The sequence below is a fragment of the Ascidia mentula genome, chromosome 6 (genome assembly GCF_947561715.1).
Source record: "Ascidia mentula chromosome 6, kaAscMent1.1, whole genome shotgun sequence".
NCBI lineage: Eukaryota > Metazoa > Chordata > Ascidiacea > Phlebobranchia > Ascidiidae > Ascidia > Ascidia mentula.
The window spans coordinates 2,399,500-2,543,678 of NC_138571.1; the positions used below are offsets into that span (position 1 = coordinate 2,399,500).

The 144,179-nt window shown below is 37.0% G+C and overlaps 6 protein-coding genes, 1 long non-coding RNA gene and 1 other non-coding gene across 11 annotated transcripts; all 8 read left to right on the forward strand.

The window, feature by feature from the left end:
* The first annotated feature begins 15,101 nt into the window (after nt 1–15,101).
* LOC145906454 (uncharacterized) lies at nt 15,102–97,701 on the forward strand. The gene is made up of 12 exons (XM_082993869.1): nt 15,102–15,217; nt 19,341–19,447; nt 19,631–19,872; nt 21,559–21,699; nt 22,176–22,337; nt 23,015–23,125; nt 23,421–23,518; nt 96,192–96,374; nt 96,888–97,128; nt 97,201–97,255; nt 97,315–97,419; nt 97,491–97,701. Exons 1-12 carry the CDS (start codon nt 15,108–15,110, stop codon nt 97,520–97,522), a joined length of 1,587 nt encoding a protein of 528 aa, XP_082849995.1. The 5' UTR covers nt 15,102–15,107; the 3' UTR covers nt 97,523–97,701.
* Nucleotides 34,514–36,031, forward strand: LOC145906751 (uncharacterized). Its single transcript, XM_082994204.1, has 4 exons — nt 34,514–34,608; nt 35,031–35,122; nt 35,294–35,401; nt 35,915–36,031. The coding sequence occupies exons 1-4, from the start codon at nt 34,535–34,537 to the stop codon at nt 35,953–35,955; spliced, it is 315 nt and encodes a 104-aa protein (XP_082850330.1). The 5' UTR covers nt 34,514–34,534; the 3' UTR covers nt 35,956–36,031.
* Nucleotides 36,205–40,437, forward strand: LOC145906266 (uncharacterized). The gene is made up of 10 exons (XM_082993689.1): nt 36,205–36,240; nt 36,319–36,528; nt 36,716–36,877; nt 37,115–37,234; nt 37,702–37,842; nt 38,030–38,191; nt 39,440–39,553; nt 39,716–39,813; nt 39,917–40,096; nt 40,309–40,437. Exons 1-10 carry the CDS (start codon nt 36,205–36,207, stop codon nt 40,394–40,396), a joined length of 1,311 nt encoding a protein of 436 aa, XP_082849815.1. The 3' UTR covers nt 40,397–40,437.
* On the forward strand, nt 40,349–41,114 carry LOC145906090 (uncharacterized). The gene is made up of 4 exons (XR_014402800.1): nt 40,349–40,557; nt 40,656–40,716; nt 40,780–40,884; nt 40,956–41,114. It is a non-coding gene; the product is annotated as an uncharacterized LOC145906090 (long non-coding RNA).
* LOC145906269 (uncharacterized) lies at nt 79,791–84,200 on the forward strand. The gene is made up of 12 exons (XM_082993691.1): nt 79,791–79,913; nt 80,429–80,590; nt 80,737–80,877; nt 81,078–81,239; nt 82,046–82,159; nt 82,254–82,351; nt 82,408–82,590; nt 82,980–83,223; nt 83,296–83,359; nt 83,488–83,561; nt 83,708–83,774; nt 84,116–84,200. The coding sequence occupies exons 1-12, from the start codon at nt 79,791–79,793 to the stop codon at nt 84,145–84,147; spliced, it is 1,464 nt and encodes a 487-aa protein (XP_082849817.1). The 3' UTR covers nt 84,148–84,200.
* LOC145907504 (U1 spliceosomal RNA) lies at nt 81,315–81,471 on the forward strand. The gene has a single exon (XR_014402889.1). It is a non-coding gene; the product is annotated as a U1 spliceosomal RNA (small nuclear RNA).
* A 22,769-nt stretch (nt 97,702–120,470) lies between the features above and the next one.
* LOC145905916 (uncharacterized) lies at nt 120,471–129,574 on the forward strand. Of its 3 annotated transcripts, none has more exons than XM_082993241.1 (17): nt 121,545–121,611; nt 121,674–121,870; nt 122,200–122,279; nt 122,658–122,881; nt 123,071–123,232; nt 123,485–123,646; nt 124,672–124,833; nt 125,072–125,212; nt 125,561–125,722; nt 126,571–126,681; nt 126,959–127,056; nt 127,113–127,295; nt 127,541–127,781; nt 127,854–127,899; nt 128,029–128,123; nt 128,275–128,386; nt 128,878–129,574. In XM_082993241.1, exons 3-17 carry the CDS (start codon nt 122,252–122,254, stop codon nt 128,907–128,909), a joined length of 1,959 nt encoding a protein of 652 aa, XP_082849367.1. In that variant the 5' UTR covers nt 121,545–121,611; nt 121,674–121,870; nt 122,200–122,251; the 3' UTR covers nt 128,910–129,574. The 3 variants fall into 3 exon arrangements, with proteins under 3 accessions (XP_082849370.1, XP_082849367.1, XP_082849369.1); XM_082993243.1 differs by adding an exon at nt 121,999–122,133 and having other exon boundaries at nt 121,572–121,870; XM_082993244.1 differs by lacking the exons at nt 121,545–121,611; nt 121,674–121,870 and adding an exon at nt 120,471–120,582.
* Nucleotides 129,575–134,738: 5,164 nt separating this feature from the next.
* Nucleotides 134,739–140,780, forward strand: LOC145906089 (uncharacterized). Of its 2 annotated transcripts, XM_082993473.1 has the most exons (15): nt 134,739–135,011; nt 135,700–135,916; nt 135,984–136,145; nt 136,277–136,438; nt 136,667–136,828; nt 137,012–137,173; nt 137,259–137,399; nt 137,659–137,820; nt 138,161–138,274; nt 138,562–138,659; nt 138,725–138,907; nt 139,290–139,530; nt 139,599–139,671; nt 139,735–139,839; nt 139,931–140,780. In XM_082993473.1, exons 1-15 carry the CDS (start codon nt 134,878–134,880, stop codon nt 139,960–139,962), a joined length of 2,148 nt encoding a protein of 715 aa, XP_082849599.1. In that variant the 5' UTR covers nt 134,739–134,877; the 3' UTR covers nt 139,963–140,780. The 2 variants fall into 2 exon arrangements, with proteins under 2 accessions (XP_082849599.1, XP_082849600.1); XM_082993474.1 differs by lacking the exon at nt 134,739–135,011 and having other exon boundaries at nt 135,903–135,916; nt 135,984–136,095; nt 139,931–140,779.
* The last annotated feature ends 3,399 nt before the right edge of the window (nt 140,781–144,179 follow it).

Here is a 144,179-nt window from a genome sequence, read left to right on the forward strand (position 1 = left end):
GACAACGCCCCGACGTTCACCTCTGACGAATTCAGAAACTTTTGCAAAGAGAGAGGAATAATTCACCTCACTGGAGCTCCATACCACCCAGCGACAAATGGAGCAGCTGAACGTCTAGTTCAGACTTTTAAACAGGCATTAAAAAAGTGAAGCCTCCAAAACAAGCAATCATGGAATGTCTCATGCAGTACAGAAGGACGCCGACTGGGAATGGTTATTCGCCAAGTCAACTTCTCAATAATCGGCAAATGCGTACGAAGATTGACGCGCTTATACCTTCACCCCCCTCATATTGCTCAGGGAAAATTGTCGAGAGAAACTTCAGCCGCGAACTCGAAGAATCGTCGCAGTGCACGGACTGCGTACAAAGTAGGGATGCCATGCTACGCATTGTATTATGGCCCAAGACATGACCGTGCACCACGTTGGGTTCCAGCTGTAATTATGGAAATTCACGGCAACCGATCTGTTACCGTGAAAGTGATGCCAAGCGAGTATGGCGTCGCCACATTGAGCAATTGCGTCCACGGCATGCTTCGGATGAAGACGAAGATCCCGGAGAACTTCCAACATCGATACGTGACGGCAGTAATGTTGAAGATGAGCGTGTAGGATGTGGGGAATCTCGTGTACAAAACGTGGGTTCGCAATTTTTATCCTCAGATACACCCGAGTATGGCCCGGGTAATCCACGACGGTCCTCTAGACGTCGTAAACCGCCGCAACAATTTTGTTGTTAAAATTGTGTGTGTTTTTGTGCATTGCGCGGTTTTGTGTTTTATTGGGGAGGTGTTGTGGTACGCAACAAAATACTCATTCCGCACTCTGTGTTTATTTTGTACCCTGCGTTAAATTGCATTCGCAGAATTCCAGTGCCGGAATGTTAATCGAAGTTCCTGCTATAAAGGCAGGTCTCCCTGTACTTACATTCATTCTATAATTTTGTGCTATTCGAAAATACAAAAATAAGGTTTGATCATTTTTATGCGTTGGATCAGTATCAATGCACTCCACAAACTAAGTGACCAAACAAAATTAGTAGATTTTAGTATTATGTCACAAGTTCGCATGTTGTAATTTAAAGTAAAACTCTACGTAATCTGTCTTCCTTGCCTAAATTTGTATGTCCAAATTATCACATCCTATTTTGTCAGAACCTGACAGAAGTAATATATTTCAGACAATCTTCAGGATTCTCAGATGAAAGAAGCAAGATTTTTGTACCAATCTCCACAAATTTATATCATTTGAATTCTGTCTCTGATGAAAACATTTAATGTGTTCAAATATTAAAATTATTGTAAATTTTATGGTGTATGATAATAAATTCTAAATCAAAATGTATGACTAACTCTTGTCTAGCAAAAACCAATCACCACACAAAAAGTAAACAGGATACTTTGTTTATGTACAATTGCAAAGGAAATACTCATGTCATGCTAGCATCAGAATATATTTCAACAACATGAAACCCAAAGCTTCTTTGAAAAATACATTTTTGAATCTAAGTTAACAGGCACATTATGTATTGCTTATTTTTTATCTAGTTTTGTTTCTCCACACTGTGAATTTTGTTAACAACAACCAAAAAGAATTCATAAATATGTTTATGTATGGCAAATACACACAAGATTACATCTACATAACAAACTGACTCACATAGAAAAAACTGTAGGTGATTATGAAACATATCATATTACATAAATTTGTATGTATATTCTTCAAAAAAATATTTTTGCGTGTGGTAGGCTACTTAACTTCACCAGTTTCACAAACATTATTTCAGAGCAAGCAGCCCCAAAGCATTTCGACCTTTGGTCATCTGTTAATGTACATTGTAGTTAAGAATTGAATCTTGCATGAAAATCATAATACCTAAAAACAACGCATTTTTACACGATAGGATACCTTATAACCGTATTTATGCTTGTAAAATGACGTCATGATTACGTCACTAGATTTATTACGTCAACACAGGTATGTTCATACATACTTAAACCAAATATTACATAAGGTGGTATACTTACACTTTAAAACTTCCAATTTACACATGGTGTCCAAAAACTATTCGACAAAACATCACCGTACGTCGGAAAGAAGGGTAGGAAATATTTAATATTTTTAATTATTGGAATCAATATAGTACTATGAAGATGAAAGCCAAAGCTCAAATGCTGTTATGCATTAGAAATAGTAAACGTTTCGAACACTAACTGCGTTCATCATCAGTACTACAATGAGTGCATGCAAGAAAAGCGTCAGGTCGTTGCGCGTTGGTGCTGCTGCTGTTTCCCTTCTGCCTGCTCAGTCCTTTATTACCCTGACGCTTTTCTTGCATGCACTCATTGTAGTACTGATGATGAACGCAGTTAGTGTTCGAAACGTTTACTATTTCTAATGTATAACAGCATTTTAGCTTTGGCTTTCATCTTCAAAGTTATTAACTCCAAATATTTTGCACCCAAATATAGTACTAAGTTTAACATAATAAAAATTCAGCTCGAAACTCTACCCACGTTTTAAGTAATTCCAATTTATTTGTGAGTTTCCTATCTCTTCGTATGCAAAAAGTCGCATTTGATCTCCTGGAAGTAATGCGTGACGGAGACAATGGTTGCACTACCATAAGAGTATACTATGCTGTTATAGCAATATCACGTGACTTACCGTTTAGGAGCATTTACAGCTGAATTTAGTACCTATATGGCAATTAAACCAAAGAAATTTTTTTTTTTTATGGTCCTCTGCAGTAATGTTTTTTGCCGACTATTCAGCTTGTTTACCGTTGCTCAGTATTGTAACTCATATGGGGACCACATATTCTTCAAAGTTAAAAAATAATTACTGCACCAGCGGTAGGCATCCTCTCACCCAAAAATATTCTGCTTACATAGTTAGCCACCCCGTGGTTTAGTCTAGCTCTTCTCAAACTGTACACCAGAAACGACATTTACGTTGATTTTTTTCAGTGGATAATTTTTAGGGAGCAACAGAAACAAAGAAACGGAAAAAATACAATATTGGAGAATCTAGAAGAACAATTGGATTTTCACCACCACGGATTTACAGAAATTTTGTAAATATATTTCTTTTCAACTCTTTCTTCTGTGTTCTTCCAATCAGGAAACCAAAGCTTTCACGATGTAGTTTTGTGAATAAATGTAGCTTTTGTACTTGGCTAAATTTAAAATAATGCAGTGCTTTCACAGTACAAAGAAGCAAAGAATTAAAACGAAATTTTTAGTCCTACTTTCAGAGTAAATAACCAATACTGTGCTATTTTTAACGACAGCATAGAGCTGGCATTTTGAGCAGCGTTTAAGCGCTCTTGCTTCTCTCTGTATTTTCTTGACCATCTGTTTTTTGTCACAAACCCAGTCAACCATAACATATCCTATGGGAAACGTGACAGATTAGGCAAAATAAGTTTAGGTTCATCCCGGAGTCCATTTTTATCACTACACCAAGGTTGATTTCACAAGACGAGAGCGGGCCACTAGTTGTCGCGCATCGCCCAATACGGGACGGTCTCGAGGGCAACGGGACTAAAGGTTGGGGCGGGTGATTGGCAACATTGTTCTAGCGCCTGACACAAGTACCATGAAGAAAAACCTGATCGGGATTCGTGGCCAGGATATCCTGGGTTCAAGTCCCGTTGTGGACAAAAAAAAAATCGGGACAAAAGGTTAAGTGACGAGATTCCAAGGCCCCTTGTTAATAAACGTGTCTACATAGAAACCAACATAAGAAGATTCCAAATCAAACTTAATCTTAATGCCGTGACAACCAACGAGCATTTACATTCCTTTAGGAAAATAAATAGTAACACGTGCGTTTTTTTGCAAGAAGCGGGTGGAAACTGTGTGTCATTTTTTTGTTCGTGCTCCATTGTCATTGTGTACAGGGAAGATGTATTTCATTTTTAGGTGCTAAAGTACGACAAAATATAAATTTAACAGATTCAGAAAAACTAGGAATTTATTTTGATATACCAAGAAACATTATTCGCACGAACCCGAATATATTCGTGTGTGAGTATGACGTCACCAATAGTTGGTCGGTTCCATCATGCGCACAAGTAGGTTTGTTTTGCTGTCATACGAGAAAATATTTACAAACAGTTGATGTCTGCAAAGTATGACGAACTTACAGAAACCAACAACCACAGTCTACTTTGGGCAAACAATGGCCGCTACCGCTTGTGTTTGAAAAAAAAACGATATTTTGACTTGACGTGACGTAATAGTGTCTTCAGATTAATTATTGTTAAACATCGCTGGACTTTGGTTTGTTGCCAAATGCGCTTCTATGTTTTAGTTACGCAAACTCGTGCCACGAATAGGCTTACTTTGTTGCGCCCATCATAACATGATACGATGTTAGACATGAAACGGTATTTTTGTCATGTTTTGGTGATTAACCAATAGCAGAAACGACTGCACTTCTTCTCGCGGAGTTTTAAGCGGTGTTCTACTGTTATCGATCATGCAAAAAAGCACAAAACTTTAGCTGCTATATCACACAACCATCATTATACGCTCCAATAAATATTCGCATACGAATCTTGCTTATTGTTCGGGTTCGCACGAATATGAAATCTGTGCTGAATCTATTCGGGTTCGGGTTCGCCTTGGTACATACCTATTTCGAACCTAAGTAATCCTGGCAAGAATCTTGATCAGGTTTTCAGCTTGTCATACGCAATAGGGCGCCTTGCCCGATGGTGCAATTCGCCCACCTTAAATGTGATTATATAAAGAAAGTTTGCCTATTCATGGATGCGGCATTACGTCAACAATGGGTTTGTCGTCATAATGTTATAGGTGAAAATTGGCTGGAAATGCATTGATTTATAGATAGGACTTTATTAAAACAAAAGCGCACACCAAGACTATATATCTGCCTGGCCCACTTGTTGCCAATATTTCCCGTTGTTATCTTAGCCTGCACGTGGAATTCCGTTTTGAGCGCTTGGTCATTATAATCCTTAATTATTTCTGCTTCGCCTCAACGTTAAATTTTTCGACAATGTGAAATTACCACTGCATGCCTTTAAGTGATAAACTCTGATTTTAACCAATTTGTATTCAGCCAATTTCCTGCAGCATTGTGACGCCAAACCCATTGTGGACGCATATTCGTATCCTTGAATTGTGTTTCAGCCGTTGCCTCATAGTGACCCTATGTACTGAAGACTGCATTTTTTATTGAGACGTACCCCAAAATATTACAACATTTATTGGAATAGGGGATTTGTGCTTAAACAAGTGTCAAGCAAGCCGGTGACCTGCGGTTAAGTTCTTTTCGCTGGGAAACTTGAAAAATGTCGGGATTTTAACTTATACCACGTTCATCTGCATGCTCCAGGCAAAAGCTCTGTCCAAAATTTAAAAAAATCATACTGCCAACAATGGGTCTGACATCACAATGTTGCAGGTAAATATTGGCTGAAAATGCATTGGTTTAGATAGGAGTTATTTACTAAAACGCGTGTAGCGCAGCCCTAAATCCTTTTGTGGGAAAAATTTTGGGTTTATGCAAAGCAGAAATTGTAGAAACGTATAAGTTTCAAGCACTAAAATCATAAATTACGCTTGGGCGAAGAAAATCGTCTTGTATTAACTTAGACTAGCGCGCCTGGCAGCAACTTGCTATAATAGAGATTAATTTCAGACTTTTTCCTTCGCCCAACGTCAATTTTTTTAAAAAAAAAAAAAAAATTTCCTCAAAAGGATTTGCGATTTTACCCTCATTTAGGTTGATTTATTGGCAGTTTATTGAAGTTAGGTATACGGCAGTGTTAGTGTGTTTCGCATACGTTTCAATTAACGTCACTGCAGATTCAACTGCAGCGTTACACGCGTTTGATTGAAGAACTCCAATCTGAACCAATCACCAACGCATTTTCAGCAAATTTTTATCTGCAGCATTGTGACGTCAGACCCATTTATGACCTGAGGTCGGAACCATGAAGAGGCACCAACCGCCTACACACGAGTGTCATCGATCTGAAACCCAAAATCAGAAAGACTACAATTTTCCTACAATACTTTTCATGAAACTGTAGTGATTGGTGCGAAATTTTTCGGTGTTGGTCACAAAAATCGGGCTTCATTTCAGAAATTAAATAAAAAATGTAGCTGCAATACGGCTCTTCTGGCAATAATTTTGTTATATCAACGTTTCGACCACCATGCAGTAGCCTTCATCAGGATGTAGAAAAATGTATATAATTCAAATCAAATGTATTTTGCGCAAAACGAAACTGCGCAGATGAACAACAGAAATAAAATGGCACCGATCAAAACCATGATTGTTATCGAGTCAGGCGCCCATGTGAAGGTGATTTCCTCACAACTACGCAGATGAACAATATACAGAGAAATAAAATGGCATGGGCTCCGATAAAATAGCCAGTCGCACTGGGAGGTGATGGGTTGCGAAAGGTTGCATGTGACGGAAGGTGGCCACCCGGCCGTGCTGGCCACAGCAAAACCCAACGCCAACTCGGTTCTCAGAACGTTTCCTTTGATGGACAGTCCAATCGTGGTGGTGTAAATTGGAGATGGTCGGGATCGTATGAAAGTTACGCTTGTTGAATCATCGTAGATCTTGTTGATGATTAACCGCACATTGTGACGTAGGTGTGCAACGCTCATAATACAACGCGGACACAAACTGAGAAAAAACGCTACAGTCGAAATAGTAGGACTTGCTTGGCAATTTTTCCTCTGCACCTCTTGCACTCCAAAAACAACGTCAACCCGTGGTTGCCGATATTTGTAATGCAGATGTGTTCGCCCACGCCTTTCCTCAACGTTCTTCATACCTTTCTTCGTTTTTGCGCTACAACATTGTCCACGTTGCATTATTCTGCGTATTTACGTTTCTACATCCTGATGTAGACTGCTGCATAGCAACCGAAACGTTGATTTAATAAAATTATTGCCAGAAGAGAGAAACAGCAAAAAAACATGCCTGGTAGCATCAGTAGTAATTTATTAAAAAGATGTTGTTTTTCGAAATAAGGATATGTTTTACAAATAATTGCGATGCTGTCGCGTTTCCGTTACAAGACCTCAAAATGTTCAAATTCTTTCCGAATCGCTTTCCGGTTGCAAGTCAACGATTAGATTTTATTTCCGAGATTGGTAATATAGTTTCAAAGTTTTCGTTTGTGATTTTTTTAACAATCTGTTTGTAATTTTGCTGCTTTTACCTTATTACAATGTATTTCCGAAGAAAAATTCTCCGTTTCGGTTGAACGGTGAAACTCTAATCTGCAGGGGGAGAATGCTCCTGCTTCTATCTTTATTATCCTCATCATTTCGCGATTGAGTTACAGAAGGCGGGAGCGACGGAATATCTATTTCATTGTGACGGGACAGTGTATTGTGAAGGTGGTAAAGACCAGCTTCTGTTTTGTCAGCACAGAGTCAGTACAAAGTTTTGTCAGTGCAGAGTCAGTACAGAGTTTTGTCAACACAGAGTCAGTACAGAGTTTTGTCAGCACAGAGTCAGTACAAAGTTTTGTCAGTGCAGAGTCAGTACAGAGTTTTGTCAACACAGAGTCAGTACAGAGTTTTGTCAGCACAGAATCAGTACAGAGTTTTGTCAGCACAGAGTCAGTACAGAGTTTTGTCAACACAGAATCAGTACAGAGTTTTGTTAGCACAGAATCAGTACAGAGTTTTGTCAGCACAGAGTCAGTACAGAGTTTTGTCAACACAGAATCAGTACAGAGTTTTGTCAGCACAGAATCAGTACAGAGTTTTGTCAGCACAGAGTCAGTACAGAGTTTTGTCAGCACAGAATCAGTACAGAGTTTTGTCAGCACAGAGTCAGTACAGAGTTTTGTCAACACAGAGTCAGCACAGAGTTTTGTCAGCACAGAATCAGCACAGAGTTTTGTCAGCACAGAGTCAGTACAGAGTTTTGTCAGCACAGAATCAGCACAGAGTTTTGTCAGCACAGAGTCAGTACAGAGTTTTGTCAGCAAAGAATCAGTACAGAGTTTTGTCAGCACAGAGTCAGCACAGAGTTTTGTCAGCACAGAGTCAGTACAGAGTTTTGTCAGCACAGAGTCAGCACAGAGTCAGCACAGAGTTTTGTCAGCACAGAGTCAGTACAGAGTTTTGTCAGCACAGAATCAGTACAGAGTTTTGTCAGCACAGAGTCAGTACAGAGTTTTGTCAGCACAGAGTCAGTACAGAGTTTTGTCAGCACAGAATCAGTACAGAGTTTTGTCAGCACAGAATCAGTACAGAGTTTTGTCAGCACAGAATCAGTACAGAGTTTTGTCAGCACAGAGTCAGTACGGTTTTGTCAGCACAGAGTCAGTACAGCGTTTGTCAGTACATTATTTTTATGGTTTTTCTTCATCATATGAGTTTTATTTTCAGTTCTGAAGTGTTTCACGATTAGACATTAGGTCTTTTTTGTGTACATTGGCTGTGACAAGAACAAAACATACAGGAAACGTTTGCAAGTTAAATTGTGTCAGTGGCGTGTGCGAACTACACTGAAAGTTTTGTCCTGAAAAGTAGAAACTTGAAAGCCGTGCGAGCTCATCTGCTTGTCCGAACCCAAATATTATTGCTTGTCAAGGAATGTCTATAACTGTATGAGGGTAATGTAAAGGTCGTCAACTTACCACGAGTCATCCTTTGTTACCAGGAGTTATTGTCTGCGTCACAAACGGTGTCGTGTTTCTCAGGAAGTCGATATCTCGAACAAAACCACGCATGGAGTTGTCACGTGATTTGACTTATTGTTTTGAGCTATAATGTTGTTTTGAAATCAGTTTTTCCAAAGTACACGAGAAACTGTAGCAGTAAAAGAATCCAGAGATTGACGCTGCCAATGTAACCTTACTCGCTTTGTGAGATATTATCGGTAACCAAGGTAACCTTTATTTCAGGTTTTTTCAACACTCTGGTCCGTTGGCGGCAGGATAAGGTTTTTATTGGTTGCCATCTTCTGCCTGCTTGCACAGCAGGTACCGGTTTGGATCAGTCAACAATAGTAAGTTTAAGGCGATCAATGGAAATAGAATGCTCAACACCTAAAATGTTTATCACAAAATACTTTTAGTGATGTGCACACAATTTAAAATGACCATCATACAATTGCATAAGGAAGGTGGCACTGCAGGAACGTATTTGACACGTGTACAAAATAGATTACTCCGTTTTTATCTTACTTGCCGCCAAATAACTTGAAAACATATCAACCTTCCGACCATTTAATTAAAATACAAACAAATGACAAACAAGATACCTACCTCATATCACAACACGTAATTTAAGCGCTTCCAACAAATGCCGTAATACGTGGCGTTTAGTTAGGCGTAGAGTTGCTAGGTGAACCTCACTTCAGAGTTTACGGTCCTTAATCCTTAAAAGGCCCGAGCCCCGTTTAGCTAATTGCCATTTCGGTATTTATAACATACGTGAAATTAAAAAAATAGTAATATGTGCTGGATTATTGAAATCAAAGCCGATTTGTACCAAGTCTTGGAAAAGCGAAATAATTATCCCAAATTTCCATGTGCATTTATTTTGGATGAACGCGATGTGATTATAATTTGGTACGAAATGTAACAATGAATAATATAAATTTTGATACAGCACCAATACAATGTCGCGACATAGAATGCGGTAACATTGCCTGAATCGCACGACTGGAAGTTTGTACAAACTCGACATACTCGAAAGCCGAGTCTGCAGCTACAGGTAATTCTTTAGACTGGGAAATGATATAACCGTAATTTCCGCGCTTGACGTGGTGGCAGAACTACTTTTGGCATGTCATGTATACTGAGCAGAACCAAGGGCAGCTCTTTTAGTGTGGATCACAGGCCACTGGCACAATTTAACTTGCAAACGGTTCTTGCTTGCTTTGTTTCAGAAAAAAAATGCTAGAAGTTAAAAACACCGCCGCCTTCTGTAACTCAATCGCTAAATAATGAGAATAATAAAAATAGAAGCAGGAGTATTTCGAGAAATACATATTTTTTGGCATCTCACGGGAAGAACATAACGTAGTAAGGAGAACGTACGTGTATTTGAACCTTTGAACGTTGGCATTGTAAAGATTGTAGAGGTCAATCCGCAACTTGCTTGCTTAAAACATGCCACACAAACCTTGACGACATAATTTTGCTTGTTGTTCTCACTGATAGATGGGCTAGACCATGAATAGAACACTTTTCTTTGTCCTGATTGTGGGATAATTGGTGTGCGAAAACCAGTGGACACATCACATAAAAGTCCCACTAATGAGGTGTCCATTACTACTTCCTTTATTTGTAAGTTGAGTACGGCAGTGCGGTAAGATTGCACTTCGGGAACTTGCTGTGCTTCGGTAAAAGCAATGTGATCCAGATTGATTGCAGGATTTTGAATGGAGCCAAATATTGCCCTAGATGAGGTATCGGTAACTCAATTGTATTTACCTTGTACATGACGAAGGTTATGTGCTCGGATATGGTGAACAGGTGACGCTGTTGTCATGCCAACCATAGATACGATGCCCTTTGTAACACAAAAGTCAACGGTTTGTGGTCGGAGGGGAGGGTGCCCCTCTAGAAAGTAGCGGAATAACCAGATGTGTCCCCAGCAACTCTCGGTCAAAAGCGTTGTACTTCATTTAATTGAATGAAATTATCTGTTTGAAAGCGCGGAAAGTTTGCAGCTCTAGGTGTAATTTATATTGACTCACTGAAGTGCTGGCCACCGGTATGTCGTCCTAGTAACACTAAAACTAATTGTTGACATACCTGGTCCATAAGCTATTGTAAAAATCTGATGATAAAAACAAAACCACCAAGCAGCTGTAGTTCGTGTCGATGCACGTGTGGACGCCGCGAGAATTGCTAACCTTTGCGGCAGTCGTAAACACGTGGCGCTCCTTGCCTGCAACAGAATGGCAGCACGTTGTGCAAAAACACGTGGTTCGTCAAAACCTTCTTTTGAGAATACAATTCAGTTACTTCTGTCATGCTATGCAGAAAATATATCGAAAAGAAAGTAGGTTTATGGGGCCTAACAATGAGAGCATCTCATCCATTAATTCTGCTGGAGATTGGTCTCCAAATTCAGATGTATGTAACAGTTTATGCGCTCTTGCATAATCCGTGCAGTCCTAAGTGCTTTGTAACCAATGTTTTGGGCATTTGTACTGATCATCTCTGGTGGGTTTTATTCTATGCAATAGTCTGCCGGCGATTGACTAATCTACGTAAGAAACAACATCGTTTGCAGTCATCAGCAGATATTCTGCGTATCGCAAACTGTGCTTCGACTTGCTGAGATAATATTGTCAAAAATTCCAAAACGTTTGCAGTTTCATAGCAATTGCGTGCGTGGCAGGAGTTTCAATGTCAATATCGCGACGATTCAGACTTGCTGCGTCAACAATTATTATTTTTCATTTCCTAATTAATTATAATTTTCGAGACAATGTTTCTTTTCTTGTCATATCACTGATTTTTTTAATACATTCTTATGAGCAACAATCACAAACTCGTGTATGACTGAAGCACACAAGTCCTGACGAAGACGGCAAAACGTCTACACAAAATATTATATCTGACTCCTGATAAAAAGGCTACTATCTAAACCAAAGTTAATCTGTCAGTTTAATGCATAAATAAAAGTCGCACAAGTATTATAACAAAACGTTACAAACCACGCGTACTAAAGTCTCTGTCTGTGAGTCTATGAAGAAATCATGGAATAGAGTTATAGACTGAAATATCGTCCTCTTCAAAGACTGAATTATATATATATTCTTTTACCCAAGATGTGTGGCTTATATAGAAAATGCATACAGGGTCGTTTGGGTTCGGCCCGATCCGTGACTCATTTGAAAAAGACAGCTTGTTGCTCGAAGTGTCACGAAATAGGCTGACCGGATATATTAGCTGTCTTCCGTGCATACAATAAACAGCGCGTTATTCGCCGTATGTTGAAATGGGTTCGTGGCGTATTACTCGACGTTAATAAAAATACAGATGCCACGTAAACACAACATAACATACGAGAAATGTGACGTCAGATACATAAAAACTCCCCGTCCTCGTAAATGTTTTCCGAACAAGTGTTTCATGGTTCCTCAACATGAATCTTGACCTTTGATAGATTGGATATATGTTCTTGTTGCGAATTGACCATATCTTGTGATGCGATTTCCTTGTTCAACTCCTCGTTGTACTCGTATAAGATCGCAGTGGTTACTTCCGCACGAGTGTAGACGGTGGGGATCGTTGAAAATTGAAAGATTGCGTACGCCGTCGAAATATGCGTCAATCGAACTCCGAAAATCGTCAGAGATCGTTGAGTTGTCAAAATCGTACATATTGAGATGTCATCAACGTATAATGATCTTCTCGTATCTGTCAAAAAAACTCGAACATCCTGCCGTTATATCTAGGCCTAATGTTAACACAAAATAAAACACATAAAAGTTATAATTCACAAACAAATTTATAATATAGTACATCAAGATATTCTGTTGCGCAGGGGACATGAATGAGTGACATTGATTTGCTCGTGTTTACGAGTCATATAAGGGACTTTATTGCTGCCATGTGAGGTCACTATAGCGCTAATATCGTCACAGCGAAAAATTAAACAATACGATTATCATGACTTCTGAGTAACCATACTGTCCGTTAAGGTCGTGCATACCAATACAGATAGGTTCGACACGAGGCGTGTGTTCAAAAATCCCAATTAGTTAAACGAACAAGCTTTTGTACTGAGCAGAGTTGGCAAAGTTTGACGGTCAGTGTGGGCTAAAAAGGATTTGCAAATGTGAAATGTAACTTGCGCCTTGGCCGTATGCACAAATCTCCCACATTGCATTGTATAGACACGTAGTATTTAGAGAGTGATGAATGCCTTCTGCGGTCTGTAAAATAAGTCGCTTTTTAATTTTACCAGTGCATTTGGAACTTCGTAGGTTAATCACAGCGAATTATTTTTTACCTACGGCTCCCAAGCCTGGCTTCAGTGCTCAGCAATCAAGTTTGTAACGTCTGATCACTTGCGAAAATTGTGGCGTGTTAATGTGCCTTGCGACTAGCAGTTATATGCTCTTCGAGTCTTTGCTCGGTGAATAAAAAAGGATTCAGTCTGTGTCGAGGAAACACGGTCGCGAGATGTCGCGCTTGCCCAAATGCTTTAGCATTATAACACCAATTTCGCGTCATTTTGTGCATTTCTCCTGCTATTTTCTTTCAGCAAGTTCAAAAATTACATAAACATTAACGTTTTGGAAACACGTAGCCATGTCGAATCTAGAATAACTGTTATACAATTTTCTTCAACGATTCTGGCAGTTACTTACAAGGGACACAAGGTAAAGTCAGGCGGTTCGTTGCAAATCAATATATCGTTACAGCTACCTCACATGAAGGAAATGTTTGTGTTTACAGACGTAAATGGTGGTGAATTAGATTTGCATTAAGCTCATGTCAATTATTAAATGGGCCGAAAAATCATACATGAAAGCTGTTAATTAGTGATCTCTTGCTTCGAATAGCCATAACAACCCCTAAACTAGCACGAGGGTTTCTCCTAATAAGGGACAAAATAAAATGAGTAAAAAATGCATGCAGGCTGGGCGACCTCGTTTGCGCAATGTAAGAAATAACGTGTCAGGCCCCTTAGCTGACGTCATGCCTCCGTGAGGACTTTCTAAGCAGACAATGTTATGACCATTTTTCCACAATCAACCCTAAGTTGCCAGCAGTGACGTATGTTAAAGAAAATAATCTAACGTTTCGTAAATGATTTAATTAAATCTAAAAATACTTCTCAAGGTGAATTCGCGTGTGACGTAAACTTATTGAGATACAAGCGTTATTACAACATCATAATATCAACGAAAATAAGATTGACATAACCACTGCGGTCAGGCTTATGCTTATAACTATAAAAACGGTTTGACATTTGACAAAACATACTTAACAGCAGTTTGGCATTTTCTTACACAATCAGGCGCATAAAATCAAGAGAAAAACAAACGTCATACCTCATTATTGTTCGAAATGTTTGTTTCGATCTTTGTCCTTGATGGAGAACATCGAGAAATGTCTGAAAAACTTGTTTGACATGGTTAAAAATCTATGGTTAGTACAAATGTTAATTTTTAGACACAAGGAATTACCCATATTTGCAGTTAAATTTGCGCAGATTATTAATCAGAAGGTTTAAATGCCCGTTCAAATATCACGTCAAAGGGTGTCACCAAATTTATGTATGACGGAATCGCACAAGTCCTGACGAAGACGTCAAAACGTCTGCACAAAATATTAACACTGCCGTATATCTGACTCCTGATAAAAAGGCTACTATCTAAACCAAGGTTAATCTGTCAGTTTAATGCATAAATAAAAGTCGCACAAGTATTACAACAAAACGTTACAAACCACGCGTACTAAAGTCTCTGTCTGTGAGTCTATAAAGAAATCATGGAATAGAGTTATAGATTGAAATAACGTCCTCTTCAAAGACTGAATTATATATATATTATTTTACCCAAGATGTGTGGCTTATATAGAAAATGCATACAGGGTCGTTTGGGTTCGGCCCGATCCGTGACTCATTTGAAAAAGACAGCTTGTTGCTCGAAGTGTCACGAAATAGGCTGACCGGATATTAGGCTGTCTTCCGTGCATACAATAAACAGCGCGTTATTCGCCGTATGTTGAAATGGGTTCGTGGCGTATTACTCGACGTTAATAAAAATACAGATGCCACGTAAACACAACATAACATACGAGAAATGTGACGTCAGATACACTCGGAACGCTATTATATTCTGTATTTCTATGGAAGAAAGTTTCTTGGGTAGGAAATTCCCTTTCAGAATTTGAAAATACTGAACTGCGTATGCGTTTGTCTTCGTGGCGTTCCATTGACACAAAACTAAGATTGCAGAGGCAAAAATGCAATGAAGGGGGCTTGGCAATTATATACACATACATTATGTATATTTTGTCGTGTTAAACTATTTTCATTTTTATGTACAGAATTTTCCAATGCAGATTTTGTAAAGTGTAATCTGGCAATTGACTTGATCTGTATATTTAAACCAACATGGGTTCAGGAAAATCCAAATCCGAAAGTTTGCAAATGAAATCAGAAACAGGATCAAGGACAAATGAGCAACTTTCACTGAAGAAGAAAATACATCCTTCTCATAAAAGGTATGTAATTGCCACAACATTAATTTGTGCCTGGAAGCTATCTAGACCAACAGTGTTACCTGGCTTCCTGTTACTTTCCTTAGTAATATAATATTCTCAGTAGTTTCTTCCAATCAAAATAAGTTTATTCTTTTAAGCCTTGTGAGTCTAAACAACAAATGTTACAGAGTTAACATGAAATCGCATTGAGTCTAGTATAGAATCAGAATAGAATGACCAAACACCAGACTGCAACACAGGTAGCCCAGAAAAAAGAAACAATTTACGCAATATCATGAACTAGCGCTTAACAGTTCACATGGGAATGATGGGATACAGGATTTGTTTAAGGCCGCATATCAGTATTAAATCCCAAAAATCTAGTTTTGAAGGCTATCACCATTATTACCCATACTGAGTGATTTCTTTTTTGCCAACAACAATTCCTGTGGTCAGTGACCCATGAAGATCTATTGGTACTATTCATGGAGAAAAAAAATTGATTGCGGCTGCATCCGCCAAAACACAGCAAGGATCTGAGAAGCCTCCAGGAGGATCTTTTGTCCTACAGGATAGCAAAAACAGTCCCAGGGGGCAACCAACGCAACTTTCCTGTGACAATGTTTTTTGCCATTGCGTAGAAAAGGGTTAGGGCCAACATTAAATTGCGAATTGGATGAGGTTTTTGTGATTCATTTTTTCGCAAAACCATCTTACATTTTTTGCAGCCCATTTAGCTAAAATAATGACTGATCGGGGACCGAAATGACCCCTAGGGGGTGCTTTAAGCAACTATTTTGCAACTAGTTTTGACCTTACTGCGTAGCCAAGAGGCGGGCCTAACATAAAATCACAAATTAAGGTATACTTCTGTGATTCAATTTTGAGCTACATTCCCTTGAACATTTTGATGGTTTTTCAACTAAACTTTTCACAGCACCCTGCACCAAACGTCTGACTAACTGAGAAGAGCAAAAAATGCACTAAAACTGCACCAAACACGTTGAAAATCGCCCTGGCTACACCACGTGACTTCTTGCTCATTCAACCAGAAAATTGACCCCAATGCATCACCGGTTGCCTTGTGACGAGACTGAGACTCTCTATGACGCAGGAGCATTCCCCGCGGGCAAAACTATTTTAATATAATTACTGATATGCGGTCTTAAATAGTGGCGCACCCGCCCAGAATCGCAATTGTTCTGTGAAGTCCAATACATGAGCCATTCAACTATTACATTGTGAAGTTTCACACCTGTTTGATCATCGGATCCAGAGTTGTAGCTGTTTTACTAACACCACCTAGACAACAGAAAATGGCCTTGTCAACAGAGTTACCGCCAAGACAACTGATAGGCAGAGGATGATGCTTCAAGCCCCAAACCGGTCACATAAAATGGAACCAAATATCACGAGGCAGTCATGCAACAATTATCTGCATGTCCAATACTTAATTACATGACACAGGTGTTAATTAATCAACATCCAAAGGCCAATTAGGGGGCATGCATTGTGGTAGGAAATTATGAACATCTCAACACTATGAAAATTACATGAGAATTGTGTTATTAACTTGCATACAAGACCATTCAATGCATTTATTTGCTTAAAATCAATTGATAAACCAAACTAGGAGCTACTTTATTGGTAAAATAGTAGCACATACCCAGAATGTTGAAAATTGCTTCGGTTTCAATGGCGTGAGCAGTGAATCTGTTCGGATGAAGCACCATTCATATGGTGATGGACCACTTCTCTCTGGGGTAATAAATATAGCTCAGAGTTAAATAAGTAATTTAGTTAATTAATTATGACAACGTAAAGTGTAGTAACATTTTATTTGAGCAATTGCAAGCGTTATCATAAGCCAAATTGATATTGGGAAAAAGACAGCTAATGCAAAAATGCCATGATAAATAAAGAAAAATCATCAAAGCTCTGTGGTAAAATCAACCCGAAATGTGTTGTGGACCGTTCATGCATAGAATTCATGCTCTCAAACCAATTTTTTGGGCCATTTAAATGCCTGTGATTGAAGAACTGGCCACACATATTCATGCACATAAAGCACTGAAAAAATGTTTTTTTGTCACTAGGTGGCAATAAGTGACTGGAGATGCTTGAAAACCTTTTCATGTTCCTCGAAATACATAAACTTACAGATTCAATTTTGAGCTACATGCCCTTGAACATTTTGATGGTTTTTCAACTAAACTTTTCACAGCACCCTGCACCAAACGTCTGACTAACTGAGATGAGCAAAAAATGCACTAAAACTGCACCAAACACGTTGAAAATCGCCCTGGCTACACCACGTGACTTCTTGCTCATTCAACCAGAAAATTGACCCCAATGCATCACCGGTTGCCTTGTGACGAGACTGAGACTCTCTATGACGCAGGAGTACAAGACGGGCATCCCGCGGGCAAAACTATTTTAATATAATTACTGATATGCGGTCTTAAACACACATGCATGGAACATATTGCTCAATTCAACTCAACGAGTTGCTGTTTAGGTGAAGACGTACAATATTTCAGCTTGGTAATTATCAGATTGTTGCAAGACCATGCAGTTGCGCTACAGACTAACTGAAACCTATAAACTTGTTGTTATGTGAATATTTTAACAATGCAAAATTGGGAGAAGCTGCACATCCAATATTGATGTACCAGCTATTGTGTATTTAGATAGAGCAATTTTTTATTCATAATCAAAAATTAACAATCTGCGCCGGCAATGAGCAGTTGTGTTTAGGCTGAAATGATTTTCTGAAATTGTTTCGAAGATCATTTTTTGAAGTAACATAAAATCCGCCAAATTTGTGTTGCAAAACACAAATGAACAAGCACTCAGAGAGGTTTTGCCCATGGTCCTAGTCATATCATACCAATACTTACTGACGTTGCTGTCTTCACCTGCATTTAGTCTGTTTTGTATGACTTTCGAATTATTTGTTGAAAGTTTACATGCTTTATGGGCCACCCAATGCACTGGCTTAAATCTCACATGTCATATTTTTTTGTAAATATCAGCATTGGGTTGCAGTGAACATGTTATTAATTTCTTCATAAAATCCATCATGGTGACTTTGAGTTCCAAAACAAAATAACCACAAGTTCCTTGAAGCATGTTTTAAATTTTCATCTGACACGTTGGGACTTACAGACAGGATCAAATACAGCAGAGGAAACTTCACCAAAACTCCTTGGAGGGGGAAATGTGGAAATTTGATTTTCTACTGCAAACTAACTTTGGTGTCATGGAATAGAGAGATAGGCTTGCATAAAACCACAGTAGATAGAATACTTTTGACCACTCATTTTTCTACAAATTACATTTTTTCCTTTAATGCCATATACAGATAGTTCAATATGTAAAATTGCCAACTTCAAAGGTTTGATGAAGATATATATGGTGAAGAGCAGATGGAATCAGAGACAGAAACAGAGACAATAGTAAGGACATCGATGGAGTGATAATTCTTCTGGTACTTGTGATTATTTTTCTCAATTATTTCTGACCCCGGTCCTTATTCTGGGCAGAGGAAGGCAACTTTTCAAGCCAGTTGTATATGATGAACAGTGTACAGAATAGAATTACAAGCACAGCACTTGCAAATGCAGGCCATGATCAGATGTCAGGTGTACAAAACAAGTTTACATTGAAGGCAAAGACAAGCTTGTGTTTGTATTTTCTGGCTTGAACCAGCGTCATCAGAAACTATTATTGGAAATTTGCACAACACCACAATAATTATGTACTAATTTATGTAGGATTTTTAAATTGGTTTAAGTGCTGATAAATGTTTAAATGTTATCAAGTGAGGTGTGAAGGTTATTTCTGGTGGTTTAACTTCACAAACTTTTACACTAAATACGACAAATATGTTTACATAAATATGCAGTAGCCCATGTAGATTTCTCATTATTAAAAGATAGTAGCTGTGTCATGTTCATTAAAAGGTGTAACTAAATTTTCACATAGGAAATATCACCTAATTTGTACAAAGTTTGCTGGTACAAATGATTTCTCTTGACAAAAATTCCTTTAATAGGAAAAATCCGTGGAAAAATTGTTTTTTTTACATCTCATAATCTGATGTTTGGGTTGAATTTTATGAACTAACCTTGCCCTCTTACAGGTTTACAGAAAACATAGATGATGGTGGAGTTGAATCAAGTATTAAAATAGACAAAAAAGGATATGTTTTAAAACCTGCAAGCATTGCTTTTAATCCTTCAAACACAGGTCAACAGTGTTCCATTTTGAAAGTAGATTTATTTCCAGCCCAAATGTTGTTCATCTGTCCATTAAATCACTAAAAACAATTTCAATTAAGCAACTTATGGTGTTATATGACAATGTTATATTAGTGCTTAATATTATGTATCAAAATGAATTATAATTTGTTATAACAGTGTAAATTTACAGTTTCAACAAAAAGATTAGATCCAATGTCCTCTAGCATGGATTTAAGGGATAGAGGCAATACAAGGAAAACTGAAGAAAATGAAATACTCCATGATTGCATGAGGGCATACAAAACAAATGATGAGAAGATAATTTCTTCAGTAGCTTCCTCACTTCCTGATTATCTCAATCTAAATTGTTGTAAAGTTACTCAGAAAGAGATTAAAGCCCTCTCCTTTGTTATTGAAAGAAGAAACAAATCGGTATTATTTTCTAGTTTTTGAAACTTCACCATAATAAGCAAATATAGAAAAGATTTGCAAAAACCTGTAAGATACAAATCAGAAGCCAGGTGAAACATAACAATTGGTTTATGAGAACACACAATGAGAAATATAAAAATTAACATCCAAATTTTGTGAAATTGTGTTTAACTTCGTTACTCAGGTTGTGTGGTCATTATACTTACTTGCTTGATATGTGTTCGTTTAAAAACCTGCATGTTTGTTCGTGACATGCATGTTCGTTCAATAAAAATGTACCTCTTCCTTATTTGTATTCTTACTAATATTCTAATTTCAAATTAATTGTTTCATTCAGTTGAAGAAACTCAATCTCTCCTCAAACAAGATAGGAGATAGTGGAGCAGCTGTATTGGCTCGTTGCATTCACAACATTGATGAACTTGATCTGCGTTGTTGTGACATAGGAGATGAGGGTGTGGAAATTCTCTCAGAGAAGATTAAAGATTTACAAACAACTGTAAGTTATAAATCATAAGTCAAGTAAAGCATATGACTATAGGTTGTTGTGCAATTTCACATTAACACAATCAGAAAATATAAAAATTAACATTCAAATTTTGTAAAATAGAGTTTATTTTGGTACTCTGGTTGTGTGGTCATTATTCTTTCTTGCTTGACATGCATGTTCGTTGGAGACCATGAACCCCTTCCTTATTTGTATTCTAACAAATTTCTAAATTCTAAGTTTGTTATTTTGTTCAGATGAAGAATCTCGATGTCTCCATGAACAAGATAGGAGATAGTGGAGGAGCTGCATTGGCTCGTTGCATTCACAACATTGAACAACTTGTTCTGAGTGATTGTGGCATAAGAGATAAGGGTGTGGAAATTCTCTCGGAGAAGATTAAAGATTTACAAAAACCTGTAAGACACAAATCAGAAGTTATGTAAAGCATTGGATGACCATGTAAAATTGAGTTTATTTCTGTACCCAGGTTGTATGGCCATTAATCTTTTTTGCTTGACATGCGTGTTCGTTGAAAACCATGTACCCCTACCTTGTTGGTATTCTTACTAATATTCTAATTTCAAGTTCCTTGTTTCATTCAGATGCGGTATCTCGATCTCTCCAGGAACAAGATAGGAGATAGTGGAGCAGCTGCATTGGCTCGTTGCAATTACAACATTGAAGAACTTGATCTGTGGAATTGTGGCATAGGAGATGAGGGTGTGGAAATTCTCTCAGAGAACATTAAAGATTTACAAAAATCTGTAAGATACAATTAGTCCTTTGATTGTCGCTTGTGCTAGGAACAAAGTTTGGTCTTTATTCTTTGTTCCATTGTTCATATTATGTTTTGTGACATGGGAGATCATGGTGTTGAAATCGTCTCAAAAGAATGTAAAAACATCAGAAACACCTGTAAAAATAACTTTGACCATTTCAGATACATTCATCACTTGTGTTTATTTGTGGTAATTTATTTGCGTTAACCACAGTAACCACTAAATAGTTAGATATCGTCCATTTTGTGCTATTCACATAGTGAATTAATTATAACAATAATTAATTGTTTATCATGAAATGTGTGGTAATTTTATACCAATGTTGTGTAAAATTATTGTTTGCGTATGTGTCAATGAAAACAGGCTTTTCTGGAGCAATTCTGTTTTTAAATTTATTGCGTAATATCTGTGGTTTAGATGAAATGGGTGGATCTACACGGCAACAATTTAACAGATGAAAGTGCTGAGTCATTGGCTGGATGTATGCACAAAATTCAGAGGTTATGGGTCATGAGCAACAATTTTACACAGGCAGGGGAGGATCTTATCAATTCCAAAGTAAAAAAATTATATATGCATGTTTTTGTTGAAAACAAAGTTCTAAACTGTTCATTAGGTAATGTATCGTGATAATTAGGTTTACAGGTTTGGCAGCCCAACCCAACACTTCACAGGGTGCTTGATTTTTCAAATTTCGCTCCGATTTGTCAGGAAAAAGTGGCTGATCCAGCTAGGCTGCAATGCCTGGGCTACCAAGCCTGCAAACCTAATGATCATGATACGATAGCTGTTATCGCCAACCAAGGCCTGTGTAGTGTGGCGATCCTGCCAATCATGTAGTTGCATCATATATTACTTCGTGTGCTAAACTATTCATTGCAATAAACACTTCTTTTGATCCAAAAATTGCTTAGGTTTGTAAAAAGATTTTAAAAAATGTTTAATTTACAACTATAAAGATACTTCAGAAATACTGCTACTAACATTATAATAACTTAGGTGTGACTAATAATTATATTTTCTACATTTTACAGAAACATGAAGAATATGAAGTAATCCAAACCATGTCATCAGTGGTTGGTGTGGAAGGTGGCAAACTTGAAGTGATTGGTTGTGTTGTTGATATTCCTCCCAATGCACTGAAAACAAATGTAAAAATTTGGTTGAGAAGTTTCTATGGAAATATAAAGCCAAATGTAAGTGATTTTACACACGTAATGTGTATACAATGTCATGATTACAGGATTTTACTGTCAAAAGATATTGAGACTCAATATCAACTTACCCCGCACCGTAATCAGACCGGCGATAAGCCCAGGGTGAGGCTTAGATATTGCATTAGCTGACCCTTGTGATTGCCCCAAATGAGCTTATCAACATTAATGCACATAATGAGTGATTGGCTTTTGTCCCCAAATCTATTCCTGTTGCTTTGTTTATTAAATTTCGAATGACTGACCTGTAAGCCATTTACCCATGAACGTCCACTAATACAATTCAAAAAATAATGATTGTAGCAACAAACAATACACAACAGGGATTTGTGGAGCCTACAGGAGGATCCTACGCCCCATAAAATAGTAGAAGTAGCCCTGGGCGCTATCAAAGTTTTTGTTATTACATAGAAAAGGGCTAATGCTTGGTTATATATTGGATATGATTTAATGATTCATTTTTTATCCTTTTTTTCAACCATTTATAGACAAAAAATTATATTGTTGTAATACACAAATTTTACAACCATGTATATACAATATTTTATGTTTGTTGCCTTTACAAATACAAATTATAATTTCCTGGTTGTTAGCAAGTAAAATGTTTCAACATTCAACAATTATTTTTAAATTTTTGTCATTTAGTTTTCATTTCACAGAAGGAAATTACTCCATTGTTGTATTGTGGGCCAAGTGGGTTAAAGTTCACTAAAGATGTCACCATCACTTTACCAACATGTTTTGTTCGTGAAGATCCACAACTTGTTGTAGTAAGTTTAAACATTCACCTTGTAACCAGCACAAAAAAGTGCATAAAACTGCCAATGAAGTTCGGCAAGTTTAATTATTATTCGGAACTTTTAGATTTATTGATTGTTAAACTATATTGCGGAATAAAAATAAATTTAAATTATGTTGAGTTTGGTCAGAAAATAGCCAATATCTATCAAAACAAGTATTAATATGTATATTGGAGTGCTGGAAGTAATTTGTTATTGTTGTGCATTGACATGATAAAACTTTTATTTTAAATGATGATGTATCAACACTTAACAAAATATGAAGGTTGAAACAAGCCAAGATGGTAAAACATGGGAAGATTATCAAACTTTATCCTACAGTGGGGAGGGGAAGATTACATTTAAAGTAACTCACTTTACGTGGTAAGTGTAACATTTCACTGTCTGTTTTGTTTGACGTCATTCTTGTTTCAGAAACACTTTTTATGTTACATTGATAATCGTACTCACAGGTATCATGTGATCTACAAAAAACTTGGTTGGTTGAAAAAGAAAATGGTCCTGGGTGGATTTCCATTAAAGGAAAGTTCTGACTCTGCAGAAAGACTTTGGAGACTTGTTATTTGTGACAACTTGAAATTTAACTTCAAGACTGAAGAAAACCTTGACAAGTTGCTTGGTTTTACATTAAGGTAATTAATCTACTTCAAAAAGTACGATTGCTTTGATAAACAATTTAAAATGTGTTTTAGAGGTGAGTTTTCAGTAAGTCTATCTGTAGTTGAATCCCTAAACATCAAACATGAAAGGTTACAGAAAAATCACAATAGATTTGGAAATTTCTCCGTTTACATCACTTGACAATCTACTAAAGCATGCTGTTGAAATTGTAGATCTTTCCTTATTAATGATTAACACTGAAGAAACACATTGATAAAATTTCACAAAACAAACAAGAAACCAAACAAGTTAATAAATGTGAATAGTAGGTTAATAGTTAAACAAGCTTATTTCTATTTCATATAATAATGACTTATTTACAAATCACAAGTTTGGTTACTATTTAGTAAAACTCAGGAAGTAAAATTAACTTTCAATGGTTAAAATAGAGCCCATTAAGTAACACTTAACATGTCACTCAAAAACCAATGCTGATTATGCTTTACCCATTTTAATAAAGTCACCCGCAAATACTTTTCTTTGTTGCAACTTGCAAGGATAAAGAAATAATATTTAATATTTATTTTCCAGATCAGATCAAAATCAAGCAACTCTCACACTCGAAAGTGAAACTGGTGGAGTAACATTCATTAAAAATCAAATAGAAATAAAGAAAACATTTCTAAACAATTGGATACAACATGAGGTTTTGTTTACGTTTGCCAAACACAATGGTTATGAAATAATTGATGTTAAATTGGATTTTAATGGGGATTTATTTACAACAAACTTTGGTGTACAAGTTGAAACAAAAGACATGCAAGAAAAACAAGTCAGTAAAAACATAGCCTCTTTACCTGTTTTTTGCTTGCATTTTGATGTGTACATATTGGTTTACAGGAGGTTAGACGGAAATCTGATTCAAAAAATGGTGAGTCACAAAATACTAGTATGACTAAGCACTTGATAATTTTACATTGTGAGCTTCTTACATTTAACTGCGACTTCCAGGTACTGCAATTAATGACTGCATATTGATTGAACCACACTTCTATATAGCAGGAGGCTCAGTTAACAAAACAAACATTCAACCAGGTTTCTATTTCATTATATGTACCCTGTTATCTGGTTGCAGAGCACAACTGTTATAATTTGGAGTCGTTTCCTCATGCCGAAGCTTCATTTGGAAAAGAATATTAGTTTCATATTGCAAGATGTAAACTTATTACCCACAATGTGAAAATTGGCTCCAAAATTAGGCATTATTTCTTAAAAAACATTTTCTAAGATGTTAAACGTGTCTTTGTTTTTAGATGCATCATACTTTCGACGACGGTACACTCCTTACATTTTTGCTTGCTATATTGTTATTTTGTCAATTATTCTGATGAACAATTCTGCATGGTTTCCAAATGTTTCTTTGATTTATTTTTTTGGGGGTTGTCTTTTCGTTATGATCTTTTGGGAAGCAAACTAGTCGAATATTGCATCAAATAAACCTTTTATTCATTTACGTACCATTTTTGTCGGTGCATAACAAGCGAAATCATTTTATGATTACAGGAATTTGAGTGATTCATTTATTCATTGGTGTCATTTTTGCCCTAATACGACAACGAACATTACAGTGTAAAATAATCGGAAAGCGTTAAAGTGTGGGCAGAGAGACGCTGGAATACCTTTTAGTTTTCGATGCCGTGTGTCACCCTTGGTTTGATGACTTGAACAACAAAAGATAAAAAGGAAACATTAAGACGAACGTGGAAGTTATGGGAAATAGCTAATGTAAAGGACTGATGCAATTGGGTGTGAGCAGACCTCGAAATTGTAGGATAGTTGTTCGCGGTTTACGTAATGTGTTCAACATAAATGAAGCAGCAGGTCGTGGTGCAAAACATAAAAAGTTATTGCAGTAAAAGATGTCTTTTGTACACTGTAGCCTAAATAAGGAGTTTAAAATATAACACAAGCGGTCACCTACTTGTTTAGTGAGCCACAAATCCTTGCGCTGGCGAGAGACAGGTATATCGTCTCCTGCTGATGGAGTCTCTGTCCATACAACAGCAACAACCACAGCTCAATGTGGACGGCACTTCTACACCACTATTTTTATGCAATGTGTAATGTGGTTGTTGCCATGCCAGACAAATTTACTTGATACCAGCTACTGTGTGGTTCGAACAGAAGGATGCCAACCCGTGAATCACGTCAAATACGCGACGTTGCCATGGTTGTGGAATGATTGGTCGAGGGGAACCGGTTGACATGTCACATAAGAGCGTTAAACCGGGTTCAAACTTTATGTCCTGAAGCTTTAACTTGCTAAGCGCTGTGCGGTATGTACTTCTTGGCTTTGTTGAGCAGCAGCGAGGGCGTTGTAATCAAGGTCAATATATGCTTGGTCTGCAGAGGCAATGAACGACCGGGACAATGCATCTGCATGCAACAACATTTTGTTTTCCGTCCATGTGTCTAACATCCGTTGTAAATTCGGATATAGCAGTTAAATGGCGTTGCTGTCGAGCAGAAAGAGGTTTCGACTGCTTCTTCAGAGCGAATGTTAAAGGCTTGTGATCAGTGTACGCGGTGAACGTTCGACCTTCAAGAAAATATCGCAAGTGGCGAACAGAAAGATGCAACGCCAAAATCTCACGATCAAAAGTGCTGTACTTTGTTTCTGCAGGTCGCAGATGATGGCTAAAGAAAGCCAACGGCTTACAAATTCCATTGATTTGCTGCTCCAATACCGCTCCAATAGCTTTATCCGACGCATCGATGGTTAATGCCGTTGGAGCCCGTGGTGGCGGATGGCAGAAAATGGTTGCACGTTGCAGAGCCATTTTTGCGTTTTCAAAGGAGGCATTTAATTCAGGTGTCCACTGCAGCTGTAAATTTTTACCATAAAATTATTTATAGATTGCGGACAAGATTTTAGCAGCCGCAGGAATGAAACGATGATAAAAATTAATCATACCAGCAAACTCTTGTAGGCCCTTAATCGTAGTTGGGGACGGAAAACGTTGAATGGCTAAAACTTTGTCCGGAAGTGGCTGAGCACCATTGCAATCAATTCGATGTCCCAGAAAATCAATATACGTTTTTCCGAAAACGCATTTATTCACGTTAATGACAAGGTCATTTTCTGCAAGTCGTTGAAATAGTTGTTTGAGATGTGTGCGGTGAACCTTTAACGAGGAACTCGCAACCAGTATGTCATCTAGGTAAACAAAGGTGAAATCCATTGATTCACAAACAGAATCCATAAGTCTTTGAAAAGCTTGAGCAGCGTTCTTTAATCCAAAAGGCATGCGAAGGAACTCAAATAAACCAAAGGGGGTGATGACGGCTGTCTTTGGAATGTCGGTTTTAGCAACTGCCACCTGATGGTATCCGCGCACCAAATCAATTTTTTAAAACACTTTTGCTCCCTCTAGACGAGAACTAGAGTCATGAATGTGCAGTATATTGTAACGGTCTGGTATTATAGCAGCATTCCGACGGCGATGATCGCCACACGGTCGCCAATCACCGGAGGATTTCGACACCATATGTAATGGTGATGCCCATGGAATCGAAGATCTGCGAATAATTCCCAGTTGCAACATTTTAGAAAACTCGCGTTTCGCTATTTGCAATTTTTCTGGCGACAAGCGTCGTGCTTTTGCGTGAACTGGTGGACCGACAGTTGGAATATAGTGTTCCACCTGATGTTTTGGCGTTACTGCGGAGAACTTGGGAGTAGTTATGGAAGGAAACTGCGTTAGCAATTGTGCGTAAATGTTGTTACTTGTCGAAAGTGCGTTGAGTTGCATTGGTGAGTGATTGGTACAATGAAGTGGTGCACTCGCAAAGGAACGAGCGTTTAACAAGCATTTGTGCCTCAGGTCGACAAGCAAGGAATTTGCGCGCAGGAAATCTGCTCCGAGAAGAGGCCTGGGCACGTGGGCTAAAACAAACTTCCAAGAAAACTTGCCGGCAACTAAATCGAGCGAAATTGTTTTTGTTCCAAACGTTTTAATGGTACTCCGATTAGCGGCTATAAGCTTGAAGTCGTTGCATTGACGCAATCGTTCCCTACTGGAGGCCGGATAAACGCTAACTTCTGCTCCAGTGTCGACCAAAAATTGTTGTTGTGAATTACTGTCCCATAGAAAAAACAAATTCTTGTGAACGCCGGCCGCTGCTGCAGTTAACAACGGCCGGCCTTTAAGTTTTCCTGATAAGCACAAGGTTGCTGGCATTTAAGGGCACGGTCGCCAAAACGTTGGTGATAAAAGCAGAAACCGTTCTTACTTGATTGCTGCGCAGGTCTTACTGAAGGCATTTCACGCTTGCGGACTTTTGAAACGAAAAATTGCTCGCTGTTTCTTGCCTTCCAAAGTACGTCTGCACGTTGTGCTAATTGCCTTGGTTCGACCAACGTCTCTTTAGTCAACACGAGCCGAATTTCTTCTGGCAAGGTTCGAAGAAAAATGTAGTGAAACAAAAAACATGGCTTATGACCGGCCATCAGGGACAACATTTCATCCATGAGCTGCGATGGTGATCGGTCTCCAAGCTCGGTAATGTTAAGCAATCGTTCAGCTCTTTCATACTCCGTAAGTCCAAATGTTCTAAAGCGTTCCTTAATTACTGCGTATTTGTTCTGCTCAGGCGGACTTTCAAGTACATCCAAAAGGCGGCTTGCTGTTAGTTGGTCCAATGCTGACACCACATAATAATACTGCGTTCTATCGCAAGATATTTTGCGCAGCGTAAATTGTGCTTCGGTTTGTTGAAAGCACACTCGGGGTTGTTCATCCAGAACGTGGGTAGTTTCAAAGAAACAGCAGTGTGTAGTACTTCTTCTTGATCCTGCATTGTCCAAGAAATATCGTATCTTGACGCGCGGGGTCACCAAAATGTGGCGTGCTAGCTCTCTATTCGTAGTAAGTCGAATGATGCGAACATGGCGTGACACATGACACGTGAGAGAATCGCAAGAAAAAGGCAACACGCACTGAAATTAACACAACCCGCAACGGTACATCTTTACAACATATTATGTCGTAACAGGGTCTTGGCTGTTGCTTCTGCTTTAGTTTTGCTTTAAGTCCTGACGTAACTGCTTCGCTGTGTGCTATATTTCATCACTGGATTATCGACAATGAACGCATTTATGACCAAGTTAATACTGGTTTAAAGCTTGGTGGATGTGTGTGTTCAGCCGGGAGTTAGACTACTTAGAAGACGCACAGACTTGTGTAAAGGAGTCCTTTTACTCCAGCAGTAACCTTAAGATAAAGAAGGCAAGTTGCCTACGAGGCCGAGTTGCCATCGAGAAGCAGTCGGCCCCTTCGGGTGCGTAACCCGAAGCCCAGTCGCACCTCGCACCTCGTACCGTAGGCGGACGCTTTGTGGGGTAGGAACTCTTCCGGTTTCAAGCGTTGCAGACGCGGTTAAAAGAGCATCGCCGCGACGTTGCAACGAAGAATAGCCAGAGGACAGCACTGGCGAAACACGCTGCCACACTCGGCCACCGAGTTAACTTCGACGAGGTCCGACTCCTAGAGGTGAAGGAGGACCCTTCGAAACGTCTATTCCTCACATAACCCTGAGGAAGTCTAGCCGGATGGCAGACGAAACGTAGGTTTCGAATAAATAACTTCAGAAACTTAAGTGCCAGAAGAACGATTTTGATTAATTTGGTGACAAAGTTGAAACAATCGAAAAACAATAAACACGAGTAAGGTTGGAAATGTCCTCTGTTATCTTTAACTGAGGCATTAGACTGTGTGTCACAGAAACCAGTGCTTGTATTGCGTAATGTTTTGTGTGCAGCATTGCAAGTATTGCAGAATCCCATAATGTGACTCAAATGATTTAGCCATTGAATGTTCTCGAGTAAAGCGAGTCATTTAATATCCTGTTTGCCATGTAGAGTGTTCTCACAGGATACAAACTCTTGTATTAATAATACAAAAAGGGTCAACTCCACCCGCTAGTGAGCGCCAGAACGTGTGAACCAGTGACTCCCAATGCAGCACGCGTGAATCATCTATATCCGTTCACACATATAATCTCAATGTGTACTGTATTTTATGTTCTTGTACGCCGGGTCCACACAGAAACTGTCGCGAGCGTAGCGTACGCCCGCTCGCTTTCGCGCTGACGCATTGGCTTCCACACAGAGAGAGAAACTTTGGGCTGACGAGCTCGCGCGCTGGCGGAAAGAAAAAATCGGCCTCCTCACTCACGCCCGGCGTATTTTTGCTTCCAGTTATCACACTTGGTGCTTTGTTTTGTTTTGCATTCAAAAACGCAAGAATTGTGCTGTTTATCACCGAAGACATTACGGCGTGGTGAATGGAGTTAATCACGAGATAGTACCAACTGCCAAAAAGTACTGCATTAGTCAAAAACATAACCCAGATCGACTGAAGTATGTTTGGCTGGTTTGCACAACTCATGCAATTACCACATTCACAAGGCTCTGTTTAAACTTTTACCTGCATCTACAAAGGAACAAATGAAACCTTTTTATTTTGTGGAGTTGACTAAAACACAAATGAGCAAGCAATACGAGAAATGAAATAAGAAGTTACTGGTTTGGTATCAATGGCGGATATTATGATCATTATGTTTATTACTACTTTAACCACTGGAATAGTTGTCATGGTGAACTGGTATTCTTTCATGTTATTGAATTTATTGGGTTCCTTTTTAAATTTTTCTGAACAATGCTGCTGAGTCTTGGCAACGAATGCTGAATAAACACAGAAAAATGTATAGGCAACATTGAAGAGAACCTCCCAAAGAAATAAGAGTATCATAAAACCATACAATGTATCACTTAATTAAAGCAACACATCACGTGCAATTTTTAAAACTAAACAGTAGATGATGCAAAAGATAACTATACCAAATATAACAATTCAACATTTTGAAAACATGAGCAACCTTTGTTATGGTATGATCAAAACCAGCAACATTTTCTTACACATGTTGATTGTTAGTGGATGCATGTTCATATTCCAATGAAAGATACTTCACTTTAAAATAGAAAAGAGGCTTGCTCAAAGTATTCCAAATAAAACCACATGAAATACTGCTCCAAAAGATATTGAAATCTCTAAATATCCATTAGTACAGTGGTTCCCAACCTTTTGTGGTTGGTGACCCCCTATATTAATTTAAACTAACTTGCGACCCCCACCATGTTTTTTCCAACAGCAATATCAATCAAAGTGCATTTTACAGTATATCATTTATTGGCAATCACTTTGCTCCATAAGACGGCTGACTTGCAACTTCATAGCCAAGTTTGAAATCCTTGGTTAAGTATTTGACAACGCTAAAATCTGAAAACTACCTCCCAAGTCAAATCTCTGACGTTTCAAACCGGCTTCATGACGTTTAAAGAATTCCTAATCTTTTTTTCACGTGTTGGGGGTGCATGGTGTGTAAATGGCGGTTTAATTTAGACGGCTTGATTCAGCACTGCACCACATTGCACAAGACACACGGAGGCTTTTCAGTGCAAGTGCAGATTATGCGGGTAAATCCAAACTTCAAATATTCTTCAACATATTTACGCTTCTTCTCCATGACCAGAGTTAAAGAAAAACACTGCACCTTGATATCTCACTGCTACTTACAACTGAACGCCCTAAACTGCTTTTTGATACTTTCATTGTTGATGGCAATAATTGCTGTGATGTTTCAATGAAAATGCCTGTGCACAATGTTAGTGGCACATAGCCTACTGCTTATCGTCCCTGACAAGACAAAGCGATAGTAGGCCCAACTAGTTGTAGCCTATGTGTTGTAACAAGTTATAAAAACATCACATATATGTCGCGACCCACAGATAGCCTTCCCGCGACCCCCTTAGGGGTCGCGACCACCAGGTTGGGAACCACTGCATTAGTATATTGTACAACAAAAAGCTGTTTGGTTTTTAGGTGAATTGGCCAGCAAGAGCACAATTTCCATTTTCTATTTAAACAGCTTTTTCACTTGCTAAATGTAAATACCTGAACTATGCAAAAGCTGTAAGATATAAACGTGCCATATAATCAATGTCTAAATTAACAAAATAAGTTAATTTTGCCCTTCTACATAATACTAGGCATGTTCTTTTGAAGCGTTAATTCAATTAAAACTGTTCTCACAACTTTATAAAGCTAACATGATTTAACAAATTTCTATTTTGGTTTCAAAGGTAAAATGTCTTGTTAATTAAAGTTTAAAAAAAACAGTTTGTGATTAAGTTTCGAAAGTAATTAAACTAAAAAATTACTCTAGACCACATCAAACTTCCACTTACAACACCTACACCTTCGACCCACAACCTAATTCCAAAGCTTGCGGGCGTGAGCTAAATCAAAATGATTTCGCCGACGTATACGCTCAGCGGCAAGTCGCGGGAGTAATACGCCGAGCGCTCGCAAGCCCGCGACCTCTTGTGAGCGAAAGCTCACGCTTCCAAGCTTTGTCCCGAGCGTACGCCCGCGGCAATGAAACAAACAAAGAATCCGCCGGCGCAAAGCGTGAGTGTGGACCCGGCCTAAGCTCTAAATTTTTCACCAAATTTCCAGGTCTTTGTCGAATGCGCTGTTGTTAATTGTTGTTTTTGAACTAAAGCATGTGGAGAAACACTGAGAGAGCAGTTTGCCATAGTTTACTGAAAATGTGAACGGGATTATGTAATTTCATGAAATCAACTATAATTAAGTATCCTTCCGCCCCAAAAATGTCCTTTATAATACACGACTAATAACGTCTGCTCTAGTTCAGCGCTAAACGACATTTGACGAATGTTGCTTCTGTAAAGAAGTGCGTTAAACAAAATTGAAACGGTTTGTCGCATCCCGAACCTCGGTGTTTGAAGCGAACCTCAGCAAGCGACTTTACAATGGAATTTTATTGCCTTCGTCTTTTCAGGGAAAAGTGAACAATGGCTCTCGTGGCTACAGGACAATCGCACAATGCCCCCCTTGTCAATACGACTATCGCAAACGTGTGGTTTTTATGTCCTCACTGAACCTTTTTAAATTGCTGAGGTTTGTTTGCTCGTTCGTTGAGCAAATATTTCTTATCCTGTCACAAACTTCTGTTCATCTGCTTTCAGTATTACAGTTGTCTAGTTCTTGAACGGTTTTGTTAGGAGAGATTATGAACTGGGTGTAACGTAACGTTGAAACATTACTACTGAGGATAGAGAAAAGTAAAGGCATTATTGTACCTGGAGAGTACAAACGCAGATATTCAAGTAAAGTTAGGCTGAAAACGCAATGGTTTAGATAGGAGAACAGCATTCCCAAATATTTCGTGATGCGATAGTTGCCGTTAATTCCAACACATTGTTATTTGCTCGAAGCAAATATTTTCCATTTTGGTCCTTGATGTCTGTATTTCCGGCATTTGCTGCATGAATTTAATTTTTTTCCACCAAAAATTATAGCTGCGCTCCACGAGTTTTTTTTTTGATAAAATGCCATCTAAACCAATGCATTTTGTTTTGATTTTTACCAGCAGAGTTTTGTTGTCGGACCTATTGTTGTTGTCTGAACAATGAGTAGAGTACCCTTACGAAATACACGTTGAATATAAAAACACTTTGTCGAAATTTGTGGTGAATGTCAAATTACCATCGGATCGAATATCTTTAGAACCTTTGCCATCATGGGATAAATTAAGAGTTTATGCGCTTCAACCTCATTCGTCAACTTCGTTTAAATCCATACAAACAAACAACAACATTTGTGGTTAGTTCCAGATAAACTGGTTAGCAAATGTGTAATAGTCAATCCTATAGTAATATAGTCATAGACATATCGAAGCAGGTATATAACTTTTTACACCGTTAAAAACAATGTAGTAGGGTTGACTCTCTTAGCGAAGGTTTTGCATCAAATCCAACTAATTAAGCCAGCGAGATGAAGTAAGTTGTATTTGCCAAGACTTGCATCACACACGAGGAATAAAACAAGCGATTTAACGACAGAGAGCTTTATTGCGATCTTAAATCCAACATTTCCCTTTGTGAGTTATGTATTTTTGCCAGGACAAACATTGGAGTTATTAATTCGCTTGTCGAATTTACGACGGCTTTCCTAAAACACGTTGTATTAAATCCAGTGACAAAGCAATGAGTTTGCCGGAATTACATATGGTTGGTTTTGTTATTACTATTTGTTTTTGTTACCAGAGTTTTTAGAAACAAACTGTGCTACAGGGGGCTCAGTGATTTCGCGGGATATATTGTGGCCAAGGAACACTGGTAAGCAAGCGCACAACTTGCCAGGCAGCCTTCACATATACGTAGGGGATCTCTACCACCATATCAGATAACGCAGATCCAGCTAGGCTGCATTGTCAGGGCTGCCAAGCCTACAAACCTAATGATCACGATACGATAAGTGTGATTGCCAGACAAGGATCTGTGCAGTGAGGAGATCCTACCTATCATGTCGTTGCATGAAATATTTCTGCGTTACATATACATATATTGTTTTTTTTGCACTTTTAACATTTAATTCATTTTATTTCGTGAACGTCAGCGAAAAATCAGCACAACCTGCGGTGGACAATTTGAATGAAGACGGTAACAACGAAAATATTTCATTTTAACAAACTTTCAGATTTGGATTTTGTAACCAAGATATAAAATATTTTCATTTTAATGTATATACAGTTTTCCAATGTAGATTTTGTAAAGTTTGATCCGGCAATTGACTTGATTTGTATAGTTAAGCCAACATGGATCCAGAAAAATCTAAATCTGAAAGTTTGCAAATGAAATCAAAAACAGGATCTTGGACAAATGTGCAACTTCCACCGAAGCACAAAATACATCCTTACCACAAAAGGTATGTAATTGCCACAACATGAATTTGGTGTCTGGAAGCTAACCAGACCAAAGTGTGGTGCCATGAGACTGCAACGTATGCTGCAATAAATAATGCTTTAGATTAGGCGTAGAGTTCCTTAGTAAAACTCAATTTTGAGTATTTATAATGTCTGTTTTAAGGCAACTATGTCTTCGGTCAACACACCTGGATTATTGTTACTTTCTTTAGTAATATAATATTCTCAGTATTTCCTTCCAATCAAAATATGTTTATTCTTTTAGGCCATGTGAATCCAAACAGCATATGTTACATAGTTAGCATCGAATCGCATTGAGTCTAAGTATAGAATCAGAATAGAATGACCAAACCAAACCTAATCTACGATATATCATCAACTAAAACTTTAAATCATCTTCACATTAAACAATATCTCCAAAAAGAAAATCGACACAAGACTCTGGATATTCCTCTAAACATTCCTCTGGATATTCATCGATATCACGAGGCGATGTCACAAAAGCTCCTCCCACAGGTCAACAGTTTTCTATTTTAAGTGAAATTACCTACAACATGAATTCTGACCCACCATTCAATAAAACATGACAAACAACCTTTAATTCAGCAACTTACAGCAGTGTTATATGGTAATGTTATATCATTGCTTGCTATTATGTATTAGAATTAAATATATTTTTTAAACCAGACCTACCTGCAATACTCCAAGATTGCATGATGGCCTACGAAACAAATAATGAGAGGACAACTTCTTCAGTAGCTTCCTCACTTCCAGATTGGCTCGATCTATATCGGGGTAAAGTTACTCAGAAAGAGATTAAAGCCCTCTCCTTTGTTATTGAAAGAAGAAAACAAATCAGTATTATTTCATAGTCAATACAACTTCTTAACATAATAACAAGCAAATATATACAATATATACATTAATCTTTCAACGTTTTTGTAAAATTGCTCATGTTTTAGTACCAAAAATGTGTGATCGTTATACTTTCTTGCTTGACATGCGTGTTCGTTGAAAACCATGTACCTCTTCCTTATTTGTATTCTTACTAAAATTCTAATTTCAAATTCACACACCTGGTTCACGTGACGATGCAAGCGGTGCCAATGTTATCTATTCCTTTTTCCTTGTGTTTTTCTTCCGTTCTCCTGCGTTTTTAGTGTTTTTTGCGCATGATGCTTCACTGTTGACACAACCCTGAAGAAGTCTCGCCGGATGGCAGACGAAACGTTGGTTTCAAATAAACACTAAGGAAACTAAGTGCAAGAAGAGCAATTCCGATTAATTCAAATTCATTGTTTCATTCAGATGAGAAAGCTCCGTCTCCTCAGGAACAAGATAGGAGATAGTGGAGCAGCTGCATTGTCTCTTTGCATTCACAACATTGAAGAACTTGATCTGCATAATTGTGGCATAGGATATGAGAGTGTGGAAATTCTCTCAGATAAGATTAAAGATTTGCAAAAACCTGTAAGATAAAATTAGAAGTCAAGAAAATCATGGCAATTGGATGTTGTGTAGTTTGATATCACCACAATACGTATATATATAAATAAGTAAATAAATTTTGTAAAATTTAGTTTATTTCATTACTCAGGATGTTTGATCATTATGCTTTCTTGCTTGACATGCATGTTCGTTGAAAACCATCAACTCCTTCCTTGTTTGTATTCTTGCCAATATTCTAATTTCAAGTTCATTGTTTCATTCAGATGAGGAAACTCAAACTCTCCTGGAACAAGATAGGAGATATTGGAGCAGCTGCATTGGCTCGTTGCATTCACAACATTGAAGAACTTTATCTGTGTGATTGTGGCATAGGAGATTGGGGTGTGGAAATTCTCGCAGAGAAGATTAAAGATTTGCAAAAACCTGTAAGATACAAATCAGAAGTCAAGCAAACCATGACAATTGGTTGTTGGGTAATTTCATATCACCGCAATAAAAAAACAAATATTTAAATTTTGTAAAATTGAGTTTATTTCATTACTCAGAATGTGTGGTCAATATATTTCCTTGCTTAACATGTGTGTTCGTTAAAAAACATGTACCCCTTCCTTGTTTGTATTCTTACTAATATTCTAATTTCAAGTTCATTGTTTCATTCAGATGAGGAAACTCGATCTCTCCTGGAACAAGATAGGAGATAGTGGAGTAGCTGCATTGGCTTGTTGCATTCACAACATTGAAGAAGTTTATCTGGTTGAATGTGGCATAGGAGATGAGGGTGTGGAAATTCTCTCAAAAAAGATTAAAGATTTGCAAAAACCTGTAAGATACAAATCAGAAGTCAAGCAAAGCATGACAATTGGTTGTTGTGTAATTTCATATCACCATATTGACAAAAAATAAAAATTTGAATGTTGTAAAATTGAGTTAATTTCTGTACTCAGTATGTGTGGTCAATATACTTTTTTGCTTGACATGTGTGTTCGTTGAAAACCATGTACCCTTTCCTTGTTTTTATTCTTACAAATATTCAAAATTTTAGTTCATTGTGTCATTCAGATGTGGAAACTCAATCTTTCCTTGAACAAGATAGGAGATGGTGGAGCAGCTGCATTGGCTCGTTGCATTCACAACATCGAAGAACTTTTCCTGTGTGATTGTGATATAGGGAATGAGGGTGTGGAAATTCTCTAAAAGAAGATTAAAGATTTACAAAAACCTGTGAGTCTCATTTAGTCCTTCACTTGTCCTTTGTGCTAGAAACAATATTTGGTGTTTTTTCCCTGTTCCATTGTTCATTTTGTGTTTTATGACATGAAATTCTCTCAACAAAATATAAAAATATTAGAAGCACCTGTAAAATTAAATTTTTGCTACTTCAGATTGTTTTATCGCTTATGTTTGTGGTGGTTTGTTGAGGTTAACCGCAGTAAATATTGAATAATCTGATATTGTGTTCACATTTTGAATTGCAAATAGATATAATTAACAACGAACATTAAATGTTTATCGTAAAATGATTCATAATTTTTTGCCAACGTTTTATAAAATTATTAATTACACATAACTAGCTGAAATATGTATGAAAACAAGCTTTTCAGGAGCAATTCTGTGGCAAAATTTATTGTGTAATATATGGTGTTTAGATGAAACTTGTGAATCTACTCGGCAACAATTTGACGGATGACAGTGCTGAGTTATTGGCTGGATGTATGCACAAAATTGAGTGTTTGTCGGTCATAAGTAATAACTTTACACAGGCAGGGGAGGATCTCATTAATTCCGAAGTAAAAAAAATAACGTGGCATGTTTTTGTTCAAAACAAAGTTTATACTAACTCTTCATTACAATTAACATATTTTCTGTTCAAAAATTGCTTTCAAGGTTTTTGGAATATTTAACTTACAACTATAACGAAACTTATACTTACAAATACTTCTACTTACATTTTAATAACTGAGTCATGTTTTACAGAAGCATGAAGAATATGAATTCATCCAGTCAACATCATCTGTTGTTGGTGTGGAAGGTGGCAAACTTGATGTGATGGGTTGTGTTGTTGGTATTCCTCCTAATGCACTGGATACAAATGTAAAAATTTGGTTGAGAAGTTACTATGGAAATACTGAGTCAAATGTAAGTGGTTTTACGCATGTGAACACAGGACTTCACTGTCAAAAGAGATTTAAAATATTGCAGTAAAGTGGTTTTACAGTTTTTACACTGTCAAAAGATGTTGAATGTTTTCTGAGACTTAATATCATCCTACCTGACGGGGCCTTCACCACATTCAGGCCAGCATTGGGATCAGGGAAAGGCTAAGTCTACTTAGGCTTAGCTGACCTTTGCGTTTACTCCCAAATGTCGGTAACTCAGGCGTACAATTTCCCAAAAAAGGAATGGCCCAATATCAATATTAAATCCAACAAATGATGTTTGTGAGCCAATCAACGTTATCAACATGTGATTTTCTTTTTTTTTTTCAAACACCTATTCCTGTGGCTCAGTTCATACATTTTGAATTATTGACTTTTAAGTCGTTTACACATGAAATTCCACAAGTACAGTTATAAAGGAAAACATAATTGATGCAGCTACAGTAAACAAAACACAGCAAGGATTTGTGAAGCCTCTGGGAGGTCCATATGCCATATAAGATAGCACAAGTAGCCCCGGGTGATGCCAAAACAACAAGCAACTACCCTGCAACTAATTTAGACCTGAACGCGCAAACGAGAGGTCAGAAAGGACAAATCACAGATCCAATTTTCCCTCAACAATTTGATGCTTTTTTTGAAATAATTTTTGACAACACCCTACAACAAATGACTACCTGACTGAACTGGATACAATTTTTTCTTAAATTTCCAAACTACACTCAAAATTGCTTTGTAAAAGCACGTGCTTCCCTGTGCATCCACCTCTCAAATTTGATTCCCATGCATCACCTGGTTGCTTAGTTATGTGTCGTCCTTGTGTAGGACAGATTTTTTATATGGACAAAAAAGATATGTTCTGTTCTAAACACTGAATCTGTTAAAACAAATGACAAAAAAATATATCAATGCATCAAAAATACACAATTTTTACAACCAAGTACAATATTTTATGTTTGTTGCCTTTACAAATGCAAGATGTCCAATGCTAGTAAAGCGACAAAAACCGAACCTTCATATACTAACAGTCTGACTCCAAATAAAGCGCAACAAAATATATACGAAATTATTCTCTGTTTCTTACCAGTTTAAATATATGTAGATCTGTTGAGAATGTATTCGCCGGCTAACCTCTCACACAGCATGCAATACGTCTCACCGATTAGAAAAATGTTTCATTATTCAACAAATATATTTAAACTTTTTTTATTAAGTTTTCATTCCTCAGAAGGAAATTACGCCATTGTTGTATTGTGGACCAAGTGGATTAAAGTTTGCTAAGGATGTCACCATCACTTTACCAACATGTTTTGTGTGTGAAGATCCTTATCAACTTGTTATGGTAAGTTTAAACACTGGTTTTGTGACCAGATTTACCAGTTTGTAACTGCTAAATTTTTTAATATATTCGTGACATAATAGTAGCTGTTGTGTAGTTGGTTGTTTCAACATATATTAAATAATGTTGTAACAACATTTACATTATCCAATTCCAAATGTTAAGGTTAAAACAAGTGAAGATGGTAAAACTTGGGAATATTATCAAACTTTATCCCACAATGGAGAAGGAAAGATTACATTTAAAGTAACTCACTTTACATGGTAAGTGCAACTTTCTACTTCCAGTTTTGTTTCACGTCATTTTTGTCTCAAAATTATTGTCTCACTTGAATTTTCATGATTAGACAAATTAATATACTTGCAGGTATCATGTGATCTACGAAAAACTTGGTTGGTTGAAGGAGAAAATGGTCCTGGGTGGATTTCCATCAAAGGAAAGTTCTGACTCTGCTGAAAGACTTTGGAGACTTGTTGTTTGTGACAACTGGAAATTTAACTTAAAGACTGATGATAACCTCAATAAGTTGCTTGGTTTCACTTTAGGGTAATGAATCCCAATGCCATCAAAGAACACAACAATTTAAAAAAAAAATTTCATTTACAACAAGGGTAAACAGTGAAGTGCAGCCATGATGTAACAAGTCAATTAATAACAATACTGATTTTGCTTCACCTATCTCAATGAATTTCTATGCCAATACATTTTTTTGTTTGTTTAAACAAAGTACATAATATTTTTCATTATTTGTTTACCAGATCAGATCAAAATGAATCTACACTCACACTTAAAAGTGAATCTGGTGGAGTAACATTCAATAAAAATCCAATTAAATTGAAGAATTGAAGAATACTTTTTCAAACAATGGGTCACAACATGAGGTTTTGTTTAAGTTTGCTCCATACAGTGGTTATGAGATGGTTGATGTTGAATTGGATTTTAATGGCAAGTTATTCACAATAGATTTTGGTATAAAAGTTGAAACTGAAGACACACAAGAAAAACAAGTAAGTGAAAACATAGCCCCTTGCACCCATAATTATAAGATTTGTAAGACATAGTGCATTTCGCTTTTTAGATTAAATATGTATATGTTGGTTTACAGGAGACAAGACATAAATCTGACTTGAAGTTTGCTGAGTCACAAGATCCATTGCAACAAGCAAGTATGACTAAGCACTTATTAGTTTTGAAGTTGTAAACCTCTTATATTCACCTATAATTTCCAGGTACCGCAATTACTGGCTGTACTTTTATTGAACCACATATCAACATAGCAGGACGCTCAGTTAACACAACAAACACTCAACAGCCGACGTCAACTTCATCGCTAGGTTTGTATGGTGTTTGCTGATTGCACACATGCATAAACTGAGGAAATACTAAAATTTGAATATATTTTTAGATGCTGGTCCTTCATGCAGCAAAGATTATTAGTTTCACATCCAATCCTTTTTGTAAATTTTACGATTTAAGATTTAAATCGTCTTTATGTATCGTGACATCATCTATGCAGGAATGTGGCCAAAATATTGCGCATTGTTCCTGCTATAGTCAAACAATTTCTCTGTGCCAGTCTTCAGCAACAAATGCACTTTAGTTGTTTTCTTGGTTTACTATATTTGCACTTGTTAGTTTCTGATGCAGTTTTGTGTTTCCAAGAATTTACTGAACATTTTCCAAACTTTAAAGATTGGTGGATTTATGTCTTAAGTCGTGAGTTAGACTACTTAGAAGACGCACAGACTTGTGTAAAGGAGTCCTTTTACTCTAGCAGTAACCTTAAGATAAAGAAGGCAAGTTGCCTACGAAGCCGAGTTGCCATCGATTCGCAGTCGGCCCCTTCGGGTGCGTAACCCGAGGCCCAGTCGCACACCTCGTACCGTACGCGGTCGCTTTGTGGGGTCGTAACCGGACAGAACCCAGCTCTATTGGTGTTTTCCATTTAACGCCTAATTGCGTATCAATAGAGAAAATGTCAAAAGTGACTACAGGAATTAGCATGTGCAAGTCGATGACCGGCGGATCTTTCTGTAGAAATCAATATGTTATATGTGCAAAAAAAGCCATAATAATTGATGTGGTTCGTCTCTGTTGCTTGGTTTTGAGTACTCAACGGATCGACGTTGACCGAAAGGTACCACACAGTGGAAATCAGTGTGCCAGCTAGTGTAAAAGCTAACACAGTGCCTGCAGCTCTTAATATGTTATAATCCTGGAACTCCAAAAGAAGCAAAAGACGATCAGCGCCTATGCATAATCTTTTTTTTCAACAAAGATGTTAATTTCGCCTATTGGCATCCTGCAGTTTTTGTCCAAAGAGAAAAGCAATGAAATAAAAAAATTAAAAACCACAACAGAAACAAAACAAATAAGTCCACTTTCGGGACTGTCAAGAAAAAAACCAAAGCGACAAAAACGATGAAACTTTCCTGCGAGAAGCCGCCGCGGTAACACGTACGCAAGAAATACCAAGAGACTGGTCAAGGTGTTAGTAGACCATTGTAAAAAGGTGGGGGGGACAAGGTGTAAGGATTTCAACTTGCCAGAGGGCAGTGACGTAGACACATGGCGATAACGCTGTGACGGAAATAAAGACAAAAAGATGGGAGAACGCAAAGACATTCATTTTAAACGTGGTAGAATCATTGGCTGAATGTTTGTTGACGCCCTGAAGTGGTTTGGCCATTTGTCTTTACAAATATCTGAATGAACCATGGGAGGTTCTTGGACAAAAATTACCGTGAAGCAATCTGCAATGTTCATTTCGCTTTTAAATATGATGTCGGGGTTATTTTGATAGTGTTTTGCCAGCGCCATCTTGCCCCCTTGGCATCTTTAAAACGTCCTGCTCGCCATATTGAACGTTGTGAATTTCACCTGTTCATGCTAAAACGATTCCGTATTTTTTGCATGTGTCACTTCGTCGCAAAGGGATAGTGGGGTAGTAAGGGGTAAACAGAACTAAAAATTTTAAACACTCGAGATCGACGACAAAACCATTGCGTACACAGAAGGTATACGTGAAAAAATGCGCGCTCTTGGAGCTTCTGTGCGCTGTTTATACAGAGCATAGAATAATGTATATCTCCACTACCGCTCCAGCCTAAGAAAACTAAAAGAGCTGGTTGACAAAAGCGCTATAGTCTTACGCGTGACTGAAAAAAATGTGGTTTTAGATCGCTTTGACTACTATACCATAATGCGCAAGGAGCTTGGGAAGTTTACCATACTGCCAATAAGCCCCAAAGATTTAGATAGCTACCGAAGACATATTTACAGTGAATGCGAAGTTGTTTTGAAAAATCGCCACAGGACTTAGAAGAACATGTTTTATCACATGGTGGGACCAAAGTCCACCGGCAACGGTTTTGACCATGTCTCAGGTCCGTCATTTTTTGCCCTATTTAAAAGTCGCTGTCACGCATCACAGCTCTTCTGGAACATGTTTTAAAACCTATCAGTGTGCTTATTTAAGGTTCATTTATTTTTTTTCTCAGGGCCGTGCACGTCCCACCTAATTTATGCCAGACCGAAATTGAAAACCACAAATGCAGAAAAATAATAATGTGACGTAACAATATTTTAGATTGTGTAGAATGTTTGGTTCTACTTCAGAAATGCATTTTTATCCTTCAGTACTTAAAACGTTATCGTGACGTCACAAACTGTCAGCATAGCGAGATTCAAGGAAATGATTAGTTTAGATCGACTTTGTGTCATTAGCGCGGAACTAATTTACTAACGTCTAACATGCGTTACTAACTGTAACATAAATCTTGTAAGTTGGGTAAACGCAAAAGAAACGAATGCTAGTCTTGCAAATGCGTTTTTTAGCAGATTGTTTGTCATTTTGTTCTAATGTGTACTGTGAAATTCAATTTCTTAAGTTTCAGGAATATACCGGCAAGACTTAATATATGTGTGAAGAATGTTCTACAGATTTCCTTAATGTAGATCAGTGTTTGTGAAACTTTTTGAGCCAGCTCGCACTTATGCCTTTATCAAAATCTTTGATTCAAACTGAACCACTACATGTCGTAACAGCGTTTGTTTTCGCTAAGTCACTGCAATGTTTACACTGTGATAATAATGCTTGCTGGTGCACTGCTTTTGTAAAAGACTGAATAGTAAAACTTTAATATAGCACGAGCTTGATCACGCTTCTTCAGGTGCTGCAAATGGCGTGTCTGTAATAATAATAATTATAATTATTGCTTCGGTTCATTAGGTCTTAGACCTCCACGAAGCTCCTGTGTTGATGTTTAATGTGTCTTCAATCAGCTTTCTTTACTTTGCTTTAAGAACGGCATTTTAGGTTACTGTTTGTATTTGAAAATCATCAACCTTTACGTTAAAATGTATTCTGTTAATCAAGCATGTTGGCATCCGGTTAAGTTTTCGTCGTACACGGAGGCAAATGCATTGGAGCTGTGTAATCCTTGCCTTAGTTCCTCTTGTATTCAGTAAACAGTCAAAACGACGTCACAAGCTGTCGGTGTAGCGAGTTGTGGGGAAATAATGATGGTAGATTGATTTCGTGTCATTAGCGCGGAAAGAGAAACGATCATTCGGTAAAAATAAATCCATATCAACCGAATCGTTGGTATTTGCAAAGTCAGAAGAGTTGATAATATGCCTGGCAGCATCAGTAATAAATTGTGCAATGTGAAGCTAAACGATTGCAGTCTTGAAATTTAGACTCTTGTGACAATTTTTCAGTGATCAAAATGAATGTTAAAATTCCTATAGAAAACACGACCAGTCGAGAAAAGTGTTTGGTGTAGTGTGATAGCAGACAGTAATCATTTTTTCCTTTTTATATCATTCAAATTTAAGTAAGGCAGAATATACCTAAAATTGAACAGTTTTGCCCCTTCGGTATTCAGGCAATAAACGTGAAACGTAGAAAAAACAATGCTGCAACTTTTTTGCTTCATATCATGTTTCAAACGTTGGTTGTAGGAATAGTTTTGTTAGATTTTCGCAGGGTCATGCGTGGCACAGACATAGAAATCATCATGTAGTAAAGTGATTGTCATTTTGTTTTAAACAGCGTTTGTTTTCGCTAATTCACTGCAATAAATTATTGCTTCGGTTCATTAGGTCTAAGAAATCCACGAAGCCCCTGTGTTTCTGTTTAATGTGTCTTCAATCAGCTTTTTTTTACTTTGCTAGTTCATGTAGAAGTTGATAGTGATTAATTATGAACAAATTTTTTAGTGCCATATCGTTAAACTTTTGTGAAGGCCGTAGTATGATATTGCTTGTATTTGAACGTCCTCAACCTTTACGTTAAAATGTATTCTGTTGTTCAAATGTAATGGCATCCGGTTAAGTTTTCATCGTTCATTTCGGAGACAAATGCATTGGAGATGGGCAACCTTTGCATCAGTTCCTCTTGTATTCAGTAAACAGTCAAAACGCTATTGTGACATCACAAGCTGTCGGTGTAGCGAGTTGTGAGGAAATAATGATGGTTGATTGATTTCGTGTCATTAGCGCGGAAAGAGAAACGATCATTCGGTAAATATAAAACCATATCAACCGAATCGTTGTTATTTGTAAATAGCAAAGTCAGAAGAGTTGATAATATGCCTGGCAGCATCAGTAATAAATTGTGCAATGTGAAGCTAAACGATTGCAGTCTTGAAATTTAGACTCGTGTGACTATTTTTTCAGTCGTCAATAATGAATGTTAACATTCCTATAGAAAACACGACCAGTCGAGCCCAAGTGTTTGGTGTAGTGTGATAGCAGAACGTTTCTTTTGCCCCTCCGGTATTCAGACAAAAAACGTGAAACGTAGAAAAAACATTGCTGCAACTTTTTTGCTTTATATCATGTTTCAAACGTTGGTTGTAGAAAAAATTTTACGTGTTTATCGCAGAGTCGTGCGTGGTACAGATATAGAAATCATCATGTAGTAAAGTGATTGTAAACATTTTGTTTGGAAAATTTTTGAGTTAACTTCCGTCTAAAGATGGTGGCAGATATGAGCAAGACAGGATCGCGCCTTCCTCTCTCTTTATTAATCTGATCACTCACAAACTCAGTCTATTCATTTACTTTCCTAATTTAATAAGACGACTGAACAGAATAATTTGTTTCGAATGGCATTTTATTTTAAATGTTTCATGATAATTTAAGTAAACGCTCGGGTTAGCAACAAAATCAACAGAATGAAATCAGCCCTTTTGATGCTAAACTCTTATTGCAAGATTAGGTGTTGATGCTTGTTCGTAAAACTATTAAATTAGTCGCGAAGAACCAAGCTAGTTCCTGCAACAGACAATTCTAATTCATAGATTTTCTCAAACGAATTTCCAAACATCTAACAATGCGTTACTAACTGTAACATAAACCTTGTATTAGGAACCACATGAGTAACGAATGCTAGTTTTGCTAATGCGTTTTAAACAGATTGTTTGTCATTTTGTTCTAATATGAACCTTTTTAACGGGACCTATCGTTAAACTTGTGTGAACGTTTGTGTTTGAATTCGGTCAAGTTTTCATTGTACATTTCGGAAGCAAATGAATTGAAACAGTCAAAAAGTAAACAGTCAAAACGCTATTGTGACGTCAAAAGCTGTGTAGCAAGTTGTGAGGAAATGATGATGGTAGATTGATTTCGTGTCATTAGCGCGGAAAGAGAAACGATCATTCGGTAAATATAAATCCATATCAACCGAATCGTTGTTATTTGTGAATAGCAAGGTCAGAAGAGTTGATAATATGCCTGGCAGGATCAGTAATAAATTGTGCGATGTGAAGCTAAACGATTGCAGTCATGAAATTTAGACTCATTTGACAATTTTTACAGCCGTCAAAATCAATGTTAACATTTTACACGACCAGTCAAAAATGTGTTTTGTGTAAGATTTTTGTGCGGGTAGCGCATAGCTAGCTTCGGCACGTTACCCTCTTGCTACAGCTGAACTTTGTTCTCGCCCACCAGAAGGACCTGGATTTTGCCTGTGTTCCGGCAGAAGTGATGCTGCCTTCCTTGGAAGATTCGTGAGTATATTTGGATTGGTATTACCTACCGGCACGGAACTGTGCGCGGTTGAACTGCATTCAAAACCGAACGATCTGGCATCCTTTCATGCTGAGATCCAGTTATCGATCACGCTTCCCACATTTCAACCTCAACCTCCGCTGCTTGCACCTCATGTTCCACTTCCAACAACTCAAGTTCGTTTGCAATTCTTTGACCTTCAGCTTCTATCATCTGCCTTTCAGCTAACTGTCGTTTCTTTAAAACGGCCATTTCCTTGCGAACCAAAGCCTCTGTGCGCTTGGTACTTGATCGGGTATTCGAGGTGTGCGCAGTAGAAACTGTCACGCCAGTTTGTTTTGACGTGACGCTGATTTTATCTACATTCTTCGAAGCAGATTGATTCTTCCGCACGTGTATCGAATTCTTCTTTGCCTTTAGCACAGTAGGTGGCATTTCTCTTTTTTATGTGCTAATTGCTTGTCGTAAAGTATGACTTCATTCACAAGGAATAACTTTTATATTGTTACTTGCATTAAAATGGTTGACATTTGTGATACAAGTAAAGCGGTCCTTCTAAAATGTGCTCGTGCATCTATGTGGAGCTATGTGCAATTATATGGAGCTATGTGCAACTATGTGCAACTATGTGCAACTATGTGGAGCTATGTGCAACTATGTGTCGCTATAGGGAACTATGTGTCGCTATGTGCAATTATGTGTCGATGTGTGCAACTATGTGGAGCTATGTGCAACTATGTGGAGCTATGTGCAACTATGTGTCGCTATGCGCAACTATGTGTCGCTATGTGCAACTATGTGCAACTATGTGGAACTATGTGCAACTATGTGGAGCTATGTGCAACTATGTGTCGCTATGTGCAACTATGTGTCGCTATGTGCAACTATGTGTCGCTATGTGCAACTATGTGCAACTATGTGCAACTATGTGCAACTATGTGCAACTATGTGCAACTATGTGCAACTATGTGCAACTATGTGCAACTATGTGTTGCTATGTGTCGCTATGTGGAAGGCTCGCAAGGCTTGGACGCTGCTTTTGAATTTCCTGTACACAAAAACACGATTTTAAAAGTGTTTGGCGACCCGTGTTTCATGCAATGTAGACCAGGTGTATCTGTTGTTACTTCAACGTATCTTTGCCTAGTTTCGTTGATAAACAGTGGTCTTGATTTTGGCATTGTCTTGTATTGTTCTCCTTAGTATTGTTATTGTGTTATTGCTTCAACAGTGTGTATTCTTTGGTTACATCACGAACAAAAATTAGCAGGGTACTTGGCTGCTTTCCAGACAATTTGTCTCGATGATGCTACCACAATGAGTTTCATTAAAGGTCGGCTGACCTGGTATGGCTAGTTGCCACTGACTTGTCTGTTCACCTGTGCTCTCGGCTGAGATACAGTAAATTCAAGGGTCTGCAGCGTACCACTTGTTTTCCAGGTGGGCGGCTTGAGCTGAATCTAAGACTGCTTCCGTGTTCTAGCTGTTGATACTGAACTCCGTGGCAGACTTATTTATTACCTGAAAGACACGTTTGCAATGCCAGGCGGCGTGAAGTTTAAATTTGTTCCAAGCACGTTAGTGACTGAGCGAGTAACTTCTACCGAGTGCCACTTGTTAGTTAAGTGACCAAGACTGGTTGGGTGGCAAAGTAAAATAACAGAGAATGATAACGAACTAAGGACAACCAATTGAGACCGAGAAATGTGTGAACGGGTATTTAACAAGTCACAATAAAAAAAGATCTGTCGTCTAGTCGGATGCCAGAAGGCTGTGCGAGTTATGCCGGAAAGCTTAACACCGTCTGCAGCCTTCGGTCCGTATGTGTTCCAAATGTGTAAAGAATTAAGTAGGGAAACATGCGTGTTGCTGCACATGCCCCTTGCTTGTGAAGATTGATAGTTTCTATCCGAAATCCAATATCGTCTTGTCGTTAGGTTGTTGTGCTGTGAGTTGCGTTGAATCGTTTGGATGTTTTGCTGGTCATCGTCTGTGTTTCCGTCGTGGTTGCAAGCTGTCACGTTTTTTTTCTGTGTACAAAAGAACACCGGCAGTAAAATGCTCAAACAATTTAAAATATCTACGAAGCGTTTATGGAAATTGCGTGTTGCATGACAAATTAAAAATGTTATTAAAAACTACAGTGAACCACAAATTCTATCGCATTGAAGCGTGCGCAACAAATGCTTACATTCCAGCACATTTGGAGCCTAATTCCTCTGCTTGTAAAAAAGTACGCTCGTAAAAATTGAAACGGTTTGCCGCATCGCGATCCTTGGTTCTTAAAGCGAACCTAAGCAAGCGACTTAAAAATGGAATTTTATTGCTTTCCTTTGTTTTTTATGGCTTTCTTTTGTCATTTCAGGGAAAAGTGCCCAATGGCTCTCGTGGCAATAGGACTGTCGCACAAATGACTTCCTTGTCAATACGACTATCGCAATCACGTAGTTTTCTTTGTCCTCACTGAACCTTTTTAAATTGCTGCAGGTTTGTTTGCTCGTTCGTTGAGTAAACATTCCTAATCCTATCCCCATCTTCTGTTCAACTAGTTTCATTATTGTACCTGGAGAGCACAAACGCAGATAGAAAATGAAGTTCGTTGTTCAAGGTCCAACTTCAAGTAAAGTTAGGCTGAAAACGCATTGCCTTAGATAGGAGAACAGCATTACTAAGTATTTCCCTGATGCGATAGTTGCCGTTAACTTCAAAACGTTGTTATTTGGCCGAAGCGAAAATATTCGATATTGGTGTTTGATGTCTGTATTTTCCAGCGTTTGGATGCAAAATTTGTACCCCAATAAATTATTGCTGGACTACATGCGTTTTTTTTGATAAAATCTAAACCAATGTATTTCGTTTTGATTTTTACCAGCAGAGTTTTGTTGTCGGACCTATTATTGGTGTCTGAAAAATGAGTAGAGTCCCGCATGAAATACACGTTGAATGTACAATAATTATTTGAGGATCAGGCTAACACTTTGAACCTTTGCAAAGATGGGATAAATTAAAGAGTTAATGCGCATCAACCTCATTCGTCAACCTCGTTTAAATCCGTAAAAAACAAACAACAACATTTGTGGTTATATCGTTAGTTCCTGATAAACTGGTTAACATATGTGTTATCGTCAATCCTATAGTTATATAGTCATAGACCTTTCGAAGCAGGTATATAACTTTTTACACTGTTAGAAAACAATGTAGTAGGGTTGACTCTCTTAGTGAAGGTTTTGCATCAAATCCAACTAATTAAGCCAGCGAGATGAAGTAAGTTGTGTTTGCCAAGACTTGCATCACACACGAGGAATAAAACAAGCGATTTAACGACAGAGAGCTTTTTTGCGACCTTAAAACCACCATCGAACACGTGACGCTCCACACTCCCTGTCTGCCATAGAGTGGCAGCAAGTTGTCCAAACACCCTTTGGTCGTCAATTACTTCTTTTGAGCGTCATGTCCACCCACCATAAAGTCACGGAGCGTGGGTGTACTCTATTGATTTGACGTTCTGCTTGCCTAATACTTTGTTTGCTTTTCAGTCATTTGCAAGATGCGAATTTAATGGGGTGGGCTCTGTCACGTATGATATCTATGTTACAGATACTTTGGTGTTGAGATTATTGTGCAGTTTTTGTGTCTTCGGAAACAGTATTCGCGTATGCTCGTTGCTTTCGATATCAAATATTTCATATAAGCAAAGTTTCAGTTCAAAGTTGGTGACATACTTAGATAGTGAAACGATACAGAAAAAACTTTCTTCCATCTTGTATTGGGTCCTGTTATTAGTAACCAAAATAATCACTACGCAACTACACGATCATAAATCAAGATTCGTAGCAATAAATTCCCATTTACCGACCTTTAAAACGGGAACAGGTAGATTGTGTTTGCCAGACTCTAACATTTCGCCTTGTTAAAATCGTTACGTTCCAGGGCAGAGCCTTCTAGTTAATATTCTACTATTCCTAACCGGCAGGCAACTTCTTTTGAAACGCTGTATATGTTTTAGTGCATGAACAACTGGTTTGCCAGAATTTAATTTGATCGGTTTACAAAAATAGGAGGTACAGGAAAGGTCAGATAGAAAAAGCATAATCTGGTAAAATGATTAAAGGTGTCACTAAGACCAGTTTTAAGAATTGTCCAATAAACTGCAAAGTACACAACGAACGAAAGGTGCGTTAATGTGCGAAGTTCGATTTAAACCATTATAAGCGATAAACTACATTGAAAAGGGCAACAATAACTCTCCTCTTTTGTTACAATCTTGAAAGAAGTTACTGCTATTTTTGTTGCCAGGCATACTAATTAATCGGAATTGCTCTTCTGGCACTTAGTTTCTAAAGTGTTTATTGGAAACCAACGTTTCGTCTAACATCCGGCGGATCCGGCATGTAAACTACCCTGAAGAAGTCTCGCCGGATGGCAGACGAAACGTTGGTTTCCAATAAACACTTTAGAAACTAAGTGCCAGAAGAGCAATTCCGATTAATTCAAAGAAGTTGTTGAGGTAATACATTGTTGTTTGATCCCACTAATTGTCCAGATGTACAAGCAATTATGGTTGTGGGTATTCGACCAAGTCACCGCTGGTGACGTATGTGTGTTCAACGAGCGTTGGTATAGAGTTGAGCGATCGTAGGTCTTCAGATGTCGCCTCCAGCGATTTGCAACGTTATGATGTGCAGATAACATTGTGTTCAGTGCACACCGGTGATGACGTAGGTGTGATCGATGTCGTTGCGTTGGTGTCTGCATGGTAGCGTGATAACGTTACCATTGTGCGTTGGACGATGCAACGAATCATGAATTTCCCTTTTTTTCATGAATTTCCCTTTCCGTGAAAATTTCGTGAAACCGAATGGCGAAGCTAGATTTACCGAGATTTATTTCACACATTCCGCGTCGGACCGTTTTTCGTCAGTCGCGATTGGGAGGTTAGCCTAAGCGAGATAATATTTATTTAAGGATCGCGAAATAACATCGGGAATTCGAGGGCTGATTTGACATCATGCAAGGTGGCAGCACGCTGCGCTACACGCTCAATGCGGCCATTACAAAATGGGGCGAATTTTACCTCTGGCCAGCGAGTGAAACAGTCCACCACCGTTTGGAAATACATCTTGCCTTGACATAGTGTTACTGAACCTACTATGCCAATGTTGGCGTGACAAATCTGTATGAAACAAACTTGAAGGCAGTGAGCTGAACTTCCAAAGCCTCAAAATCAAGGATGGCATTTGCAAAGAACCCTTGCCTTTTACTCAATTGCATAAGCGAGATAATTGCTTTCTCGTTAATGTGCTACACATTATCGGTGAACTTCAAAATCGTCTGAACAGTATTCATGTTTTCCAGCTCTACGACAGTAGATAATACCTGTAGCAAATCCCACTAATTCTTTCAAATTTTCTTGTTTTTTTAGTCAATAAGGGGCCATGACCTTCATTGTCATTGCGTATAGGTAAGCATGTAAACTAATGAGTTTCTTTGAATGCAATGACACATTAGATCAGTCTGCGAAAACCGTTGTTTGTCAGAGTCTTAAAAAGTCCGAGTTTGTTGTTATTTTTTTATATATGGCATAGAGACAGTCGAGATAACTAGCCAAACCGTCACAAAAGCTGTTGTAAATGTGAAAGAACATAAAGCGATATTAAAATACAAGATTTTGACTTATTACAACAATTCAATTTCAATTCAATTCATTTTATTTCTCGCAAACGTCATCGAATACGCACAACAACTTGCAGCAATCATTTCGACTGGTGACGTGACGAAGGACCGGTGGAACCATTCTTGGTCATATGACCGGCCCTATGGAAGGTACGGGCGTTGCAAAAAGACAAACACATATCGGCAACTGGAAGAAAAACTTTTTATTTTTTTTTCCTTTTATATCAACTAGTTTTATATTTTTTTGTTTTTTTTGAAAAAAAAACAAAACAACAACAACAAAAGATGTGTTACGTATCTATCATTAATAAGCTTGGCAGAACACATTAGACGGTGTGAAGATATATCTAGGCACGTCTGTGGAGTGTGGACTTATGTTGAGGCACGTGATGGCGGCACGTGCTGGCGGCAGGTTTGCGATAATTATTTGATTAATTGGTGTCGTGTCTGATTGAATTATAACATTCCTGGGGGTGTTTACCTCGCCCACGTGTTGTTGTTTAGATTTTTGTCAAGCGATTCGATGAGGAATGCGTGCAGTGCTTTGTGGAATCCGACCAAACTGAACTTTTTTATGTTTTCAGGAATGTTGTTCCAAATTTCTACGCCTTTGTAATTTAAGTTTTTTTTGCCCAATTCCGTTGATGCACGTGGAAGAAAATATTTGAGGTTGGTATGACTTCTGGTTGTGTGGGCATGAACTCTAGCAACTGGTGTGAAATAATTTTTGAAAACTGGTGGCAAACGTTGATTTTTGTACTTGTGTACGAACCTTCCAATTTGTAAATTATGCATTAAGTGAATCGGCAGAATTTTGGTGTTTAAATGTAGTTGCCAGGTGTGGGTGCGAAAAGGACTATTGGTAACTAAGCGCAGTGCCCGATTCTGCATAACCACTAGAGAATGTAGCAGTGATGGACTAGCAAAACCCCATGTTAGAAGACCATATCTTAGGTGAGAGTGTACTAGTGCATGATACACAATTCGAAGTGTGTCTTGGCCTAAGTGGTGCTTGAGCTTGTACATGATAGCGATGGTTTTGGCTATTTTTTTGCAGAGCATGCTGATGTGCGGACCCCATAAAAGTTGGCTATCGAACTCAATGCCAAGATATTTAGCTGTTTCAACTTGTTCAAGTGTGACGCCATTGATTTTCAGGTGAAATGACTTATTGTTTAATTTTTTACATCTGGAGAAGAGCATGAACTTGGTTTTCTGGCAATTAACTGTTAGTTTGTTGGACTGCATCCATGTATTGACCTTGTCAATTTCAATATTGGTATATTTCTCCAAATCCTCTATGTTTTTATGTGACATGATTAGACATGTGTCATCTGCAAATAATGTTGTGTGGAATGTGGAGGCGCAAGGCAAGTCATTGATGTATATAAGGAAGAGGAGGGGTCCTAAAGGCGATCCCTGAGGTACGCCGCAAACCACATTGGAAACATTGGAGTGTGAATTGGCAATTTTTGTATATTGCTGTCGGCCTGTTAGGTAGCTCTTAAGGAAGGTTATAATTTTACCCCGAAAACCATGAAATTCTAGTTTTTGTAGTATGATGTCATGATTGACTGTGTCGAACGCTTTTTGGAGGTCAAGGAATATTGCGCATGTTTTCTGTTGGTGGTCTAACAAATTGGCTATGTGATCATAGATGTGTGCTATGGCTAAGTCGGTTGAATGTCCAGGTCTAAATCCATTTTGAAATTTGGTGAGTAGGTCAAATTTTAGTAAATAGTCCATCATCCTTTTATGTATAATTGTTTCAAATATTTTGGCAAAGATTGGTATTAATGATATTGGTCTGTAATTACTTAAGTTTTCAGAGTCCCCTCCCTTGAATAGTGGTATCACTTTAGATATTTTTAAGCATTTAGGATATGTTGCTGTTTGGATGCAGCGGTTTAGCAATTGGCAAAGGATTGGTGAAATAACTGGTGCTGCTAATTTAACTAGTTTAATGGGAATGTCATGAGGGCCTGTTGATTTATTTATGTCTAATTGTGCAATGGTGTTAAATACTTCGTTTATTTCCACAGTGTGGAAAAAGAAGGATGCTGATGGACTGTTTGTGAGGTAGTCTATTGGTTTTGTGAGAGTTGGAGGAACAAGTAGTGCCATATTTTTCCCAATGTTGGTGAAAAAATTGTTAAATTCACTTGCAATGTGCGTTGGATCTTTAACTGTGCCATTGGGTGTGGTAATTTGTGATATGGGTGTTTTCTTTGTGGCGTTATTTGTGGTTATTTTGTTAATAAGTTTCCAGGTTTGCTTTGGGTTTGCCTTGTTAACATTAAATAAGTTTTTGTAGTGATTTTGCTTGGCTGCTCTTATAACTGATTTTAGTTTATTGGAATATAATTTGAAGTTGGGTGTGAGATTTCCTTTTTGAATGAGTTATAAAGTTTGTTTTTATGTTTTATAGATTTTAGGATACCCTTGGTGATCCAAGGCTTTGCCTTGCGCCTTCTGTGTTGTAGTGTGTATGGAGCATGCTCTTCTACAGTGTTTTGAAAAATGTGGATGAAGGTTGCAAATTGATCCTGAACATCTGATTCATTCCAAATAATGCCGGCTCTGTTTTCAATCATAAGTAGGAAACTGTCTGTGTCAAATTTGAAATAATTTCTAGTAAGTGTAGGGTATTCCATGATTTGGGGTTCGGACTTGTGAATAATGGCAAAAATAGGCAAGTGGTCTGATATGTTGAATGTAATGAGACCAGGTGTAATAGCATTTGAAAAATTGTTTGTGTAGATATGGTCTATAGTGGATTGTCTCTGTGATGGGGCTGTGTGGGATGCTTTGTCTATTATAATTTTGGTGTTCAGGCTCTCTATCATCAGTTTGTATTCTTGTACATGAGGTGTTTTTCTTGAAATGTCGATGTTAAAGTCACCAAGAATGTAAAAGGTTTTGTTTTTTTTGTTTAAAGTATGGATAGTGTGTTCTAAATGTGAAGCGAAAATTGTTATGTTGTGATCTGGGTGTCGGTAGATTATTCCAATTACCATTGATTTCTGTTTGTTTTTTTGTTTCAGGTCAACTTCAATCCACAAATTTTCGCAACGAGGTATATGAATTTTATACTGGTCGCTTCTACGGTAAACCAGTGGTCTTTTAACATATATGCCCACACCACCAGCATGTGTTGGGGAGCAACAATTCGGCTCTTTAGCTTTTTTTTACTTGCCTGTTAGATAATGGTTTAATGTAGCATAGCTTGGACATTTGTACTACAGTTAAACACGTCGTTAACCACTTTACAAAGCAACCTCTGTGCCCAAGTACTGAAACAATAATTGAATCTGTTTGAAAAACGAAATACAGAACTAAGTGTAGACCAGAAAAATTAGCTTTTTGTTGGTAGCATTAATGTATGTTATCTATGTTATAGATATTTTGGTGTTGGCATTACTTCGCGGTTTTGGGTCGCCAAAGGACTGTCTTCGGACACATTTTGTTGATATCGAGAGTAATTGAATTGTTTCATTATGAACTGGCTCTGTATCTTTCCTTGTTTTGAACGTTTAGCCGACCGTTAAACGACATGACCTCTATCCGAAAATAAAACTTTAATTTGTAAAAACTGAGAAGCAACCACCTCCGCCACCAAGTATGTGAGTGGATTTTGTACGTCGATTTTTGTATTGATTCTTTACCTACACCACCTTACACGGGCAAACCCACCGTTTCCAGAATTCCTTACGTTGACCTTTGGGCATCACAGGTTTGTCAAAATACACCAAAGCACCCACGGCAAAATGATTCCCAGGTATTCGCTTGTCGTAAACTTCCTTCTGCCACTTTTAATGCTGATATCCATGTTGTCGAGCTGAAACGATTTCGCGTTCGTGCTGCAAGAAGAACGTTTTGAACCATGTCAATTCATTCACACTGCTATTGTATGCGGCCATCGCCATTGGTAACTATCAATTATTTCATGTAACGCAGTAATATTACATACAATGGCATGATGGACATGATCGCCCTACTGCGCAGGTCCTTGCTTGGCGATCACAGCTATCGTATCACGATCATTAGGTTTGCAGGCTTGACAGCCCAGACAATGCAGCCTACCTGGATCAGCTACTCTTTGCTGACAAGTCGGAGCGAGATCTGAAAATCAAGCTCCTGGTGAAGCTTGAACACACGACCCTGAGCTAACCAGGCTCAACGCTGTACCAACTGAGCTACATGAGCTCAGTGGTTTCACGGGGTATATTGTGGCCAAGGTACACTGGTGCGCAAGCGCACAACTTGCCAGGCAACCTTCACATATACGTAGGGAATATCTACCACCGTATCAGACAACGCAGTAATATTACATACAATGGAATTTCATGTAAACAAGAATTGAGTTCTAAATTTGGTGAGAAACTCAGATAGTAAAAAGATACAGAAAACTTTCCATCTTATATTGGGTCTTGTTACTAGTAACCAAAATAATCTTTATAGAAACTAATGATCAGTGAGCTGCAAAGAGTGCACACTCTTTCGCCCAATAAGGACTTATTAGTGCAACTTGTGAATTGCTGGCTAATCTATGAAAAACCAAGCATCCAATGTTTTTGCTTTATCGTTTTTGCCTATCATAGTGGCTGAAAAAAAATATTATAATCCATCCTATGATTGGCCATGCTCATATCATGGCAAGTATCGTTAAGAAACAATGTAGTAGAGTTGCTTCTCTGTTTTGAAGATTTTGTATCGAACCCAACGCACCACGCCATCAATCATCATAAATCAAGATTCGTAGCAATAACTTTCCCATTTACCAACACCTAAAACAGGCCGAGGTAGATTGTGTTTGCCAGACTCCAACATTTCGCCTTGTTAAAGTAGTTACGTTCCAGGACAAAAGCCTCCTAGCTAATATTTTACTATGCCCAACTTTCAGGCACTTTATTTAAACACGCTGTGTATGATGCAGTGCATAACCAACTGAACTTATCACACTGGAAAATGTAGGAGCTACAGGAAAGGGTCAGAAAGAAAAAGCATATCTGGTTAATGAATATAGGTGTCACTAAGAGTTTTCAGACTTGTACAATAAACAGCAAAGTACAAAACGAAACGTGACGTGTGTTATTGTGCGAAATTCGGTAAAAACCATTAGAAGCAGGAAAATACATTGAAAAAAGCTATGTAATAATTCTCCTCGTTTGCAAAAGCTTTCTGCAATATTTGTTTGTAGCCACGATTCATCCGTAGATCTTCTGTAATAATCTTAACAGAAGTTGATGAGGTAAAACTTTGTTTGTTGGATTCCACTTGTAGCATGTATTCGCCATTTCTAGAGCAATCATGTATGTACGTATAGTGTGGACGATGTATGGAATCGTAGAAAACGTCTCGTGACGACGACGCTGGTTGTGTACGCGTTTCATGAATTCTTTTGCCGTGCATCGACTGAGAAACATCTTTTTGTTCGAACGTTGCGACGAACCGAATAAATGTAGATGACATCTTGCCTTTACACGAAGTGCTTATTAACGGTTGTTTTAGACATTCGTACTTATCATGCTCTGGTGGGTTTTCCAATCAATCCAATAGTGCCTGCTTGATCTAGGGAAGAAACCACATCGTTAGCAGTCATCAGCAGATATTCTTCTCAGCGCAAACTGGGATTCGACTTGCTGAAACGATATTATAGGCTGTTGTTTCCCAAACGTTGGCAGTTTCATAGTAATTGCGTGCGTGGCAGGAGTCTAAGTCTTCAAAACGTCAAGGGTCGTCAGTGCTTGACCTACGTATATTTTTATTGACTTTTTGTCGCTTACCGATCTCGTTACGACGAAGAAAATGGTGGTTTTCGTAGTGTAGTTTTTGAACAGTTATGTTTTTGCAAAACATTAGTTATTTTTACATTATATGTTTTGCTTCGCTGCAGTGTTTTTTTTTAAGTGTTTTAAGTCTTGTTCGGGTATTTCAAAACTTCTCTTTGCTTTTACAAATAATTTTCAAAATTAGTATGTTAAAAAAACAGGGGAGTAAATTTAGTCGATCTGGTTATTTTTCGGAGGAGACAAGGAAAAGGGCAAGGGAAAGATAACTTTTCGATAAACTTAAGGGTGGCATCGGCCACAAGGTTTCTTGTACAAACAAAAACACATTAAAGTTGCTTATCTGGGTATGCGTTTGTCTAAATTTGAAAATAAAATTGTTTGGCGACATTTCAGACCGCAAAATGCTGCATTAAATTTTTTTTTGCATTTCCCAATCAATCACAATTGTCGAATCCATGCTTTATTCCTTGTCGTAACAATAATTCTTTAAATTACTCTTATAAACAACGAATAAAAACTCTCAAGACGCTTTCTGTGTATTTCTGTGGAAGAAAGATTATTTGGTGGGAAATGCCCTTTCGAACTCCTGCGCCAGATTGGAAAAAATGTCGTGTAAAAATTGCCGATAATCCGCGCAATATTAATTAGCTGAAGTATAAACATACAAAAAAACGTTGCGATCGTCCGCGCAATTAACGGTCGTGGAAAAAAATCCTTCGCGCAAAAAACAAACTTTCCAATCTGGCTCGTGCGTAACAATATAAAATTATTTGCAACAATGCAATGGGCTATGTATGGATGCTGATTAGCACATTAGGTGGCACTTCTCTTTCTTCGGTGCTAATTGCCAGTCGTAAAGTATGACTTCATTCACAACAGACAGAAAGGATAACTTTTACATTTTTACATTGCATTTGACATGGAAGTCATTTTCAATGCAAGAAAATGCCAGGCATAGCACTTGCAAAGCAAAAGATGACATCACTGGGAAATGACATCACCGGAGCGGTTCAACAGAATTTGAAAACACTAAATTATGTATGTCGTGGCGTTAGCTGGGTAGGTAACATTATTGTTATTTAACACACATTTATAATGTGAATTACCTCGCATCGACCCCCAACTAATTATTGACGAACATTGACACAAAACGATTGTGAAGTTAAAAATGCACAAAAGGGGCTTTACCAATATATATATACACATATTTTGTCTTTCTTTTGCACTGATAAAATATTTTCATTTTAATGTATATGCAGTTTTCCAATGCAGATTTTGTAAAGGTTAATCTGGCAATTGATTTGATTTGTATATTTAAACCAACATGGATCCAAAAAAATCCAAATCCGAAAGTTCACAAATGAAATCAAAGACAGGATCTTCGACAAATGAGCAACTTCCACTAAAGCAGAAAAAACATCCTTCTCATAAAAGGTATGTAATTGCCACAACATGACTTTTGTGCCTGGAAGCTAATCAGACCAACAGTGTAATGCCATGAGACTGCAGCGTATGCCGCAATAGGCAAGCTTAGTGAAACTTAATTTTGAGTATATATAATGTCTGTTTCAAGACAACTATCCCTCGGGTCAACATACCGGTCTTCCTGTTACTTTCTTTAGTAATATAATATTCTCAGTAGTTCCTTCCAATCAAAATATGTTTATTCTTTTAAGCCATGTGAATCCAAACAGCATATGTTACAGAGTTAGCGTCAAATCACATTGAGTCTAAGTATAGAATCAGAATATAATGACCAAATACCAGACTGCAACACAGGTAGCCCAGAGCATAGGAAATAATTTACGCAATATCATGACCTAACACTTAACAGTTCACATGGGAAACGGGATTTGCTCACACACACATGCAATGAACATATTGCTCAACTCATCGAGTTGCTGTCGTGGTGATGATGTAGAATATTTTAGCTTGGTATTTATAAGATCATTGAAAGACCAAGCAGGTGCATTACAGGCTACAGTGTAACTGAAACATGTACAGAACTTATTGTCATGTGAATATTTTAATAATGCAAAATTAAGAGAAGCTGCTCATCCAAATCTTGGTGTACCAGCTATTGTGCATTTAGATAGAGCCGATTTATTATGTCCAAATGAAAATTTAACAATCTGTGCTGGCATCAAGCAGTTGTATTTTAGGCTGAAATGTTTCTTTGAAATTGTTCCAAAGATCTATTCAAAGTAGCATAAAATCCGCCAAATTTGAGTTGCTTCAAACTTTTTGTGATAAGTCAGAGCAAAATACAAATGAACAAGCACTCGGAGAAGTTTGGCCCATGGTGCCATACCATATCAATACTTCACTGACTGAACTGTCTTCACCTGCATTTAGTCTGATTTCAATGACTTTTGGATAATTTGGTGAAAGTAAATATGCCTCCATGATGGTCACCCAAATACACTGGCTTCAATTTCATAGGTCATATTTTTTGAATATTAGCATTGGTTTGTAGTGAACATGTTATTAATTTCTTCATAAAAACCATCATGGTGACCTTGAGTTCCAAAACAAAATACACAGTTGTTCCTTGAAGCATGTTTTAAATTTCATCTGACACGTTAGGACTCACAGACAGGATCAAATACAGTAGAAGAAACTTTACCAAAACTCCTTGGAGGGAAATGTCTGGGACTTAGAAATTTCATGTTCTCTATAAAAGATTTTTATTGATTTCTACTGTAAACTAACTTTGGTGTCATTGAATAGATGAGAGATATGCCTTGCATAAAACCACAGTAGGTAGAATACTTTTGACCACTCATTTTTCTACAAATTCCAATTGCAGTTTTTACCTAATTTGTATAAATTTTCAGGTATATACAAAAGACTCATCTTTTTTATCAAATAATTTTCACTTATTCACAACCACTTCTGTGATATTCCTAAATTTTCTGTGTGAAAATAATTTTTTTTCTTTTAATACCATATATAGGTAGTTTAATATATAAAAATTACCAACCTAAAAGGTTTGATGAAGGTATATGTGGTGATGAGCAGATGGAATCACAGACAGAAATGGAGACAAAGGCAACTTTTCAAGCCAGTTGTGTATGGTGGGCAGTGTACAGAATAGAATGCCAAGCACAGAACTTGCAAATGCAGGCCATGGTCAGATAGGGAATATCAGGTGTGCATAACAAATTTACATTGGAGGCTAAGACAAGCTTGTGTTTGTATGTTCATAGTTGAGCCAGCGTCATCATAAAGTAGTATTGGAAATTTACACAACACCACAGTATGTGCTTGTAGAACTTATTTTTTAGTACTGATAAAATTTTAAAGGTTATCTATGGTGTAAAAGTTATTTCTAGTGGTTTAACATCACAAACTTTTACACTAAATCTGACAACTATTATTGCATAAATATGCAGTAGCCTGTATGTAGGTTTCTCCTTGGTAAGAGATAGTGTAGTAGCTAAGTCATGTTCAACAAAAAAGGTGTAATTAAATCTTTATATTAAACAATATCACCAAAAAGGACACAAGACTCTGGATATTCCTCTGGACATTCCTCTGGACTTTCCTCTGGATATTCATCGATATCAGCAGGTGATGACCATAGGCGTTGATTTAGGGGTGACTGGGGTGACATGTCATCCCTCACAAATAAACCGGGGTGACAACGTATGTATTGTCACCCCTGGATTTCGTTTAAATTAAAAATTATTGTCAGAAGAACCACATACTTTATACTAAGCATAAAGCTAGTTTCAAACGACCTGTATTATCACCGTCACAATCATGACAAACACAAGTGTCTCGTGGATTATTACGCAACGCAGCAGTTGTTGTAGCATAATGGTAAAAATCAGCATTGTTGCGTAATAGATTTGTTTGTCACTTCATAATTACTAAATCTGCAATAGACCGAGTAAAATAAAAATGTGCTGCTTTCAGTAAGGATGTCAATAATTAAAGTGATTAAAATTTAGTGCTACAACAACATGATTTCGTGTTAAAACAAAATGACACGAAAGGGAATTTGCGTCGTTTACATATGTTCAGGGCGATACGATTGATGAATGTTTTTTGCGTGTTTCTATAAATTGGAAAGTCACCCTTAATATTTTAAAAAACATTACAAAATCGACGCCTATGGTGATGACATAAACGCTTGCAAAGGTCAACAGTTTTCTGTTTTAAGTGAAATTAAATACAACATATATTTTATCCCACCATTCGATAAAACATGATAAATAATTTTTAATAACAAACTTATAGTAGTGTTATACGATAATGTTATGTCATTGCTTGATATTATGTATCAAAATGAAATATATCAGTGTAAATTTGCAGTTTCAACAAAAAGATTAGATCCAAATCCAATGTTCTCTGCCCCCAATTGGAGAAGACCTGACCAAAATGCAATACTCCGAAAATGCATGAGGGCCTGCGAAACAAATGATGAGAAGATAATTTCTTCAGTAGCTTCCTCACTTCCTGATTGCCTCGATCTATATTGGTGTGGAATCACTCAGGAAGAGATCGAAGCTCTCTCCTTTGTTATTGAAAGAAGAAACAAATCGGTATTATTTTATAGTTTATGAAACTTCTCAACAACATGATAAGCAAATATATACAATATATACATAATGTTTCAACTTTTTGTAAAGCGCTCACAGTTTAGTGCCAAGGATGTGCTGTCATTATATTTAATTTTTTGAAAACCATGTACTCCTTCCGTGTTTGTATTCTCACAAATATCCTATTTCAAGTTGATTGTTAAAACAAGTAAAAAAAATTTCAAAAAATTGAGTTTACTTTATTACTCAGGATGTGTGGTCATTATACTTTCCTTGCTTGACATGCGTGTTCGTTGAAAACTATGAACCCCTTCCTTGTTTGTATTCTTACTAATATTCTAATTTGAAGTTCATTGTTTTATTCAGATGAGGAATCTCGATCTGTACGAGAACAACATAGGAGATAGTGGAGCAGCTGGATTGGCTCGTTGCATTCACAACATTGAAGAACTTGATCTTGGTTATTGTAACATAGGAGACCAGGGTGTGGAAATTCTCTCAGAGAAGATTAAAGATTTGCAAAAACCTGTAAGATACAAATCAGAATTCAAGTAAAGCTTGACAATTGGTTGTTGTGTAATTTCATATCACCACAAAATGAAACTGCAGCGTACAAGTAGGATTCCCAGTCGCTGCTTTGCTGAAGCTAAAGTCTGTTTGCGTGTTCTTGCTGATATAGACTACTGAATTAAAAGCTCCGTGAACAGACTTCTTTATTAATGGAAACACACGATTGCAATTACCAGGTGGCTTAAGTTTAACTAGTTTCAAGCGCGTTTAACACGTGACTGAATTGCAGCGAATTAACTATTAAAAGAACGTGCGAACGATTACAACGCGATGGCAAGAATAACGACAGGGGCGAGAGAGTACGAGCGACTGAGAGAGTAGACTGGACAAGACTAAGTGGATGAAGGATTACGAAATGAGCGTTTTATAACAAAGAGTCAGAAAAAATGTGTTGTCCAGCAGGATGCCAGAAAGCCTGTGGGAGCTCCTGCAGGAAAGCTTAACACCGTCTGCAGTCTTCGGTCCGTATGTGTTCCAAATGTGTAAAGAATTAAGTAGGGAAACATGCGTGTTGCTACAAAACAATAAGTAAATATATTTGAAAAAAAGAGTTTATTTCTGTACTCAGGTTGTCTTACCATTATACTTTCTTGTTTGACATGCATGTTCATTGAAAACCATGAACCCCTTCCTTGTTTGTATTCTTACTAATATTCTAATTTGAAGTTCATTGTTTTATTCAGATGAGGAAACTCATTCTCTCCAGGAACAAGATAGGAGATAGTGGAGCAGCTGCATTGGCTCGTTGCATTCACAACATTGAAGAACTTCATCTTGGTTATTCTAACATAGGAGACCACGGTGTGGAAATTCTCTCAGAGAAGATTAAAGATCGGGCAAAACATGTAAGATATAAATCAGATGCCAAGTGAAACATGACTATCAGTTGTTGAGAAATTTTATATCATCACAATAAAAAAATGTGAAAATTAGTATTTGAATTTTGTTAAATTGGGTCTATTTTGCTACTCAGGATGTGTGGTCATTATGCTTTATTGCTTGACTGCATGTTTGTTGAAAACCATCTACCCTTTCCTTGTTTGTATTTCTACTAATATTCTAATTGGATGTTCATTGTTTCATTCAGATGAGGAAACTCAATCTCACCTTAAACAAGATAAGAGATAGTGGAGCAGCTGCATTGGCTCGTTGCATTCACAACATTGAAGAACTTGATCTGAGGGATTGTGACATAGGAGATCACAGTGTGGAAATACTCTCAGAGAAGATTAAAGATCGGGAAAAACCTGTAAGATATAAATCAGATGCCAAGTGAAACATGACTATCAGTTGTTGAGAAATTTTATATCATCACAACAAAAAAATGTGAAAATTAGTATTTGAATTTTGTTAAATTGGGTCTATTTTGCTACTCAGGATGTGTGGTCATTATGCTTTCTTGCTTGACTGCATGTTTGTTGAAAACCATCTACCCCTTCCTTGTTTGTATTTCTACTAATATTCTAATTGGATGTTCATTTTTCATTCAGATGAGGATGCTCGATCTCTCCTCAAACAAGATAGGAGATAGTGGAGCAGCTGCATTGGCTCGTTGCATTCACAACATTGAAGAACTTCATCTTGGTTATTGTGGCATAGGAGATGAGGGTGTGGAAATTCTTTCTGGGAAGATTAAAGATTTACAAAAACCTGTAAGATACACATCAGAAGCCAAGTGAAACATGACTATCAGTTGTTGAGAAATTTTATATCATCACAATAAAAAAATGTGAAAATTATTATTTGAATTTTGTTAAATTGGGTCTATTTTGCTACTCAGGATGTGTGGTCATTATGCTTTCTTGCTTGACTGCATGTTTGTTGAAAACCATCTACCCCTTCCTGGTTTGTATTTCTACTAATATTCTAATTGGATGTTCATTGTTTCATTCAGATGAGGATGCTCGATCTCTCCTCAAACAAGATAGGAGATAGTGGAGCAGCTGCATTGGCTCGTTGCATTCACAACATTGAAGAACTTTGTCTGGGTTATTGTGGCATAGGAGATGAGGGTGTGGAAATTCTTTCTGGGAAGATTAAAGATTTACAAAAACCTGTAAGATACAAATCGGAAGCCAAGTGAAACATGACTATTGGTTGTTGAGAAATTTTATATAAACACAATAAAAAAATGTGAAAATTAGTATTTGAATTTTGTTAAATTGGGTCTATTTTGGTACTCGGGATGTGTGGTCATTATACTTTTTTGCTTTGACTGCATGTTATTCAAACCTGTAGGACACAGTTAGTCCTTCACTTGTGCTTGGTTTGGTCTTTTTTCCATTGTTCATATTCTGTTTTGTGACATGAAATTCTCTTTGCAGAATAAAAAACATTAGATCACCTGTAAAATTAACTTTTCACTATTTCAGATTGCTTTATCACTTACATTAAAAAAAAGTAGCTTTTTACTACACGATCATCCTGGCTTTTATTAGGAAAGTTGTTTTGCCTTGGCACAGTAGCAGTGAAAGAGGTGTAAGTTTTTTTTTATGAATAGTCCATTCTTTGCTGTTGTTGTTTTTTCAGCATTTTTAATATCATTTTATTGTGTTTACTGTATGGAACTTTCTGATAAAAAGCCAGGTTTATCCTGTAGTAAAAAGCTACTGCTCTTTTTAGTGTGATTACAAAAGTTTACAGTGATTGCTTGGCCTGCATCTCCAGTTTTGGTTAGAACCCAATTTTTCATTTTTAAATTCAGTTTTATCACTTTTGTTTGTTTGTGGTAATTTGTTTACATTAACCACTGTAACTATGCAACTATCTGATGTTGTCCATTTTCTGTTGTTCACATTGTGAATAACCAAAAGATATGGTAAACAACTAAAATTAGTTGTTTATCGTGAAATAGTTGTAATTTTGTTCAACATTCTCTAAAATTCTTTGGCAATATTTGTTATGTAATATCTGTTGTTTAGATGAAATATGTGAATCTACAAGGCAACAGTTTGACGGATGAAAGTGCTGAGTCATTGGCTGGATGTATGCACAATATTGAGAGGTTGTCGGTCAATAGTAGGAACTTTACACAGGCAGGGAAGGATCTCATCAATTCTGAAGTGATTGAAATAAAATGCATGTTTTTGTTGAAAACAAAGTACTAAACTGTTCATTACAATTAAATCTTGTTTTGATCCCAAAATTGCTTTGGTCTGTTGCAAGGTTTTATATGATGTTTAATTTACAACTATAAAGAAACTTATCATATATACTACTAATAACATTGTAATGACTGATGCATGACTAATAATTATGTTTTCTATATTTTACAGACACATGAAGAATATGAAGTAATCCAGTCAACATCATCAGTGGTTGGTGTGGAAGGTGACAAACTTGAAGTGATGGGTTGTGTTGATGATATTCCTCCAAATGCACTGGATAAAGATGTTAAAATTTGGTTGAGGAGTTACTATGGAAATACTAAGCCAAACGTGAGTGGCTTAGCCATTGCACTTAGACTTAGCTGACCCCTGCGATTAACTTGTCAATTTCTAAAAAAAAAATAAAAGGCTTAATATCAAAAGTATCAATATAAATCTCATCAACATTAATGTTTTGTGAATGTGAGGCAACTCAACGAAGAGCCATGTGGCGTGGTCTAACTCCTTTTCCAGAACTTTCAATTTTCCCAAGTACAATTCAGACCTGAACGCGCAAACAAGAAGCGGGTCTAACATAAAACAAAAAAGACAACTGACGGATTTTTTTAAAAAAATGTTCAGAGGACGGTTTCGATTACACCTCTGAACATTTTTATGCTTTTTTAAAATAATTTTTGACAACACCCTACAATAAATGACCACCTGTCTGAATTGGATAAAAATGCAATAAAATTGCCAAAACACGCTCAAAATAGCTTTGCAAAAGCACTTGCTTTCCTGAGCCCACCCTTTAATTTTGATTCCCATGCATCACCAGGTTGCTTTGTTATTTTCTCTATGACAGGCTTTTTGTACAGACCAAAAGTATATGTTCTGGTCCAAACACTTAATCCGTTTAAACAAATGACAAAAAATATCGATGCATCAAAAATACACAATTTTTACAACCATGTCTGCCGTACCCATGTACAAACATATGAAATATTTTATGTTTGTTGTCTTTATAAATGCAAGATGTAATTTCTTGGCTGTTGAAAATTGCAAGTAAAATGTTTCTTTATTCGACAATTGTTCATTCCACAGAAGGAAATTACTCCATTGTTGTATTGTGGACGAAGTGAGTTGAATTTCACCAAAGAAGTCACCATCACTTTACCAACATGTTTTGTGCATGACGATCCTCATCAACTTGTTGTGGTAAGTTTAAGCATTAACTATGTGGCCTTCACTTAAAAGTGCTTTTACATCAATTTGCAAAAGTGCATAAAACTGCCAACGAAGTTCTGAAAGTTTTCATAATTATTCTTAACTTTTAGATTTAGTGATTGTTAAACTGTCCTGTAATAAAACTAATTTTATAAATTATACTACTTTGAGTTTGTTCAACCAATAGCCAATAAGTATGAAAACAAGTATCAAAGCGTATATTGGAACTGAGAGTAATTTGTGATTGTTGTGTAGTGGCATAAAGACCTTTTATTTTAAATGATGATGTACAAACACTTAATACAATATAAAGGTTGAAACAAGCCAAGATGGTGAAACATGGGAAGATTATCAAACTTTATCCTACAATGGGGAGGGGAAGATTACCTTTACAGTAACTCACTTTACGTGGTAAGTGTAACATTTCACTGTCTGTTTTGTTTGACGTCATTCTTGTTTCAAAAACACTTTTTATGTTACATTGATTATCGTACTCACAGGTATCATGTGATCTACAAAAAACTTGGTTGGTTGAAGGAGAAAATGGTCCTGGGTGGATTTCCATTAAAGGAAAGTTCTGACTCTGCTGAAAGACTTTGGAGATTTGTTATTTGTGACAACTTGCAGTTCAACTTAAAGACTGAAGATAATCTTGACAAGTTGATTGGTTTTACATTAGGGTAATTAATCACCACATTAAAAGTACAATTGCTTTGATAAACAATTACTTAAACTAATGCGTTGTAGAGATGGTATGAGTATTTATTAAGTCTATCAGTATTCAAATCCCTGCCAAAACATCAAGCATCAAAGGTCACAGAAGAGTCACAATAGTTTAGGGTCTTTCTCTCTTTTCAGCACGAAATTTTTTTAGTACTTTTAGTTTTTTAATGACTTGACATTGAAGAAACATACAGAAAAACTTTACAAAACAAACAAGTCAACCATAAAACGGCAAGTCAATAAACGTGAATTGTAACAAACAAAACAATCTTATTTCGTCACCAGATATCTAATATATTGTTTGTTAACTGAGCCTCCTCTCATTCCCAAGCGTTCAACTAATAGTTTGGTTATCATCAAGTAAAATCTAAGTGTTGTAAAATACTTAGTATCAATACTGATTGTGCTAATAAACTTCTTTCAAAATACTTTTTCTTTCTTGCAAGTTTATTTAATGCCCAATATTCTTTATTATTTGTTTACCAGATCAGATAAAAATGGAGCAACTCTTACACTTGAAAGTAAAAGTGGCCGGGTGACATTTGATGAAAGTGAAACTGGTCGAGATAATTTCAATAAATATCAAACAGAATTAAGGAATACATTTTCAAGCTTTTGGATGAAAGATGAGGTTTTACTTACGATTAGCAAACACCATGGTCATGAAATGGTTAATCTAAAATTGGATTTTGATGGAGAGTTACACACTACAAAGTTTGGTGTTGAAGTTGAAACAGAAGACCCACAGGAAAAACAAGTCAGTAAAAACATAACCTCTTACACTCAACATTGCAAGATTTGACTTTTTATCTTTTGCTTTTTACATTAAATATGTATATATGGGTTTACAGAAGACAAGACAGCAATATGATTTGAAAAATGCCAAGTCACAAATCCCCTTGCAGCAAGCAAGTATGACTAAGCACGCATTAGTTTTGAAGTCTTATGTCTCCTATGTTTAACTGTAATATCCAGAGACTGCAATTACTGGCTGTACATTGATTGAACCACACATCACTGTAGCAGGAGGGGCAGTTAACAAAACAAACATTCAACCAGGTTTGTATTTCGTTGTATGTACCGTATCATCTGACCAGAGCACAATTATTATAATTTGAGGTCGTTTTCTTGACAAAGCTTCATTTGGCATAGATTATTAGATTTGATGTTGCAAGATGTAAACTAATTACCTCACTATATGAGATTTGACCTCAAAATTAGACATTATTTCTCGAAATCATTTTCTAAGACGTTAAATGTGTCTTTGTTTTTAGATGCACCATATTTTCGACAACAGTACACTCCTTACATTTTTGCTTGCTTTATTATTATTTTGGCAATCATTCAGATGAACAATTCTCTGAATGGTTTCCCAATTTTTCTTTTTTGTTTGTTTTGTCTTTTGGTCATAATCTTTTGGTGATTTATTCCATTGCTTGTATAAGCAAACTAGTCGAATATTGCATCAAATAAACCCTTTATTCATTTACGTATCATTTTTATCGGTTCATAACAAGCGAAATCATTTTATAATTGGAGGAATGTGAGTCTTCTGTAAATAAACTCTGTAAAGTTCAATCTATTGATTAGAAAAAGATTATTTCATTCATTGGTTTTATTTTTGCCCAAACACGACAACGAACATTGCAGTGTAAAATAATCGGAAAGCGCTAAAGTGTGGGCAGGGAGACGCTGGAAAACCAGTAGGTTTTCGATGCCGAGCGTCACCAGTGGCCTGATGACTTAAACAACAAAAAACAAAAGGGAAACATTAATACGAACGTGAAAGTTAAAGGAAATAACTAATGTAAAAGACTGATGCAATCGGTTTTAATTGAATGCATGTCACAAAATCCGCAATGAAATCTTGCACGCATGTTTTTGCCGGCTTTCAAGATGTGCGATAATAAATCTAAAGCTACGATTTGTAGTGTGCCGCACCGCCTCCAATCGTGGGCTCCGAAATCTCTCAATTGGCTCAACCCTTTGCAAGCTTGTCAAAGATGGACACGCCCCTTTGAAAAGGGAAATAGGCAAAATATGAAACTATCAGATGAAACAAGAAAAAAGAAATGCGGAGATGCGTATGTAGGTATCGAACCCGTGGGTTTTTTGTGGTCAAATTGTGAACATACGCGGGTAAGGTATCAAAACAAGGACCGAACGTGCAGCCTGGTTCGTGACAAACAGGCTGCGCATAGAAATAAGAAATATGGAAAATAGAAAGCAGAAAAGGAAATACGTGAGATTTCGATCGAATCATACAGGAAGCAATTTACCCGCCAAACAAGAGATTTGCGAAGATAAAGATCAGCCAAGCATAGATACACTAGGACGGAACAGCTAACAATCGGAAGAAGCGGGATGAGACCTTGGTGAAGACAAAAAGAATCACACGCAGGCAAGACCTCTCCCTCTCTCTGCCCTCTTTTCGGTTGAGGGAGAATTCTATCGTACTCCCAGTCAAGAAAGGAAAACACAGAGTATCTGCGAGTGTCTCCGTGAGACAATTCCACATTAATAATGCATACGTATGAAACGGAAAGAGTATCTAAGTGACAGGAAGGAAGTCTCTGAGATTTTCTTATCTGTCACCCACATACTACGTAACTTAGATCGGGGATGGACATTTCATAAAAGCACGAATAATTGGCCAATTAAAGGGTTCATATTTCCATAAATACAGTTCGACGTTGACCGAAAGGTGAAAATCTGTGTTCCTGTTATTTTAAAAGCAAGCGCATTGCCACAATCAACAAGTCGAAACACTGTATGTACCCAGTATGCAACTCTTAATGAATAGTGTGGCTCAATTAGCACATATACAGTCCGACTTGTTTCTTTCATTTTCATCTATCTGAATTTATTTAAAATCCAAAACCAAACGCTCAAATTCGCCACAGCAACAGCACATGAATACTCGACCAACTACGTCAATGTTGGCATAACAAAAGCTCTCTGAAACAAACCTTGTGTCAAATCCACGATATACCTATTGGCAACGACAAAAAATAGATTTCTGGTACTTCGCGAATAAAAGGAATCAGTGATTCGGCTTTAAATTCTTACATTTTCAAACTATGACATAATCAACATTTCAACGAAGTTGTCATTTTATTTATTGGCTGAATATTGTATGTATAGATAGTCTCACAATAAATAAAGTTTACTTAATGCTAACTGTCAAATCAACACCATAGAGTAGAAATTGAACTAATAAACTTTGCTGCACGAAGGTACAGCATAAATTACAGTGAAATTTCAATCTTATCTTCCCCGATTGAGAACATATGTGTAGTGAATTATAACGTATGTTTATCGCTTTTCATTGTTTTCACCAACATTCGTTCATTAACGCACGTTATTCTTAATTCGGCTCGTCACGACTCGTGCGATTTTAATCCGATTATGCGAACTCTTGCACGACATAGAAATAGCTTTAAGGCAGCTTCGCAAGGACAGAAATCCACAAGGCAAGAACGAAAGGCAACGCCTGCTTTGAGAGGAAGGCGGTTTTTACTCCAAACAATTTTGCTGCCACACCTACGGAATGCAGTTGAATAATTTGACTGTCAGTTAGTGGAATTTGCTATTTCCAGCTACTGTCGTAGAGCTGAAAAACATGGATACTCTTCTGACGATTTTGAAGTTCACTGATGATGTGTAGCGCATTAACGGGAAAGCAATTATCTCGCTTATACCATTGAGTAAACAGGCATTGGTTGCCAACACCATCTATTGGTTCTGAGGCTTTGGATACTGTGCAGCACACCAACGAGTCACAAACACATCGCACAGAGTTGAACGACCTCCATCTTCAGAATATTTTGACGCTTTTACTCGGTTATCCACAGTCATCTCGGCAACATCGACAAAAAGTGTTCCATATTATTCATGGTTTTTCTCGCCCTTCTATCTGCATCGTCAACCAGCTCACTGCCTTCAATTTTGTTTCAACAGATTTGTCACGCAAACACGGTGGCCAGAGGTAATTCCCATTCAAGTTGCCACCGCCATAACCTGCGCCTACGCTTTTATCTACTATAGAACTTACCGTTGTGGTATTCCAGCCCACATGTCTTCCGATCGAGGACGCAGTTCACTTCGGTGTCATCAACCAACTTTTGGGAATTCAAATTCAACCACCTCCTATCACCCACACCCAATGGAATAATAGAGAGTTTCTTGTCACCTTAAAAGTGGGGTCATGAATCGTCCCAACAACTCCATCTGGTTGTCGAGCAACTTTCGACCTTGTTAGGACTTAATTAGGACTACCCAAAAAGAAGACAGGCAAAAGTCTTCAGCTGTGATGGTTTATGGCATATCATTGATGGTATCTGGGTTGTTTATTTATCTAATTAAAAAAGAGTCAACAACGTTTTAATTCCACTCAGGAATTTGCTCAAATATCTGCTTCCGACGCCCATGCCGATGCTCAACAACGTCTGCGTAAGTCGATTGAATACGTTTAAGCTCGACATCAACACATAGCAATAGATAAGCTAAAGCTAGAAGCTTGACTTGTCAGTGCCAGCTAATGTTGTGCACCCCGGCCACGGAGAAGATCTCGACGTCCCTCCAGAAAGTTAACTTCACTGATGAAAACTTTCTGGAAAGTGTCATAAAGTTAGGTTCATTTGCTAAACTTTTCAGTCCTTACAAGGAAGCTAACAATCCCATCGCAACCACGACCTGGTAGCGCACAGTCATTAATCTTCGGTTTAATAGTAAAGTTGAATGGATCTTTTGTTTTCAACGCTTATTCTTCTATTTTTACTTCAATAAAAATTGACAGTTTGTAGGAATGTTTGTGAAAGAACGTAAAACAAAATCCCATGATAGCGACAGGAAAGATGTGGCGTTTAACGCAATAGTGCAGCGCTTTATGAAAAACCTACATAGGTCTTTCATTTCTATGCAAATAAATAATATAAGGTTACAGCGGTTTCATCTTACCGTTAGTGGGCGTTAGAAATCTATTTTCACACAACGCTATTTTTTTATCTCAAGTGTTTCAACCTTTCATACATTCTTGGGTGTAGTTAGTGGCAGCATCACGATAAAGTTGAAAGAATCGATAAAACCGAGGTTTTCAGCTTCTGTAATTCAGGTCTTTACTATTGGCAATCAGATGTTGTCAAAATCTGCCAGCAAGTTAAGCTCAAAGTTGTTGTCATTTTTGTTTGTGTTGTAATATGTTTACCAAGTGTATTAACAAGTAGTCAAATTTCGTATATTTTGGCACGCAAACTCGCATGAGTTGTGTAAACTCTGCTTCAGTTCCCCCATAGTTCGGTCATGCATAAAACGTAGTAAAAACACTATTGTGACGTCGCAATCGGTCATAATTGCAAATTACGGTTTATTAATTCCGTGACAAGTTTTATTGCGAATCACCATGTGGGTAATGTAAAGTAGGTGTTTTTAGTTTAATTTAACAATATTCATTCCTATGATAACCACAACCAGTAGCGCAGAATTGTTTATACAGACAAGTAAATATCATAGATTATACGAATATTTTGGTACTGAGATAGAAATCATCATGTCGGTAAAGGAGATTGTAAACATTTTGTTTAGACTAAAATTGGAGCAAACTATAATACAGTTTAAGCGACGTCAACGATCGATCAAATGAGCTTTATTATCCTTGACCACTCACATGCCTAGCCTATTCACATGCCAACATTGCTTCTAATGTATAAAACAAGACGGCTAAATAGAATGATTATATTTGATTCGCGTTGTAGTTTGTTTTAGTTTTTCGTGATAAAGCAAACGTTCAGGTTGAAAGCTCTAATTTTTTTTTCTTTTGCTTTGAATAAGTCCCTAATTTGCCATTTCGCTTCGACGTGACCTTGATATGTCAATTCCCAAGGTTGTATTTGCATACCGGTATGTCTTTACTGATGTAGGAAGTTTTTCTAAAGAATTATTGTAGTTTATTGGTCTACCTTGAGCATTTTCTCATCAGGACCAAGATTTCCTTACGTAGTTGAGCATTACGAAGCTCACATCAAACGTAAACAAAACATTGGTGTCGATTAACAGTTGTTCATAATGTAAAACGCTGGTTGTGCGAATAATTCTGTAAGATTTCTGTTTCACCAGTTTTGGCAGATTAGCTCGAGGTTGGTATAATAAACTGATTTCCCAAACTTGTAAAAATGACGTAGCGTTCAACTTGTCTGAACACCAGACTCGGTTATCGTGAGTATTTTTGTTTTTCCAACTTTTGTTTTCCAGCGCAATCTTTTGTTCCAGTGTATCGCAGACAAAACACTTCTATGGTGTCGCAACATTTCAGCATTGTTATGAGTGACGCGTAGCGCGGAGAAAAGAAACAATATTAGCTAAACATACTGTGCGTTTTTAACTGAACGATTGCGATGTTAAAATTTAGATACATTTAACAACTTTTCGACAGTCAAAATGAATGGTAATATTCCTGCAGCAACCACGATCAAGAGCACATTTTAATTAAATTTTGATCACTCAGGTAAATCCATCAACAAATTGATGCATTTTATTTTCACTATATATCAAACCAATGAAATCTTTTATTTCCATTACCACACACTTACTCTTCTTACTTGTTGCACAATTAACATTTTGGGAATGTGATGAAAGAAGGGCAAAACCCATCAAGCAGGAACGATTTGGCATTTGAGAAGCAGCGAGGCGCTATTATTTTTTTCATTTAAACGCCAGGTTGGGTATAATGTCTCGCTAAATTACTGAAGGCGACTCAATGGAGCGGTTGGCCGACTCGTGTAAGGCGATTTTATTATTAATACTACTATCTAAAGTTGGATAATGTTTTAATTGATACAAACGCGAGAAAAACAAATGTAGGTTTTTGCCTTTGCATTTTTAGGCAATTATTTGTGATTTTGCACTGATGCAACCTTGATATTTCAATTTGTTAGGTTGTATTTGCATACTGGTGTGTCTTTATTAATGAATGAAGTTTTTTCTTAAGATTCTCCTCGTGTAGATCAGCAGTCTTCCTCCACCAGTTTCGTATCAGCGCCAAGAATTATTGTGGCTAACGTTGCGTAGTGCAACATAACGAAGCTCACATCAAACGTAAACAAAACATTGGTGTCAAGTAACAGTTAATTTATAAGGTGAAATGCTGGTTGTTGGAATAATTCTGTAAAAACTGGCTGCAGGGTAATGCTTTGTACAGAGATGCTGTTTCATCCTTGAATGTTTTTAGTTAAAACTGTTCCAGGTTCTAAAACTTAAAAAAAAAGTTACTGGAAGTAAAAAGTTACTGGAAGCATCAACATTTCTATATCATTTGTATAGTATTGATTATCAGTTTTGGCAACTTGTGCCAATTTAGGTCGAGGTTGGTAATGATAATAATATATTCTCAAACTTGCAAAAATGACGTAGCATTAAACTTGTTTGAACTTCGTGTCAGATTATGTGTATCCATGTTTGTTCAACTTTTGTTTTGCAACTTATTTTGTTGTTCCAGTGTATTAGCAATCGGTAAACTTTATACTTTCCCCCATGAGCAAATCAATTCATTGATTTAAAACAGTTTTATTTTTTTTAAATTAACACGTAACACAAGTAGTTGACAGTATACGCCATGTTCTGTGTAAATACTTCTCCTTCGTAATCGTTTTATTTCGTTACCGGTTATTAACGTGTCAAACAGTTCGTTGTTAAATGTTATCAATTACCGAAACAGCCAGCGTGTGGCACGCTAAATCATAATACCCACTGTTTTAAACGTATCCTTATATGAGTAGGTTCACAGGCTTCGCAGCCAAGGCATTGCATCCATGCTAGATCAGCCACTTTTCCCGACAAGTCGGACGGTGATCTCAAAAATCAAGCCTGTGAACCTCATGATTAGAATATTAGAGCTGTGATCGCCAAATATAAAGGCCCTGCCTTGCTATGCGAAAGCAAGGTATTATCTGCGTTGTCTGATTACGGTGGTGGAGATGCTCTACGCATGTGAAGGTCGCCTGACAAGTTATGCGCTTGCGCACCAGTGTAACGTGGTCACAATATACCCAGTGAAGCCACTGAGCTCCTGTAGCTCAGTTGGTGGAACGTTGGGCCTGGTTAGCCCAGGGTCGTGAGTTCAAACCTTACGGGAGCTTGATATTTCAGATCTCGCTCCGACTTGTCGGGAAAAGTGGCTGATCCAGCTTGGCTGCAATGCCTTGGCTGCGAAGCCTGTTGCTATGCGAAAGCAAGGTATTATCTGCGTTGTCTGATTACGGTGGTGAAGGTCGCGTGACAAGTTGTGCGCTTGCGCACCAGTGTAACGTGGCCACAATATACTCAGTGAAGCCACTGTATTAGTTCCTCTTATGTGCAGTCAAGCATCAAATGCAGACAAAGCACTTTTGCGACGTCGCATCTTTTCATTATGTCGAGTTGGAAAGAAGTGTTTGTGGTTGGTTAATATCGTAGCGTTGCGACGCGTAGCGCGGAGAAAAGAAACAATAATAGCTAAACATACTGTGCGTTTTTAACTGAACGATTGCGATGTTAAAACTTTTTCTTCAAAATGAATGGTAATATTTCATCACCCGGGTGAATCCATCGACAAATTCAAACATTTTATGTTTACCATCTATCAAACAAATGAAATCATTTATTTCCATTACCACACACTTACTCTTCTTACTTGTTGCACAATTGACATTTTGTAGGAATGTGATGAAAGAGGGGCCAACCACAACTTTACAGCATCCTGCCACATTGAGGGTAATTTTACTTTCGCTGCCATAGTTGTGAAAGGTGCAGTTCGGCTAGGGGGGAAATGCGATGCGGACACACCAGGATAACAAGGCGTCGAAAACGGTGGCTGACCCCGAGGCAAAAACATGGATGCGACCTGGTCATTAATTCCAGGGAATGAACAAATAACTCGAGCGAGGCTGAGCTGTAGAATATGATTCGGGACTCCGAATAGCGTTTAACAATGCGGTAGAATATTGCGGCGTGGCGCTCCCTATAGCGTTTAAAACGCTGGTGCAACCGAACAAATCTTTACCTGGCAACTTTTCAACATAATTAACTAATTAACTTGTGCGAACTCATGTCTGGCATGTCTGCCTGGGTAGCTGCATGAGATATAGCATCGAAATTACCTGGCGTGATCAACGGGTCTCACTTTCCAGCCCATTTTAATTTATTCGTACTTTTTATAAATTGGGGAGTTACACCAAAAGCCTTCAGCGACATAGTTAAAGCAAATAAAAAAAATGTTAAATCAGAAGGTTTAAATGCCCGTTCAAATATCACGTCAAAGGTGTCACCAAATTTTTATGTAGGACTGAATCGCACAAGTCCTGAGGAAGACCTCAAAACGTCTACACAAAATATTAATACTGCCGTATATCTGACTCCTGATAAAAAGGCTGCTCTGTAACCCAAAGTCAATCGATCAGTTTAATATATAAGTAACAGTCGCACGAGTACTAACAAAAACAAAACGTATGCATACAGGGTCATTATACTCCAAGGTTTTGGTGGGTTGGAAATGCCCTTTTCGAACTCCAACAAAACAGAAAAAAAATTATGTGTGACAATTTGAATAGGCTATGAATGGATGCCGGTCAGCAGCATGTGGCACTGCTCTTTCTTCAGTGCTCATTTTTAGTCGTTAAGGCTGCCTTCCTTCGATCGCTAATGATCTCAGTTTCACAAAGTTTATGTACAATTTTTTTCTTGCGAAGTGCCGTTAGTACCTAAGGCAGACTTTTCTATTGTTACATTGCTTTTGACATAGAAGGCATTTTCAATACAAGAGAATGCCAGGCACATCGCTTGCAAAGCGAATAATAGAAAGGAAATGACATCAGCAGCGGAGCGTGTGAACAGAATTCGAAAACACTAAACTGCGAATGCCGTGGCTGGTGCCGTAATACTTATTTATGATGGTAATTACCAATCTTCGCATCGAAAACCAACTAATTTTTAACACACATTGCCACAAATCTAAGATTGCCAAGGCCAATAATGCGTTAAAAGGGTAAAGCAATATTATATAATATATTATATATGTTGCGTTTTAAAGCGTGTTCTTGTATTGACTCCTTGTATCCGACACCAATCAGGAAAACAATCTTTTACTAAGATGGCTGAAACGTACGGCAGCAGTCCAAATGAAACCACAAGTTGAATGGAATAATCATGCAAGCCAATATGGCCCATATAAAGCATGAACACAAGTCATTGGTGCCCGCTAGGCATGTCAGGCCGGACCAACAGGTTACGGCACTTTAGAGTCCTTTATTGTTTTAGAGCCAGGGCGGTGGTTGTTGAAAAGTCTGTAATTAGTACCGTTTGGGTTTACCTTTTGTACGTGGGAAACCGGTCACGAATATAAACAATGGCAATAATACATGTTTCATATTAATATACGCTGTGTTCGCTACACTGTATTTCTTGCACTAAATATTGTTTTTATGTTAATGTTTATGCAGATTTTCCAATGTAGATTTTGTAAAGGACGATCTGGGAATTGTCTTGATCTGTATATTTAAACCAGCATGGTTCTAATAAAATCCATACATCCTTCTCACAAAAGGTATACAATTGCCGCAACATCAGTTTTGTGTCAGAAGGTGTTTAGACCAACAGCGTTATGCGAATAAGCAAGTGCTCTATAGACTACACTAAAGTGTATTGTCATGCGAATATTTCAACAATGCAACATTAAAAAACAGTTATTGTGCATTTAGATTGAGTGATTATTTATTTCATAATGAAAATTTCAACTTTGAACGATTGTCCTGGCATCAAGTAGATACATTTTCAGCTGAAACAGACATACGAAATTGTTCTCAGGTTCAGTCTCTTTGTAAAATCCACAAATTACTTTTGCTTTGGAGCAACTTTTTATGACAAATCAGAGCAAAATACAAATGAACAATCACTCAGAGATATTTGGCCCATGGTCCTAGTCATATCATACCACTACTTTACTTACTGAGATGTTTCCAGCGTCATTTAGTCTGTTTTGAATGACCTTTGATTAATTTGGTGAAAGTAAACATGCCCACATGCACTGGCTTAAATCACACAGGACATATTTTTTGAAAAAATCTATCATGGTGACTTGATTTTCAAAACAATACAACGATATGTTTCTGAAACCTGCGTGCAGTTTCATTTGACAATAGCAAATATGGAACACACCAAGTGGGATTTAAAATACACAGATTCAAAACGGAAGCTAATCTTGGCTCTAAATGCAAACAGGGTAACCCCTTTTTTAATTGTGTTAATATTTTGCACATGTTGCTGTACACATGTACATGGTTATATTGTAACCTTTGTATGTGCTTATACAGACTTTTGCGTGTAGCAACCCTGACTTCTATGTGTCTGTTTTTCAACTTTAGCAGTTGCAGAAACTGATGATGCCACGTTGGGCGAAATATATTTCATCAAAATCCAAAGAATAGAAATTAAAAATTTTGTATTTTTGGGTTGATTTAACGCTCATTCTTACCTATTCCCAGACAAGCTCATTCGACAACATTAGAAAGAAAGGTGACAAGGATACTGGAGATAGAGGAAATACTATGTGAATGCAGGAGGGCGTACGAAACAAATGATAAGGAGAAAATTTTTAGAAGCTTCCTCACTTCCTGATTGCCTCGATCTAAGTTGGTGTGAAGTTACTCCGGAAGAGATTGAAGCGCTCTCCATTGTTATTAAAAGAAGATACAAACCGGTATTCCATCATAAAATTATAAAACTGCTGTTTGCATGGTATCATAATTTAGCAAGTTTCGGTATAGTGCAATAGACTCATGGGCGTATCCAGGGTCCGGACACCACCCATGTCAATTAGTTTAATTGGTGAACACGTTGCCAATATTACGCTTGTTGAAAACAACTGCTAGCGCTCGCAAAGAGGCATACAAGGCCTCCGCATGTAAAATAGTTTTATTTACACGTTTTCTTGATAACGTTAGCCCACATTTTATCCTTTTTGGTTACAAATATATTCAAGCCTTTCTTTCAAAGTAGTAGTAATAAAAATACTGCGCAAGCACTACCACAAAAATTCTTCGTCTTGTACTTTATCTAAACTTCTTTTAAATTTGTAAGTATATCAGTACGCAGGACATGTGTTCATTATAATTTGTTGAATGACATTTGTGTTGGCAGAAAACCGGGGAACAAACAACTTCCTTATTTGCAATCTAACAAATATCCTTATTTTACGGTTATTGTTTCATTCAGATAAAGAAACTCATACTCTCCTGGAACGAGATAGGAGAAAGAGGAGCAGCGGCATTGGCTCGTTGCATTCACAACATTGAAGAACTTGATATGAGTGTTTGTGACATTGGAGATGAGGTTGTGGAAATTCTCTCAGAGAAGATTAATGATTTGCAAAAACCTGTAAGATACGATTAATTTTTTTCGTGGTAGCCATTATGGTAACAATGTTAAGTGTTTAGAATTTTTTTTACATGAATAAACTTGTCACTGAAAACAGGTCTTTGTTGAACTTCTGTGGCAAAAGTTGTTGTGTATCTGTTGTTTAGATGAAAGATCTGGATTTAAACCTCAACATTGTGACGGATGTAGGTGCTGAGTCATTGGCTGGATGTATGCACAAAATAAAAAGTTTGTCGGTAATAGGTAACAAAATTACAAAGGCAGGAAGGGATCTCATCATTTCCAAAGTAAAGAAATAACATATGCATGTTTTTGTGAAAACACAGTTCTAAACTGTTTGCATTACAATTTCACCTGATCTAGAGATTTAAAATTTTGTTATTTACAACATTAACAGTAAAAAGAGTCTTTTCATATATATCACAAATTAACATTTTTGACAACTGAGGCATAACATTTTATATGGAAACAACTCTATATTATCCAGACACATGAAGAATACGAATTAATTCAGTCAAAATCATCAGTTGTTGGTGTGGAAGGTGACAAACTTGATGTGATGGGTTGTATTGTTGATATTCCTCCTAATGCACTGGATAAAAATGTAAAAATTTGGTTAAGAAGTTACTACGGAAATATCAAGCCAAATGTAAGTGGTTTTATAAATGTGATGTAAATACAGGATTTTCCTGTCAAAAGATATTAACTGCTTTCTAACGCTCAATATCATACCTGGCGGGGGCATTGATCAGGGCGGCAGTGGGCCCAGGGCGAGGCTTAGTCATTGCACTTAGGCTTAGCTGACCATAGCGATTACTCCAAACGTGGGTTTTCAGCCACACAATTGCTGCTAGTGGAGACTGCATTCGTGCAAATTTTTAATATCAACATTCAATTCCACAAATCACCTTGGGAGCTTATCAACGTTAATGCACATACTGAGTGATTGGCTTTTGTCCCCAAAACTTATTCCTGTAGCTTTGTTTATTAAATTTCTAATGACTGACTTGTAACAATACACAACAAGGATTTGTGGAGCCTGCAGGAGGATCCTAAGCCATTCTAGCTAAAATTATGTCCTTTGAGGGTGCTTTAAGCAACTACCACGCAACTAATTTTGACCTGAATGTGCAAACAAGATGTGGGTGTCAGTGTGTCAGTAAACGCTCCGTATATGAATATTAGATAGGTTATTACGTTAATTGTCGTATAGCAGAACTAATTGAAGTTTTAATATCAACGTTTCACGAAACAAATACGCTTAAGGTATTTTAGATATTGAAATGCTTTGTCGCGTTGGCGCCAACTGCACTGCAGGTGTAATTCCCCTTGAGGCTTCTAACAGCGCAGGAAAAATCCGCGACCGCTACGCATCGCCATCCGCAACCGTCAATCGCGTCTGGTATATTCAACAATTATTTTTAAACTTTTTGTTATTGGATTTTTGTTCCACAGAAGGTAATTACTCCATTGTTGTATTGTGGATCAAGTGGGTTAAAGTTCACCAAATATGTCACCATCACTTTACCAACATGTTTTGTGTGTGAAGATCTTCATCAACTTGTTATGGTAAGTTTAAAAACCACTTTAAAATGAAGGTAGTTTTGTAGTTCCTATGTGGGACATAGATACACGAAATAAAACTGTTCATTAAAATGTTAAGGTTGAGACAAGTGAAGATGGGGAAAAATGGAAATATTATCAATCTTTTCCCTACAGTGGAGATGGGAAGATTACATTTGAAGTAACTCACTTTACTTGGTAAGTGTATATTAATGACAAACTAAATACAGAACAATTAACTTTATTGCATTTAGGTTCCGATCATTGTTACAAAATATCTTTTCTTGGTCAAAAAATAAAATTGTTATGGGTGGATTTCCATACAAAGAAGGTTTTGACTGTGATGAAAGACTCTGGAAATTTTTCATTTGCGATTACTTAAAATTTAATCTAGAGGAAAATCCACATCTGGAAAAGTTAACTGATTTCACTTTAAGGTGAAGTACCAAGCAAATGTTATGATTTTATGTTGTATTGATCAGTGTGTTGTAAAACCACATTTTCCTGTGTAGGCTTTTTCCATAGAAATTATGCCTTTTGGACCGGGTCCACACTCACGTTTTGCTTTGTTTGTTTTTTACCACCTGCATAAACACCTTTTGGTCACAAGAGGTCGCGAGCGTTCAGCGGATTATGCCCGCTTTCTTTGACTTTCAATTCTTTTCGAAGTTGCATTCCAAAGTGAGCTCACAGGCGAACGGCTTGCTTGCAACATTATGTTTGGACCCGGCATTTAAGATGTTTTAGTAATCAATACATAATTTTGAAACATTCTGCAGTAACACAAAAATTTTAAAATATTTTTTTTTCTATTTCCCATTGCCAGGTCTTATCAAACTGAAGCAACTCTCATACTTAAAAGTGAAAGTGGTCGAGTTACATTTTCGAAAAATGAAGTCATTTTGATGAATATTTATGCAAACAATTCAACAAAACGTGATATTACTTGGAGGTTTGCTCCACACATTGGTTATGAAACAGTGAATGTGAAATTGAAGTTTGTTAATGGAGAACCAGAAGAAGCAGATTTTAGTGCGAAAGTGAACATAAAGGAGGAACAACAAAATCAGGTGAGATAATAGAACTTTCATTGCGACTAGCTGTTCAATTGGTATTTAAAACTGTTTATTCATTGTTTGTAGGAAGACATTAATCAACAATATGATCCAAAAAGTGCTGAGCCAAGAAACGACGACAAACAATCAAGTATGGAAAAAGCGCATTTTTTAAAGTAGAATAATTAATGCAAAAAATTGTTTTACATTTTGACATTTTAAGAAAAACAAAGAAGAACGAGCTTCATTATGATAAATCAGCTTGTTCTTTTACAACAGCTCAATCTCAGGAAGTAAAGGCACAACAGTCGAACGTATCACAGAGTATACTTGGAGTTCAGGGTGATGTCCAGGTGAGATCATTATACTATAGCCTATATGAGAACTAAGTAGAATGTTTAAAAGAATACAAACATCACTAAGTCAGATTAACTGTAGCCCGTGTTATCCTGGTGAACATGAGTTACGACTTATACTCAACTACGCATGGTGCTTTCAGAAAATTGAACACCAATACGAGGTAAAAGTACATATGCATCTACATTTGAGTCGACCAGAAACCCCAGGTAAAATGACAAATACTCAACAGATGATGCAAACTTCATTAAAATTTTTTTTGTTAATTTAGATGTATGATTTCCATTCAGTCACATTGATGTGATGGTGGTGCACAATGTCATTACATAATCCGTCGATTATTATACATCACCAAGCATATTATACATCAATAGTCTGTTCGCCTGACTCATTGAACGTAATTTTTGTTGACCGACGTACCACCTGTTATTACACAGAGAAAGCCCAGCTGAATAACAAGGGAAACGTCGGTCAATAAAAGTAACGTTTGTGCCAGACGAACAGAAAAACTTTTATGTAACTTGACAATTATGGTTTACTTTAATTTTAGATTCTGGACCATCATGCAGCAAAGATTGTTAATTCCATCTTCCAATTTGTAGTGTGCTTTTGATTGATTACATATAAATCCACTCAATACAATGTAATGCTGATTGCAACAAGTTGTCTAATGTTGACCGATATTGCTGCAAGACCAATTGGTACTAAACAGTTATGAGATATCTAATTCTGAATGCATTGTGTAGAGGAGGGTTAGTGACTTAACTTTGTTGTAACTGGAGGGTACTTCATGTGATTCATTTTTTCACAAAACAAACCTACACTTTTTTCTGCTTTTTTAGCCAAAATAAATAATGTCCAACAGGGGGAAGGGGGAATGCCCCTGGGGGAGCGGTTAAAGTAGTTATATAGAATATAATTTTGACCAGAATTTCTAGACAAGGGTCGGGACTAACAGAAAAATTCAACAGTTTTCAGTTGTGACTGGGTTGTGACCCAGAATAAACTTTCATAAACGTTTTTTAGCTTATTTTCCAAACAACAGAAATAAAAGTCGGTTCAATATAAGCATATGGGCACTAGCGCATTAAATATCATTCAGGTTTCTAAATAAGTCGGAGCGTTGCCACTGGGGTTTTTGCCTTCTATATTGCAGTAGGATAGATTTTAACTGAGCTTCAATGGCGCTAACGCGTGAGTCTCCAATATTCGTTGATTCAAAATCTGTCGAAATGTCTCTTATCGGTTTCACCAACAAACTGTTAAAAAGAAAAAAACAATTTATTATCAGACTTGCGGAAATAAATCCCAAGCCGTCGAATAGCTTGTAGAATCTCAATGATTTTTCACCGAATATAGAAGATCAAAGATAGAACGATGATTCCGAACATAATATAAATCAACCCCAATGTAAAGAGCCGAATTAACAGGCGCACATGACTATTTATACTTGGATTATCGGAAGCTAATTGGTAGGTTTAGTCACGTGCCGTTATACATCACTTGGGTTAATATAATACAAGAATAAGGATGTGGTGTGACATAAGCATAGTAAAACATTTTATGTGATAAACAGGATGTTGAATGAATCACTTTATTCGAAACACAATCAATAAATAAGTTATTGAAGACACATTATACCTTGTTAGGTTGTAACAAGTCAGCTACTCGACAATCAATTTGGTTCTTAGCTGTACCCTTTCGTCTCACATAGGGCCCCATATTGGTGTTTGAAAAATTGTGAAATTTATGATGACGAAAAAATAAACAAATTGAAATCTTTAGGGGAGACCAGGAATAGCTCGCACGTTATTTTCAGAAAATCAACAAACAGAAGGTTTTTCGTTCGTTTAAGCTCACGAAAATTGCCCATTCAGCTCATTTTTTAAACAGGGCTCAAATGTCCGAAGTCACCCCGGTACCCGAGCAACATCTGTTGTTGCTCGGACAGCAAGTTTCAACAGACGTTTTTTCGATTATTTAAAAATTAACTGAAATCGGCGCAATATCAGCATTCGGGCATTAGCGCATAAAATATCATTCAAGCTCTCAGGAATCGTTGCGCGGCCACTTGCGGTTTCGACCCTTCCACACGTACAGGACTTTCCAATACCTTGGGTAACTGGTGTACATTCCACGGCAGCTCGGATATCATAAATTTTTGGGTAAACAAATGAATTTTTATCTTTGGGGCTTTTTCTTTTTTTTTCTGCCAAAATTCAATCATTTCATCCAGCCTCTATTTATTCTCTTCTATGACCCGATAATTTTGCATAAAACTCAAAAAGTGTGGTCTTTTCGTGATTTTTTACCATGATGTCCAATGTATCCCCGACCACGTGACGACATAAACATTATTAAATAATGGCCGTATTTTTAAGGTTACACAAACTCAATATTGGCCCATCCAAGAATATATATTTGAATATGCATTCAACCAAAAATACTGCATTTTGATTAACCGTGACTGATATATAACCTTCCACATGCAAATTATAGTTTTCTAAGCAGTTCCTGTTAACGTGTCATGGGGACATAAAGCTTATGTGAAACAATACCTAATTGTGACGTAAAATATCTCTTCCGAGGTATCCCCTCTCCTACCATTGCATGTGTATTATAACTTTCACGTGTTGGGTATTGTAATAACATAGCATTAGGCCTAGATGTAATTGCAGGAAGTTTTCTTTCCAGTAGTGCAGATCTTCCTTAGAGTGTTCACATCGCGGCCAATTAAATATGTGCAATTACACAGCAGAACGATCTGCGACGGTTTTGGGAGTTCGAGCAACGCATATTCTAGAAGACGTTCACAATCTTTCACATTTCAACAATCACCACCGGTTTTACACGTGCTGGAGTCAATCATTTAACTACGATCTCTATATGAGTACAATGAAATTCACTTTAACTCGGAAGGCATTTTGAACGGGGAGGAAATGTGTGTTTATCGTCAAACGTCATATTTTATTATGTTGTGTTTTACACTATTTCTGGCATCAACCGTTTGAACGTCGGACAATAATCACGCTTTAAATCAACCCATTTACGACGAACATGCTACGCTCGTTTGCACCTAAGACTGTCGTTTTTAATGAGTCACGGATTAATCCGAACTTAAATAACCCTGTATACATTTTCTATATCGGCCATTTTTTGCATAAAAGCGGACAGATCGCACAGAGATTAGAGACAGAGACTTTAGTACGCGTGGTTTGTAACGTTTTATGGTAATACTCGTAGTGTGTCCTATAGTAAAATATTTTGTATTGGGTCTTGATCTGGACTAACATCATGCAAATGTTGTCTAGTTGTCTGGCATCAGGAACTATAATTCTTGCGTTTGTAACAAGTAATGGCGACTGAGTGTTCACGGATTTGAGTTAGACAAGAGTTGCTGTTGCTCGGTTGTTATCCTAATTTTCAGAATCGTGTTTGTTTCAGTGAACATCATGCGAGTTATCCAATGAAGTTTAGTTGTAACGCTCGTTGAACGCACCCCGGTTCTTAGCGCAGAAGGTCTAGGATGGAACCGAAAGGCGCCTTCTAAATATCCTTGTTAACAAATTTTATGGTTACTTGTTCAGCAACATATGTTTGCATGGAGACGGTTGCACACAAGGCATTGCATCAAACAGTTGAATTTTTCCTTAACAATTAGGCTCACCGACTGTCATTTTGGGAACAGAAGCTAAAACAGTTCAGCAAACGCACCAGGTCAGGCAAAATTGCAACGATACAGGAATTTCCATTACGAAAATGTTTGTGAGGTGCAATAATTTCCAATGCAATGATTTTTAACGCAGTGAATTTTAAGACTTTTTTTTAGTCGTTGACCCGATGTTTGGCCAGGTTTTGTCCGTGTCAGCTTGAATCACACAGTCTGTTCTTTTCAAATCAAAAATAGAATATTGAGTTGTCGCGAATTGATGATTTTGAGGGATCAGCACTGTCAAGAGATTATCAGTCTGACACAGAAATTATCAGTCTGGTTCTAGGACCAAAATTCGGCCTGAGAGTCGAGATCTGGACCAATCTGTGAGACCGAAAGCCATGGTCAATGAGATTTTAGCCATGATCTGTGAGATCACATTGTGTTCTTTTAGACCGATAACCATGATCTGTTTAGTAAGCTCTTTTGGCAAAAAAGAAAAACTTGTTTGTACGACGTTTCGGTCGTTATTCAACTGAAATTCATCAGGATAATCGAAGGAAAAAAAGGCCAACACGGCGATAAATAGTCACGCGCACATAAAGCAAAAAACCAGAAGAGCTTTTAATTACTAAGTAGTATGCCTGGCAGCATCAGCAGCAAATGATCTGTTTATTTGTGGAAACAGAATATATAGGGCGATATCAAATTCGAGGCAGAAACAAAAGATAATTGCTGCGATTAGGCGTCAAAGAAGACATTTGTGGAATAAAGTAATAATTTTGAAGGTTAAAATCCGCATATTTGCGAGATTATATTTGAATGACACGCTGACGATTTTAACGAAATATATTTGTCAGATACGAAAGATAACAACGTCGGAAATACATGTTTCCATTAATGTGTTTTTTGTTGAGTATGATTTCCATGTAATTACATGTCAATTATGCCGAAACAACTCATGCGTACAATGCAAAAAATGATAGATTTTGAAGAAATTTTTTAGCGATTTTCGATTAAATCTGTACATTTTGCAACGTACATTTTGTTTGGAATGATCTGGCTTTTTGGTTAGAAAGGTTAAGATTGACCTAATCTGTATATTCAAACAAACATGAATCGAGAAAAATCCAAATCTGAAATTGTGCAAATGAAATCACAGACAGGATATTGGATAAATGAAGGATTTCCATCTTCTCAAGAAAAGTTTGATAAAAACATTCAGCATCACAGAGCTTCTGAAAAAAGGTTAAACTTTTTTAATGTAATTGCCTCAACATAAACTTTGTTTAACTAGTTGTTTAATGCGAAAATATTTGAAACTGTTACCCAATGGGTACTACGAACATTAATTATTTGGATAAACTTCTTTTGTGGGGTGTACGTCGGTACCCTATCCATTTCACGTGATTACGCCAACGTGCTCTGCATGCCGTCGATCCCTGGGAACTGATCAAGTAATACGCAATGCGCCGCATCTAAATGTTTGTCACTAAGCCAAATATTGTCTGCCGAAAGCTCCGCGTAATCTGAAGTATTCATACAATTCGCCGTTTCCATTTTGCGCGCGCAGCACCGCCGTGCCAAACTATTTCTATCGAGCTCACTTCTACACGCGTGACTTCCTGTTTTTTTCTGATGATTTGCTGGGAGCACGCAAAGTTTTGTTGGGAGTTTGAAAGTATCTTCCTATACTTTTGTCCGTCCCAACAACCTTTGCCTTCTTCCCCCATCTCTCCTCGACCTCAGCTTCCTGTCTAACGCGTTTGCGCTTGGGTTTTCGGCGGTACCCACTGTCCATAAACTCCACCATAAGCGCTTTATGTTTATCGTCGTAAATTTTCGCAAATTCGTGCAGTCCGTTAAGCTTTCTGCCGTTGAACCGAGTCCGCTTTAATTCCTGTTGACTTTTTTCCATGATTTCCTGCGTGCGATTATCGGCGAGCAACGTTTGTCCAACTCCGCGTTGTTGGACTTTCAGATCGTATTTAGAATACGCGCGATACGGTTCACTACTTCCGTGACGACCTAGCTCCCCCAACAGTAAAGCGCTCCACAGAGGTATTTTCGGAAGGAAATTTTCGGAAAATTTTGTCATAAATTCGGGACAATAAAAATCATTTTTAATTGAAAAGGAATGGGTGACATTTAAATTAACCCGGTTAATCACTTGTCCAAAATGATCTTTAGATGGATTATCGGTGGTGGTTGTGGAAAAGGTATCGTCAATGTCTTCTACAGTTCCAGTTAAATTAATTATTTGGTCAACATTTTTGCGCTTTATTTTGTCATTTAACAAATCCCAACTGGTTTTAGCTTGATTTGCGTCTTTTGAATTATAAAGCAAGTCATGTGAAAATTTCCTCAATTTCCTTCATACCATCTGCGGCTACTAACAAACCAACGATAAACATCGATTCGGCGCGACGCTTTTGACTATTCCCAATTTTTTTTTTTCTCTCGTTGGAAAGTTCAGCTGATCTATCTTTGTGTGAAGAAAGTAAGTCGCTACCTCGTAAGATGGCCGAGTAACCCGCGTTCAAACTTTTGTCAACTGGCGATTTTTTTTGTCCACTAACATTCCTCTGGTCACCTTTTGCACCCCTTTTAGTATAAAAAAGGAAGTTGTGTTTATAGCAGTGATTTCAACTTGGGAATTTATTTTCATTATAATTTACAGGATTTCAATGTAGTGTTGACTTGAATTATGCTGAAGTGAATGTCGTGAAGTCACCAACGAGACGCTAGTCGACAAAACTTTTTTTCCAGTCGACAAAATTTGAACGCTCATAACTTTGCCGTTTCTTAACAGATCTCGATGATTTTGGCACAAGTTGCATGGAATGGCAAGTAGTTTAAAAACATATAAAAAAATTAAAAAAATTCTAACGATTTATTGTACGAATATTAATGTATATTGTCATAAACCGGTCATAACTACTTTTATCGAACCGCGGTCACGACTATTTATACACCGTTGGAAACTACATTAAAAACCCTTTCCAACCATACCAAACTTGTCTGATTATCGCATCTGAAAAAAAAGTACAATGGTTGGAAAGGGTTTTTGATGTAGTTTCCAACGGTGTACAAATAGTCGTGGCCCCGAAACTGTGAAAAGACTTATAAACGAAAAAGTGTATATTTTTATGACGGTTATGAATAATATTCGATCAGTAGACGTACATTCAGGTGCGACAATTAGACAAGTTTGGTATGGTTGGAAAGGGTTGTTGATGTAGTTTCCATCGGTGTATGAATAGTCGTGGCCCCGAAACTGTGAAAAGACTTATAAACGAAAAAGTGTATATTTTTATGACGGTTATGAATAATATTCGACCAGTAGGCGTTCTTTCAGATGCGACAATTAGACAAGTTTGGTATGGTTGGAAAGGGTTTTTAATGTAGTTTCCAACGGTGTATAAATCGTCGTGGCCGCGAATCTGTGAAAAGGCTTATAAACGAAAAAGTGTATATTTCTATGACGGTTACGGAAAATATTTGATCAGTAGACGTACATTCAGGTGCGATAATTAGACAGGTTTGGTATGGTTGGAAAGGGTTTTTAATGTAGTTTCCAACGGTGTATGAATAGTCGTGGCCCCGAAACTGTAAAAAGACTTATTAACGAAAAAGTGTATTTTTTTATGACGGTTATGAATAATATTTGATCAGTAGACGTACATTCAGGTGCGACAATTAGACAAGTTTGGTATGGTTGGAAAGGGTTTTTAATGTAGTTTCCAACGGTGTATGAATAGTCATGGCCGCGGTTCGATAAAAGTAGTTATGACTGATTTATGACAATATACATTAATATTCGTTCCATAAATCGTCAGAATTTTTTAATTTTTTTATATTTTTTGAAACTACATGCCATTCCATGCAACTTGTGCAAAAATCATCGAGATCTATTAAGAAACGGCAAAGTTATGAGCGTTCAAAGTTTTGTCGACTGGAAAAAAAGTTTTGTCGACTAGCGTCTTGTAGCAACACGCATGTTTTCCTACTTAGTTCTTTGCACATTTGGAGCGCATACGGACCGAGGATGCAGACGGTGTTAAGATTTCCTGCCGGAGCTCCCACAGGCTTTCTGGCGTCCTGCTGGACAACACATTTTTTCTGACACTTTGTTATAAAACGCCCATTATGTAATCCAGTCTAGTCTAATCTACTCTCTCTCAGTCGCTCGTACTCTCTCGGCCCTGTCGTTATTCTTGCCATCGCGCTGTAAACGTTCGCACGTTCTTTTAATAGTTAAATTCGCTGCAATTCAGTCACGTGCTAAACGCGCTTGAAACAAGTTATACTTAAGCCACCTGGTAATTGCAATCGTGCCTTTCAATTAATAAACAAGTCTGCCACGGAGTTTCCAATCAAGTATAGTCTTCAGCAAGAACACGCAAGCAGACTTTAGCCTCAGCAAAGCAGCAAGCCTGGAATCCTATTTGTACGCTGCAGTCTCGTTGGTTAATCATAGTAAGCAACATACATGAAACAGATTGATTACAAAATCTTTTTGTTTCTGTGTTTTAAACTTGCAAACTATTCATTGTAAAAATGATTGAAAAACAAAACAATGAAAATACTGAAACATTCACATTTGTTTCATGTGTGCAGTTGCGGATATACAGCGCAAACCAAAAGTTCATTTGTTTGAGGTTGGACGTGGATCTTTTGGTACAGTTTTACATGCATGGCATGAAATTATTGGTGATCATGCAGCCAAATGTTTTACTGTAACTGGTGGTGAAAGACAGCAATCAGCACTTGAGAAAAAGTACTTCTATTACCTTTTTGACATTACAATCTGAACCAATTTTGCAATATATAACATGCCTGATGTCATGTTGTATTTAGAATTCTCAAGGAGTACAACAAGTTGCAAGAATATCGGCACAAAAATGATGTCATTGTCTTTGGCATCACCAAGTGGTCAGGGTCGATGGGAATCTTGATGGAGTTTTGCGAAGGAGGAAACTTAAAAGTTTTACTGCTCGATGATTCTATTGTTTTATGGCCTGGCTTAATTCTGCGAATGAACTTGGACATAGCGTCTGGAGTTGCATTTATTCACAATTGCAGGCTAAATAAGATTTAAAGCCAGAAAATATTCTTCTCACAGCTTGGTTAGTTTGTAAGATTACAGATTTTGGAAGTGCCCAGCTTGCCAGTTATCCAGGATCCACAACCATTGATGAAAGAAGAGAAAGGCAGGCATTAACCTTGTTCTATGAAGCTCCAGAGAAACTTCGCCATGGTGCTAGACCGAAGAAAGAACAGGACACATACAGTTGTGGCATGATTCAACACATGACACTCACACGTGAAAACCCCTACTTGTCAGATCATGAGTTTGAAAGAAAGTTAGAACTTGGCCTTCACCCAAACTGTGAAGCAATCCAGGAGATGAAAGAGGAAATCAATGAGAGCAACAGAGAAATAGTGGAGTGCATTGAAGGAGCAATGATGAGATGTTGGGATCATGATCCATCCAATCGACCAAATATGATCTCTATTCGAGATGAGTTCCAGGAACTAATGGCTAAGCAAGATCATGCAGTCATTGCACAACAGGTTGCAGATGCTGTTGGAGGGATGAATATTCAACATCCACCACAGAATCCAACAGTTCCATTGAATTAATTCTCAACCGAACTTAGAAAATTTGTTGGTAAATGCTATTCTTACGGTTCTTTTTTTCTTTTTTACACTTTTTTGTGTAGTTCCTTTACAATATAATTTTTTGTTGTAGACCTAAAGTCAATTTATACTTAAGCCTAAAATCAACTTATTTTATTGATTCTTTATTAGTTTTTCAGTTGTGTTTACGCAGTTTTGCATTTATTTTTATTTAGATGCAAACAGAAGTTCTACAAGTGATGTTACACCACAAACCTCATCCAGTGAAAGAAACCTTCCAGAGCATCGTGACTTGCCACCAAGCGGAAGTTAGTTTTTAAATTCCTTTGTTGTTTACATAAATATAACTGCAGTGCAGCATTATCACACAAGCGTATCCAGGTTTTTTTAAAGGGGGAGGTTGAAAAATTTTTGAGAATTCTATGTTTTTATTTTTATCTAAAATTAATTGAATTGTGACCGTGCATTGCAAAACACGTTCGCCTATATTAGCGCAAATCGTCACATTAATGGTGGCCAATGCAATTGTGTAATGCTATGGAACACTCTATGTGAGTTTTTGAGGTAGTGCTTTCACCGTAGCCTTATTACTACTACTTTGAAAAAAAGTTGTTGCATCAGACTACTGTGCTGTTTTAATATTGCTAGGGAGCCATTAGCATTCATGAGCTTTATGATTTTGGAACACAAATTTACTCATAATCATAATTCTGAGAATAAAAAGACTGCCCCATACTGTTGTTAACATTGTCAACCGCGTCATTCAAACTGATGATGGCATAGGTCCTTGTCGAAACGTTTTAATCATGACAATGTTAACAACAGTATGGGCCAGTCTATTTATTTTTAGATTTATGACTTATATTTCGATATCAAATATGTGATCTTTCAGCTGTTGCACTGATTAAAAAGACAAAACCATTTACTTTTTAATAATCATTTATCATAGATTTGCTTATAGAATCATTTTATTTTATTGTGGTAAATTTTAATTTCTGTTTAATTTCAGGAAAGTTTAGAACTGTTCGAGATGCCTCTCACCATACCCCACTTAGTGACAGAAGCCTGGTGAGAGATCAAGCCGTAGCTCACTCATCCAACCGACTACCAGCTCAACCAGGTAAGATCAAATAAAAGATAACAGTTGTTATATGGTATAATTGCTGCTTTGACATGCAGAGTTGTTAACTAGTTGAACCCTGCTTACTCTTAAGGAAAGTGTTAATTTTAGACTTGGATGCTTAGTTTTCTCATCTAAACTGTAAATAGAGAAACTTCCTCAAAAAATATCAGAGTTTGAAACTTGCTTCTTGGTCTGTTGTGATGTGTATGGGATGTTACAGTGATATCTAATTTTAATGTCCAACTTGTTATGAATTAGTGGTTGGTCATAGATTAGTTAAATTGTTTTAATCAGGCTCAATAACTGTAGAGAAATCTGGCCCTCGGTTCGGCACTGTCCATTTCTCTGCGATAGTAAATTACAGCAGTTGAAAAAAAAACAGTAGTCACATAAAAAAATATAAGTTTGACCTGGAGAAGTGTTTCATGCTATCACTAGTTGACATGATCGCCCTACTGCGCATGTCCTTACTTTGCAAAACATTTGTTTGGAGATTTATTGTGTTTCCCTCTTAATGTCTGAGGTGCAGTGGAACAATTAGTTTTCAACAATTTAATTATCAACATTAAAACTTACATCGTTCAAACTTATATTTGTCAGAATTTCTTGTTTTTGGTGGAAAGGGTTCAGAAAGAGATTGTGTGAAATGGAATCTTTCCACAAAACAACATCAAAACTTGCCAGTAGTTTTTTTTCCCTATTTGCTTAATGCTCATAATCGTAGGCGTCGATTTAGGGTGACTGTCACCCCTCACAAACAAACAGGACTAACAACGCATGTATTGTCACCCCTGGATTTCGTTTAAAATTAAAAATTATTGTCAGAGAAACCACATACGTTATACTATGAGTTAAGTTAGTTTCACTCCACTCGTATTATCGCCGTCACAATCATGACAAACACAAGTGTCTCATTGGTTGTTACGCAGCGCAGCAATTGGTGCTTTCGGTAAAGGTGGTCCGTAATTAAAGGGTTCAAAACTTAGTTCTACAACAACATGATTCGGTGTAAAAACAAAGTAACACAAAACAAAATTCGGGTGTCTTGCCTATATTTAGGGCGTTATGACTGGAGAAATATTTTTTTGCATATTTCTAACGTTAAAATATCGACGCCTATGTTTAAAACTATAAAGAAACTTATCATGAATACTACCACTAACATTCTAATGGCTGAGGCATGACTAAAAATTATGTTTTCTATATTTTACAGAAGCATAAAGAATATGAAGTACTCCAAGCCACATCATCAGTGGTTGGTGTGGAAGGTGGCAAACTTGAAGTGATGGGTTGTGTTGTTGATATTCCTCCTAATGCACTGGATACAAATGTAAAAATTTGTTTAAGAAGTTACTATGGAAATATCAAGCCAAATGTAAGTGGATTTTGCATTAAGTGTTAACTTCAAACGATGTTTTCTAATTTCTTTGCTATTATTTTTTATTTGCAAGATAGTTCATAGTGAACTTATCTTCATGTTTTGTAACAAACATTCTCACATAAATTTAAAATATTTTTTTGATTAAAGGTTTTTATGATGTATTTTAACAGTGCTTGATTGAGGTAAAACTCATCCTTTTGACAAACAAAAGTGCAAACTCGTTTAGTACCAAATACTTTTAATAAACCTTATTCTATACAGTATTTAATGTTAAGAATGTTTAAATATATTTAGAAACATGATTTTTATTTATTAAAATATATTTTTAAAACAATATTTTTTTCTCTGTTAAAAATAGAATGATTTATTGACACGTCAGATCAAATTATGCATTTTCAAACTGAGATTTATTCCATTCCTCAGAAGGTAATTACTCCATTGTTGTATTGTGGGCCAAGTGGGTTAAAGTTTACCAAAGATGTTTAATGATATCACTTTACCAACATGTTTTGTGTGTGAAAGTCCACAACTTGTTGTAGTAAGTTATAACATTTCCTTGTGACTACAAATCAATAAAAGTCAGAACAGATTATCAGTTTGTGATGGTTTGTGTAAACAAATACATTAAACGAAGCTAACTTGAAGGTTGAAACAAGTCAAGATGGTGAAACACGGGAAGATTATCAAAGTTTTTCCTATAGAGTAAAGGAAAAGATTGAATTTAAAGTAACTCACTTTACTTGGTAAGTCACCTTCAACTAGTTTATTACATGCTGTTTAACATAACAGCACAACAAAAATGTTAGTGTTTTAACACCTGTTTCTAGGTTTCATACAATTCAAAACGCTCTATTTTGTTGGTCAAAGGAGAAATTAGTCATGGGTGGATTTCCAGAAAAGGAAAGTTTTCATTGCAATGAACGACTTTGGAGATTTTTCATTTGTGACAGTTTAAAATTTAACTACAAGAATAAAGATACCCTTGAACAGTTGCTTGGTTTCACTTTAAGGTAGTAAATTACACATGAAATAATTGTCAAAAACTGTGGTAGGTAAAAGGCGTTTATTGGCAGATGTTTAAAACTGCTGAATGAAACATCAGACATTCAGAATATGTATATGTGTGAAACAAGATTGTCTGTAGTTTTTGTCCCCAAGTCTCACAAAAAGTTATGGGATTTCAAAAATGATGAACAGCATGATATAGTGATTGCCCGACAAACTCGTGTAAAAAAGCATTACTGTGGTCGAATTGAAACTAATGTTTAGTAAGGCCTTTTTAAATCAATCTGTTAGACAGCTCTTTGAAAGATGTTTTTATTTCCATCAGAAAAATATATTTCGCCCTGAAAAGGGCATCATCAGTTTCTGAAAGTGTGCAAAGCAACGTAAAAGCAGAAGCAAAGGTCTGCCACATAAAGGAAAGTACTTTAATAAAATTTTTAAAAATATTAAAAAAGTTTTAAAAAATATAATAAAGAATGCAAATAAAACCTGGATGTGTTCCAACCTTTTGCCACCAGATCAGATCAAAATAAAGCAACACTCACACTTGAAAGCAAAAGTGGTCGAGTTGAATTTCATGAAAAAACAATTGAGCTCGAGGATGTTTTCTCAAATTTTATGACACAACATAACATTATTTTAAAGTTGGTTCCACGTAAAGGATATCAAATAGTTGATGTTTTGTTGGATTTTAATAGAAAGATTTACAAGACAAACTTTGGCGTCAAAGTTGAAACAATAGAAAAACAACAAACACAAGTAAGTTACAACATAATCTCTGCTATCTTTAACTGAATTTAAGACTTTACTATATTGTTTGTTGGTTTGCAGGAGGACATAAAGCAGAATTCAGATTCTGAGACAAGAAACACTTCACATCAAGCAAGTATGACCAGGCTTGTATCAACCAGGTTGTCAGCCTCTCATATTTCATGTAATTTCCAGGTACTGCATTTTCTGGCAATATATTAATTGAACCACATATCAACATAGCAGGAGACTCAGTTAACACAACAAACACCCAACAATCTATGTCAACTTCTTTACCAGGTTTATATGGTGTTTGCTGATTGCACACAGGTATAAACTGAGGAAAATGCTAAAATTTAAATATATTTCAGATGCTGGTCCTTCATGCAGCAAGGATAATTAGTTTCTTTATCCAATCCTTGTTGTAAATTTTACAATTAAAGATTTAAATCGTTTTCATGGATTTATGTCAACTTCATCAGCAGATTTTTATGTGAAATATTTTTTTTTTATTAACAAAAAAAAACAATTTTTTTATTATTTACATAGTTCTAATTCTAATCCATGGTGTAGATTTAACCCTTTAGAATTAAGTAAAATTATTAAGCGTAAGGCCATTAATGCTATTTTTATCCCAAACACGACCTTGTTGGAAAAAGTTATGCCATAGTTTGTGGATGCACGTTCATTGTTCAATATTTTTTAGGCAATTGTTGTGTTCTTTTAATTAGTGGGTGTTAAATATACCACGTTTTATGCAGATAGTTCATGCTGAATTATAGGACTGTTGGGAGATTGCTATACTGTATTTTTCATGTATATATTTCAAATTTGAATCGTGTAAGCTGCATACAGATGACCACTGTTTCGAACTAATGGGTCTTATCAGTGCAGCTGGTGTGCCTATCAGATGACTCTGCCGACCAAACGGCCAAGAAAAGACTTCAACTTTGAGACCTTATAGGCCGAAACAGTGGCCATCTGCATGCAGCTTACACAATTCATATTATTGGCTCCACTTTGTTTATTATTTGATTTGATTCGTTGCCACTTTTCTGTTTACTTCTATCGATCAATGTCGTTTTTTTTACTTTTTGTTTAGCTGTGTATCCTAGGCGAGTATTGCGATATAGTTTTTTTTCTATCATTCGTGGAATTTTTTATCGTTTTATTTCAAGCGAAACAATTTCTTGATTGTGCATTTTGTATTAATAGTTTGGGTTATTGCTGCCATATTAACAGCTGGATTTGTTAATGCTTGATTTCTTTCGATAGTAGGATGGTATAAAATTATTTTTTCAAAAGAACAGCTCGGGCCGAAGTTTGCACGAACATTTATCGGCGTAAGTGTACACCTGGCCATCCGGAGTATGCGTTTAACTGTATTCGGCTTGTACAGCAGCGGTTTACTGTGTTTTTAGACAAGTTTAAATGTTTTGGAAAGTTTAATTTACGTGCTTTCGTTCGGTCGTGGGAAAGTTATAAAAAAAGTTATATCGAAAAATCAAATAGAACATGCCTGGCAGCATCATTAGTAATTTATGAAAAACTTGTTGTTCTTTGAAACTCTTACAAACATTTGTTTTGCCGTCGCGTTTCCGTTACAAGACCTCAAAAGGTTCAGATGTTTTCCGAATTGCTTTCCGCAAGTCAACGATTAGATTTTATTGTAGAGATTGGTAATATAGTTGTAAAATTTCGTTTACGATATCCAATGTATATATTCCGAAATCTACCTTTTTTTTCCCAACGCCACTTGTGCGTGACACAGGAGGAAACTTCACGTTTGCAAAATTACAATATCAAATAGCCTGATGTCAACGCATTTATTTTCAAGAATACATGTTTCGCTAAATAAGCATCTTCAGTTCTGAAATGAAACGGAAAACAAAATAAAAAGCTGAAAAACAAATGCTAAAACTGACCGAGCAAGTCACTCTGACATGCAATGTCTGGTGAACTACTTGCGTGGTGTAGCACCGCGGCCGCAAGCATGCGTTTCGTGTGTAGATAAAACGTTGTGCGTATCACGTGATCGCAGGTAGTGGCCAAAATTGGCTAAACAGCAGGCCCTGAAATTCTTTCTTAAACAATGTGTTGCAAAACGTGTTCTCTTGCCCTCTAACAACAAAAAGGGAATTGATCTTGATCTTCTGTTGGTGCAGCAAGAAAGAAGAATTAAGAAACAAATTGCTGTCATGGATGGCAATGTTGGAAATGTTGCAGACGAAGACCCATGTTGAAAATGGAAAAACAAATACACCGGAAAAAATTCTGTGGCTTTGGAAAAATCAAAGTTATTTTAGAGAAAAGTTTCTGCCCGGCCCCTCAGAAATGCAAACCAGGAACCAACGAGATCGGGCTCGCTATCGCCGGAGAAAAAAAAATATAGAAATTAATTATTATGGACTTTGATGATTACGACCACACCATGATGAGAGAATTGCAGAAGGTTCAAAAGCTTGACATGGATGAAGCTACTTTTCACAGACATGCGCTCTCTGTCAAACTGCACTGTGAGGACATTATAAAACACCTGCACTCTGAGGAAGCAGTTAACGATGGCATCTTGTACCACACAACGGGTATCGAATATCATGATACGAAATTCAAACACACATGTGGCTCAGCAGCTAAGCATTTTGGAAACCTCAACGCGGCTTATGCATACCCGTTATTCAAGACGCATAAGCTCTCCGAGCAGCAATTAAAAGAAACCTTTCTCAAAGACATACCAACACGACTGCTGCAGGCAGCTGGAAACATATTTACCTCAAGAGTTACTGCCTTTTTGAAAAGCATCCTTCAGCCCATTAGCATTGCATTCTGCAAATCCGTATTCAACGAGTACTGCAGAGACAGCAAGGACTACCTACATGCGTTGGCATTGTGGAAGCACAAACAACACCCTGAATCGCATCGCGGAAGACCTCTCCACCTAGTTGCGACCGATGTCACTGCACTATATACAAGTTTGCACAGGGACTTGGTGATCACAGCGCTAAACAACGCACTCAGAAAACACGCCAAATATTCAGCAAGATCTCGAGGTATGATTGTAGAACTTACACTATTTTGCTAGAAAAGTGTTATTACTACCTACAAGGGGCAATACTACGTCCAAATAGATGGAATAGTAACCGGAGACAACCACTCAAGACTCAGTTGCAAACATTGCAGTCCATGAAATTATAACCCGCATTAAACGGAAATTAGAAAAAAAACGGAAATCTTAAACGCTACATAGACGATATAATTTTTCTCTCGTATGGGGAAAGATCAACAGAGGTCACAAAAATGCATCAAAAACAGCTTTTAATGACCAAGGACTAATACTAACCTTCAGACAAATAAATACGACGCAAGAAGGCAGTGCACTGGAGTTTTTGGACATTCTCCACGTGATTACAAGTGATTCCTTGCTGGGTTTTAAAACCAAGGATTTCGTGAAGCCGACAAGCAAAGGGAGAATATTTATCAATGGAAGATCACACCATCCCAAACATATATTCAAAGCCATTGTATATGAGGAGGCTGTTAGGATGCGCCGCCTCAATGAAGAACCTGAAGACTATCAGGCAAGTCTCAAACGGCTACAGAGGAAGTGCGCTATGTCTGAATTCCCACCAAAGAGCACCAAAAGACTAATTGACATTGCGAGAAATTGGGAGGAAAGGTTTGGGCCCAAGAACCAACAGGAAAAAACGAAAATTGCCGATCCATCGGTATACTGGGCTACATCCTTCCCCGGCTATGTGACTTATCGTCAATGGAAAAAGAATTGGAGCCAAACGCCAAAGTGACGTTTAAAAAGCCCCGGACACTACAGAGCTGGCTTACTGCTTTCAGGTCTATTGCAACCCATACCCACACAGTGCCAGGGTGTTCAAAACCATGCCGGAAATGTGGCCTAAGTGAACATTTCAAAGGCTTTGACAGCATGGTCGACGAACTTCACCTGTTTGAAACACCGTCTGGTACAATCAAACTTCACGACCAATTGGATTGTGCAAGCTATGGAATATACACGGCGATTTGTAGGGTTTGTCGTGCAAAATACGTGGGACAAACAAAGAATAAGTTCTCCACCAGGTGGAACAAGCATACGCAGATGTGGAGAACATTCAACATCGATGAAGCGGGAGACAAAAGTGCGCTACTCCGCCATTTTCAGGCACATCACCCAGCAACGTTCTACAAAAGACCTGATTTGGCTACATGCTACTTGGTGTTTCTTTAACAACCCCCAAAGGAGCATTTGGACATTTTGTGAAAACAAATGGCAAAAAATGTTAAACGCACGAATTAACATACAAAAAATGGTACTACCTGCGATCATGTGATACGCACAACGTTTTATCTACACACGAAACGCTTTATCTACACACGAAAATTTTAGAACTGAAGATGCTTATTTAGCGAAACATGTATTCTTGAAAATAAATTCGTTGACATCAGGCTATTTGATATTGTACTTTTGCATTTCGTTTACGATGATACATTCCTTAAATTTTTTAAAAACAATCTGTTTGTGAAATGGCTGCTTTTACCTTACGTGTATTTCTCATGAAAAATGCTTCGTTTTGGTTGATCGGTGAAACTCTAGTCTGCAGGGGAAGAATGCTCCTGCTTCTATCTTTTTTATCCTCCATCATTTCGCGATTGAATTACATAAGAGGGCAGCGACGGAATATCTATTTCATTGTGACGTCACAGTGTATTGTGAAGGTGCCAAATATCAGATTCTGTTTTGTCAGCACACTATTTTTATGGTTTTTCTTCATCGTATGAGTTTTATTTTCAGTTCTGTGTTTCACGATTTTCCCCCGAACATGATTTTAAATTTAGTAGCAATTATCTTTTTCCGAAACAATTTTGTAGTTAACTAAAAAAGCGAAAAGAACAAGGATGTGGATGCTGTTTCCAGCGACCATTTTAAATGCATTTATTCACGGGGACTTTTGTAATGTAATACTAATCCAAGTGGGGCCGAAGGGAAATTTTGTACAGTGACTGTGACAAGAATAACGTTTGCAAGGTAAATTGTGCCAGTGGCGTGTGCGAACTACCTTAAAGTTTTATTCTGCAAAGTAAAAAAAACACAATACCGTGCGAGGCATGCCCCAGCTATCAGGACTTTCTGGGAGCCTAAGGTAGGGGTCGTACCACGGGCCATCTATTGTTACCTGGAGATATTGTCTACGTCACAACGGTGTAGCGTTTCGCAGGAACTCGATATCTCGAACAAAACCACGCATGGGGTTGTCACGTGACTTATTGTTTTGAGCTATAATGTTGTGTAAAAAGTCACAAGAAGTAATTCCGACTCTGCGTCACAATGGGTCTGACGTAATAATGTTGCTGGTAAAGATTGGCTGAAAATGAATTGGTTTAGATAGGAGTTATTTACGAAAGCGCGTGTAGCTGTTTTTACTGCGGCGAATAAATCGTGATCGTGTTGAAACTGACAGCAGACGGACACTAAAGCTCATCTGTGTTGTTTTTTGTTAGTGCGTACAACTAAGTTTTGATTTTATCGAAACTGACTGCGACGTTCGAGACTTATTCACCGCAGTAAAAGCCCACAACTAAGCCAAGTGGCAGTCTGGCGTGATAGTTGCTATTAAATTCAGGTTTCTTTTATTTTTATAAATGTTTTTTGGTACTTGGTGTTTATATTCCTGGACCATTCTGCTTTGCCTAAAAGTAAAATATTTCCTAAAAAATAATTTATCACTGCACTACACATGTTTTATTAAAATACTCCTATAGACCAGTCACGTCCTAATACAATTTGCAGCCCATGCATTGCAGCCTATCTGGATCAGCTACTCTTTGCTGTCAAGTTGGAGCGAGATCTGAAAAAGCAAGCTCTTGGTGAGACTTCGAGACAACTCACGAGCCTGGGATAACCCAACGCTCTACCAAGTGAGCTACGATCCTGCCGATCATTCCATTGCATGAAACATTACTGCGTTGTCTGGTTACTATGGGCGGCCAGAAGGGTCATAATGCGTCTGAATCAACACGTTGCTTATTTAACCAACATGTTCCTTATTTAACCAACATGTTGCTTATTAAGCAACGTGTTACTTGGCGCCAGAAGGGTCAAAATTCACACGTTGCTTATTTAAGCAACATGTTGGTTAAATAAGTAACATGTTCCTTAAATAAGCCACGTGTTAAAAGAGACGTTGCTAGAAGGCGACCGTGGTCGGCCAAAAGGGTCAAAAGTCTGCCTAAACAACATGTTATTTAAATAACGAACATGTTGCTTATTTAACCCTTCTGGCGCGCTTTGTCACGTTGGTAACCTTTAACCCTGGCGGGAAATTGAACATTATTCAGCAGTTTCAGAAGACCACGTGCGGCTGGAGTGGTTGCATGGTCTGTTGTTCACATAGATGTAGTGTTTATTTTCTGAAACCATGGTGTATAAATATAGATACAATTTATTGCTCCACTTCTAAACGCTCGATATGTACATTCTGCTTGTGTGATTGGGAATAAGATATACGTTGTTGGAGGGTAATATATATGTGTATTCGGATTTAATCTAGCACTTACCAGTTTATTGCTTTTTAGAAACAATGGAAAAAATGACCTTAAAACAATGGAGGTTTACAATCCAATTTGTGATGAATGGAGAGAATGTTTTGAAATGGAGAAACCAGTTTATGGGGCATGTGTTGTTGCATTGTAAAAATCTTGCCAAAATTCATACCATGTTAAAGAACGCTTTAAGTTTAGGGGGTATAAAAACAACCAAATCGTCTAGTCAATTACCATCCAGTCCGGCGGTTTCCTGTTCGCATTGTTTACAAGAACAATATTGTTTATACGGTCCCTGTCGAGTAACCTCAATCCGGTCATAAATGCTAACGACAATTGCCCTAATAATTAAATTCTCAAACCATAGTTTGTTACTTGCCTCCGACCGTTTATCCGTTTACTAACTCATTTTAACGTGTCGTATGTTGTAAAAAGCTTCAGTCTTGTTTGTAATTCTTTTGTGCATAATGTTTTTATTCGTAAACCAGTTCCGGTTTGTTGTTTTATTGCCATGTCATGTAATTTTCTTCAACACAAATATTTCTTCAAATGTGCTGTGTTTTTTGCAGCGTTTTGGTTAACCTTTCGCTAAGGCGGTTTCTAAAGCTTACTATGACTATACTAATCTTGACTTTGGGCGAAAGTCATTCATGCGGCCGACAAAAAACGGTAGTGTGGTCAGAAAAGTTAATATAATGACAAGTATTTTGTCTGCCACTGCAGCTTTTTTTCTGTGTTGCATCACGTGCTTATGGGCTCCAAAACCACGTAGCCTACGAGTTATTATTAGTTGCGATATTGCGTCACATAAATTTATGCTGTCAATTGAAGGCATTTAATTAACAGGTAAAGTTGGTGGTTGTATACGTAAGTGGAACAATTTTAAATAAAAAAAGATGACTTATATATGACCTATTTCTTGGTGTGTTTTAATTTGACAGTGGTCAGCAATCAAGCAATGTATAAGGAAGACCGGGGTATACTCGAACAATTTTGTTTTGTAAACTGCTCATATTTTCTGAACTTAAGCACCATATTCCTTAATTTCATGTTAATGTTTGTAGGAAACATTGCACTTAAAGAGAAGGTGTTTCATTCGTTTTAGCTCACTAAATATGCCTATTAAGCTCGTTTTTTAACAGGTCTTAGTTGCCCAGTGTCGCCACGGAACTGTGTAACATCCGACGTGAATAGCGATAACCCCGACAGACAACCCTTTATGTGTATCACGCAAAAAAAACATTATAGTACGCGCTGTACATATATGGGCGGCCAGAAGGGTACATATATGGGCGGCAAACATGTTGTTTAAGCAGACTTTTGACCCTTTTGGCCGACCACGGTCGCCTTCTAGCAACGTCTTTTTTAACACGTTGCTTATTTAAGGAACATGTTGCTTATTTAACCAACATGTTGCTTAAATAAGCAACGTGTGAATTTTGACCCTTCTGGCGCCAAGTAACACGTTGCTTAATAAGCAACATGTTGGTTAAATAAGGAACATGTTGGTTAAATAAGCAACGTGTTGATTCAGACGCATTATGACCCTTCTGGCCGCCCATAGGTTACAGTGGTAGAGATCCCCTACGTATATTTGAAGGTGGCCTGGCAAGTTGTGCGCTTGCGCATCAGTGTACCTTGGTCACAATATACCAAGTGAAACCACTGTAGCTCAGTTGGAGCATTGGGTTAGGTTGGCCCTGAGTCTCGAGTTCATTTCTCAGATCTTACTCTGACACCGACCGAATTTTTTATGTATTTTCAAAATTTTGTGTATAATAATAACAATTAATTTATTTCCCTCTCTGTTTGTTGAAACTTGCCGTTCGGCAAAGTTACCACCAATACTTTGGGACTGAATGTTCTTCGTGTTTCGTCCATAGGAATACATGGTTAGATGATTTAAAATTTTCGAAATAGCATGGTTCAAAACCTGGCATATGGACCACAAACTTAAATTTTGCAAACTGAAACCAGAAAATTGGTTAACAACAAAGTTACACTAGGCAATCAAGCCAATAAAGTACTCTTGCAAAATTGCAATATAAAAAAAAATTGTAAAAAAAGTAAAAAATACATAATTGTACAGATTTTGTAGGAGCAAACAATGCAAGTCTTTAAACATTCACTATAAGACCTGTATGATGGGCAAGAGAAATAAAAGACAGGGTAAGGGACAGTAAAACGAACTCCACTAAAACTAACATAAAAAATAAAACGGAACCAATAAAACTTGTTTTAATGTTTTAATTACAAGTTTATACTTTCATTTATTCAATTTGCTTTGTGGATCTATTAAAATTTACTTTTTGCACACAGATTTTTCTTATGATGGTTACCATGGCAATAAACATGTTTAAAATTTCGGGAAAAAAACTAGAATAAAAAGATGCAAAATTTAATGGTTATTTATCAATATTTGATTTAACATTTTTTTACGAATGTCAATGCCATTTAATTTTCAAAATAAAATTATCAACCACATGAGTTTGTTGACATAAATTTATATTTTATTTAAATACCATCATACTTCACAGGTCCAACAAGTTATGATCCAACATCTACTCGATTCAATTTGAGGAGTCCAGACATAGAAAAAATACTTAAAGAATGCGGGAAGGCCCATGAATTAAATGATGAGAAGACAACTTCCTCAGTAGCTTCCAAACTTCCTCATAAGCTCGATCTAAGTTGGTGTGATCTCACCCCGGAGGAAATTAAAAACCTCTGCTTTGTGATTGAAAGAAGAAACAAACCGGTATACATTAATAGAACTTATAAAAATTATGCTCAAATTTCATCAAATATTTTCGTAAATTCACAGGTTGCATGATATTCAGTAACATGTTTGTAATCCTTCTCGGTGAAGCCGATGGACAAATTTCTTTAAGCATGTGATAAGCAATCTGATTAAATTTTTTTTTTTAAGTTGTTCAAACTTGATCTCCAAAGCAACAATTTCGGAGATATTGGAGCAGCGGTATTGGCTCGATGCATTCAAAAAATTAAACAAGTTTACCTGAGTGAATGTGGTATAGAAGATCATGGCGTGGAAATCCTATCCGAGGAAATTAAAAATTTACAAAAACCTGTAAGACACAAATAAAATAGTATTTGGGGTTGTAGCAAGAAATGGTAACCTTCCGAAACATATTGGATGTGCTTAAATGTCAAATCGCAAAAAGCAAAGTGTTGATTTAACAGATGGAAAAAATGCTTGTTATGTAAATGTCTATAATTTTGGTGCACTATCTTAACATATTGTCAGCAGAACACTAGGAGGGCTGCATCCCTCTGTTGTCACCCATGTACAGTTTGTAGCATTTTAATTAGATGAAGAAACTCGATCTCTCCAGGAACAACATAGGAGATAATGGAGCAGCTGCATTGGCTCATTGCATTCACAACATTGAAGCAGTCGTTCTCGATGATTGTGATATAGGAAATCGTGGTGTTGAATTTCTTTCAAAGAAAATTACACTCATGCCAAAACCAGTAAGATACATTCAAAAATGTGTTTGGTATTGTAACTGCAACTGACAACAACATTAAACTTGTTGTTTAATATCAAATCACATGATGTTAAAATAATGACTTTGAAATAATGTTTACTTTGAGGCAATGGATCAAATTGCTTTGTATAACCATCTCTTTTTGATGCAGTAAAACCAATTCGGATTTACCTAAACTTTAAGAAAGTGGGTTTCTTAAAGTCCACATGTTGTGATGGAAGGATGCCCCATTAGTTCATGTCTACACTGTAAAGTCATAGTTAACATAATTTTTACTTGAATTAAGCACATTTTAAGTGAGCACATTAGGTTGTTAGTAACAATCATGATGTCTTTAATTTCGAAAGCAAAAAGAAAGTTAGAAGAAACTGTGATGAAACAAGTTTGTGTCCTTTTTGTGATTTTATTGCCCTAACACAACATTGGATGCTTCATTCTTTATGTGGCTTCAATGCAAAGTTTGACATTTTATTCAGATAACGAAACTAAGTCTCTCCAAGAACAAGATAGGAGATAGTGGAGCAGCTGCAGCGGCTCGTTGCATTCACAAAATTAACGAAGTTTATTTGGGTAATTGTGGTATTGGAGATGAGGGTGTGGAAATTCTCTCAGAGAACATTAAACAATTACAAAAACCTGTAAGATTTTATGACTTATAAGTCATTTTATGTTCCTACTCATGTCCGTTGTGAAGTTTTCTCAGTTTTATTAAATAGACTAAAGAGCTCTTTTGGCAAAAAAAAATAATTTACTAGATCGACGTTTTGGCCAATTATTATTGTTATATATTTGTTTTTAATGAGAGAAAAGGTTTCAGTAAACTTGTGTTTATGCAATAATTTTTTTGGCTAGATTTATTCATCGTTTTTTATTTTGTGTAGATGGAAGGCTTGTATTTGTACCGCAACAAATTGACAGATGAAAGTGCTGAGTCATTGACTGCATGCAGACACAAAATCGGGTGGTTGCTTGTCAATATTGAAAACTTTACACAAGCAGGAAACAATCTCATCAATTTAAAAGTAAGGAAAATTTTTATGGCTTTTCAAAAGTGAATGTGCTAAATATTTATAACAATCTTTACTTTAGTGTTCAAAATAGCCTTTGCTTCTGCAGCTTTGAACCATTTTTAATTCACAATTCCAACACTTGACTCTTAGCATAAATACTACTGTTAACATTTTTTGATGAACAACTAAAATTTACTTTTAATGCTGTAAACTGATTTTCACAGAAATGCAAAGAATATAAAGTAATTCAAACAACATCATCAGTTGTTGGTGAGAAAGGTGACAAACTTGATGTGATGGGTTGTGTTGTTGAAATTCCTCCTAATGCACTGGATACCACTGTAAAAATTTGGTTGAGAAGTTACTATGGAAATATCAAACAAAGTGTAATTAGTTTGTGTGATTTATTATTAATGGACGTAAACATCAAAATAGATACTTTTTTATTAACTGGATGATGTTGGTTACCACTTGTTGTCTCCGACATAATTTTAAAATACCAACTTGCACGCAGAAAATAAGATGACAAAAGCTGGTAAAACATTATTGCAACTGAAATGTATATTTTTTCTAAGTCTCTGCAAAAAATTGCACAAAACTGTTTCTTTTTGTACCACACTTTTTATTTAGTTTTCATTCCACAGAAGGAAATTACTCCATTGTTGTATTGTGGACCGAGTCGGTTACGGTTTGCCAAAGATGTCACCATCACTTTACCAACATGTTTTGTGCGTGAAGATCCACAACATATTGTGGTAAAAAGATTTATCTTTTACCTTCACATGCTTTCACATAAATTAGGAAAACAATAAACTGCTGATTAAGTACTGATATTAATCATTAATCACTTTTCATTTATTGATTGATACGACCATATTTTGGAATAAAAGCAAATTTTATTTTTCCTGAAATAGTTCAGCCAATTAAGAATTATGTATTAAAGTGTACATTGTAGTATTCATAATTGATGTATAGGAAGTTGGATGAATAATTTTGTATTAACGCTAAACAAACAAACTTTAAGGTTGAAACAAGTGCAAATCATAAAACATGGAAAGATCATGAAACTTTATCCTACAGTTGGAAGAGAAAGATTACATTTAAAGTAACTCATTTTACTTGGTAAGTGTAACAAGTTTATGCATGTATCATTTAGCAACAGAAAGTATACCTAGGTACAGGAACGATATTTCTTTTTCTGTATTTTGTTTGTAGGTTTCATGTGATTACCGAAAACATTTTTGGTTGGTCCAAGAAAAAATTAGTCATGGGAGGATTTCCAAAACAGGAAAGTTCTCATTGTCTGAAAAGGCATTGGAAATTTCTCATTTGTGACAACTTAGAGTTCAACAAACCTGCAAATCCTAATCTCGAACTGATGCTTGGTCTGAAATTAAAGTAAACGAACTACAGAAATTAAGTAGCCTAATTATGTGAATAGGTTTTGGCAATTATTATCTAGAAGGTTTAATTGCGTCTTTGTAAGTAAGACGAGGCAATCATTCTAGTCTTAACTTTTAACAAATACAGGTTTATTGACCTGAATATTTTAGGTAAAATTTGTACTTTAGAAAAAGCTATAATAATGGAATTTTAAATAAAACTGGATTGCCTACACAATGTCAGGGTCTGTCTGTGTGGATTATTGAATGTTTTTCCATTGTTCATGAAAGGTTCTTGTTGATCAAGTTGCCAACATTAACTACATATTGTCCATTTAAATTAGTAGCTTTAATATAATTATGGTGCATAGCCTAAACTAAAACCACTTTACAAAAGAATCTCTTTTCAGTTTAAGCAACTCAATTAAATTCTTTAAAAGCTACAGTTTAATAAATAGATGTGTAAACGAACAACATTTCAAATACATTCAGGTTTTCAATAACTAAACCCATCTAGTTTGTAGTAACATCATATGTAGTGTAATTTGGATATTTCTGTACAACAACTGTTTGTAGTCAACAAAATTGAATTCATAAAATAACATTGTGAAAAAAAATTTTGACCAGCAGTTAAAAACAAAATGTAAACTAATTGGGTCTAACATATCGATCATACTTTTCATAGATCAGATCAAAATGAAGCAACGCTCACACTTGAAAGTGAAACAGGTCGAGTTACATTTTCTAAAAATCAAATCAAGTTGGTGGATGTTTTTTCAAACAATTTAATACAATACAATTTTCGTTTAAACTTTGCACCATGCAATGATATGGAATCAGTTGATGTTAATCTGGATTTTAATGGAAAGAATCACAAAACAAACTTTATTGTTGAAGTTAGCACAGAAGACAAACAAGTAAGACTTCATTGCATTTAAAACAGATAAGGCCATTGTACAAGTTCCATTTGATGGTCGCAGTAGTTATATATATTTTTACAGGAAGACACAGTGCGACAAATAAGTTCAGAGTCACAACGATTGTTGGCCAACAAAAGTATGATATTACCTATCTTAATTTTTTTTCCACCAATCTGAATAATTAACGTAGAAAGCATTAAATTAATTTTATACATTTAACCCTTTTCCAAGTTAGGCCTAACAGATATATCTTTATTTTGAATTTTTTAACAAAACATAATTCTTTTAAGTTTGACAATGCAAATGCAAAGGCATTGTTATAGAATTAAAATTATATGAACAGCCTTGGAATAGAAGGCGAACTGTACTAAGGCCACAGTTTATTGAAGCAACTTTTTAAAGCAGGTCCATCTCAGGAAATGCAGGCACAGAACTCAAACATTACAGACAGTTTTGTTGGAGTTCAGGGTGATGTCCATCAACATTCTGGAAACAGAGAGGTAAGCTCTATATATCAGAACTAAGTGGAATGTTGGAAAATAAAGCTTGCTGTTTGCAGGACATTGGACACCAATCTGAGGTAAAAGTAGTCATACATCAAAATTTCAATGCAACAGGAACCTCAGGAAAAATGACAAGCACTCAACAGCTAATGAAAAATTCATCAGATGGTTTGTATTTTGTTTGCCAACTAAGACACATTATTTTGAATATGTCACCGAGATTTTAGGGGCGGGGCGCAATTAAGTCATATGTAATCCGGCATTTGGCAGAAACTGACGATGCTTACACTAACCAACTCAAGTGTAATCGATTGATCAAAATTAAATTTGCTGACGGGAAATAGTCTTATTGCTTCATAATAAAGCGGCAATGATGTTTATTTTTGTGGCATTGCACCTCATTATTACGAATGGAAATTAGTTTGTTTGGTGTAACATAAACCATATAATTCTCACGTTGAAGGAATTTCTTGATTCAACGGCAGTAAATTAATGCACAAAGCAATCACTGTGAATGTGTTATATTTACAAGTAAACGAAGGTCAAAACTATTGATTTTTAACTTTTGTGTGACCGGACAATTATAGCGTAGTACCTTTTTTTAATATAAATTATTTTCAGACTCCGGACCTTCATGCAGTAATTAGTTCCATTCTCCAATGTGTGCTAATCTGTGATATGCAGGATAATGGCAATTTCGACAAGATATTTATCCTTACATTAACGGACAATTTAGTTGAAAAATTTTGAATATGCAAAGTTACTATTGAAAAGACCAAAAACTTGTTACGTTGAAGGCTTTTTCATTTTTGCGTACAGTATTATTATCTTCAATCTTCTTGTGTTTTTAAATCCGGTATCCAATTCAGCTTGTTCTGTTGATTTAACATTTATGTAAATACTACTGTTTATTGGTCGCCAATGCTTTTTGTTTTTCCTATGAAAGCACAAAAGACAAAAGTTGTAGTAAATCCCTGTTTGTTGTTGCAAAAATTTTACGCCTTTTTACATCTAAGTTAAATACATAATTTGAGCAGTTGGAGTACTTAAAGAACATGTGAAGAAAAAGTTTTGTGAACTTACATATGGGCAAATGACAAAAATATCCGCAACTTACTTCAATAAATTCAACAAAATTGAAACCATCATATAAGGAAGGACCGGAACAGTTTGTTAGTAGTAAAGCATTGTCCAAAAATCAGCAGGTGTTGCTGAATTGGACTCCGCGAGCATTTATTTGATAGAAGGACAAGTTGCAATATTATTTATTTAATATGCCTATACGTGTTAGTGACTGAGCGAGTTATTGCAAAGGGACTTGTATCAACCCACAAAGGGCGGATTAATACAAAAGAATCAAACAGGTGACGAAGGCGTTTTTTTCATAACGATGTGTCCGAAAAAAATCTAACTTCGCCAGCATCCTTTCTATCTGGCGATTTTTCGTTTAGCTGTGCCGAGTATTGCGATTAAGTTTTTTGTATTGAATTGTGAATTTTTGTAAAGTTTTAGTTCAAGCGAAATAATCTCACGATTGTGCATTCTGTTTTATTAGTATGGGTTGTTGCTGGCATATTTACGTTGATCTTCTGCTGCTTGGATTTGGGATTTTGCTGCTGTAGGATTTCATACCTTTTATAGTTTTAACGACTCATGCTATTTTATTGCACATACTTGTATTGGGATCCAAGATGCCGGATATTTCTGTGTCTTGGTGTTTCAATATCTTCCATCTGACTTAAAGTGACTCCGGTACCAGGTAAGGCTTTATGTAGTCCAACGTCATAGAAGGCACAACGAATGTATATTCGGTACAATTCTCTGTTTCTTACCAAGTCTACTGCACGTCCCATCTCTGTATTTCCATGTGTAAGAATGAGTGTTGTTTGTTTGTTTGAACTGCGTGTTCAACTGCGATAGGCGTTTCCTTGACTCCTAACTCCTCTTCGTAACTAACCAAACTTGTGTTAGTTTGTTTTATTCACCAAAGACGAAAGATATATGTTCAGAATACAACTGAGCCCCAGAGTAGAATATACAGACGGTGATTCTACGCTAAAGGCGAACCAAACTGTAGAATGAAATCAACCACAGAAACCACAAATTTATAGGCAATTCAGTTATGCGGCTTGCGTGAGAACCGCGATATATAATTACGTGTTACGAGCGATCTCCTGTGCCGTTTCAGAAAATAGGAGTTACACTTCCTGGTACGAACTGCTAAGTCACTCTGCATTACCTAATGGAAAATTACGTAAATGTGAACACTACGTCACAGAATAAACGTTACACATGGAAGAGAGTTTCTAGTTCGGAAAATGCCCTTCCCGAACCTGCGTAACAGAGTAATATTATGAGTAACAATGCGGTGGCTGACGAATGGGTGCCAATGTTAAGGTGGAATGAGAACAGATGCACGGGCTGCTGCTGAGACGATTTTCAGCGTGTTTTGGGCAGTTTTAGTATGGTTTTTAGTCAGACTGTCTGTTGGTGGAGGGTATTGTAGCAACACACATGTTTCCCAACTTAATTCTTTACACATTTGGAACACAGACGGAGTTAGGCTTTCTTGCGGAACTCGCACAGTCTTCTGGCATCCGGCTCGACGACATAACTTTTTTCATTGTAACTTGTTAAATACCCGTTCGCACTTTACTCTGTCAATTCGCTGTCATTATTCTTTGTCATTTTACTCTTCCACCCAACTAATCTCGGTCACTAAACTAACAACTGGCACGTGGTAGAAGTTACTCGCTCAGTCACTAACGTGCTTGGAACAATTAAACTTAGGCCGCCTGATTTTGCAAACCTGAGTTTCAATTAATAAATAAGTCTGCTCTCGGAGTCGAATTTAGTATCAACAGCAAGAACACGCTAGCAGAAATAGTTTCAGGTATAGCAGCCGTCCGAAATCAATTTGGTAAATAAACCCTTCCATTAGATCGCTCTCCCGTCCATTATTTAAAATAAGGCCGCCTATGTTTGACATCTCAGTAACATCCATTTTCAGCCATCCTGTTAACAGTCAGTTTCTCTTTTTCTTTCAAGTCCTCTTGTCTTTTATTGCGTTTTTCCTGTCCTATTTTCCTGGTGTTTTCTTGTCTTTTATCTACTCCACTGTACACTCTACGCCTAAATGAATAATTTACTACCGTAGGATCCGTTATCGTTTCAGGCCTAAGAGCGCTGCACAGCAACATCACAACGTGCGCTGGACCATCAGCAAGACCTACGATGATTCAACAAACGCAACCTCCAGACGATCCCGACCATCTTCAATTAAAACCACCACGATTGGACTGTCCTAGGGACGTTTAAGGTCTGCCGATGTTGATTAAAGGAAACGTTCTGAGAATCGAGTTGGCGTTTGCGTTTCGATGGGTTTTGCTTTGGCCAACACGGCCGGGTGGCCATCTTTCGTCACATGCAGCCTGTCGCAACCCATCACCTCCCAGTGCGACTGGCTGCGATCCCACGGCAGACGGTGATTCTCCGTGAGGAAATCACCGTTGCATGGGCGCCTGACTCGATAACCGTTATGGTTTATCGGTGCCCATGCCATCTCATTTCTTTGTATATTGTTCATATGCGTAGTTGCTTTGTTTGCTCAAAATAAACATGATTTGATTTGATTTGAGTTTAAGCCAACTTGGGTAAGTTGCTGTTGGAATGCAGCAATTAAGCAAACATTCCTTATCCCGTCTAAAATTTCCGTTCACCTGCTTTCAGTATTACAGGTGTCTAGTTCTTGAACGGTTTTGTTAAAAGAGATTACGCATTGGGTATAACGTAACGTTGAAACATTGCTGCTGAGATTATCCCTTGAACCTTTGCAATAATGGCATAAATCAAAGAGTTTATGCGCATTAACCTCAATCGTCAGCTTAGTTTAAATCCTTAAAAAAACAACAACAACATTTGTGGTTATATGGTCAGTTTCCGAGAAACTGAAACAAATGTGTTATCGTCAATCCTATAGTTATATAGTCATAGACCTATCGAAGCAGGTATATAACTTTTAACACCGTTAGAAAACAATGTAGAAGGGTTGGCTATCTTTGTGAAGGTTTTGTATCAAATCCAACGAAGTAAGCAAGCGAGATGAGGCAAGTTGTATTTTTACGCACGAGTATTAAAACAAGCGATTTAATGACGGAGAGCTTTATTGCGATTTTAAAACCAACATCGAACACATGGCGCACCACACTCACTCTGTGGCAGACAGGAAGTAGTAGCACGTTGTCCAAACACCCTAGGATCGCCAATTACTTTTTTTGAGAGTATAACTGGGCTGCTTGGGTCATGCTTTGTAAAACGTTACATAAAAAACAGGTTTACGGCGGCCTAACAATGAGAGCATCTCATCCATAATTCAGGTTTAAATGTATATAACAGTTTATGCACTCTTTTATAATCTGTGCAGTCTTAAGTGCTTATTAACTATTGTTTTAGACATTCGTACTTATCATCCTTTGGTAGGTTTACCGAGAAACCCATTATTCTACCGGCGCTTGCTGGATTTAGGAAAGAAACCACATCGTCAGCAATCATCAGCAGATACTCTTTGTAGCGCAAACTGGGCTTCTCTTGCTGGTGCAGGGGCGTTGTTTTAACGTATGCAAACGCAAACACGGTGATGCTCAAAGGTCAATGCAGGAAATTCTGGAAACCTTGGGTTGGTCCGTTTGGTGAAGGTAAAGAATCAATACAAAAATCGACGTATCGAATCCAGCCACATATGCATTATTTTCGGGTGGAGGTCATGTCGTTTAACGGTCGGCTAAACGGTCAATACAAGAAGAGATACCAAATGTTGTTGATGGAAGCGACGAACAAGAGGAGGGCATTTGTCGTCACGTTTCTCGCGTGGGGGTCGTCATGTTTACCCACCATGAAGTTACGGAGAGTGGGTGTACTCTGTTGATTTGAGCGGGCGTTTTGCTTGCCTAATACTTTGTTTACTTTTCAGTCATTTGCAAAAGGCGAATTTAAAGGCGAGAGCTCTGTCACGTATGATATCTATGTTATAGTTATTTTGGTGGTGAGTTTATTGTGCGGTATTCGTGTACGGTCATTGCTTTTGATATCAATTATTTCATGTAAACAAATTTCAGTTCAAAGTTGGTGACATACTTAGATGGTGAAACGATGCAGAAATAACTTTCTTCCATCTTGTATTGGGTCCTGTTATAAGTAACCACAATAATCACTACGCAACTACACGATCATAAATCAAGATTCGTAGCAATAACTTTCCCATTTACCAACCTTTAAAACAGGGCGAGCTAGATTGTGTTTGCCAGACCCCAACATTTCATGTTGTCGTTTTGTACCAGGCCGGAGCCTTCTAGTTAATATTTTACTATTCCTAACTTGCAGGCACTTTCTTTTGACACACTGTATATGTTTTAGTGCATTAACAACTGGTTTGCAAGAGTTTAATTTGATCGGTTTACAAAAATAGGAGGTACAGGAAAATGTCAGATCGAAAAAGCACATCTGGTAAAGTGGTTAAAAGTGTTTTCAGAATTGCCCAATAAACTGCGAAGTACACAACGAAAAGTGACGTGCGTTATTGTGCGAAAAGTGGTGACGTATATGTGTTCAACGGGCGTTGATATATGAGTTGAGCGATCGTAGGTCATCAAATGTCACCTCCAGCGATTAGCAACGTTATGAAGTGCAGATAACGTTGTGTTCAGTGCACCCCGGTGATGACGTAGGTGTGTTCGATGTCGTTGCGTTGGTGTCTCCATGGTAGCGTGATGACGTCACCATTGTGCGCTGGACCATGCATCGAATCGTAGAAAACGTCTCGTGGCAATAACGCTCGTTGTGTACGCGTTTCATGAAATTCCTTTGCCGTATATCGAATAAGGAAAATGGCGCACATGTTGGGATATGCCAAAAAGGTGATTAATGCGCTCAAAGTAATCACTAATTTCTTAGCACAGAATGGGTGTAAGAAATGTTTACATTTTCACTAGGGTCGATAAAATAATGTATTAGCGAGGAGAAGGCGAATAAACCCATGAAGATGACAATCGTCGATCGCGAGCACGACGACACAACCGCGTCATATCGCGCAACGCGTTGTCTGGGCTATTTCGAAAACATTAAAACCTAAAGCCGAATCACTGATTTCTTTGTTCGTGAAGCACCCGGAATGGATGTTTCGCCGTCGTGGAAACTTGTTTTGAGGTGAAGTCGTCGCTAATATTAATATCGAAGTTTTGATACATGGTGTGTTGCGCAAAAAATCTCCTCGAGACGTGAAACCGATTGGCGAATCTAAATTCATCGCAGCACTGAATGACGCGAACGCGCCCAAAACGCTTTTGGTTAAATAGACTGCACCGGCGCCGTCCACTTCACACATTCCGCGTCGGAGCGCTGTTCTTGAGTCTATGTAGCGATGGCAAGAGATTTAAGCCGAGCTTACTACGACCCCGTGCAGGACTGCTGTGGGCGCAAGCCATCCAACGGCGCGACGTTGGCTGGTGAGTCAAGATAATTATATGCAACAATGCAATGCATGGATGCTGATCAGCACAGTAAGTGGGAATTTCTCTTTCTTCGGTGCTAATTGCCAGTTGTAAAGTATGAATTCATTCACAAGGCAGGCAGGTTAATATTGTTGCATTGCATTTGACATGGAAGTCATTTTCAATACAAGAGAAGGCCAGGCACAGCACTTGCAAAGCGAATGAAAGAAAGAAAATATCCAAGCAGGGAAGCGTGTGAACAGAATTTAAAACCACTAAACTGCGTATGTCGTGGCGTTAGCTGGTTACGTAACGTTATAGATATTTAACACACATTTATGATGGGAATTACATCGCATCCACCACCAACGAATTATTGACGAACATTGACACAAAACTAAGATTTGGAATATAATGTTATTTTTGCTGCCAGGCATAGTAATTTATGGGAATTGCTCTTCTGGCACTTAAGTTTCGAAAGTGTTTATTGAAACCGACTTTTCGTCTACCATCCGGTGAAACTTCCTCAGGGTTGTGTCAACAATAATGCATCAAGGGCATAAACAATAAAATCGCAAGAAAATCGTAAGGAAAACCCAAGAAAAAGGGGAAACGATAGCATTGGCACCGCTTGTATTATCACGTGACCACTTTTACAATTACAACAAGTTGTTGTAAACAGCTGGAAAATAGACGCATTGCTCCTTGTCATTCACGCAATGGTTGTTCTTATGAATGTGTAGCGTTTCCAGGAATAGACGTTTTGTGTGGTTCTTCTCCATCTCTAGGACTTGGATGGTCGTCCTCCAGCGTTTTTCTTGCGTTTTTAGTGTTTATACGCTTGATGCATTATCGTGTGACATAACCCTGAGGAAGTCTCGCCGGATGGTGGACGAAACGTCGGTTTCAATAAACACTTTCGAAACACCAGAGGGAAGCTAGTTGACAAACAAAAATCGCTAGTTAACAAAACTTTGAACGCGGGTTACTCGGCCACCTAACGAGGTAGCAGCATGATTTCTGTACACGTTTTAGTTCATAGCCTGAACTTTCTAACGATACCAAAAAATATCAAAAAAACATATTAATATTCGAAAACAAGATTCGCTGGCAAAAAATTTGGTGAAGAGCATTCTACGCACTTAACCCTTTCAAACGATTTTAAAATATTTAAAAAAATTCGATCGGGGAATTGCAAAAATATAAATTCATATTTTGCAAACATGAAAAAACGGTGGTCCGATGTACATGTTACGGAATTATTTTGGCAGCTTTGCAATTCGGCTGCTAGATGTTTTTAGGTGGGGATGTTAATCCCCAATTAACCCTTCTACCTAATTCGGTACTTTTCACAAAGCTGCTTCCCTAATTCTGATACTGCCCGAAACCCTGCAATAACGGCTCACCACAAAGCCAAATTTACCCAGGCTGATTTAACTTATTGGACGTCGTGTTAAACTAAAAGCGATTAAAAACACTGCAAAAATTTACTGGCCAAGATCTCGATAACTCACACACAACACTGTACCAGAGATGTTAACACCCAGAATAAAACTCCCCGGTTTTAGAGAAATCGTTCGTTACGCAAAAATCACCAACCAATCACGATGCGCCTTCCCGACACGCGGCACAACCGGGGCATACAAAAATAAACGGAGCGTGAGTAATATGAAAGGGAGGGGAGACGAAGGTAATAAAATAGTGTGGTGAAAGTGTGTGAAGTGCGAGACTTAAAAGCAATATGCGTGGGTAAAACAATATAATAAATAAAGTGGTACCAACGAAAGAAAACAGTGAAATTACAAGGTGCCAGGAAGAAAAGTGAAAACAATGAAATACAAACAATAACAATAACTAACAAAAGTGTAAGGTGACGTGGAGGAAAGAAAATTCGTTACATACACTTTCGTCCATAAAACCTTGCACAAACCTTCGCCCGAGCTGTGCTTTCGGAAGGGGTAAACGAACAGGTAACAGGTTTGACTGATGTGCGCGATGATTGCGATTGTTGTGGCGAGTGCGACGTGGATGAGTTTGTCAGGTTAAAATGAGACTTTAAAAAAGGCTCGAAACGCGGCGATCAGGGTAGGCGTTCCAAGCAGAAATTAGAACCGCTTGCGATTATGCAGGATGAACAATACGTCGACCACGTTGCGGTGAAAGGAAATTTGGGCGGAGCGCTGCTGCATGTCATCTTCCAGTATCCATGCTGTGGTCGCAAGAGATTTTAGTAGAAATTTTTCACGAGCGCACTAAACGTCATATAATGTATTCCCATTTCATTTTCAATGTTTTCAATTCCCATTTATAAGATTGTGAAGGCAAAAATACAAGACCTCAAAAGGTTCATATGTTTTCCGAGTAGCTTTCCCCAAGTCAACGATTAGATTTTATTGCAAAAAATGTTAAGTAGTTGTAAAATTTCGTTTACGATGTTACATCCCTTAAATTTTTAGAAACAATCTGTTTGTGAAATGGCTGCTTTTACCTTATGTGTATTTCTCATGAAAAATGCTCCGTTTCGTTTGATCGGTGAAACACTAATCTGCAGGGGAGAATGATCCTCCTTCTCTCTTTATTATCCTCCATCATTTCGCGATCGAATTACAGAAGAGGACAGCGACGGAATATCTATTTCATTGTGACGTCACAGTGTATTGTGAAGGTGCCAAATATCAGATTCTGTTTTGTCAGTGCAGAGTCAGTACAGAGTTTTGTCAGCACAGAGTCAGTACAGTGTTTTGTCAGCACAGAATCAGTACAGAGTTTCGTCAGCACAGAATTAGTACAGAGTTTTGTCAGTACATTATTTTTGTGGTTTTTCTTCATCATAAAAGTTTTATTTTCAATTCTGAAGTGTTTCACGATCTGCCCCCGAACACGATTTTTAATTTAGTAGCAATTTTATTTTTTCGAAACAATTTTGTAGTTAACTAAAAAAGCGAAAAGAACAAGGATGTGGATGCTGTTTCCAGCGACCATCATATTCATAAAATTAACTGCATTTACACACGGGGACTTTTTGTAATGTAATACTAATCCAAGTGGGGCCGAAGGGAAATTTTGTACAGTGCCTGTGACAAGAATAACGTTTGCAAGGTAAATTGTTCCAGAAGCGTGTGCGAACTACCTTTAAGTTTTATTCTGCAAAGTAAAAAAACACAATTCCGTGCGAGGCACGCCCCAGGGCTTTTATCAGGACTTTCTGGGAGCCTAAGGTAGGGGTCGTACCACGGGCCATCTATTGTTACCTGGAGATATTGTCTACGTCACAAAGGTGTAGTGTTTCGCAGGAACTCGATATCTCGAACAAAACCACGCATGGGGTTGTCACGTGACTTATTGTTTTGAGCTATAATGTTGTGTAAAAAGTCACAAGAAGTGATTCCGACTCTGCGTCACAATGGGTCTGACGTAATAATGTTGCCTGGTAAAGATTGGCTGACAATGAATTGGTTTAGATAGGAGTTATTTACAAAAGCGCGTGTAGCTGTTTTTACTGCGGCGAATAAATCTTGATGGTGTTGAAACTGACAGCAGACGGACACAAAAGCTCATCTGTGTTGTTTTTTGTTAGTGCGTACAACTAAGTTTTGATTTTATCGAAACTGACTGCGACGTTCGAGACTTGTTCACCGCAGTAAAAGCCCACAACTAAGCCAAGTGGCAGTCTGGCGTGATAGTTGCTATTAAATTCAGGTTTCTTTTATTTTTATAAATGTTTTTGGTACTTATATTCCTGGACCATTCTGCTTTGCCTAAAAGTAAAATATTTCCTAAAAAATAATTTGTCACTGCACTACACATGTTTTATTAAAATACTCCTATAGACCAGTCACGTCCTAATACAATTTAGGAAACATTTAAAAACAATTTCGCATTTTGTATCCTTACTATGATAGCTTTCATGCAAAAGCATGATTGGCAAGATCGCCCCACTGCGCAGGTTCTTACATGATGATCACAGCTATCGTATCAAGATCATTAGGTTTACAGGCATTGCAGCCCAGACATTGCAGCCTACCTGGATCAGCTACTCTTTGCTGACAAGTTGGATCGAGATCTGAAAAATCAAGCTCTTGGTGAGACTTCAACTCACGAGCCTGGGATAACCCAACGCTCTACCAAGTGAGCTACGATGCTGCCAATCATTCCATCGCATGAAACATTACTGCGTTGTCTGCTTACAGTGGCAGAGATCCCCTACGTATATCTGAAGGTGGCCTGGCAAGTTGTGCGCTTGCACATCAGTGTACCTTGGTCACAATATACCCAGTGAAACCACTGTAGCTCAGTTGGAGGATTGGTTAGGTTGGAGTCTCGAGTTCAAACCTCACCAAGAGCTTGATTTCTCAGATCTCACTCTGACACCGACCGAATTTGTCATGTAATTTTAAAATTTTGTGCATAATAATAACAATTAATTTATTTCCCTCTCTGTTTGTTAAAACTTGCCGTTCGGCAAAGTTACCACCAATACTTTGGGACTGAATGTTCTTCGTGTTTCATCCATAGGATTTAATCGTTACACGATTTGAAATTTTCGTGATAGTTCAAACCCTGTCATATGGACCACAAACATAAATTTTGCAACCCGAGACCAGAACATTCGTTAACAACAAAGTTACACTAGGCAATCAAGCCAGTAAAGTATTCCTGCAAAATTGCAATATAAAAAAAAATTGTAAAAAAAGTAAAAAATACATAATTCCACAGATTTTGTAGGACCAAACAATGCAAGTCTTTAAATATTCACCATAAGACCTGTATGATGGGCAAGAGAAATCAAAGACAGGGTAAGAGACAGTAAAACGAACTCTACTAAAACTAACATAAAAAATAAAACGGAACCGGTAAAACTTGTTTTATCGTTTTAATTACAAGTTTATACTTTCATTTATTCAATTTGCTTTGTGGATCTATTAAAATTTACTTTTTACAAACAGATTTTGTAATGATGGTTACCATGGCAATAAACATGTTTGAAATTTCGGGAAAAAAAACTAGAATAAAAAGATGCAAAATTTAATGGTTATTTATCAATATTTACAAGCGATGATTTAACCCTTTTTTTACGAATGTCAACGCCATTTAATTTTCAAAATAAAATTATCAACCACATGAGTTTGTTGATATAAATTTATATTTTATTAAAATACCATCATACTTTACAGGTCCAACAAGTTATGATCCAACATCTACTCGCTCGAATTTGAGGAGGAGACCAAGCGTGGAAAAAATACTTAAAGAATGCGGGAGGGCACATAAATCAAATGATGAGAAGACAACTTCCTCAGTAGCTTCCAAACTTCCTCATAAGCTCGATCTAAGTTGGTGTGATCTCACTCTGGAGGAAATAAAAAGCCTCTGCTTTGTAATTGAAAGAAGAAACAAACCGGTATACTTTAATAGAATTTATAAAAATGATGCTCAAATTTCATCAAATACTTTCTTTTGGTGCTTCTTAGGTTACATAGTTACATATTACGTTATATATATATTATATTAGTAATTCTTCGGAGTGAAACCGATAGTCAAATATCATAAAGCATGTAATAATTAATTTGATTGAGACTTGTTTTCTAAGTTGTTTCAACTTGATCTCCAAACCAACAAGATAGGAGATATTGAAGCAGCTGTATTGGCTCGATGCATTCACAAGATTAGACAAGTTTACCTGAGTGAATGTGGTATAGAAGATCATGGTGTGGAAATCCTTTCAGCGAAAATTAAAAATTTACAAAAACCTGTAAGATACAAATAAAACGGTGTTTGGTGTTATAGCAAGAAGTGGAAAACTTCCGAAACTTTGGATTTATTGCTTAAATATCAAATCACAAAAAGTAAAATGTTCATTTAAAAAATGCCAAGTTGATATACATTGTCATATAGGTCTAAAATTTTGGTGCACTATCTTAACATTTTGTCAGCAGAACACTGGTAGAAGCTGCATTCCCCTCTTGGCACCCACGCAAAGTTTATAGCTTGGCATATTATTTAGATGAAGAAACTCGATGTCTCCAAGAACAGGATAGGAGATAATGGAGCAGCTGCATTGGCTCATTGCATTCACAACATTGAAGTAGTTGTTCTCGATAATTGTGATATAGGAGATCGTGGTGTTGAATTTCTTTCAGAGAAAATCACATTCATGCAAAAACCAGTAAGATAAAATTGCATTCATAGTGCTGTTTAATATCAAATCACATAATGTTAAAATACTGATATAATGTTAAAATACTGACTGAAATATTGTTTACTTTGAGGAAATGATTTCTATTGCTTTGTTGTTCCATCACTAGTTAATGCATTAAAAGCAATTTCAGATATTACAGAGCTTTAGGAAATGTGGATTCGCAAATTGCAAGTGTAGTGATGCTTCATTAGTTTTTGCATTCACTGTAAGATCGTGATTAAGTCATCTAAGTCAATTTAAAGGTATTTCAAACAAAATCATGATTTTGTGATTACAACCAAGCAGTTGTTAGTTTCAAAAGCAAAAAGAGCTTGAAAACTGCTGTGATATTTATTTGAGTGATGAAAGAAACAAGGTTATGTACATAGTCATATAGGTCTAAGATCGCATTGCCTCAACACAATATTAAAGCAATGGTTCTCAATAATTGTGATATAGGAGATCGTGGTGTTGAATTTCTTTCAGAGAAAATTTCATCAATGCAAAAAAACAGTAAGATACAATTAAAAATAGTGTTTGGTGTTGTAATTGCAAGTGGCAACAACTTTAAACATTAAAGATGCTGTTTAATATCGAATCACATGATGTTAAAATACTAACTTTGAAACAAAATTAACTTTGAGACAATGGTTCCAATTGTTTTGTAAAGCCATCTCTTTATGATGCAGTAAAACCAAATTCAGATTTTCCTCGACTTTAGGAAAGTAGGATTCACAAAGTCCATGGATGCCCCATTAGTTCATGTCTACACTGTGAAGTCATGGTTAACATCATATTTACCTGATATAGGGTCATTTCAAACATGAGGTTGATAGTAACAACAATGTAGTTTTTGTTTTTGAATGCAAAAAGAAAGTGAAAAGAAACTGTGACAAAACAAGTTTGTGTGCTTAGTTATATAGGTGTAAGTTCCTGTTACCCTAACAAAACTTTGGGTGACTTATTCTTTATGTAGCACCTATGCAAAGTTTATTGTTTGGCATTTCATTCAGATGAAGAAACTCAGACTCTCCAAGAACAAGATAGGAGATAGTGGAACAGCTGCATTGGCTCGTTGCATTCACAATATTGAAGAACTTTATCTGAGTGATTGTGGCATAGGAGATAAGGGTGTGGAAATCCTCTCAGAGAAGATTAAAGATTTACAAAAACCTGTAAGATTTCTTTTATGAATTATTGGCAATTCATTTTGTATTCCCACTCATGTCTGTTGTAAAGTTTTCTCAGTTTTATTGACGTTAAATAAATTAAAGCTCTTTAGGCAAAAAAATATTTTCTTGGTTGACGATAATTAATGTTTTACATGTTTTTCAATGTGAGAACGGCTTTAAGTTAACTTGTGTTTTTGAATCATTTTTGGCAAGATTTATACAACGTTTACATTTTGTGTAGATGGAAGGCTTGTATTTATACTGCAACAATTTGACCGATGAAAGTGCTGAGTCATTGACTGCATGCAGACACAAAATCGGGTGGTTGCTTGTCAATATTGAAAACTTTACACAAGCAGGAAAAAATCTCAAAAATTCAAAAGTAAGGAAACTTTTCATGGTTTTGTACAAGTCAATATACCAAATATTTGTAACAAACTTTACTTCAGAATTCAAAATAGTCTTTGCTTCTGCAGCTGGGTTATAAACCGTATTTAATTTAAAATTCCATAAATACTGCTGTTATCATTTCGGACAAAGAACTAACATTTTTATTGCGACACCTGATGAAGCAAGATCAAGCTCGCGAAAGTGCTATTAAAGTTGTTTACTAGTCTTATCTCTAACAACAGCAGTTCACCAGCAATCATTAGGCCTATAGGTACAGAACAGAGACGGACAAGACGAATTGAAGAAATTAACTTTTATGTGGGTAACTGATTTTTTACAGAAACATGAAGAATATAAAGTAATCCAGTCAACATCATCAGTTGTTGGTGTGAAAGGTGGCAAACTTCGTGTGATGGGTTGTATTGTTGATATTCCTGCTAATGCACTGGAGACAAATGTAAAAATTTGGATGCGAAGTTACTATGGAAATACTAAGCCAAATGTAAGTGGTTTTACACATGTGATTTGCATACAGGATTTTACTGTCAAAAGAGATCAGACTCAATATCAACTAACCTGACGGGGGTATTCGCCGGAATCTGGCCGGCAGTTAGACCAGGGCTAAGCTTAGCCAACTTAGGCTCAGCTTGACCCTTGCGATTACTCCCAAATTTGGGTAACTCAGGCGTACAATTTCTAAAAGAGAGAAAAGGCTCAATATCGATATTAAATCCAACAAATGATTTTTGTGAGTTATCAACGTTATCAACATGTGATAGACTTTTTCCCATACACCTATTACTGTGGCTCAGTTCATCAATTTTGAATTATTAACTTTTAAGTCATTTACCCATGAAGGTCCACAAGTACAGTTCAGAGGAAAATATAATTAATGCAGCTACAGTGAACAAAACACAGCAAGGATTTGTGGAGCCTCCAGGAGGTTCATATGCCTTATGAGATGGCAGAAAAAGCCCCGGAGGATGCCGAAACATCTTTTCAATGACGAGTGTTTTTGACATTGCATAGAGAAAGGCATGGCTAACTTTGAATTACCAAATGGATGAGGGTACCCAACGGATCGACATTGACCGAAGGGTACCACAAAGTGGAAATTAGTGTGCCGCAAGTGTAAATGCTAGCACAGTGCCACTATCAACAACTGCATATGTTCTGTACTAAACATACATCAATAACACACAATTTTTACAACCATGTACAAACATATGGAATATTTTATGTTTGTTGTTTTAACAAATTCAAGATGTATTTTCTTGGCTGTTAGCAAGAAAATGTTTCATTATTCAACCATTCTATTTAAACTTTTTTAATTGGGTTTTCATTCCACAGAAAGAAATTACTCCATTGTTGTATTGTGGACCAAGTGGGTTAAAGTTCACCCAAGAAGTCACCATCACTTTACCAACATGTTTTGTGTGTGAAGACCCACAACTTGTTGTGGTAAGTTTAAACATTCATCTTGTGGCCTTCACTTAAAAGTGCTTTCTTATAAATTAGCAAAAAAACTAAACTGTTTATTAAGCTGTGGTGTTTTTCTAATAGTTTTTATCATTACGTTAAACTCTCAGCATTTATTGATTGTTAAGGCCATATTTATAAATAAAAAAATAAATCCACTTAAATTTATTCAGTCAACGTAGAAGTAGAAGTGTTAAAATGCATTATGGAGTAATGAAGGTAAGATACACGAAATAAAACCGTTTAACACAATTTTAAGGTTGAAACAAGTCAAGATGGAAAAACATGGGAATATTATCAAAGTTTAAACCACAGTGGGGAGGGAATGATTTCGTTTAAAGTAACTCACTTTACTTGGTAAATGTAAACTGATGACAAAATAAATACAGGACAATTAATTTGTTTGCATTAAGGTTCCAATCATTGTTAAAAAATGCCTTTGCTTGGTCGAAAAATAAAATAGTTATGGGTGGATTTCCATATAATGAACCTTTTGACTGTGATGAAAGACTTTGGAAATTTTTCATTTGCGATGACTTGAAATTCAATCAAGGGGAAAATCCACATCTGGAAAAGTTAACTGATTTTGCTTTAAGGTGAAAACCTAGCAAATGTTATGATTTTATGTTGTATTGATCAGTGTGTTGTAAAAAGGCATTTTCCTGTGTAGGCTTTTTCAATAGAAATTATGCCTTTTGGACCGGGTCCACACTCACGTTTTGCTTTGTTTGTTTTATAACCACCTGTGTATACACCTTTTGGTCACAAGAGGTCGTGAAATTAGATTTTTTTCTATTGATTATTGCCAGATTTGCCAATTTTTTGTATTAATTATTGCCAGATATCATCAAACTGAAGCAACTCTTATACTTACAAGTGAAAGTGGTCGAGTTACATTTTCGAAAAATGAAGTCATTTTGATGAATATTTATGCAATCAATTCAACAAAACGTGATATTAGTTGGAAGTTTGCTCCACACATTGGTTATGAAACAGTGAATGTGAAATTGAAGTTTGTTGACGAGGAACAAGAAGCAGATTTTAGTGCGAAAGTTAACATAAAGGAGGAACAACAAAATCAAGTGAGATAAAAGAACTTTCATTGCCACTAGCTGTTCAATTGGCATTTAAAACTGTTTATTCATTGTTTGTAGGATGTTCCAAAAAGTGCTGAGCAAAGAAATGACGAAAAACAATCAAGTATGGAAAAAGCGCATTTTTCAAAAGTAGATTAATTAATGCAAAAAATTGTTTTACATTTTGGGTTGTTAAGAATAATGAAGAAGAACAAGCTTCATAATGGTAAATCAGCTTGTTCTTTTACACCAGGTCAATATCTGGGCATAGAGGCACAACACTCAAACATAACAGAAAGTATAGTTGGAGTTCAGGGTGATGTCCATCAACATTCTGGAAACAGACAGGTAAGATCATTATACTATGTGTGAACTATGCGGAATGTTTGTAATGAATGCAAACATCGCTAAGTGTATTTATCTGTAGCCTGCGTTATAATGTTGAACTTCAGTTGCGACTTATATTGGATTTTATATCAACTACGCTTGCTGTTTGCAGGACATTGGACACCAATCTGGGGTAAATATATTCATAAATCAAAAAATCAATGCGACAGAAACCTCAGGTACAAAGACAAACAGTCAACAACTGATGCAAACTTCATCAGAAGGTTTGTAGTTTTGTTAACTAAGGTAAATGATTTCCATTAAGTCACATCGATTGTAGTGAAGATGCACAATTTTGTTACATAATCCGGCAAATATGTTATTTTTTGGGGAATTCGTTTGTTTAGCGTAACACATCCGTAATAAATCTCACTGAAAGTCATTTGATTAAATGGCCATAAATTAATAAACAATCAAGTCACTCTGAGTGTGTTATATTTATCAGTAAACAAGATTAAAATTATTGTCTAAATTAACGCAAACGAAATTGCGGAACAACTTTTATGTACAATGTTGCTGCCAGGAATGTATATTATACTTCAATAGTCTGTTCGTCTGACTCGTTAAATGTAATTTTCATTGACCGACTTTCCCCTGCTATTCAGCTAGTGGCTTCCTTAGTGTAAGAACAGGTGAAACGTCGGTCAATAAAAATTACGTTTAATTGTGTCAGGGAAACAGTAACTAGACAATTATGGTCTTAATTTATTTTTAGATTGTGAACCATCATGCAGCAAAGATTGCTAAAATCATCTTCCAATCCGTGCTGTGCTTTTGTTTGGTTACAATTATATCCACTTAAACCAATGTAATGTTAATTGCAACAAGTTGTCTAACGTTAACCAACATAGCTGCAAGACAAATTGATACAAAAATCTTAAATATGCGACTAAAAACATGTCGTAAAATAAAAGCTTGCTTGTTTAGTATTATTGTCTTCAAACTTCTTGTGTTCTTTTACTCCATGGATTGTATAATTTCCGCATTACCATTTCCTGTGCTCAGCTTGTGTTGTTGATTTGACACTTTTGTAAATACTACTATTAATTGGTTGCCAATGCTTGTGTTTTTCCTTCGTAATGCGCAGATGACAAAAGTTACAGTGAATCACTGTTTGTTGCGAAGTTTTTTATGCCTTTTTTTTAATTTTTATTTTTTAACTAAATTAAAGTTTTAATAAAATGTTACCAAGTTATTTACATACTTTGTTTGTGAAACATATTCAATGGCAAATGACACGAACGTCGACAACCTAATGCCATAAATTCAACAAAAATGAAACCAGAAGGCAGACCTGGTTAGCTCGGAAAGTTGCAAGGCATTGGTCAACCATCAGAAGGAATTTCCTTCGTTCCAGCTCACTGAAAATGCATAGCTCGTTGCTTAACAGTTTTCAGTTGTGACTTGGTATAGCCCGCAATAAACTTCCATAAACGTTTTTTAGCTTATTTTACAAACAACAGAAATAAAAGTCATTATATTGCGATAGACTAACTCTTAACGGCGTTTCATTGGCGCTAACGCGCGAGTCTCCAACATTTGTTGATCCAAAATCATTTGAACTGTCTCTTTGTCGGTTTCGCTTGCAAACGGTTAAATCCGAATAAACAGTTTATTATCAGGCTGTGGGAATAAATCCCAACCCGGCGAATAGCTTGTAGAGTCTCAGTAATAATAGCAGTGTCTTGTCACCAGATAAAAGATGAAAGATAGAACGATGGTTCCGAAAAGAATAGAATTGAGCCCAATATAAAGAGCTGAATTAACAGGCGCGCATGACTATTTATACTTGGATTATCGAAAGCTTATTGGTAGGTTTAGTCACGTGCCGTTATACATCACTTGGGTTAATATAATACAAGAATAAGGATGTGGTGTGACATAAGCATAGTAGAACTATTTATGTTGTAAACAGGATGTTAAATGAATCATTTTACTTGAAACTCGAAACACAAGTAATAAATAAATTATTGGGGACACATTGTACCTCGTTAGGTTGTGGGTGAGACCGGAGATAACTCGCACGTTATTTTTAGAAAATTGCTCATATGTGTTTTTTATAATGTGTACCTTTGCTCAAAAAGCAGAAAAGGTTTTTTGTTTTAGCTCATTTTTTAAACAATAATGTCCGAAGTCACCTCGGGGTAATATCGGACGTTACTGGTGATAGCTCGGACATCAAGTTTTAACAGACGTTTTTTTGTTTATTTAAAAATTAACTGAAATCAAACTTGGCGCAATACCAGCATTGGGGCATTAGCGCATAAAATATAATTCAAGCTTTCAGGAATCGTTGCGTGGCCACTTGCGGTTTCGACCTTTCCACACGTACAGGATTTTCCAATATTTTGGGTAACTCGTGTAATTTTCACGGCAGCATGGATATCATGTATTTTCGTGTCAACAAACGAATTTTTATCTATGGGTTCTTCTTACTGCCAAAATCCGACCATTTTTTCCAGCCTCTGTATATTCTCTTCTATGACCTGATTATTTTGCCTAAAACTCAAATAGTGTGGTCTCCTCGCTATTTCTTGCCATGATGTCAAAAGTATTCCCGACCACGTGACGATATAAAAATTACAAAAATATGATCGTATTTTTTACCGTTAGGCAAAATCATCATTGGCCCATCCAAGAATACGTGGTTGAATATGCAATCAACCAATCACTACTTCTTTTTGATTAACTGTGACTTTGATATAACCTTCCACATACAAATTATAATTTTCCAAGTAGGCATGAATTAATTTTAAAGTTCCTGTTAACGTGTCATGGGGACATAAAGCTTTTGTGAAACAATACCTAATTGTGACGTAAAATACCTCGTCCGAGGTATCCCCTTCCCTGCTATTGTATGTGTTATATACTTTTCATGTGTTGGGTATTCTAATAAAATAATATAAGGCCTAGATGCAATGGCAGGATGTTCGAGTTTTCTTTCCAGATGTCCAGATCCTCCTACATTGATATCTAGGAGCGTTCACATCACCGCCATTGAAATATGTGCAATTAGACAACAGAACGATCTCGACGGTTTTGTTCGATCAACGCATATACTTGAAAACGTCTGCAATCTTTCACATTTCAACGATCACCACCGGTTTTACACGTGCGGGAGTCAATCATTTAACTATGATCTCTATACGAGTACAAAGGAGTTCATCAGAAAACCACGTCAAAACACGAGGACAACTCATCCACGAGCAATCGGATCAACATTCGGAAAATCGAACAAATAACGCGAACCACCACCGAACCACAATATTCCACGATATTCGTCTACCCAAACCAACCTAAATGAACATGAAACTCACTTTAACTCGGAAAGCATCTTGAACGAGGGGTAAGTGTGTGTATGGTCAAACGTAATATTTGCAATTATTATTTTGTGTTTTACACTATTTCTGACACCACCCGTTTTAACGTTGGGCAATAATCACGCTTTAAGTCCAATCAACTCATTTACGGCGAACGTGCTATGTTCGTATGCACGGGAGATAATTAAATATCCGGTCGACCTATTTTATGACTAACTTTCAGCGCCTTTTCAAATGAGTCTCGGGGTAATCCGAACTCAAATAACCCTGTATACACTTTCTATATAAGCCATATTTTGCATAAAAGCGGACAGATTGGACAGATATAAGTTGGAGAGACTTTTCTACGCGTGGCTTGTAACGTTTTATTGTTACTCCTCGTGCGATTATTACTTTATTACAAATTTAAACTAAAAGTATTAAACTGATCGATTGACTTTGGGCTTAGTGGCCTTTTTGTCAGGGATCAGATGCACGGAAGTGTTTTATTTTGTACACGTTTTAATTAATGCCCTATGAATTTTGTACACGTTTTAATTAACGCTCAGTGAACATCATGCGAGTTATCCAATGAAGTTTGGTTGTAACGCTCGTTGAACTCACCCCGGTTCTTAGCGCAGAAGGTCTAGGAGGGAACCGAAAGTCGTCTCCTAAATATCCTTTTCAACAAATTTTTTGGCAACATATGTTTACAAGGGGACGCTTTCTACACAAGGCATTGCATCAAACAGTTGTATTTTAAATGAAAAACTAGTTAGAATATAAGGCTCACCGACTGTTTCAGGCACAGAATCAAATACATGCAATTTAGTCTCAGAAATCACTTTCACATAAATAAGAAACAAGCAATATAACACCACAAAGCACCACATGACAGTGTGAATCCCTTGTCCATGGCACTTGTAGTTTACTTGTCAGTAATCATTCACTCATACCGACAAATTATTGTGCAGAAAATGACACTTGTCGCTATATTGGAAAGCACTCCACAATATAGGCTACCTAATTTTTTCAAATTTCCAATGCAATGACTTTTAATGTCGTTGACCCAATGTTTCACCAGCTTTTGACCGTCTCAACAGTTTGACTGTGTCAAAGCAGATCACATTGTCTGTTCTTTTTAAATGGAAATTAAAATATTAAGTTGTCCCCAATTGAAGTTTTTGGGAGGCTTCCATTTCCGAGGACCCCACATTAACACTGTCAAGAAATTATCAGTCTAACACCACGATGGCTGCAGGACCCGTCACCGATGTACTGTTTTTGGATCAAAGTTCGGCGTGAGACCCAAACCGAGATGTGAGACCTTTAAGTGATGATCTATTAGGCCATGATCTGTTTATTTGTGGAAAGAGTCGCAAATATTAGGCCGATATCAAAGACGAGACAAAAACAAAAGAATAGGCCTAATTGCTGCGATTAGACGTCAAAGAAGACTTAGAAGTATTGCAAGTTAAAAGACGCAAAGCAAGCGAGATAACTGGCGAAGACGTCAGAAAGACGAGGTGTGAATGTAAAAGAAAGCGGGTTTAAAAGACCAAGTTTAAACAAAATAATAAAATGTTCTGAAACATGACTAGCCGAATTTCTTACAATATCTTTCTGTAGCGTGGTCGTCTTGTCGACACACAACACATGTATATACTATAAAAGGCCCAAAGCGTATAACTATCTTATGACCGAGAGTTAAAACCAAAGTCATTGTAATCACGCGTTCAACGCATGTCCAAGTTGTGATGTCCAATAAAACGACATGGGAAAAAAGAAGAACTCATTTCCGGTTTAGGTCAATTCCTGACCGGACAATTTAATAGGAAAAACCTGCCGAGCTGGTGGCAGGTAAAAAAATTGTAGCCGGTAGAAGCAGCCACATTATAGATGTGTTATTAACCATGTAATTTGGGCAATGAAGTCATATAGGTAACTTAGGCAACCAAACTAACTATGTAAATCAAGGTAAAATAATTACAGACATTTCTTTGGCAAATAATAAATAAAGGTTGATTTAAACACAAGTACTTCTTTCGCAAATGATAAATAAAGCTAAAATAAACACAACTACTTTTAGTTATTCTGAAAACAAAGTCTACCCATACATAAATAACCTATTAGGGCACTTAGTTAATTAAGCTATATAAATAACTGACGTAATCGACCAAATCGGCCAACTTCAAGTTGCATTCAAGTTGCGCAACAACCGCAGACTATATAAGCAGAGCGACTAGCGCCTGCCAAATCAGTGTGTTTTTACTGTTGCTGTGTAAGGGTCTAGGCTGTTGGTTCTGCTTTAGTACACTGTATAGGAGCCCCAATTGTACTGTACTGTACTTGGATTTATTCGTTGGATTATATCAATAAATGGATTTATGAACAACTTTGGACTGGCTTGAAGCTTGGTGGATGTATGTGTTTAGTCGGGAGTTAGACTATTTAGAAGACGCACAGACTTGTGTAAAGGAGTTCTTTAACTCCAACAGTAAACCTTGAGATAGAGAAGGCAAGTTGCCTACGAGGCCGAGTTGCCATCGAGACTCAGTCGGATCCGTAAGGTGCGAGGCCCGAGACGCAGTCGCACCCCTCGGTCACCCAGCGGGGACATACCCCGACAACGGGTAAACCGACAGTCTGTTGTGCATCTACCACTAAGCATTCCTGTAGTCATCCGTGACACTTCCATTAATTTATTTTAAGAATCTTTTCTCATGAGAATTTTTTCTATGTTTTTGATGCCAATTTAACTAATCCGGAAATCACAACTATTTCAATCTTTTTTGTTTGACCTCATTTATGGAATAAATATAATAATTTCCAAGATTAAAATCTGTTGACTGGCGAGATTGTATTTGAATGAGACACTGACGATTTTAACGAAATATATTTATCTGATACGAAAGATAACAACGTCGGAAATACATGTTTTCATAAATGTGTTTTTTGTTGAGTATGATTTCCATGTAATTACATGCCAATTATGCGGAAAATACTACTACACCGGGTCACAAAGTTTTTTCCAAACTTGACCCACATATAAGTCTGTGTAAAACAGAAATCTGTGCGAATTTTAATGATTAGGCGTGAACAGTGCAACCACCTGTTATTTTTGTTTATATATTTGAGTTGAAATACTACACGAAATCGTAGCGTTAATATTCGCACGGATTTCTATGTTATATAGGCTTATATGTGGATCAAGTTTGGTAAAAACTTTGTGACCCGGTGTAAAAGTATCTTCCCAATTATGCCGGAACAACTCATACGCACAATAAAAAAATTGCTAGATTAAAAAAAATATAAGCGATTTTCATTCAAATCTATAGATTTTGCAACGTACGTTTTGTTTGGATTGATCTGGTTTGAGAGGTTAAAATTGACCTAATCTGCATTTTCAAACAAACATGGATCGAGAAAAATCCAAATCTGAAATTGTGCAAATGAAATCACAGACAGGATATTGGATAAATGAAGGATTTCCATCTTCTCGAGAAAAGTTTAATAAAAACGTCCAGCATCACAGAGCTTCTGAAAAAAGGTTTAACTTTTTTAATGTAATTGCCTCAACATAAACTTTGTTTAACTGTCTGGAGTTGTAAAGACCAATTGGAGTGTGTTACAGTGTAACTAACACCTGTAAAGAACTTATTTTCATTTGAATATTTTAATAATGCATCATTTGAAGAACCTGCTCTAATATTGTAGCTTACAGTCCACCCTAATATTGTGTACCTACTAGTTTACCTGTTTGAATAAACATACAAATAAACAAACCCTCAAAGAAGTTCGGACCAATCACCCTCTACCAGGCCACTACTTTACTGACTGGACTGTTTCTTTTTCCAATTGCCTTCGGTCCAATTTGAATGACTTTTTTACTCTCTCACAATAACACTAGGAATAACACAATTTCAAATTTTCACTTATGTCACCCCAAAGAAGCGTTGCTGGCAAAAGTATTTCCATTGATTACTAGAATCGAATTTTTGAAATGCACAGGTTCAAAAATATGTATGCTGACTTTTGCCCCAAATCCTAACTTCTGAAAGCATAGCTTCGTAACCCCAGACTCAGCTGGGTTTAAATTGTGCACTGTGATTGCACAAAAAAATGTGCGCATGTGACAGCAATTAGCGCATAAGGCAAGTTTCATAAAAAGTTCACAGGTTTAGAATGTCATGTTTTTGGGTGATTTGACACGGAATGACCCCCATACTTATTCTCAGAAAAGCTCCTTGGACAACATTACAAACAAAGAAGAAAAGGAGAACGGACATAAAAGCATTACTTCATAATTGTAGGAGAGCTTTTTTTACTAACAATGAAAAGATAATTTCCTCAATAGCTTCCTCACTTCCTGATTACCTCGATCTAAGTTGGTATGGAATTACTCAGGAAGAGATTAAATACCTCTCCTTTGTAATAGAGAGAAGAAACGAACCGGTATTTTTGTATAGTTTGTGAAACTTATCTTTATTTTTTTACACATTTTTAAAAAATTTGTTTTTAGTTGTGTCAACTTGATATAAGTGGCAACAACATAGGTGATATTGGAGCAGCTTTATTAACTCGTTGCATTCACAAGATTGACCAAGTTCGTCTAATTAATTGCAACATACGAGGTCATGGTGCAAAAGTTCTTTCAAAGAAGATAAAAGTTTTACAAAAACCTGTAAGATACAAATCAGAAGAAAGTAAATGTGATACAATTACTTGTACAATTTCCAACCACCAGAAACAGCAAATTTAAAAATTTATGTATTCTTACAAATATTCTAATTTCAAGTTGATTGTTTCATTCAGATGAGGAAACTTGATCTCTCGAGGAACAAGATAGGAGATAGTGGAGCAGCTGCATTGTCACGTTGCATTCACAACATTGAAGAACTTCATCTTGGTAATTGTAACATAGGAGATGTGGGAGTGGAAATTCTCTCAAGGAAGATTAAAGATTTGCAAAAACCTGTAAGATACAAATCAGAAGTCAAGTAAAGCATGGCAATTTGTGATTGTGTAATTTCATAACACCGCAATATTTAATATTTTTTTAATTGTAGCTGTTTCTGTACTAAGGTTGTGTTGACCTTACACTTACTTGCTTTATATGTATGTCAGCAGAAAACCAGTGGACACACAACTTCCTTTTTTGTATTCTTGCATATATCCTAATTTCAAGTTTGTTGTTTCATTCAGATAAGGAAGCTCAAACTTTCATGGAACAAGATAGGAGATGTAGGAGCAGTTGTATTGGCTTGTTGCATTCACAATATTGAACAGCTTGAAGTGTGGAGTTGTAACATAGGAGATCTTGGTGTGGAATTTCTCTCAGAGAATATTAAAGATTTACAAAAATCTGTAAGATACAAGTAATCCCTCACTTAGAACCAATGTTAGTTGCAAAGTTTAATGTTTGGCAATTTATTCAAATAATAAACTTGACCTCAGTTTTCATACTTGAGAATAACCAGGGGACACACAACAACTTTCTTATATGTAATCTATATCATATTCAAATATCACATTTGTTATTTCATTAAGATGAGGAATCTCAATCTCTCCTTGAACAAGATAGGAGATAGTGGAGCAGCTGCATTGGCTTGTTGCATTTACAACATCGAAGAACTTTACCTGAGTGGTTGTAACATAGGAGATCATGGTGTAAAGATTCTCTCCAAGAACATTAAAGATTTGGAAAAACCTGTAAGATACAGATAATGTTTTGCTGAAACAGGCTTTTTTGAATGAATTCTATGACAAAATATGTTGGGTAATATCTGTTGTTTAGATGGAAAATCTGACTTTACACTTAAACAATATCTCGGATGAAAGTGCTGAGTCATTGGCTGGATGTATGCACAATATTAAGTGGTTGGGTGTCAGTTGTAAGGACTTTACACAGACAGGAAGGGATCTCATCAATTCCAAAGTAAAAAATATCACATTTGCATGTTTTTGTTGAAAACACGGTACTAAACTGTTATCAATTTTAGAGTTAACTTCAATAACATGTTAATTAACATTTCTTTTGATCCGAAAATTGCTTGCTTTTAGTCGCAAGATTTTAAGTTATGTTTTATATACAACTTTATCAGTAAAAAGAAAAGAGTCTTTTTATGAATATTGCCACAACTTTTCTAAAAATTGAGCCATGACTTTCAATATGGAAACAACTATATTTTTTACAGAAGCATGAAGAATATGAAGTAATCCAGTCAACATCATCAGTTGTTGGTGTGGAAGGTGGCAAACTTGAAGTGATGGGTTGTGTTGTTGATATTCCTCCTAATGCACTGAAGACAAATGTAAAAATTTGGATACAAAGTTACCATGGGAATACTTATCCAAGTGTAAGTTGTTGCATTGACTTCATAGTACATTAGGCTCAAATAAATATTGCATAACTAATCCGTTACCATCAACAGATACTTAAATAAGTAACCAATGATGGTCAATACCTGAGACTACATTTTATGCCGTTTTATAAAAAAACAAAATATTGTATTTTTGTACCTGCCAAGTAATCAACAATGTAAAAATTATTCACTTGTCTCAGTCAATCCTTTTTCTTGTGTCTTCTTTGCTGGATTTATCAAATGCAAAATGTTAAAAAACTACAAATATGTTTAGTTGTCATTCATTAGTTGGCAAACTTTATTTTATTTTTTTTATTATGTTTTTGTTCCACAGAAGGAAATTACTCCATTGTTGTATTGTGGACCAAGTGGGTTAAAGTTCACCAAAGATGTCTCCATCACTTTACCAACATGTTTTGTGTGTGAAGATCCTCATCAACTTGTTGTAGTAAGTTTTAAACATTTGCCTTGTGACCATCACTTAAAAATGCCAACCTAAAACTGTTTATCAAGCTATGGTGATTTTCAAAGTTTTGATAGTTTTTATCATTACGCTTAACTTTTATCATTTATTGATTGTAACAACCATATTCTCTAATAAAAAAATCATCCTGATTTAATTCAGTCAACACAGAAGTATTAAAATGTATTATGGAGTAATGAAGGTAATTTATAATTCTTACGTTGAAACATTAGATACACTTTTATTATAATATTGTTTAATTAAATGTGAAGGTTGAGACAAGTGAAGATGGTCAAATTTGGGAATATTATGAAACTTTATCCTACAGTGGAGATAGGAAGATTGCATTTAAAGTAACTCACTTTACCTGGTAAGTGTAGTTTTTTTTTGAAGAAATGTAAAAAAATTGCCTGAGTCTTGTTTTTGTACTTGAAGGTTTCGTGTTATTCGGAAGAAACTCTTTGGTTGGTCAAAGGAGAAAATGGTCCTGGGTGGATTTCCAAAAAAGGAAACTTCTGACTCTGTTGAACGACTTTGGAGATTTGTCATTTGTGACAACTTGAAATACAACTTGACACTTAAAGACGATGTTCAAAAATTACTCGGTTTCAATTTGAGGTAATGATTTATCGCAAAGGATATAAGCATATTGTGATAAATAATTGCTTGAAATCACACATTTAATTTGAAGATTTTTCCTGCTAAAAAATATTAAACTGACAATGAATACCATTATTTTCTGATCTGCAAAATAACATCTCTTATAACAGTGATTTAATCACTGCACAAATATATGGAACTGTTTTTTTCTACTTTCTGTAACACACATGTATTCAAAACTACTGTAACAGATCATTGATTCTTATTTCATTGGAAGGTATTTAAAGGTTACCTTTTATGTACAAAAATATTGTATGTGCAAACATTCACTTTAGTTTTTAAATATTTACTTGAAATTGGAACAAGATTGCCTGTAACATTTTTTTAATTTCTTCACTAGATCAGATCAAAATGAAGCAACTCTCACACTTCAAAACAAAAGTAACCGAGTTACATTTGATGAAAATCATATGGAACTGAAGAAGGTTTTCTCAAACAATTTAACACAACTTGATTTTGTGTTAAAGTTTGCCCCATACAATGGTTATGAAAAGGTTTATGTCCAATTGGATTTCAATGGTGAGTTATTCAAAACGAACTTTGGCATCAAAGTTGAAACAGAAGACCCACTAAAAAAACAAGTAGGTTATATCATAGCCTTTATTACCCATGATGTTTTTACATCAAATGTGTGTTTGTTTGTTTACAGAAGGACGCACGACAACAACCTGATTTAAAAATTGCTGAGTCATGTGAGTCACAAATCCCTTTGCAGCAAGCAAGTATGACTCAGCATTAATTAGTTTTGAAATTGTAAGCCAGTCATGTTTAATTTTAATTTCCAGGTACTGCAATTACTGATTGCACATTGATTGAACCACACATCATCATAGCAGGAGGTTCAGTTAACAAAACAGACACTCAACAACCGACGTCAACTTCATCACCAGGTTTGTATGGTGTTTGCCGAATATTGCATTAAACATATGTTGTGTCACAGACACGAACTGAGGAAAATACTAAATTTGAATATATTTTTAGATGCTGAGCCTTCATGCAGCAAAGATTATTAGTTCCTTCCAATCCTTGTTGTAAATTTTACTAAATTGTATTTGCATCATCTTTGCAGCGTTGCAATTACGCTGTAATGTGTTGTTTTTGACATTTTGATATGCAACAAGTTTTTAGCAACAAATGCATTTTATTTGTTTTATTATTTGAGTATTAACTTTGTTGTCATCTAATGCACTTTAATATGTTCCATAATTGTCAGAGTCTTTTCAAAACTTACTTTGATTTGTTCAGTTTGCACTTCCGTGGCGTTATTTTCTGCTACTCAGCTATGCAATGTAAACGAGTTGTACATTTAATTTTTTTTGTTTTTTATTCATTTTTGTAACGTTCTTATCGTTTCAGCACAAACGAAATCATTTAATGATTTAAGGAATGTGTGACTTCTGCATGATTAGTGGGTAATGGTTGGTCTCTTTTTCTTAAACTTCTGATGATGGGGTTGACAACAGACGTGTACAAAGGCACCCTAACAGACCAGTGTTGCCAGTTGGGCGCTTGGGTGTTTGCGCTTTTTTGTTGCACCTTGCGCTTTGGGCGTGTTTTAGAAATTTAAAAATTTTGATAATTATCTGCATAACTATGTGACAAAACGCTGTTTCAGCCGTATTTAAAATACTGCAAAGTGACCACACAACGAAATATGACGTCATAATCATATTGCAAAGACAACTGTGATCAAAATAATGAGTGTTACAAGTGTTGCGTCCTGCTCACGGTCTTAGTTTACGGTTTAAGTGTTCAACCATAAGCATAAAATGACCATTGGTGTACATAACTGATATGTGTAAACTTCATTAACATTGGGCGCATTTGGACGTGTTGTTTTTGCACAAATTGGCGCTGTTGGGCGTGTTAAAACAAAAGATTAGGCGCTTTTGTTAAAAAAAATCTGGCAAAACTGCCACAGACCATCATCACACGTTGAGGTTTTTTACTCGGATTAAAGTGAAATGTCAGCAAAAATTTACAATAGCTTCTCTTGTCTGTATGTAAGTCGAATTGAGGCTCCATGATAATTGTAATCGTAACTACAAGAGTAAATCCTACTCACTATATTATTGCTGACATATAATGTATCTACGTGACGCTGACACTAATCGGGAGTGATCCAACTGAAAACTTAACTCAAAATTCAACTTGTGTGGTTCAGGTTGCAAGATGAAACGGAGAAAAAATAAAGCACGGTAATTTGTGCCAGAAACTTGTTTGTTCAGGTCGGTGAGTCAAACTAGGTGATCGCTGCGATATGGGAACTTGCTTGCGACACGTCCATTGTATGTAGAGCTAGAAAGAACCCGTCTAGCGATGCTTCTTTGGTCTGCCAACAATACGAGAATGAACATCCAAACCTTACAACAAACGCTGCAATTCATGCATGTGTCGTTGTTATGTGTAAATGTGTGTTTGTCGTTATTTGTAAAACCACCAAAAATATCATGTAATGCAGTTTGGCGTTTGGTCATTCATTCTAATTCTGTTTATTGCATCAGGTAGAGTTTATTCCCACGGTCGTGTGGCGTTCCGTATTAATGTGGCTCTATCTGTTGATTTGTTTCCTGGTGACGTCACGATGACCTCACGCGAATGGTGGAGTGATCGAGGAACGATCTTGTTGGGAATAATTTCCATCTCAGATATAAAAACTTGTTTTGAGGTGAAATCGTCGAAATATCGAACAGTTGATTCACGGTGTGTTACGCAAAAAATCTCCTCGAGACGTGAAACCGATTGGCGAAGCGAGATTGATCGCAGCACTGAATGACGCGAACGCGCCCACGACGCTTTGAACAAAAAATATTCACAAATTCCGCGTCGGGGCACTGTTCGCGGGTCGTTGTCGCGATGGCAAGAGATTTAAGCCGAGCTTACTACGATCCCGCGCACCCTGGCAGTCTTGGTGGTGTGAACCGGTTACGGACTGCTATAGGCGCAAGCCATGCAACGGCTGAACGTTGGCTGGGCGGTCAAGACAGATACTCGTTGCATAGCGCGTCGTTAAAATTTTAAACGTTCGCGTGTCGTTGGGTCAGAAATCGAACCTTTGTGGCAAATACATCTCATCGAAGTACAGAAACTTGCTCGGTGCGATATTTACCAACGATTATCGATGTATTCTCTAAATATGCTTGCGTTGTTTGCATTAGGCGAAAACCGGTTCCAATCTACTATGGGTCGTCGATCGTGTGATTCGTGCGATCGGGCGACGACCGGATCAACTGCAAACAGACGCGGGTCGCGAGTTTGTTTTCCAAGCATAAGATTCGATTTTAACCGACGTACAATCAGGAAATGAAAGTGTCGGTGTTGGAGCGCTTTATCCGCACATTGAAAGAACGCTTGTGGCGCCAGTTGACGCACACGGGCAGTGATAATTTCACCGGCGCGTTGCCGCACATAATGGAAAGTTACAATCGTGGTTATCATCGTAGCATCGGCATGAGTCCCGCAAAAGTCACTCATGCTAATGAGGAGGAGATTTGGAGTAATTTGTATGGCGCACAAATCTGTCCAGATACTTTGTGTGTTGCCGGTCGGTGCATCTGTTAACTTGGTTTCCGCCACCATGTGCTTAAAAAAAAGACTTCGTTCCCTAGTGGAGCCATGAGTTGTTTCTTGTTCATTCGCGGTACAGCGAACGCTCGCCAACATACAAAGTGCGCGATTACAGCGGCGAAGTTATTCGGGGGTCGTTCTACCAACAGGAGTTGCAACGCGTGACCAAACATATCTACGAGTTGGAGAAAATCTTGCGAACGAACAACAGCCCGTCTGATTTTACAACGAATCAACACGCCTCTATTTCCCTGGAGCCAGGTTAGTGAGAGGTCACTTGCAAAATCCGTTCAGTCCTTGGCGGGTCAGGTCCTGCGGAAGGTGGCTGCGACTCAGAAACTTGACCATTCTAACAGGCCAGAAAGCATAAACGCAAGAACTCGGAGCGTCGGCAATCTTGAATGTGAGAACATTTTCACTGAAGTGATGGCGTTAATCAGTGATTACTCGATGCGTTGAGCAAAAAGCGAATTGGATTAGTTTACACTGAAACCGACACAAACCAGTATCAAGCATGTACCACTGCAAGGCTACTTCAACATTTAAATAAACAGTCTGCCTTAACGCACGAATCTAAATTTCGCCTTTCAAGTATTTGCATTTTGGCATAAAAATATGTGGTAACTGAAACAAAAAACAAATAAACTATGTGTACGGCACCTGCAGTTGAAACAAACACGTGATTTTAACAGTGAATGTTGTTTCTTGTTGGGCGGTTAAGAAAATAAAATGAAATAAAGTTTCCGTTTATAAACTGAATTTGTCCCTGAAAACACGTAAGTAATGAAGCGAAACAACTAACAAGTGACGCGCGAAAAGGAAAAAGGCGATGAAGATAGTCTCACTGCAGCAACATTGGCACTTCAGCAGTAACGAACAGGTAGGAAGGTTTTTTAATTTATGTATTCGTGTCTGCACTGTTGACAAAATTATTAATTTTATGCCAGTTTAGCTCGATGTTAGTAATAGAACATTAATTATCTGGTAAGAACGTTGTGGGTTATTACACCATTGCATGTTTTTGTTTTTAATTTAATGTTTCTCACTTCCGGGTTGTTTTGCGCAAGTTTATATTTTTAATATGTTGGATAAAGTGTGCCAACATTTCCTTTAGACCACTGTTTCTTTTTTTGAATCACGAACCCCTAAAACATTCTTTGTAAAGCCATGGACCCCTTTGCAAGAAACACATTGCAAATGTCGAAAAATTAAATTTCGTGGACAGTGAAACCTTATGGACAGAGGAAAATAGGTGGATTTTCGGAATAATTGTATTTCGTTTCATGGACCCGTTAATGCATCTTCTCGGACCCCTTGGGGGTTCATGGACCCCAGGTTAAGAACCCCTGCTTTAGACTAAGATCAAATCAAGTTACTTAAAAAGTTGCGTTTGACGTAACCCTATAGTTTAACCTAACTGTTATTTTCTTCTGTGTTCATTGAAGCATCAAACCCAGTCAAAACACTGCTGTGGCGTCGCAACATTTCATTGTGTCAAGTTGTTTACAAAAAGATGTTAATGGTTGATTGGTTTCGTTGCATTGCTCAGGTGTAACGCATAGCAAATGGAAAGAAACCAGTATGTATTAAAAGTACTGTTTGGGTTGGAAAGTTGGCGCTAAACATCTTCATAACAATGGGAACGTTGAAACTTGGGCGAATC

Bases quoted from the DNA above. Each gene is read 5' to 3' on its own strand.
- LOC145906454 (XM_082993869.1), top strand. From the start codon at position 15,108: ATGGGTTCAGGAAAATCCAAATCCGAAAGTTTGCAAATGAAATCAGAA. The intron at 23,126-23,420 runs GTAAGTTTAAAC...CAAAATATGAAG, and splicing joins AAGATCCACAACTTGTTGTA to GTTGAAACAAGCCAAGATGG. The intron at 97,256-97,314 runs GTATGACCAGGC...TGTAATTTCCAG, and splicing joins AAACACTTCACATCAAGCAA to GTACTGCATTTTCTGGCAAT.
- LOC145906751 (XM_082994204.1), top strand. From the start codon at position 34,535: ATGAAATCAAAAACAGGATCTTGGACAAATGTGCAACTTCCACCGAAG. The intron at 34,609-35,030 runs GTATGTAATTGC...ATCTCCAAAAAG, and splicing joins ATACATCCTTACCACAAAAG to AAAATCGACACAAGACTCTG. The intron at 35,402-35,914 runs GTAAAGTTACTC...TGTTTCATTCAG, and splicing joins TTGGCTCGATCTATATCGGG to ATGAGAAAGCTCCGTCTCCT.
- LOC145906266 (XM_082993689.1), top strand. From the start codon at position 36,205: ATGTTTGATCATTATGCTTTCTTGCTTGACATGCAT. The intron at 36,241-36,318 runs GTTCGTTGAAAA...TGTTTCATTCAG, and splicing joins CTTTCTTGCTTGACATGCAT to ATGAGGAAACTCAAACTCTC. The intron at 37,235-37,701 runs GTGGAAATTCTC...TATGGTGTTTAG, and splicing joins GTGATATAGGGAATGAGGGT to ATGAAACTTGTGAATCTACT.
- LOC145906269 (XM_082993691.1), top strand. From the start codon at position 79,791: ATGATAAGGAGAAAATTTTTAGAAGCTTCCTCACTTCCTGATTGCCTC. The intron at 82,160-82,253 runs GTAAGTTTAAAA...TAAAATGTTAAG, and splicing joins ATCTTCATCAACTTGTTATG to GTTGAGACAAGTGAAGATGG. The intron at 83,360-83,487 runs GTATGGAAAAAG...CTTTTACAACAG, and splicing joins AAACGACGACAAACAATCAA to CTCAATCTCAGGAAGTAAAG.
- LOC145905916 (XM_082993244.1), top strand. From the start codon at position 122,252: ATGATGGGCAAGAGAAATCAAAGACAGG. The intron at 122,882-123,070 runs GTATACTTTAAT...TTGTTTTCTAAG, and splicing joins TTGAAAGAAGAAACAAACCG to TTGTTTCAACTTGATCTCCA. The intron at 126,682-126,958 runs GTAAGTTTAAAC...CACAATTTTAAG, and splicing joins AAGACCCACAACTTGTTGTG to GTTGAAACAAGTCAAGATGG.
- LOC145906089 (XM_082993473.1), top strand. From the start codon at position 134,878: ATGGATCGAGAAAAATCCAAATCTGAAATTGTGCAAATGAAATCACAG. The intron at 137,174-137,258 runs GTAAGATACAGA...TCTGTTGTTTAG, and splicing joins TTAAAGATTTGGAAAAACCT to ATGGAAAATCTGACTTTACA. The intron at 137,400-137,658 runs GTAAAAAATATC...TATTTTTTACAG, and splicing joins GGGATCTCATCAATTCCAAA to AAGCATGAAGAATATGAAGT.